The sequence below is a fragment of the Convolutriloba macropyga genome, chromosome 8 (assembly GCF_964194025.1).
Source record: "Convolutriloba macropyga chromosome 8, txConMacr16.3, whole genome shotgun sequence".
NCBI classification, from domain to species: domain Eukaryota; kingdom Metazoa; phylum Xenacoelomorpha; order Acoela; family Convolutidae; genus Convolutriloba; species Convolutriloba macropyga.
In genome coordinates, this window is record NC_134475.1 from 31,311,638 (window position 1) to 31,455,816 (window position 144,179).

At 35.7% G+C, this 144,179-nt stretch overlaps 3 protein-coding genes across 4 annotated transcripts; 1 reads left to right on the forward strand and 2 right to left on the reverse strand.

The window, feature by feature from the left end:
* Window positions 1-4,644: 4,644 nt before the first annotated feature.
* LOC142344080 (uncharacterized) lies at window positions 4,645-7,342 on the reverse strand. Its single transcript, XM_075395562.1, has one exon. It carries the CDS (start codon window positions 6,447-6,449, stop codon window positions 4,776-4,778), a length of 1,674 nt encoding a protein of 557 aa, XP_075251677.1. The 5' UTR covers window positions 6,450-7,342; the 3' UTR covers window positions 4,645-4,775.
* A 38,431-nt stretch (window positions 7,343-45,773) lies between these two features.
* Window positions 45,774-103,616, forward strand: LOC142344082 (uncharacterized). 2 transcript variants are annotated; one of them, XR_012759241.1, is made up of 5 exons: window positions 45,774-45,915; window positions 46,347-46,419; window positions 61,339-61,381; window positions 87,988-88,448; window positions 103,580-103,616. XR_012759241.1 is itself a non-coding variant. In XM_075395564.1 (4 exons), the coding sequence occupies exons 1-4, from the start codon at window positions 45,842-45,844 to the stop codon at window positions 88,152-88,154; spliced, it is 357 nt and encodes a 118-aa protein (XP_075251679.1). In that variant the 5' UTR covers window positions 45,774-45,841; the 3' UTR covers window positions 88,155-88,532. The 2 variants fall into 2 exon arrangements, 1 of the variants encoding a protein (XP_075251679.1); XM_075395564.1 differs by lacking the exon at window positions 103,580-103,616 and having other exon boundaries at window positions 87,988-88,532.
* On the reverse strand, window positions 66,556-68,186 carry LOC142344081 (uncharacterized). Its single transcript, XM_075395563.1, has 2 exons — window positions 67,430-68,186; window positions 66,556-67,332 (listed from the first exon to the last, which is right to left on the reverse strand). Exons 1-2 carry the CDS (start codon window positions 68,055-68,057, stop codon window positions 66,713-66,715), a joined length of 1,248 nt encoding a protein of 415 aa, XP_075251678.1. The 5' UTR covers window positions 68,058-68,186; the 3' UTR covers window positions 66,556-66,712.
* Window positions 103,617-144,179: the final 40,563 nt, after the last annotated feature.

Genomic DNA, 144,179 nt, shown 5'->3' on the forward strand with positions numbered 1-144,179 from the left:
TTCGAAACATCAGTTTTGGGTCCTGAAGATGTTGCTAACGCAATTGCGTGTAAGCGTAAATGAATGGAGATTATTACTTGTGCGTTCGCACTGATTGTTCCCACTGGGATATAGCCTAATGGTTACGACCTAGGGACCTTAACCGAGAGGTTGGGGTTCGAACCCCGGTGGGACCAAATCTCTTTTCTTATATAGATAGAATCCAGAGAACAAAATAATTGCTTTCTTGACCTATTCCGACCTTGAAAAGAGCATCAATTGCGTTTGACCGACAACCTTGCTAGTTGTATGATGCATTAAATCTGACGTACGTTTTTCTCTTATGAATCTTATCAGCCTTACAGGAGTTTTGAGTCTTATACGTTTTGAAATACAAAAATATTTGGATTTCCTGTACCGAAACAGGATTTTTGCTTGCTTCACCGACTTTGTTCCGATACCTTGTTGACCTCAAGAAATTAAGTCTTGAATTCTTATTAGTTTTTTATTAAGACTTTGATTATCATTAAATTTTTTGATAAGTGTGGTTTCGTGAAGTGCTGGAAACAGCTTGTTTTCCACCTGTTTAAGTAAGTTCGCAGGCAAAAATAGCCTTTATTACGACAATAAATTGTTTTTGGCCAGTAGTACACAGGTTCGGATCCATAAAGTACCCTGATTTTTGTGTAGCCGTCTCCAGAAAACTTTTCTGAGTAGTAAGTTTTCTCTCGAAACTTTATTCTTATAAGAATTAGAAATTGTTAGATATTATTGTTGTTCATTGGTTTTGTATTTCCCACGTTCTTGCAACCTGCGTGAATTGTTTTTTTTTGAAACTCCACCAAAAGAAATTTAAAAATGAGAAGTGCAAAAAACTCTTGAAAAAATCGGTTGTTTTATTGTGTCTAGTATACTGTACTTGCTACAAAATTTCGTTTATTCCTCAATAGGTTTCAAACGTGATTTCAGTTTCGTTTGATTGTTTGCTTATCAGATTGTTTAAACCTTTTTATGTCTTGAAAAGTCTTCTTATGTCTTTAAACCTTTTTATGATCTTTGTGGAGGCCTGCCAGGTGGTGGTCCTGGGTCTAGAAGTTAAAAAACGAAGTCCTGGGTCGACCCTCATGAAAAACTCTAGATATGAACAAGGAGGCTCGGTAAGGTGCGATTGCACATAAAGTTCCGATCCCGCTCATTCACAATTTTGGCAAAATTGTCTACCAAATGAGGAACAGGTAGAAAAACCCAAAAATTCAAGTGTTTTTCAAAAAAAATTGGTGTTTGAACGAAAAGATAGCCTCCAAAGCAGATAATTCAGTGGAGTAAAAAAAATGATGCAGTAGATCGATGAGATATGCCAATATTAAGAAAGCGAGTCAAGGCGAACAGCAAAATCAAACAACAACAACAAACACTAATTACATCAAAAACTTTATGTCCGTTTTAAAAAACAAAACTTTATAACATGGTCAAAATAACGTCAGATAAAACTGAAATTAAACAAATTACTTGTATTTCAACAAAAAAGATGTGGGACGAGTCCATAATAAGGTTTGGTAACAATTAGACAATAAAGAACAAAAACAGTGAAGTTGAAAAATTCACTTGTTTTAAAAAAAAAACAATTAATTTCAAAGTAATGAAAACCATAAGAAATCAACTGAAATATCCTTTGATTTTCAATTACCCATGCTACTATAGAGGGGAATTAAGAACTGTTGGTATTCAGTTTTTATGGTGTTAAAAAGAACAACAAATAGACAACAAACAGAAAACCAATTAAAATTTACCAGAAAACAGTTTCGAAGCCGTAAATCCATACTTTGGCCCTCGAACTCTGTTCGATTGCACCTTTTTTGAACACTTTCTTTAATGATACTAGGTAACAAGTAGGCTTAAAAAAGCAAATTAAGTATTACTTGTTTTTTTTTTCGAAAGAAATTTATTTCCAAAGACATGAAAGCCATAAATTTCAAAAAGAAAAAATAAATAGTTTCTTCCAAAGAAAGACCTTGAGACCTGCAATTAACCAGAATATGTTTTACGTCTATAGAACGATCGACAAACATGACAAAATTAAAAAATCAATTTAGTTTTTTTTGTGAGAAACCCCGCGTCGAACTCAGCAAATTCATAACGATTTCTTCAAAAACTTTAGACTTTATGACACCAATCTCTTTTGAAACTTTCTTTCAGCAACAAAAATGTCATTTTTCGCCTGTAATTAGCGAGACTGGGTAACAAACGGACAATAAAAGGAACAAAATTGCGAATTAAAGCTTTTTTATTTTGGAAAACAGTCATGAAAGTCATCAGCTGTCTTCTAATATCAGAATATCGTCTCATATATTCTTCCATGGAAAGCCAATGAAACCGGGTCAGTGTTCAGGAAAATTCATACGGCTTAAATGACAAAGTTAAAACGATAGTTAAAGACAAAATCAGAAAATTCATTTAAATTCTTTGAGAAAGTAGTGTCGAAGCCGTAAAAACCATAATCTATATCTTTAAGGATTTTAATATTTGTTATATCAATTTTGCTTCGTTTGAAAGCCAATAATGTGATATATGAACTGTCAATTACGTGATACTGTGAATAATCTAGAGAACTTAAAAAATTGGCAAACACCTAAAAACAAAAATGTGAAATCTAGTAGTATCAAAGCCAGAAAACCATAACTTAAGGCGCGAAACCGCATTAAAGATCAAATTTGAGCTCAGTAGAGAGAAGGAGCAATCTTTCATTGCTGACACTAAGCTATAATTTGACCAAACTAAAAGAAAAATGGAGGCAAAGTTCAAAAAGCCCTTTTTTATTTTAAAAATTAGTTTTTTTTAAAGTCAAAACGATCTTAAGTTTTCAAGCAACAAAATAGATAACTTATTTTGAAATAATTAGGAAGCCAATTGGACACTTTTAAGCCTTGATTTGAAATGTTCTGTTATTTAATTAATATAAAAAACATCAAATTTTTTTTAAAAAAATACCGACTGATTACAATCCGAATTATTTTTGGATTGTAACAGTCCAAGATTCGTCCAAAACTAGCCCTGCTAATGCTGTTTGTCCATTAAGAACACTTTATTTTTCGAATGTCATAGATATAGATAAGAACAAATGCTGCGTTTTTCATAATCAACGAAAAAAGTTAGCACAAAACGGCAAAGTTTTAATTACAGAGCACTTGCAGCTGAAGTTGAAGTAGAAATAGCCCCCTTTTGAGTCTACAAAGATTGTGTTAGTGGTGTACTTCCTGCAAATTTAATCAAAGTGGACCAAAGAAACTTATTTTGTGCTGTTTTTGATGAAAAAGTCTGAACTTTGAAATATTTAGCCAGATTTTTTGACAAAAAATTAAATAAAATTTGGCTTCTCAAACAGAAAATTTTGGTGTATTCTGATGAGACAAAGCAAAAGCGATGTTGAGATTTCTTTTGGTTTGCATAGCCAAATGCAGCAATTCACTCTGATTTTGCTACTTTTCCCATTGGTGCTCGCCACTGAAGTTGAATTAGGAATAGCCCCTTTTTGGGTCTACAAAGATTGTGCCAGTTCTGTGTGATAGCAGACAATATTTTTTGTCTTTAAAAATAAAATCAACAATTTCTTGCAAAATTTTAACAAATATTAGCAAAACTTAACTCAAAATTCCGAAAAATGTGAACAAAATCAACGGAATTCATTCTATTTTCTGAAAAGTTTAAACTTCTATTACGTCCCGTAAAAAAAAGCAAAAAAAATCTTTTTAATTCCATATTCTACGCTTGAGGGGCTTTTTAACGATACCACTCACAACTATGTACGATGAATATAACGATCGGCCAAAATTGTCAGAAAAAAAACCCATTTGAGTATATAGTTCCTCCCCCCTCAAGAGGGGTCGGAACAACTCAACCTCCAAGGACATTAAACCCCACGGAAATAAACCCCCACTAAAATTAACCCACATTTTGAATTTGAATTTTTTTGCTTTTTGATTTTTTTGCGGGTTTTCTTTCCGAAACCGGGCCCAAAAAGGTTTGTGCTATGTACATACCGAGTTAGTATCCACTGGATAATAACTCGGGATGTACATAGCGCGAATCTTTTTCGGCCCGGTTTCGGAAAGAAAACCCGCAAAAAAATCAAAAAGCAAAAAATTCAAATTCAAAATGAGGGTTAATTTTCGTGGGGGTTTACTTCCGCGGGGTTTAATTTCCCCGTGGGCAGCTAAAAATTGCCTTATACTGGGGAAAAGTAGGTTCAATTAATGGTTGAAAAACTGCCCGTTCAATTTCCGCCAATTCTCGATAGATCTTTGTAACACGTCGGTAATTCTATGAACTGGTGCTAAATCTTCTTTAGAGGTGCTTATTAATTTTTTACAAATTTCTATGTCTTGCCATGTCATGTTTAATCTTTCTTGTTTGTCTCGTCAAGATCTTGTTTTGCGATGCAAGATTTCAGCATTCGTATCGCAAGTTCGTATAATTCTTGATGTTTTCTAAGCAAGTACCAAGTCAAGATCTTGGCAAGATTTACCATTTTTCTGATCAAGGCTCATCAAGCGTCGGTTCGTTGAGTGGTTAAGGTATATGTTTTAATTATGAAGAAGTAAAACAAGCGAACTTTCTGAATCAGAGAAAAACCATATAAAATATAGCTTGGATCGAAAACAGTTTTCTGAACAAAAATTTTGAATTTAAGTTTAAGTAAATCTACATTACTTCTATCACAGATAGATCAATGTTCTGGGGTATACGTACAGGATTAATAGCCAAAATTCTGACCCGGAAAATTTTGGGCATTTTTTAGATCAACCCAAGTTATCGTATTCGGTGGAGCCATCATATGACCCCGAACGTCTGTTGTTTCTGCTCATTGATCGCACTTTTGCAAGGAGGCTATCTGATAACACTAAAAGGTGCTCAATTTTCCCTTTGAGACCACTAGAAGCACCAAAAAAGCCCAGTTTTCTGAATCCCATAAAATATATTAGCTCGCTTTTGTCTTTAGAAGACGCAACTGGGTTGATTGTGAAACCCAACAAGGATAAGTTTGACGACCCTGGATCTGAATTCGACGAACCCTGGTGGCTATGGTTCATAACTTCCTTAGTAGCTGGACAGCTGTAGCGGTGAATAGTTCCATTATCCTCAAGGGTTGAATTGAAAAAGAGGTCGACTGATTCTTCGCTTTCTGTTTTCTTTTTAGAATGCTCTGTGCTCCTAGGGCAATATGTCACGATGAACTCTGATTGGCTAATTTTGTTGACCAATGAGAAACTGGAAAGTGAATCGTCCCATAAAAGTCTCTCAGGGCTAAACTGGGTCATAAGTTGATCTAAAGTTTTGGGTGAAACAGTTAAAACCATTTCCATTTTTAGAAGTCGAAGTTTTTTCGAATTTTTTGTCGTTTCCGCTGAGAAAATGGTCGTTCCATAAGCTCCGCTATCTTCAAGTTTCCAGTCCAGATCATCTGGTAACACATGTTCCACTGCAAATTGAACGATATCTTTTCCCATTTGATGGAGCAGGTCTAAGTTGGAACTGCTTTCTAAGGATCCTTTCGAATTGTAACTGTTGGATGTTGGTTTTTTACTTCGACTACTCCTGCTCTCGAAGGTCCCTCGCTCAACCAAAGCTTGAGTATCATCGTCGCCGGGTCCGATAGATACAGAGACCCGCTCAACGTCATCGGTCTCGGGCGGGAAGTCGGCGGGGTCCCCGACAACCGACTCGTAAACGCTTTTGGCTCCATCGTTGTTATTGTTGTTGATGACCCACTCATTAACGCGATGACTAAGAGCAGGGGTTGCGGGTATTATAACTTGGGTGTCTGGGTTACCCTCGAGGTTAGAGTCCTCATTATTATTGGATGCCATAAACCCATCTTGACTTGGTGCCCTGGTTAGACGAAAGTGATAGTCTACAAGATATGTTGATAACCAGCCCATGGCAAAAGCAGCAATGATTAAGAAATAGCAGATGACTGTTTCGGACGAACCACCCATCGGATAAACGAACACTTTCACTGCGAGGTATATTGTTGAGAAAAATGACATCGAGCCAGCGTAAATCCAGTGTTTGCGCTTGAAAACAATGTAAACAATAACCAAAAAACAATCTCGAACGAAAACCAAAATCAAAATATCCATAAAAGATGTTTTGAATGAATAGTGAACAAACTCCTGGCCAAATAGATCTACGTATGTTTGATCATCACTTTTTTCCATACTGAGGTAAATTGAATAAACAAGGAAAGTTAGCAGAAAGTCCGCAAAGCAGAACAACCCGTAAGATCGACGTGCCCTCCGCAGCGTTTCTTGCGATTCTCGGCTGGGCTGTTTGATTAGAACAACCCCGGGTGTTTCTGGCAAACTGCCCGCCCGGTGTGCACGGAGGTCACCCTGTTGAACATCGGTTTGACTTGCACGATCGTAATTCCCACTAGCATTTTCAATGTCCACGTTCTGGTTCAGCACGCTCATGATGAGTTAAGTTATAACAAATAAGTTAACCGAGTTTATAACTGATTAACTGCGAGAGTGGATCACCATTGACATGATGATTACAGTTTAAAGCGGGAGTTTGTAAATATTGAATCTAACTTGTTAAAGGTCCTTAATAAGTAAAATGTTATTCTGAATATCAGTCAACTCAACCCACATATTACGTATTGTCGTATCATCTAACCGAATATTTGCGTCAGTAAATTGGAATTAAAATTGATCTATTAACGCAATGTCAAAATTTGAATCAAGGTACGATATTTGTATTTGAGTCAAATGAATTAAGCCTACGGTTTCAAAAAGTTGTTTTTGATCTTAAATTCGAGTTCATAATTAATTGATTTTGTTTTCACTAAGAAATTCATTAAGGTCAAACACCCGGGGACTATAGCGCTTGCAAAACGAGCTGAAGTTTTAATGTTTTGTTCACGTTTTCTTCAGCATTGTTCAGTCGTTCCAGCGACAGCCGATGCAGAACTTAAATGAACAACGTTTGATAACATTTGGTGTGCTTTTGATGGTATATATATTTCTGTATATATGCCGTCTATATATGTATAAATAGTCGTCTATCTAAACATACATTAAGCTGAGCTAATACGTGAACAGAGTATAGTAAAGCGTTGTTTAATATGGCGTTTATTCAACGCACGTACGCACACCAAATCGTTTGGACAAATTGAATTATAAGTTGGTATGACACCGTTCAAATTGAAAAGGCAAAACCGTCCAAATTACTGCTACGCAAAGTAATATGATTAAATCGAGTTGATAAATGCTTAAATATCTGACAGTTCATTTATTAAATAGGCTTACAGTACTACGTCTAGAGCCTATGTCTTCAAAAGATGCGCAAATTGCATCAAATTTAAGTTTATTCCGAAGCAAATTGATAAGTACAAAGCATCTAAGGTACGACAGAATGAAAGCCTACGTCGGTCCTCTAATTGTACAACGTATATGACATCGGTTTGTGAAGAAAAAGCAATGTCACAGCTCTCCAATCAGAGAGAACTAGGTATGTTGGTAAACTCAAGGTTCATCATAGCGACATATTAAGAAAGGTTACATCATAAACACATACAAAGAAAAAGCTACTCAAATGTACGAGGACAATTGTACTTGAGTTCTCTGACATAACTTTGAATATCCTAGTCCCATAAAAATCAAACGCAATGAAACATTCGAAAAACTTCAGACAATTCAATGTCAAATGATCAGCAACAAGCTGATTTCAAAGTGATTTTGATCTTCAGTGCTTTATTCTTCTGTGTATAGTTGGTCCAATAAAGTTGCACCGCTATCCAACATATCAAAGGTCAAAAGTCGTATATCGTGAGCAGACCTGGGAGGGGGGGGGATAAAAGGATGTATCTATGTATTAACATTAGGTATAACCCATTTTCCCTCAAATTCCAACCCGGGCCGAGGTGTCAACGCTAAAAAACGCAAAATTATGTAAGATTGGCGTTGAATGCGTTGAATTTATGTAAGATCTACGCCTGAGCGTAGATCTTACATAAATTCAACGCATTCAACGCTAATCTTACATTATTTTGCGTTGAAGTTTGGCGTAGATCTTACGTATTTAGCGTTGAATTTTAGCGTAGATCTTACATATTTAGCGTTGAATTTTAGCGTAGATCTTACATATTTAGCGTTGAATTTAGCGTTGATCTTACATAAATTCAACGCATTCAACGCTAATCTTACATAATTTTGCGTTGAATTTTGGCGTAGATCTTACATATTTAGCGTTGAATTTTAGCGATGATCTTACATAAATTCAACGCATTCAACGCTAATCTTACATAATTTTGGTTGAATTTTGGCGTAGATCTTACATATTTAGCGTTGAATTTTAGCGTTGATATTACATAAATTCAACGCGTTCAACGCTAATCTTACATAATTTTGCGTTGAGTTTTGGCGTAGATCTTACATATTTAGCGTTGATTTTTAGCGTAGATCTTATGTATTTAGCGTTGAAATCAGCGTTGATCTTACATAAATTCGACGCATTCAACGCTAATATTACATAAATTTGCGTTGATTTTTGGGCGTAGATCTTACATATTTAGCGTTGAATTTTAGCGTTGATCTTACACAAATTCAACGTATTCAGCGCTAATCTTACATAATTTTGCCTTGAATTTTGGCGTAGATCTTACATATTTAGCGTTGAATTTTAGCGTTGATCTTACATAAATTCAACGCATTCAACGCTAATCTTACTTAATTTTGGTTGAATTTTGGCGTAGATCTTACATATTTAGCGTTGAATTTTAGCGTTGATATTACATAAATTCAACGCGTTCAACGCTAATCTTACATAATTTTGCGTTGAATTTTGGCGTAGATCTAACATATTTAGAGTTGATTTTTAGCGTAGATCTTACGTATTTAGCGTTGAAATCAGCTTTGATCTTACATAAAATCGACGCATTCAACGCTAATCTTACATAAATTTGCGTTGATTTTTGGCGTAGATCTTACATATTTAGCGGTGAATTTTAGCGTTGATCTTACACAAATTCAACGCATTCAGCGCTAATCTTACATAATTTTGCGTTGAATTTTGGCGTAGATCTTACATATTTAGCGTTGAATTTTAGCGTTGATCTTACATAAAATCAACGCATTCAACGCTAATCTTTCCATTCCATTTCAGATCACTTTACGATGTCAAAAGTTTTTCAAGTTTTTTTCAAAGTTCAATTTTTTCACTGTTTCGAACCCCTATACTGCACAGGTGAGAAAAGTGAAGTCAGAAAAATCATTTTGAGTGCTCTTTTATAGTGCAAAATCCAATTCAGACCATGTTACGATTTCAAATTTTTCAAATTTTTCTCAAAAAATTATTTTTCTTACTGTTTCGACCCCCTATACTACACAGTTGAGAAAAGTGAACTCAGCAAAAAATCACTTTTTAGTGCTCTTTTATAGTGCAAAATCAATTTCAGACCATTTTAAGATTTAAGAATTTTTCAAGTTTTTTTTCAAAAAATCAGTTTTTTTCACTGTTTAGAACCCTATACTGCAAAGGTGAGAAACATGAAGTCAGAAAAAAAACATTTTTAGTGCTCTTTGTAGTACAAAATCCAATTCAGACCATGTTACAATTTCATATTTTTCAATTTTTTTGCCGAAAAATTAATTTTTTTTACTGTTTCGACCCCTATACTGCACAAGTGAGAAAAACGAAGTCAGCAAAAAATAACCTTTGAGTGCTCTCTTACGGTGCAAAAACCATTTCAGACCATTTTAGGAATTCAGTTTTTTTCAAAACTTTTAAAAAAATTTAAATTTTTCCCAGTACGCCTCACATGGTAAATGCGTTGAATATGCTAAGTTAAATACTACGCAAAATCAACGCAAAATTTGTAAGATCTACGCTAATTTCAACGCAAAATATGTAAGATCTACGTTTTATAAGAATTGCGGCTCTTAAGGAAACCAAGGTACTGTGGCACAATGGTAAAAGAGGCGACAAGCAAACAGGAGGTCAGCAGTTCGAGTCCCATACGCAACTGGAGGTTAATAGTTCAAGTGGACGCTTTGATTTTTCATAAGATCAACGCTAAATTCAACGCAAAAATACGTGAGATCTACGCTAAATTCAACGCTAAATATGTAAGGTCAGCGGCAACTAGCGTTGACAAGTCGGAAAATTCACCGCAATTTTCTTACATAAATTATATTTGCGTTGAATGCGTTGAATTTTTGTCTTCAAGTTCAACGCATTCAAGGCAATTTTCTGTAAGAAAATTGCGGTGAATTTTCCGACTTGTCAACGCTAGTTGCCGTTGATCTTACATAACTTTGGCCAAATTCCTCGGCCCGGGAAAGAGGAACCTCACAGCATGATACTCAAGCTGTTCACACAAAACGGATTAGCAAGATTATTCTTTAATAATAATTTAGGATGACTCAATTACAGTTACGTTTAGCTTATCAGATTTTCAAAAATGTACCGCAGAGCATGATACCCAAGCTGTTCACTTGAAAGGGATTAGCAAGATAACGTTTCAATGATAAATTAGATAGGATGACTCATTTGTTCGCAAAATCACGTGATTAAACTATTGGTCACAGAGTTTTGTTTTTTTTTCTTTTTCCGGGTTCAAAAATGTTTTATTGAATAACTTTTGATTCGAAAATGTTGTTTGATACATAAAGTTTTTAACAAAAAATGTTTATTTGATTTTTTCTATTTTTTTTAATTTTCGGTGTTCTTAAGAGATTTCTTGTTCATATAATTTTTTTAACAAATGATCTTACTTAGATTTTTATTGATTCAAAGATGGCACTTTTACATAAAGTTTCAACCAAAAAACGTTTATTTTGATATTTATAATTTTTCGGTTTGTCGGTTTTTTTTTAGTTTTTGATGTTTTTAAGCAATTATTTGTTCTAATAATTTTTTAAAATGTCGTTTTATTTAAATAAATGTTGACTTAAAAAGGTCTCTTTTCAAATGTCATTTTACTGTGTCGTTTTAAACTGAATTTTTTGTTTACCAACTTCAAAAGTGGTATCTGTTATTATTTTGAAAACATCAATTTCTGGTTTTTTATCCAATCATACAATCTGTCAGTTTTGATGTTGGATTGTGTTGATGCTGAAAAACATTATCTATTCATTTTGTGTTTTAACTGAGCTGAACATAAGTGGCCTCAAAAAGTGCAAAATACACCGATTCTTGCTTTACTTACCTCAACAACTTTTATGTCAACACCTCATTCAGATTTAGGTTACGCTCCTAACACGGAAGCATCAACATTTAAAATGTAGTAACCGGTAACAATTTGGAATTATCCTTTGAGATCAATTGCACTAGAATTACATTAAAAAACAAACTACCATGACACTTCGAAAGGATTTGCCGAGAATTTTGGAGGCAGCTAGACATCATAACCGCCAACTTGCCGAAGGAAAAGTCAAGAATTCAATGCTTCCCTTCCTAACTTCTTTTAAAACCAATGAAAGCGGTCGAAAAGAACAAGGGTTTCACCCATTGAAAGACAAAAAAGATTAAAGGTATTCTGTTCTCGTACTCAATCACTCTGACATAAATCACTACGATGTTTGATGGGTAGAAGACATGTTCTCCAAACATGCTGAATCATTTTTTAAAAAAATCAGAAGCCTTCAAACTGCCCAATTTCGCAGATTTTGTTCTTCCTGCGGTCATGGAAAAGTCAAATGACATTGATGAGAGTCAATCATCTCATCCCAATATCCCTTTCTCGAACTACAAGTGCTCTCCACTATAAATTTTAAGAGTAAGACAACTCAATTGCGTCTGTTGCTACATTCTTCTGCACGTGATTTTTCATGGAAAACTCAGCTTTAACATCACGTGATTTTACCGAAATTAGGAATAACATAATTTTTACGTCAATATGAGTTCTTAATTTTCATTGGCTAAATAAAATCTTTTCTAGGATCTTATTGGCTACAAAATTTTTGGTTCCCAATTTTTCTATTTTCTACTTAAACTTCAATAGTCCGATATATCGAGGTTATTCATGAATTTGATTCAGTCATTTCTTTTTTTCCGCTGACAACACTGATTTACTCCGATTCTTCCAAGTTTTCGTGTTTTTACTTCGTAATATTGTCTTTCAATCAATTCAAACTTTAACGACACAAATGGAACAAAGCTCAGTCTCATCCAACTCCATAAAACCATTCACTTTTCCCATCCGCAAACAAAATCATAAAAGAAAATCAGTTGTTCCCTCAACACAGTTGGATTGCCATAAGGAGAGCAAATTTTCACTGTTTAAAGATATCAACAACATCGCAAAAATGTGGAAAGTGGATTTGTTCTGCATCAGTTTCTGATGCTGTCGGTCGAGGAATTAAAGCTTGTTGTTGAAAAGCTATTTGATATTGTAAAAAAGCGCTACAGTTTGAATCTACCTTAGGCACTGCGAAGCTGGTGATTGACCAGACTTTGTTTCAACCGACTGAGGTAAAGAAAAAAGGAAAATTTGATGTGTTCTAGGAGGTGAGTGAGACTACTCGACGGAAGGTGTGTGATACTAGAATATTTTTTAAAGATGATCCAAATCGATGATATTTCAGGATGAAGCTGTTCTCACGAGGGACTCAAAAGGACAGTTAAAGAAGGAAACGCCTTATTTCGATCAGAAAAGCGAGTTGGAGAAACTACACAGAAGGACCGATGCATTTTTTTGGTAGAAAACGCGGTCACAAACAGAAGATCGCAAAATGCATGGAGGTAATTGTATATATTTTATATTTTAATTGGTGATGTTTGTATTTGATCACCTTTTAAAGTTTATTGTTCCAATACAATTGCTTATTATGAAGATTGAGGAGATTGCAGCGTTAGGGGAAAAATCGGGAAATTTTGATTTGAAATACGAAAAGGAAAATTTTATTTGACTGTCTCTCGAAACTTTGACAAATGTGTAGATCTGGAAAAAATCTGCAAATATCGTTCGGGGTATTAATAGGATTTGGTGATTCAAAGTTAGAAAAACTTCTTATGCGGTTAAAATTTTTTGACTAAATGCTGCATTTTATGATGCCGCGGGATACCTGAAAACAAATCTAAATATCGGCCCTCGATATTGTTACATGGTACCTTTTTTTAAATTCTACATTGAATTTTGTTTCTTGGAACATATAACAGATCTCGCAAATTGTTGTTTTTTGGAAATGTCACCACGACTCCAATCAATCAAAGTGTGATTCATTATTACCTGAAGACGACCAAAAATCAGTTGTTCTATGACGACAAATCATCAAAATCACGCATCTGATTATATATTTGATAATAACAATCAGGAAAGACCTCCTTGGAAAATTTTTGAGACCACTTGCTCTCGAACAAATTTTCGTCAATATTTCAGTAATCAGTTGTTTTGAGTCCTGCTTCTGTTTTGAATTACTAACCTTTTTTTGCCAGAACTTGTGACGAAATAACTGTTTGGATTGCTATTATTTCAAATGCTGTAGGCTTTATACTTCCCAATCCCAGAGCATAAAATGCACAAGATCGTTTCAACAAACAAGCGATGTCTGACGTATCTTGTTGGTCATTCCAGTTCCGGAAAAACTGTTTTTAATACTAATATGTTATGAAATGAAAACTTTTCAACCATCATTTGATCGATTATACTTTATTATACTTTTATAAGCATTTTTAGGTAATTTACGACCCAACGATGTAATCAGCTTCAGAGAAAGAATTCATTCAGAGTGCTGACTTTGATTTAATCGACAACTTAACCGCTGAAGACACTAAATATTTACTTATTTTCGATGATTCATTGATAATTCTTTCCAAGTTGGATAATTTCAACGGAGTGTCGACAGCTGGTAGACACCGAAATCTAAATTGTATTTATATCAAGCCTAATCTCTTCCGCAGAAAAATTGGACGTGATGCCAAGCTGCAGACTATTCACAGTGTTTTGTTCAAATCAACGAGAGATGAGCAGCAAATTGATGTCTTGGGAAGACAACAAGGTCCCGGAAAACAACTAAACAGTAGTATGATGATGCAACCCAAGAACCATATGGTCATCTTATGATTGATTTGAGACCATCTACACCCGATTTGTTGAGATATTGCTAAAACGTAACAATATTTCCTCAGATTTGTTCGTACCAAACTGTCGTGCCTGCATTAGTAATACTAATAAAAAACGCACAGAACTATTATACTCTGAAACACTTTTGGAATCTCGACAAAAAGTTTCAACCAGCTTTCCTTTACATTTTCCAAAAAGATTTCATCAGATTTCTTTGTGAGTGTATTGTAAACTTGATTAAGGGAAACGTAGGAGGAGTAAGATTAAGTCAATTTGCATGCTTCCCGAACAACTGAGAAAGCTCACAGTAAAATAGCTAACTTAAATTCGAGAAGACTTAGATTGGGTTCAAAGTGAGGATTAAAAATTTTAAATTAATTATATCATTCTTGTATGAACAAACTTTCATCTATTGGCAATGAGTGAGGCCGAGAAGTTTGTTCCTGTTCCAAAAAAACTGTGGGAGAACAGAATATGAAAGCAATTGGATTCACAGTTCCAGAACTATAAAACGAAGAACAAATCTTTCTGGTTATCAAAAAACCGCAAGAAAAAACAACTCTGAAAAAGTTGATCGGCCACCCAAAAAACTCAAGGCAGACTAGGATTTCTACTATAGGAAAAGTCCTGAGGCTTTGAAAACCTTGAGAGAGATATACGAAAACAAAAGGTTGAGAATTCATTTTCCAATACAATTTTTGCTGACAACATTGACACAAAAATTGATAAAGAAACATTCCTTTATTCAATAAAACTGAAAAACGCTTCAATTGAATCAGACTATTTCCTCTATCTTGAAGTTTCAAACTTGAGACCACATCTTGTTAAAAACAACCTTTTGAGAACACAGTAGGGCTCAGACTAGTTCCATTACAGTGTCAGATAGAATCAAATAGCAGAAGTTGTATAACGAGAAGGGACCAGCAGCTTTCAGTTCTATCAACAATCTAACAAAGGCAAGTGGAATCAGTCGCGAGAACTTTGCAGAATTTTTGCACTCAGAATACTCTTATAAGAAATTCAAAAGAATTTTCCTGGATAAATGGGCATGCTTGCTTTTTTGATGAGATTTAGCGCTTAGATCTTGCACAAATGCACACTTATAGTAAAAAGAAAGTGGCTTTTGGCGAGAGAGCTATACGAACCCTGAAAAACTTAATTTACGCTACCTGGAAGAAAAGGACACATTATCGTACATCAAAGACCTGCAAATGTTTGTTGACATTATTAACTCAAGAATCAATCGGAGTATTGGTTTGGCGCCCAAAGATGTAATGAATGCTGACTTTTTGACTGTCATGTACATGCGAAAAAAGCTACAAAATAATACAAAGCACTTTTCGTGTAGAAGGTAATGTTATATTGGCATTAGCAGAGCACAAATTTCAAAAAGATTATAAGCCTCACTGAACACGCAAAATTTTTTAATTCGAAAAATAAACACTTTGGCACCCTTCATGAGATATTTTGTTGTTGGTCAGAAAGGAGAAAACATTGATGGAATCTTCCACGAGGAAGAAATGTCAAAAGTTAAAAATTCATTTTTCGATTTAGTTCTGCAAGAAAATGGACGGTTATGATCCACCTTATTTTAAAGGAGTTCCTCGTAAGAGAGGGTAAGGTTTTAGCGCGTAGGCTAGAACCGTTGCTAGAACAATTCTTTCAATTCTAACGAGATACGATTCACTTGCACCAAAACAAATTGGAAAGGTGATCGGGTCAGCAATTCCGGAAATTGGTGGTGATTTATTAGGATAAACTTCAATCAAGAAAGCTGTAGAAAAACTGCAAAGTTAGAAATACAAAAACAATTTGGTTGAAGTATAAAAAAGACGAAAAACACCAGAGAAAGTATAACTCGACAAAAAATTTGCATAACTTTCTGGGTACCTTAACTAATCTTTTCTCTTACAATCGTCACACAGAACAGTCAAACATCATGAAGTTGTTTTATCTCGAATTGGTATGCAACGTTTCCTGTCAAGTTTATCCTAAATGTGAGAAGTACCTCTAAACGGGGGAAGTAGCTCTAGTCGATATATCATATCCCGTTGTATGTTATATTAATGAAGGAGGATTGAAGACATTTCACTATGATGAGAAAATGAAGCATCTGTTCTCCATTCAACCAGCAGTTTTCAACTCGATGGAGAAATATGCAAAGAGTCTTACAGACACACTCAAAAAAGCACGACATCCCAAAAACTTAGATCGACTATTTTCTATCAATATTAAAAATGTCGAAATCTTACTTTTTGCAATAGAAGATCTCAAGATGTATCTTTCTGTAAAAATTTGACTGCTAACTTGGGCGTTGAGACTGACAAATCTGTAATGTCTAATTTGAAGGGATCATACAACATCAAGTCCTGGGCATCGGCAGAACTCCATTTTGATATTACTTGAACACATAGTTTTACTCTACTTAGACATAGCTGAAACCAATTCAGTCGCAGATGAGGAATGTCCTCTTCTACGCTCCTTCCCATTCAAACACTGAAAATATCAAGATAATGAGATTTCAAGAGATCCCAGGTTCTGAGTTATCACAAATTGGAAACTTAGAACTCCATAAAGTAATCAAATCAAATTTCCAGTATTCATGTAGAAAATGAAAATGCAGCTGGACAACTCGTTCCCTTCTTCCCTATTGGTCTAATCCAGCTAACGTTACTTTTCCAGCACATATCTTGATCATTTCCCCATATATCGTTTGAAAAAATAGTATGATAAAATGCAAATGAACTCCTTGTCTCACTCAATGCTCAAATTTTTCGGGAAAGTTGCATTTTTAGACCCCATTTTTGGTCCCATGAACAGCGATTTTCCCAACATATTCACTAAGTGGATCCGAGTTTGAATTCTAGTTAGAAATTGATCCTAATATATTTACTAACTTGCGATCTACTCGATTATTCATCAGAGAAACGATTATAAAAAGTGATCGAACACGTTTAGATAATACAGAAGAAGCATTATTGGTAAACAACGCTCTTCAATCTCTTTTCTCAAATGGCGAAGTCTATCTAAATAAAGAACAAGTTCACATTACCCATTTGCTTTATGCCCATCAAGCTTTTGTCTCTGCAATATTTTCAGAGACAAAGGGAACCCAGGAAAGTTTATCTCAATGCCAAAGATATCGTTAGGAAGTCGAGCCAAATGATTACACAAATAAAAACATTTACAGTTAATGTTTTTCGGAAGAATTAATATTAAATTATTTTCTACGGTCCATTGGCAGTAGTTTTATTTGCCTGTAAAACTTTACTTCTCCCAAAAGTCAACCACAGAGTGAAATTGATTCAATCATCTCCGGCTTTTTATATGGTGGACAATGCTGGGCTGAACTCTGAGGCTTTAATTTTAGAAGTTTGTCTCTTTAGTAGACAGGTAGTGATATCAGATAATTGGATGAAGAAAATATAAGCAGACTTCGTCATGAACAAGCCCTATTTTACTATAAAGGAAAGCTTCCAAAACCGTTTAATTATCCTGCAGGACAGAACTTGTTTATATCAGTAAATATGTTTTCAAGCAAAACAAATCAAATGAATGATATTGCTATGAACCTAAATAATGAGTTCAGTGGAACATACAACATGAAAATGTTGCATTTTCAATAATTTGGTCTTCAATAAAATTGTGAGTGGAAATCAAACTTTAGTAAACTTGAAAACAAAAAATCACATGAGAGCTGATGCTGAATTGATGAAAGCACTAAAGTTTGATGATGACGGTCCTATCATTCAGTGCAAGGATTTTGAAAATCATTTGCATTAATTTTCTTGTCTTACTTTAACTTAGGAGGCTAATGTCGAAATACATTTTCCTGATGTAGTTGGAAACTGAATTCGTTTAGAGCTCTACTTTGCAATAAGTTTAACGAATGCTGTGGATTTATTTGTTAGTGGTGAACATGTAAATTCCATTGCGACTGTGAAATAAGCATCTGTTACCGAAATTGGATAGCCAAAATTTCTTACAAGCTGCCAACAAGTTCCCGCACCTAAAGTTCAAATATCTCGGTTTCTTCTCATCTGATCTTTGCTCAGGATATTTATCTAAAATCACGTTTTGTATAATGAACGCTGATCCATGTGCTCAACTGGACTCCCACCGGAATTTGCTTGCAGATAAAAGTGGGAAGCTGTTCTACGGAGATACGATTGGAGAAAATTTGCAAAAATATCATATCAGGACCAAGTCAAACTTTGTTTCAATGGTACGGATGAAATTGCAAGATTCAGAACTTTGTGGTTTCTATGTTATATATTTTACTCAAGTGCTATTTTCTAAAGCATCGTCTCAACATTTAAAAGACTTTTGTATATTGAAGTTCTTCGCTGATGTTTTGTAAATTTTGAAAACTAAATCTTTAAATGTTTAAACAGTAATGAGTAAAATGATGCAAAAGCTTTTCAAAATGTTCTATTAAGATTCTCTAAAATGCCAGTTTTAGACCACATTCTTTGAATCAATGAACAACAAATGTTTTCAACAAATTCAGAAATGAATTCACAATCAACTTTCAGACGGAAAATGTTCGTTTTAATTTTACTGAAGTGCAATCTTTTTGATTATTCACAAAAGGAGTGATTATTAAAGGTGATCGAACACGTTTAAATAATACTGAAGACGCATTATTGGTAAACTCTTCATTCTCTGTTCTCTAATTGCGAAGTCTATCTAAACAATGAACAGGTTCACAGTAGCGATTCTCTTTATGCCCACCCAGTTTTCGTCTCTGCAAAAGTTTCAGAAACAAAGGGAACAGAGGAAAGATTATCTCAATGCCAAAGATATCGTTACGAACTTGAAACAAATGATTTTTACAAGAAGAGCATTTTCAGTTTTCAGATACTGTTTCCCAAAAAGAGAAGGATAATTTTATCTTTTACTGCCCGTAGGCAACAGGTCTATTTGCCTGTGATACTTTAATTCTGCCAAATTTCACCCTCAGACTGAAATCGATTCGATTATCTCCAGCGTTTTATATGATCAATGCTCCTGGGTTGAACTCTGAGGCTTCGTTTTTAGAAGCTTGCCTTTTTTATTTACTAGACAGGTAGCAATCTCAGAAAACGGGTGAGATGTTTTTAAAGAAATTTTTGCCTCTTTTTCACTATAATGTAGAACTTCCAAAAAAGTTAAATGTTCCCGCAGGAGAGATCAGTTTACAAGAAAATATTTTTTCAAACAAATCAATTCGAATGATTCGTGTTAGTGTGAATCTGAATAATGAGTTCAGTGGATTTTACCTAGCACAAATATGTTCCATTTGGAAAATTGAGTTCATTGTTTTTTTACACAGCACAAATATGTTCCATTTGGTCCTCGACAAGTTTAAATTGCGACTGGGAATCAAACTATAGTAAACTTGAATACAGAAAATCACCTGAGAGCTTATGTTGAAATAATGAAAGCTCTCAAGTTCGATGATGACGGTCCTAATATTCAATTTATTGTTTTTGAAAATCTTTTTCATTTGTTTCGTTGTCTTACTTTAACTTAGGAGTCTAATGTCGAAATGCATTTTCCTGATGTAGTTGGAACCTGAATTCTCGTTTCGAGCTCTACTTTGCAATGAATTTATCCAATACTGTGTATTTTTTTCAGTGGTGAACATGTAATTTCCATTGCAATTGACCAAAGGGGATCAAATAGCAAAAGCGGATAACGAACAACTCTAAACAAAATGTCATTCTGGATATTTACCTACAAACAGTTTTGTATAATCAACAATGATCCATCTACTCAAACCGGCTCTCATCGGATTTTGCTGGCGATTAAAGGTGTGAAGCTCTTTTACGGAGACGTAATTGGAGAAAAGTTGCAAAAGTATGGTATCAAGACCAAATGAAACTTTGTTTCAACAGAATGATTTAAATGCTATAATTTGTTGCTTCTGTGTTATTTTCTAGAGTAGGGAAAAGTCTTTTTAAAATGTCCAGGAGTTCTTGTCAAAGACAGCTTGTTTGTTGCACTGATTTCGTGGGAAGAAATTGCTGCTGGAGTTTGCTGCGAAGTTATCAATGCAGTCGCTCTGTCTCATCCAGTACCACACTGACCTCATTTCTGGTCCAATGATTTTGTCAATTTTTTCCTCACTAAGGGCCATGTACAGACTATCGGTATCCATTTCAATGAGTTCGTACCTGTTTTTGTCACAGAATGGGAGAAAGAAGTTGTATTTAAGTTGTAATATTGTAAGTTGGCGCACCGAAGGATAAAGAAGCTAACAATTATTGGCTCTTTATGACCGATACGTAATTTGCTCATTTATTCCTCATAAATTGGCTCTGGTAGCTCATTCATAGTCTTGAAAATTCTATTGTTAATAAGTTTATCCACCTGAGAACGTTTCACATACTTGGTATTCGTATGTCGACTAACTTTTATGATCTGATAACCATACGAGCTGTTTCCAATCACTTTAATTATCTCAACAACGGCCGTTCACCCTTTGTTCTGATATCTTTCGCGGCGGGCATCAACAGCATTCTGAACAAATTTCTCAAAGAAGCTCCAGGGAGTGTATTGCAGGAGCCGAAAAACGTTATTTAGGATCACAATTTTTTATATATAGTATTATAAAAGTGGGCTGATAATTGGTCCTGGTTCAAATTTGAAACTGGAAATTTGCGTTTTTCGTTGTCTAGATACCAATTTGTTACGTTCCCAAACTCTTTCTTTTGCTCTCCATTTTCATCTTGTCTAACTTCACATTTCTTAAAAATAGAGGGAAAGTTTTCAACGTAAGGAGAAAATTCTTCTGGCACCTGAAGATTGCAGTCGACAACACCAAATAGGTCTCCTCATTAGTTTTTCTCAATGAGATAGTTATTGGAAATCGATGGCTGAAGGGATGAAATGAGATAAAGAAATCTTTAACCTCACTTCTTGTGTTTGCGCTCCTCCATTGCTTCCATTGACACTCCCACATCTTTTCAACATTTATGCCCAAACCCCGCAGTTAGTCTCTTCTATAATTTTCACGTTGTCTGCTCTTCAGTCCATTTTTTGATTTTGCTAGAAGAGAAGCTGTTATTCTTCTTGATGCGGACAAAAATGGAAGAAACAACCCATCACTTCAAGAACTATGTTGCAATAGTTACAAAACCCAACAACTAAATATAATCCGAGCTTCCTCTGCTTTTTTGTGCGTGAACTAAGTTTATGTTTTAGAATTCGGATGAGTTGGATGACAAAATTGCAGCATCTATCGTTCGAAGTAGCTTCTCCAGTACCTTTTTCAATGCAGTTTTTCAGTGGCTTCAGCAAAGTTGACTTGCATGATTTCCCACTACAGATTTGCAAAATTTTTCGGAATCTCTGGTTTTTGTTTCCCAACTTTTTGATAGCGTGTGAAAATGATTTAGGGTGCCCCTGTTAGCCGCTTTTGAATGTAGCTGTCATAGTCTTGGTCCATTTCACAAAATTGGAAAAAGCAGCATCTGTTGAGGAATGAAGAAATCTGTTGGGAAGAGTGAAACCCAATTTTAACATGTCCACTCGTTTTGAGTGGTAATAATCAATCTTTTTTCTCATAGCTTCAAGCGTAGTTTTGACATAATTGTTGTTTTTCCACCTGGTGAATTTGCGAAACGTCTGCATTCCTTCTTGTTCCAAAGTTTTTTTGCAGTTCTCAGTAATTTTCCTTGGTGTTTTGGGAAACCCTTGTGTTTTGAAGTTTCTGTCCCTGTCCATTGTTTTTCTTTTACATGGAATTGTCCTGCTAAACTCCAAGTGAATTGAGGTTTTTGAAGTAGTTACAGCAGGTATCTTTTGGAGGTAGCTCGGTCACACGCATATTTTCTCTACTGTCAACCCATTCATATGGGAAGAATCCCTTTTCTTCGCTCGCTGCTTAAGCTTTGAGGAAGTTATACAGAGCTCTATCTCCTCCCAGGAAGTTAAAAACGTCAAGAAAATGCAAGCCAAGAAAAGTCATTCCGATATATTTGTTCCGGTTTCGAATCACTTTGAGAGCAGCGTTTTTTCCTATTAGGAGATGATGGATACTCGTTGATCAAGTTTATATCATATCGAGAGGTGTTGAACCCAAAAACAGGTATGGTATTGTAATAGTTCTCAAAGGTTGTTGCAACTTTATAAACATTCTGAGCTCGCTTCTTAGTCTCCTAATTTTAAGGTCTTCGTTCTTCTCCTTGTCGGCTTCAGCTTTGTTCTCAAATAAATTCCGTTTTGTTTGTCCCTGGTTATCTTTCACTGGAACCAATTGTCGAACAGCGACATACTTTTTTTCCAGTTCCAGAAATCATTCAGTTTTTCTTTCATTAATCGTTTGCTCTTTTCAGCTATAAGCGGCAAGTTGGATAAATAATCGTGAATTAGTTGATGTGGATATTCATTGCCAGTGAATATTGATTCCTCAAGTAGGTGGAAGCTATATTGACACGCTAATGGGAATATGGTTTCCAATCAACGAAAACAATTCTGTGTTGGAAAACGATAGCGTACATAGTACCGGAATTTTTTGAGGACCTTATTGGTATCCGATGTCCAACAGATAGGGTTCTCCTATTTCAATAAGGATGCTCTGTATACGCGAGTTGAAGAAGAACGACGACTAAGTTCAGCAAACAATTCAGATTGTTCGTCAAAAAAATAGAGTAAACGAATTTTTCTGTCAATCAAATCTTCGAAAATGGGAATATCATCTACATGTGCTCCTGGAAAATTTTGACCATTTTTCTTTGTCACTGAGAGAAAGTTATTCATCAAATTCATTGTGTTATGCTGTTGGTCTTCGCTGCCATGTGATTCGTAAGCCAGCGCACGGAAAATTCACACGTTGTATTGATAGGGCTTTTTTCGCAGTCGGATACAAAACATAAAACGATTTCGTTTCGAAGAAGGATTGAATGTATTTTTTGAGTAATACAGCCTGGAGGAACACAGCTAAGAAGAAAGACAAAAATTGTAACGTTTGTAACACAATGAAACTTCCACTTCGTATCTGGAAGTTGATTATTAAGAGTGGGCAGAAAATCTTCACTTTTCGATTTCGATTTGATGAAACTGTGATCTGACTCATTAGAGAGAACCATGTGTTTTAAGGAATTTGGGGTTGTTATCTGCTGCGCAATAGTATCAAAATTTGTGAGAGTTTTGCACACTTTGATTTTCGAAACGGAATAAAGTGTTTACTTTAGCTGAACTTGGTAAACCGTTTTCAACATAATCATTTTTTATCAGTGTTTCCAGGCTGAACTCGATTGGTATGAAATTGTAACCTTTTTCCCTGGACAATTCAAGCACAGAGTCTTGTGAAAAGTACTTGACTGTTTGCAGCTTACTGTGAAGAGCGGCAGAGGCCACATATAAGTGTAAACATATATATATATATATATATATATATATATATATATATATATATATATATATATATATGTACATAAATATTTATATATATATATATGTTTGTATATAAATATTTATATATATACACGTATATATATATATATATATATATATATATATATATATATATATATATATAAATATATATAATAAAAATCAACATGTTCGCAGGATACTGGAACTGAAAGGTTGTGTTTTTTCTTTTGTGATGAAGAAGTTGATAATGAATTTAAAACGATGAATTGCAGCTGCCGATTCAAAATTTTTATTGAGATTGAGAGGCGTTGCATGCGCGGAAGCAATTTGGTGCTGCAGTTTGGCATCGTCGCGAATTGAATGGGAGCATTGTGAGCAACTGTTTGCGTGAAGCTTCCGATGCATGAATTTTTTGAATGAAGAACACTGTGTTGAACCCAAAAACAGGTAAGGTATTGTAGTAGTTCTCAAAGGTTGTTGCAACTTTATAAACATTCTGAGCTCGCTTCTTAGTCTCCTAATTTTAAGGCCTTCGTTCTTCTCCTTGTCGGTTTCAGCTTTGTTCTCAAATATATTACCCGTTTTGTTTGTCCCTGGTTATCTTTCACTGGAACTAATTGTCGAACAGCGAAATACTTTTTTTCCAGTTCCAGAAGTCATTCAGTTTTTCTTTCTTTAATCGTTTGCTCTTTTCAGCTATAAGCGGCAAGTTTGATACATAATCATGAATTAGTTGATGTGGATATTCATTGCCAGTGAATATTGATTCCTCAAGTAGGTGGAAGCTATATTGACACGCTAATGGGAACATGGTTTCCAATCAACGAAAACAATTCTGTGTTGGAAAACGATCGCGTACATAGTACCGGAATTTTTTGAGGACCTTATTGATATCCGATGTCCAACAGATATGATTCTCCTATTTCAATAAGGATGCTCTGTATACGCGAGTTGAAGAAGAACGACGACTAAGTTCAGCAAACAATTCAGATTGTTCGTCAAAAAAATAGAGTAAACGAATTTTTCTGTCAATCAACTCTTCGAAAATGGGAATATCATCTACATGTGCTCCTGGAAAATTTTGACCATTTTTTTTGTCACTGAGAGAAAGTTATTCATCAAATTCATTGTGTTATGCTGTTGGTCTTTGCTGCCATGTGATTCGTAAGCCAGTGCACGGAAAATTCACACGTTGTATTGATAGGGCTTTTTTCGCAGTCGGATACAAAACATAAAACGATTTCGTTTCGAAGAAGGATTGAATGTTTTTTTGAGTAATACAGCCTGGAGGAACACAGCTAAGAAGAAAGACAAAAATTGTAACGTTTGTAACACAATAAAACTTCCATTTCGTATCTGGAAGTTTCATTGTGTTACAAACGTTGTGTTGAAATATATATAATAAAAATCAACATGTTCGCAGGATACTGGAACTGAAAGGTTGTGTTTTTTCGTTTGTGATGAAGAAGTTGATAATGAATTTAAAACGATGAATTGCAGCTGCCGATTCAAAATTTTTATTGAGATTCAGAGGCGTTGCATGCGCGGAAGCAATTTGATGCTGCAGTTTGGCATCGCCGCGAAATGAATGGGAGCATTGTGAGCAACTGTTTGCGTGAAGCTTCTGATGCATGAATTTTTGAATGAAGAACACTGTGTTGAACCCAAAAACAGGTAAGGTATTGTAATAGTTCTCAAAGGTTGTTGCAACTTTATAAACATTCTGAGCTCGCTTCTTAGTCTCCTAATTTTAAGGTCTTCGTTCTTCTCCTTGTCGTTTTCAGCTTTGTTCTCAAATAAATTACCCGTTTTGTTTGTCCCTGGTTATCTTTCACTGGAACCAATTGTCGAAGAGCGAAATACTTTTTTTCCAGTTCCAGAAATCATTCAGTTTTTCTTTCATTAATCGTTTGCTCTTTTCAGCTATAAGCGGCAAGTTTGATACATAATCTTGAATTAGTTGATGTGGATATTCATTGCCAGTGAATATTGATTCCTCAAGTAGGTGGAAGCTATATTGACACGCTAATGGGAACATGGTTTCCAATCAACGAAAACAATTCTGTGTTGGAAAACGATCGCGTACATAGTACCGGAATTTTTTGAGGACCTTATTGGTATCCGATGTCCAACAGATATGGTTCTCCTATTTCAATAAGGATGCTCTGTATACGCGAGTTGAAGAAGAACGACGACTAAGTTCAGCAAACAATTCAGATTGTTCGTCAAAAAAATAGAGTAAACGAATTTTTCTGTCAATCAACTCTTCGAAAATGGGAATATCATCTACATGTGCTCCTGAAAAATTTTGACCATTTTTTTGTCACTGAGAGAAAGTTATTCATCAAATTCATTGTGTTATGCTGTTGGTCTTCGCTGCCATGTGATTCGTAAGCCAGTGCACGGAAAATTCACACGTTGTATTGATAGGGCTTTTTTCGCAGTCGGATACAAAACATAAAACGATTTCGTTTCGAAGAAGGATTGAATGTTTTTTTTTGAGTAATACAGCCTGGAGGAACACAGCTAAGAAGAAAGACAAAAATTGTAACGTTTGTAACACAATAAAACTTCCATTTCGTATCTGGAAGTTTCATTGTGTTACAAACATTGTGTTGAAATATATATAATAAAAATCAACATGTTCGCAGGATACTGGAACTGAAAGGTTGTGTTTTTTCGTTTGTGATGAAGAAGTTGATAATGAATTTAAAACGATGAATTGCAGCTGCCGATTCAAAATTTTTATTGAGATTCAGAGGCGTTGCATGCGCGGAAGCAATTTGATGCTGCAGTTTGGCATCGTCGCGAAATGAATGGGAGCATTGTGAGCAACTGTTTGCGTGAAGCTTCTGATGCATGAATTTTTTGAATGAAGAACACTGTTCCGTTGGTTTAGAGGTTATCCGTATTATTTCTGAAGAGTAGATTATAAAGTAATCTGACAAGTGGTATAGGAACAGAGTGTAGTATTAAACAGAATTTAAAATAAAAAAATCTGATTGTTAGATGGAACAAATCTGATTGTTAGATTTTGTTAGGATTATCTTACTCAAATGCACTGAAAGGTAAATATCAAATAGATGAATTTTGAATAAAAACAGTGAAGAACTTTGTAATTGGATTTGACGTAATTATGACGATATTATGACTTAATAATGACGACAATGCAACGTTATTATGAAATTATCACGACGTAATTATGACGACACTGTAACGCAACTGTTAAGATATTATGGTGCAATTGAGATCTTGTTATGAGTAATTGTGACGATAAAATAACGCAATTGTGACGCTACTATGACGAATTTGTGCCATTTCAGTGACTATTGTCTAATCACGTGAGAAATTTATGAACATAAATAAATGACCCAATAGAAATGTTATTAGGTATTTATCAAACTTCAAAAAGAAGAGGTCATTTCCGCCCTATTTAAATTAAGGGTTTCACGTGAGAGATTCCTTTATTACAAATTTTTTTCCTTCAAAAGTTTTGTAATAAAGGAAATCTTTTGTAATAAGATTCCTTTATTATAAAAGATTTCAAAACTTTATGTAAAAGCGCCAACTTTGAATCATTTCTTTTTTAAGTAAAACCAAATTTTAAAAACTTAATTGAACACAAACTTCTTAAAAACATCAAAAGATAAATAACGGTATATTAGAAAATTGAAAAAAAAACAGAATACACATTTTTTGTTTAAAAAAATTTATGTAAAAAACGGCAATTTTCAATCATTAATTGGCTAACTAGAACCTCATTTAAAAAATTTAATTGAACAAAAACCTTTTAAAAAATCAAAAACTAAAAAACCGAAAAATCCATAATTAAAAAAAATCAAACTACACGTTTTTTGTTTAGAACTTTAGAAATTTACGTAAAAAGAGCCAATTTTGAATCATTAATTATTTAAGTAAAACCTCATTTAAAATTTTAATTGACCAAAAATCGCTTAAAAACACCAAAAACTAAAAAAATCGAAAAATAAAATAATCAAATGAAATTATTGAAGTGTAATCTGGTAAAAAGTAAATGGCCTTACTAATTTGTTAAAACGAAATTATCTTGCTAATCCCCTTCGAGTGAACAGCTTGGGTATCATGCTGTTAGGTGCATCTTTGGAAATTGATATTTTTAAAAGGTAATATAGAAAAAGTTAAATGACTTGACAAGTTTGTTATTAAGATACTATCTTGCTTATCCCTTTGTGTGAACCACTTGTGTATCGTGCTGTGAGATACATTTTTGAAAATCACGTAAGTCGTACGTAACTGTTAATGAGTCATCCTATTTTATTTATAAAGGATTATCTTGCTAATCCCTTTAGTGTCAACAGCTTGGGTACAATGCTGTGAGGTACGATTTTGGTGTAATATAGGACAAGGTAATCCTCCTCTTGTGAACAGCTTGGGTATCATGCTCTCAGTTATGTGTTTGGAATTTGACATTAGTATAGTGTAATGAGGAAAAGGTAAATGACCTTAGTATTTTATTATTAAAAGATTAGCTTGCTAATCCTCTTCGTGTCAACAGCTTGGGTATCATGCTGTAAGCTACATTTTGGAAAATCACCTAAGTCGTACGTAACTGTCAATGAGTCATCCTATTTTCTTATTAAAGTTTTATCTTGCTAATCCCTTTGGTGTCAACAGCTGGGGTATCATGCTGTGAGGTACATTTTCAAAAAACACATAAGTCGTACGTAACAGTCAATGAGTCATCCCATCTCATTTTTTGTTAAAACATTATCTTGCTAATCCCTTTCGTGCGAACAGCTTGGGTATCCTATTGTGAGGTACGTTTTTTGAATTTTACATTAGTAAAGTCTAATATAGAAAAAGGTAACTGACCTTACTAAATTGTTATTGAGAGAGTATCTTTCTAATCCACTTCGTGCGAACAGTTTGGTTATCATAATGTGAGGTACGTCTTTGAGAATCACGTAAGCCTTACGTAACAGTCAATGAGTCATCCTGTCTAATTTATCAATAAAACATTACCTATCTAATTCCTTTCGTGTAAACAGCTTCGGTACCTTGCTGTGAGGTACGACTTTGGAATTTGACATTAGTGAAGGGTAATATGGGAAAGAGTAAATGACCTTACTAGATTCTAAAGCTAATCCCCTTCAAGTGAACAGCTGGGGTATAATTCACTGACGTAAATCTTTGTTTGGAAACTGACATTATTAAAGTGTAATATAGGAAAAGGTAAATGACTTGAAAAATTTGTTATTAAGAGATCATCTTGCTAACAGTAACAGTCAATGAGTCATCCTGTCTAATTTATCAATAAAACATTACCTATCTAATTCCTTTCGTGTGAACAGCTTGGGTGTCAAGCTATGAGGTAAATTTTTGTACATCACGTAAGTCGTAGGTAACTGTCAATGAGTAATCCTAATTTAATGTTAAAGGATTATCTTGCTAATCTCTTTCGTGTGAACCGCTTGGGTATCATGCTGCACGCTACATTTTTGAAAATCACGTAATTTGTACGTAATTGTCAATCAGCCATCCTCTTTTGTTATTAAAGGATAATCTTGCCAACCCCTTTGGTGTCAACAGCTTGGGTATCATGCTTGAGGGACTTTGGAAATTGATATTGGTAAAATGTAATATAGGAAAAAGAAAATGATCTTGCTAACTTATTATTAAAAGATTATCTTGCGAATACTCTTCGTGTGAACACCGGAGTATGCTCTCAGTTATATCGTTGGAGTTTGACATTAGCATAGTGTAATTTGGAAAGGGTAAATGACCTTGTAAATTAGTTTTAAAAGATTAGCTTGCTAATCTTTTTTGTGTGAACAGCTTGGATATCATGCTGGGATGTACATTTTCGAAAATCACATGTCGTACGTAATTGTCAATGAGCCATCCTCTTTTGTTATTAAAGGATTGTCTTGCAAATCCCTTTGGTGTCAACAACTTGGGTATCAAGCTGTGGGGTACGATTTTGGAATTTGATATTAGTAAAGTGTAATATGGGAAACGGTAAATGACCTTTCTAATTTGTTATTGAGAAATTATATTGCTAATCCTTTTCGTGTGAACCGCTTGGGTATCATGCTGCAAGCTACAATTTTAAAAATTACGTAATTCGTACGTAATTGTCAATGAGCTATCCTCTTTTGTTATTAAAGCATAATCTTGCTAATCCCTTTGGTGTCAACAGCTTGGGTATCTTGCTTGAGGTACGACTTTGGAATTTGATATTGGTAAAATGTAATATAGGAAAGGGAAAGTGAGCTTACTAACTTATTGTTAAAAGACTATCTTGCTAATCCTCTTCGTGTGAACACCGGTGTATCATGCTCTCAGTTATATCATTGGAGTTTGACATTAGCATAGTGTAATTTGGAAAGGGTAAATGACTTTAGTAAGTTAGTATTAAAAGATTAGTTTGCTAATCTTCTTTGTGTGAACAGCTTGGATATCATGCTGGGATGTACATTTTCGAAAATCACATAAGTCGTACGTAATTGTAAATGAGTCATCCTATCTAATTTATTATTAAAATATTATCTTGCTAGTCTCCTTCGAGTGATCAGCTTGGGTATCGTTCTGTGAGGTACATCTTTGTAAATTGACATTATTAAAGTGTTATATAAGAAAAGGAAACAACTTGACAAATTTGTTATTAAGAGACTATCTGGCTAAACCTTTTCGTGTGAACAGCTTGCTTATCATGCTGTAAGTTTCATTTTTGAAAATCACCTAAGTCGTACGTGACTGTCAATGGGTCTTCCTATTTCATTATTAAAGTATTATCTTGCTAATCCTTTTGGTGTCAACAGCTGGGGTATCATGCTGTGAGCTACATTTTCAAAAATCACATAAGTCGTACGTAACTGTCGAGGAGTCATCCTATCTAATTTATTATTAAAACATTATCTTGCTAATCTCTTTCGAGTGAACGGCATGGGTATCCTGCTGTGAGGTACGTCTTTGGAATTTGAAATTAATAAAGTTTAACATAGGAAAGGGTAACTGACCTGACTAATGTGTTATAAGGAGATTATATTGATAATCCCATTCGAGTGAACAGCTTGGGTATCATTCTGTGAGGTACATCTTTGGAAATTTTTGGAAATTGCCATTATTAAAGTGTAATATAGGAAATGGGAATGACTTGAGAAATTTGTTATTACGAGATTATCTTGCTGATCCTTTTCGTGTGAAAAGCTTGGGTATCATGCTGTGAGCTACATTTTTGAAAATCACGTAATTCGTACGTAAGTGCCAATGAGCCATCCTCTTTTGTTATTAAAGGATTGTCTTGCTAATCCCTTTGGTGTCAACAGCTTGAGTATCATGCTGTGGGGTACGATTTTGGAATTTGATATTAGTAAAGTGTAATATGGGAAACGGTAAATGACCTTTCTAATTTGTTATTGAAATGTTATCTTGCTAATCCTTTTCGTGTGAAACGCTTGGGTATCATGCTGCAAGCTACATTTTTAAAAATCACGTAATTCGTACGTAATTGTCAATGAGCTACCCTCTTTTGTTATTAAAGGATAATCTTGCTAATCCCTTTGGTGTCAACAGCTTGGGTATCATGCCTGAGGTACGACTTTGCAATTTGATATTGGTAAAGTGTAATATAGGAAAGGGAAAATGACCTTACTAACTTATTGTTAAAAGATTATCTTGCTAATCCTCCTCGTGTGAACACCGGGGTATCATGCTCTCAGTTATATCGTTGGAGTTTGACATTAGCATAGTGTAATTTGTAAAGGGTAAATGACTTTAGTAAATTAGTTTTAAAAGATTAGCTTGCTAATCTTTTTTGTGTGAACAGCTTGGATATCATGCTGAGATGTACATTTTCGAAAATCACATAAGTCGTACGTAATTGTCAATGAGTCATCCTATCTAATTTTTTATTAAAATATTATCTTGCTAGTCCCCTTCGAGTGATCAGCTTGGGTATCGTTCTGTGAGGTAAATTTTTGTAAATTGACATTATTAAAGTGTAATACAAGAAAAGGAAACAACTTGACAAAATTGTTATTATGAGACTATCTGGCTAATCTTTTTCGTGCGAACAGCTTGCTTATCATGCTGTAAGCTTCATTTTTGAAAATCACCTAAGTCGTACGTGACTGTCAATCAGTCGTCAGTCGTACGTAACTGTCAATGAATCATCGTATCTAATTTATTATTAAAATATTATCTTTCTAGTCGCCTTCGAGTGAACAGCTGCGGTATCGTTCTGTGAGGTACGTCTTTCGAAATTGACAATATTAAAGTGTAATATGAGAAATAGAAATGACTTGACAAATTTGTTAATGAGAGAATATCTTGCTAATCCTTTTCGTGTGAACAGCTTGTGTATCATGCTGTAAGCTACATTTTTGAAAATCACCTAAGTTGTACGTAACTGTCAATGAGTCATCCTATTTTCTTATTAAAGTAATATCTTGCTAATCCTTTTGGTGTCAAAAGCTGGGGTATCATGCTGTGAGATACATTTTCAAAAATCACATAGGTCGTACGTAACTGTCAATGAGTCATCCTATCTAATTTATTATTGAAACATTATCTTGCTAATCTCTTTCGAGTGAACGGCATGGGTATCCTGCTGTGAGGTACGTCTTCGAAATTTGAAATTAATAAATTATAACATAGGAAAGGGTAACTGACCTGACTAATGTGTTACAAGGAGATTATATTGATAATCCCATTCGAGTGAACAGCTTGGGTATCATTCTGTGAGGTACATTTTTGGAAAATGCCATTATTAAAGTGTAATATAGGAAAGGGAAATTTGTTATTAAAAGATTATCTTGCTGATCCCTTTCGTGTGAAAAGCTTGGGTATCATGCTGTGAGCTACATATTTGAAAATCACGTAATTCGTACGTAAGTGCCAATGAGCCATCCTCTTTTGTTTTTAAAGGATTGTCTTGCAAATCCCTTTGGTGTCAACAACTTGGGTATCATGCTGTGGGGTACGATTTTGGAATTTGATTTTAGTAAAGTGTAATATGGGAAACTGTAAATGACCTTTCTAATTTCTTATTAGGAAGTTATCTTGCTAATCCTCTTTGTGTGAACAGCTTGGGTATCACGCTCTGAGGTACATTTTCGAAAATCACGTAAGTAGTACTGAACTGTCAGTGAGTCATCTTAATTTAATTTTAAACCATTATCTTGCTAACCCTCTTTGTGTGAACAGCTTGGTTATCATGCTCACAGGCACATTTTCGAAATTTACCTAAGTCGTACGTAACTGTCAGTGAGTCATCCTAGTTTATTATTAAATGATTGTCTTGCTAATCCCTTTGGTGTCAGCAGCTTGGGTAACATGCTGTCAGGTACGATTTTGGTATTTGATAATAGTATAATATAAAATGGGAAACGGGAAATGACCTTACTAAATTGTTATAAAGAAATTATCTTGCTAATCCTCTTCGTGTGAATAGCTTGTGTATCATGCTGTTAGGTACATTTTAAAAAATCACGTAAGTCATACGTAACTGTCAATCGTATTTTAGTATTAAAGGATTATCTTCCTAATCCCTTGGATGTCAACACGTTGGGTGTCATGCTGTGAGGTACATTTTTGAAAATCACGCATGTCGTACGTAACTGTCAATGAGTCATCCTAATTTATTATTGATGGATTTTCTTGCGAATCCCTTTGGCGTGAACAGCTTGAATATCATGCTGTGAGGTACATCTTTGGAAATTAAGGGACAATGGGCTATGCCTAATGTTAATACATAAGTAAATCTTTTACCCCCCAAATCTGCTCAAAATATACTACTGTCAAAGCTGACATTTAAAAAATGCAGAGATGAGCGCTTCGTTAATGATTTTGGTGTGATGTGGGAAGTTTTTCGAAGGTTCGCTTACGTTGCAACTTTATGGGAATACCTATAGTCTGTCCCATAAAGTTGAAATACTTGAACGTTCTAAGACGTCAGCGTACAATTGAGCGGCATTGTGGTCATGTGCATGTCGACTATTTTTCCCTTTAAGATTCAGTTTCATATGCGTGTTTCAAAATTGCACTCTGTCCAGTCATTTCTGAAATGCCAGATTATTTCAATTTAATGGGACAGGCTGCTATATATGCAATATTGCCCCTGTGCACCTGTTATTCACGTGTTATTCCGATAGAATTAAAAATTGAGTTCGCGGACCACACAAAATTAGTAAGCCGCGAGAGACTGCATCGAGAAAACTAGACAAAAAATTAGTAATATCATTAACTAAGAAAGTCAAGAGGGGGGGGGGCAATTCCATTTTGATTTAACTTTCACTCATTTTCATCTACTGCATTTTTACACATAATACAACGTCATGAAGAAGTGAAAATAAAAAAATAGGCTCATCTTTTGACCGTACGGCTGCATAAGCAACAAGAAGGATCGGTAATGTCCGATCGCACATAAGGTTCTGACCCCGCTCATCCACAATTTTGACATAATTGTCTACCAAATGAGGAGAAGGTAGAAAAACTCAAAAATTAAAGTATTTTTCAAAACAAAATTTGGCGTATGAACGAAAAGATAGCCTCTAAAGCAAATAACTCAGTGGAGTAAAAATGATACATTAGATTGATGAGATATGCCAATATTAAGAAAGCGAGTCAAGACGAACAGCAAAATCAAACAACAACAACAAACATTAACTACATTAAAAAACTTTATTTCCATTTGAAAAACCAAAACTCAATAACAAAATCAAAACAGCGTCAGAAAAAACTGAAATTAAACAAATTAACTTGTAATTCACCAGAAAAGATATGGAACGAAACCAAAATAAGGCTTGGTAACAATTAGACAATAAAGAACAAAAACAGTAAAATTTGAAAATTTCGCTTATTGAAAAAAAAATTCAAAGTAATGAAAACCATTGGAAATCAACTAAAATATCCCTTTGGTTCAATTACCAATGCTTTTTTAGAAGGGAAACAAGAACTGTCGGTAGTTCTTTAAATTTTATTACGTTAAAAAAGGACAACAAATAGACAGCAAACAAAAAAAATCAATTAAAACTTGCCAGAAAACTTTTTCAAAGCCAAAAAGCCATACTTCGGCCCTCAAAATATGTCTGATTGCAACAAAACTAGGTAACAAGTAGACAAAACAAGAAAAAAAGACAAAATTAAGAAAAAAATTAAAAATTATTTCCAAAGTAGTGTCAAAGCCGTAAAACACCATAATCTATATCTTAAAGGATTTTATTTTATCCCTATTGCCTTATTTTGAACGCCAATAATGTGATATTTGAACTGTCAATAACGTGATAATGTGACAAATCTAGAAAACATGAAAAAATGTCGAATATCTAAAAATTTTAAAAAAATGTGAACTCTAATAGTATCAAAGCCACAAAACCATAACTTAAAGCGCGAAACCGCAAAAAAGATTAAATTTGAGTTCAGTGGAAAGAAGAATCATTCTTTCCTTGCTGACACTAAGCTATAAATTGACCATACTAAAAGAAAAATGGAGGCAAAGTTCAAAAAGTCATTTTTTATTTTAAAAATTAATTTTTTTAAAAGTCAAAACGACCATAACTTTTCACGCAACAAAATAGATAACCTATTTTGAACTAATTAGGAAGCCAATTGGACCTTTAACTAGTGAGCCATGATTTGAAATGTTCTGTTATTTAATTGATATAAAACACATCGAGTTTTTTATTAAAGAAGACCGACTGATTACAATCCGAATTACTTTTGGATTGTAACAGTCCGATATTGGTCCAAAACTAGCTCTGCTATTGCTGTTCGTCTATTAAGAACACTAATTTTTTGAATGTTATAATCATAGTTTTTTTTAGTTGAAAAACTCAAAAACAAATGCTGCGTTTTTGATAATCATTGAATAAAGTTAGCAAAAGACGGCAAAGTTTTAATTACAGGTCACTCTCAACGGAAGTTGAAGTAGAAATAGCCTTTTTGAGTCCACAAAGTTTATGTTAGTGTTGTTTGGTAGTGCACTTCCTGCAAATTTAACCAAAGTGGACTAAAGAAATTTATTTCGTGCTGTTTCTGATGAAAAATTCTGAAATTTGTGAAATTTTTAGCCAGAATTTTTGAGGAAAAAAAATTCAATGAAAACAGCCCACAATATTTTTTGTCTTTAAAATAAAATCAACAACATTTTCTTAGAAATTTTTACTAATTTTTACAAAGAATAATTCACTCTATTTTCTCAAAAAGTTTAAACCTCGATAACTCCCTGTAAATATCGAAAGTCAAAAAAAATGTTTAAAATTCTATGTTCTACGCTGGACAAGCTTTCTAATGATACCAGTCTCAACTCTCCACGATGAATATATCGATCGGCCAAAATTGTCTGAACAAAAAAACCCATTTGAATATATAGTTCCTCCCCCTCTCAAGAGAGGTCAGAATAATAATTAACAAGTGTACAAAGACAAATGATTGAAGCCGCCTGTAATCAATCGATTGCAAAAACTTCTTTCAAAAAGTCATATATCTGAATAAATCATTTCTGAAACACTTTTCCTCCGTTTTAATTTAAAATAAAGCCTATTTTAAACATAAATGATTTAAAGAAATACACAGAATTTTTCTATCCCTAACGGATCCTTGAAAAATTCAACCTTTTGAAGTTTTTTTGCAGCTAGTAGATATTCCAGTTAAAATGCAGCTTTTCATCAAGAAGTTGCTCTCAAATGACATCATATCGTGGCCTGATCAGAAGAGACACTTCTCCTCAGGGCAAACATTTGAATCAGAAGTGCTACGCTGTCATGCTATACTTCACGATAAAGAGTGATTTATTGTTGAAGATTACTCTATGGGACCTGGATATACTATATGTTTACATTGGCCATGCGAACGGCATATTTTTCTGTGCTAATATAAAATACTTTCAATCTAATGTTTTTCAATTATTAGAATGTTGAGAGAACTTTCAGTGTCTCAGAAATCAGTTGTCTGAGACACTGAAAGTTTTTGTCACAGTAAGTATATAAATCTGCAATCAAATCTGAAGAGAATAAGACCTGCTGAACTCACTAACAAAATTACAATATTCATTATCCGTCGTTAATAATTGAGAGCGAGAAATATTTCATCTCCATCTCCCTTGACTAATTGTAACGAAAATCTGCTAGGACTATTGTCAGACACTTGATTGATTATGTAGCCCAGTGATTCTGGAACTTTTAACTTGTATGATCTGATTAATTTCGTTTACAATTGTCTTTTAAGAACTGATAAGAAAATTCGCCCCCGTACAAGTTTTTGTCAGACAATTTGTCAGATCTTACCCCGAGTTGAGGTGGTCGAAAAATGATTCGACAATTTTTTGTCTGGGGGGGGGGGGGGGGGGGCTACCCCTCCCAGACAATAAATACACTGTCTGGACCAAACTTTTTGGTCGCACTATTTCAACTCATGGTCTGGCATCAACGAATCATAGTCGCATAAAGTCTGATATGCACGCCTTAATTCGAATCATAATCGGACACAACGGAATCATAGTCCCACAAAATCTTCCTAAATCGAACTATTTCGGTTCATTAAATCGAGAAAAATCGAATCATAGTATAATTAATTCCCTCTCATAGTCGCATTATTTTGTGTACACGATGAAAAAACTCTAAGGAAGCATCTTATCAAATCTCACGCGCTAAATATTCCATCTTATAAGACCTTACACGATGACAATTCTTTTTTCTTAGCAGAGTTTTATCGCGTGAGATCCGATAAATTGGATTGGACCCAAAAAGACGACGGTATATTTTAAACTTAAACAGAACAATTTCATCATTAGTCTCTAACAGATGGTTAATCTCGTAATGAGAGGGAAAACTAAGGTATCCTTTAGCAGTGCACAAACATAACCCACTTTTCGCAATAAAGTCTCAAGCCTCATGCATTCCCTATATAGGTTAGATCCTTTTTTTCACATTACATAATGAAAAAGACATTTCTCGTATCTTTTCATTTTTTTGAGTGTGCTGATCTCAAATACAAGTTCAGGCAAAAATAAAAAGAATTGAGTTTGACTGCTGAATCTTAAACACGGTTTGCGAGATTCTTTTCCAAAAATTAATTTTGCTATCGCTAGAAATCAGAAATGGAATTTCTGCGAAGTAGAATATATCTTAAGTCTTCCCTTACTTTACCGGTTGTACCTCTTCTTTGTCCTCTGTGGGTTCTCTCTCCAAAACGTTTAATATATGCAAAACAATTTTTATAACTTCTTAGGATATCTTGCAAACTCTTACAAGATCTCAGATTTTGTAAGATGGAATGTTTATCTTATAATTTGTTCTGCTGATCAGATTCTCTATTGTGTAAGATCTCATAAAATGTTTTTTATTAAGCTTACTAAGCGTCATATCATAACTTACCCGAAAAAATGCAATCTTTTCGCAATTTTTCTCCTGTATGATCTGATAAAATGCTTACTATGAACTTTTGTGTGTACAATCTTACTAAATGTTACACAAAAAAAACTTTTTAGGCGTCTTCTTAGATCTTAGGAACAAAAATTCCAGAATCACTCTTGTATAATCATGATGAAGTCTTGCAGGAGTTCTATATATTATAAGAGTACATAACAGTTGCTCATGATCGGTTTCAAATTGAAAAAAATGGAGAAAATAGTCAAAATTTTGCCTCATATGACACATTTATATTAAAATGAAGTTTGTTTTCCTTTTCACGAACAGTGCGACCCATCCATACAATCTTAATCATACAAAAATTTTTAGATCCAATCCAGAGACCTCCTCCTTTTCATTTTTAACATGGTTGAGATGAAAAAAATTCAGCTGCCTCCCTAATGTGCTACTATTTTTGGGAGGAAACCTAGACAAACGACCATCACTTTATGAACAGTTAATTTCTGCAATTGACTCGATATTGACTATCATAAAAACTAAATACATTAACACTGGACAGCAACTGTGGGTTGATGCACTCGACGACAATGACTTAAGAGTGGAAAATAGCAAAAAAAACGTTGCCATTGTTTTTAAGCTAGCTCAAAGTTAGGCATCGTAAACAAAATTGACTGTTAAATCATTTTTAGAAAGACATTTCAAGTTGATTTTCTTCAGCTTAAGGATGTCCCAGCTCATGGTTACAACTATTAAAATATCAGTAGAACTGTAGTCATGAGCTCTGAAATAACATCTTTGCTTCGATTGAAACATTGTAAAGTATAGGTTAAACGTGGTCTTTCCAACGATTAACCCATTGTCAGTACAAGTGGAACTTAGACGACAAAGATATCGATGCTTTCGTCCCCATTTTGTCTGATGTTAATGACGTCAAAAATGGTTCGTCATCGTCCAGCAACTTGATAGAAAACTCAAAAACATTAGGCCGAAAACTACCTTAATCGGTCCGTATCATCTTTACATTATATAAAAATTAGGTAAAAAAACTAATTGTAAAGTTTATATGTATTTTAGAACGCTTTCTAGGCTGACTTTGAACGTTAGAAATACTCAATTTGATTGGATATTATATCGCTAGTAGTCTTGGTTAGGTCCTCCGACCGGCAGAAAATTTTAGCGCACGACTGCGCACTTGCGTAATGTTTATGGTCGTCGATTTCATTGCTGCTAACAAAAAGGGGCACACCGTTGGATTACCCTCCCAATAGAAAGCGGCTGTGGGTCATAGCATTCAAATTGAAAGATTCAACGCTTACGGACAATAACGGACTCTAGTTAAGAGCATTATCCACGAGATAAAAGTTAGTGTAAAACACCTTATCCGTGAGGAGACGAGTGCCATGGAAAGTGTAAAACAATCGTTTGAAACTGCGTACCAATCTCTCTCAGCGGCCACCCTGACTTGGTGCGTTTGGAAGTTTGAAACTCCTCTTTATACCTTTGTCAGCAATTTCAGCTTCAATGGTGCTGACGTTCCAGCTTTCAATGGTTTCATGGAGCTTTTCCTCCGCTCCAGTAGAGATGGTGCCACAGTCAAACCAAATTATGGCAGGTGTTACGCTACGTGACCCAAAGCGCTCAACTCCCTTTACACAAAAGTTGTTGTCCTTAGAATTAACTATCTCGACATGATGGTAAATGTGATTAGTAAGACAAAGAACGAGGAAACCCCAATTTAATTCAGTAGCAAGTCGGACAATAAAACAAAACGCCCCAAAGTAGTTAAGGCCCCTGGTGAACGGATGAGTCTGTTAAGTCTCTCTTTACGTACGTCTGACATGATTGGTTGCCTAGTTGCAGCTCTAAATTTTCTCATCTCAGTCAGTGAGCTTTGATGGAGCGCAATGATGATCTCAGTTTCAGTAATGTATCAATTGAAATTAGGTATACAAAGCCCCTGATTAGTTCTGCACATTTTATCTCAATTTTTCATTGCCCTTGATGGCATTCTCTTTCATAATTGTTTTCAAGGAAAAATAATGCAAATGGTTGACATGCATCTAAGATGCTGGATGCTTTACGTTAGAGACAAATTCCATTAAAGGCTTGATACAACCAGCGGCACGGACTGTTTAATTTGAACTAAAAAACCCAAGTATGGAGCGTATATGCTTTTTCTTTCAACAGCTTATATGTCGAGCAGATAATTTTTTGAGTTTTAAAGGATACTACTTGATCCAAATACTGGAGATGAAGTTCTAATTTGTCAAGCGTAATAAGCTCAATATTGCTACCATGTTACGAAAGCCTGGCATTCTTTGTAGAAATTCATAGAACGTATAAGGCAACAGATAAATTGTATAAACTTCTCATAAGAACTAAATTTATCGGAAGCAAACAAAAGAAGAAAGAGAGTGGGCTGTTAGATGATACATGTAGCCAGAAGTACGGTGTCTTCAATAGTGTGTGCATGGTTGACGCTCAGTTTGATGTTGTTGATTTTTCGTACGAATGGAAAACTTGGTCGAGTTATGAAATGTGATGCTTTCATCCAACTGCTCAGTTGCAAATTTCAGCAGATATTCCACAATTGCCAGTGCCATCTGGATTAACCTTACTTGCTTCCTGGTTCCGTTGTTCAACGCCAGTAAATACGCAAAAATTTGCAAAAGCCAGTAAAAACACAAAAATTTGCAAATCGAGTTTGTAGCTGATACCCCTACCCACAACTAAGTTGTCTTTATTGTGGTGCCGTTTTAACTTGAGTACATGCAAATAATCCTGCTGGCTTGAAGCAATAATCTTGGGCTCCGCAGATTGACGGAAACAATCAATGCAATCAGTTTGGCTTTCACAGGAGACATTAATGAGTCAAAGTAATTGCCCATTTAAAATTTTTTCAAGGAGGGCTTTTGCGGCATTGGGGTAATAATTCTCATTATCAATTGGAGCGCAATTTACGGCATAGTTGTGCGCAAGTGGACAAATCTTTAGCACCAAAGATATGGAGCGTAATTTGGTGAAAAAAAATTAGCAGTGAGGTCTTTCCGCCACATAAAATGAAGTAATGATTGATCCAATAGTACAAGGCCAAACTGTAGAAACAATCCCTCGAGGTTGGCAGAGATAGGCTGGTTACTGCTGCAGAATTTTTAATGATGTCATCACTATTGAGCTTTTTTAGAGGCGAAAAACTGCTTCGTTTAGCCAAATGAGCAATTACAACCAACTGCGGTTTGCCAAATTTTTTGTTCTGAAATCCTTAGTGCGTCCTTCTACATCACACCACAGTAAGAAATCCCGGCAATTTCCAGCTTTGCTTCACCAGTGACGAGAGATTTAGGCTATATCAATTTAAAATCATTAATGAGCGGCTGCAAGTCGTTCACGTTTCTGAATTGAGAGACGCGCTCATGCCACTGCAATGGATCGTCATTATACTGAGCAAGTTTCGACTCGGGCAGAGAACCAATTTTCGCCTGATATCGCATCAGCTAATTTGATAATCAGTGACGGTTTGTCGGGTAACATATGGGCTGAGGCAACCAACTTCCTGCCATTTCAATTCAACAAAATGGGCCAAAAATAACTATAATTCGGGTAAAATACCAGAGTTGCAGAACCAGGTGAAACACTGCTGGCGGTTGCTATCAGATTTTTTTTACTACCATTGGCGGCTGCATATTAATCTGAGAAGGTGAATTTGATAGACTTGCGATGAAACATTAATTATTTATGTTCAGGCATTAACTGCTTGTACATTCGGTGGTACAATAATCACAGCAGTAATACCTTGGTTGTCTATTGGTCTCCTCTGTGGAAAACGCCAAAGACTCATTTTTTGCAAAAACTGTTGGCCAAGAGGGATATTGGGCATGTTCTGGGCGAGAAAACCAACGGAGTATTCAATTTTGATTAGTGTGAAGGCATTGATGGCTCGACTGGGTGTAATTGTGCAGTAACGGGCCGTTAGGACTATGCTGAAAAATGTTGGAGACTGAAGGCTGATTATTAAAGGGGGCGAGGGGAGGGCGGGCATTGAGCTTAGGTGCGAAAAATGGGTTTGGCTTGGGAGAGTGTCAGTAAACATGGGTTCACCATTGCGCTGTTGCGCATGACGACTAAGAGTGGTGGTGTGACGGAAAAGAACATTTTTTCCGGAGGATGAGATATTTGTTGTGTGAAAAAGCGGGAGGGCGTTTTTTTGGGCTCGTGAACCAAAATAGACTGTTTTTGGTGGAATTTGCGTTGTGCTAAACTGTTTCAGAGAGATTTGATGTTTCATTTTTCCTGACTTGTGATCTTTAAGGATTTGTGTATACAGTGAGATGGAAAAAAACTATGTTGTTTCTCTTGAGGTCTGAATGGCTGTGGTGAAACGGGTTGATGAACTGATGGAGGGGACGTCACAAAGATACCTCCTGAAAACGGGTGACTTTTTGCGGTTTTTTGATTAGTTATACATGAAAACGTTACATCTTGTTGGCCGGTTTTATTCGTTTGCATCTGAAGCTGCAATTGGCACAAAATTTGCTCATTAGCTTCCGCCAGAGAAATCTCAAGTAGGGTAGCAGTAAGGTCTCATTGCTTAGGTTGTAATTGCGTCGAAATGGAGTTCCTTGAAATTTCAGTGGTCTGATCCTCCGTCGTTCAGCCAATATTAGCGAATATTAGATGTATCTGGGTCTCGGAAACACTGGGTATTTCTATTTTTTGGCTCACCATTTTCTTCTCATTGTTAAAAATTAGTACAAGGAACGTGTTGATACAGACCTTGACTGCTTTAAAATTTCACGCTGAGCTCCTCGTACTTTCAGTTGTTTTTGACTCTTTACATTTAGAAACGGCGTCCTACATATCAAAATCTTGTTGAAGTGCCTCTGCCAACCGTTTACTGTTGTTTTCCTCCAATTCCCCTATTTCATTTGCTTTTTATATGTAGCTAGGAAAATTGCTGATTCATTCTGTTATTATTATCTCCTCTCGCTTTATTTTGGCACCTAATCATGTTTAAGTTGACTAAAAGTATTCATGAGGCCATCAGTTAGGAAACCTCAGAACGAATGGTAGGTCTCGTCTCTTAAAGCTCACCTACTTTAGCTTATCAGAATTGTTGTAGTTTTCTGCTGTGGTAAAGTTCCTGTCAATCTTGGTTTTCATTGCCTCGAAATAGGAATCTAATGCAGGAAGAAGTGCGCTCGAAATAACCTGTTTTCCAGCATACGCTACCCATTCTTCATTTTTGCCAACAATGGTCGTAAAAGACTTGTTGCATTTTATTTCAAGGCGTTCAGTTTTCACTCACATGCGTTGATTACTCATCTAAAGAAATTTATCTTCATGTAAAGCATTCAACTAAGCTTCTAGTTGCTTGGATCTAACAACGTGCACAATTTTGGTTGTTCTTATCGAAGTTATTTGATAAATTGATGTTATGATTTTGAAAAATAAGCGTAACGACTACTATTGCGCAAACACAGATGTTTAAGACACACACTTCATATGAACTGAAAACACTCAAAAATACACCCAAGAAGAACACACGGTAGACAGTCTTTTAAACAAACAAACCAAAGCGCAGAAAAGTTTGTCGAGCAGACAAGGTGCTGGACAGAAACAGACTTACAGCAATGAGCTTTTTCGCTCAACGGAAGGGGACAAGCACCGAGGAAAATTCAAGCGAGCAACACGCGACAAAGAACACAGGGGAGACGGGAGGTCGAGCGAGCAACAAGCGACTTAACGAAAACGGGACAGACGGGAGTAATGAAATACAGTAATCCAAACAGGTAAAGAGCTCACAAGCTAACCAGCCGTAAACTGTAAGTCATCAAGGTAAAAACTTAAGAAAACGTGATGGGATAACACCTGAACCTCCAACTAGCTCGTGATGTTACGCGATATAAGGTTTTAGAACACTGGAAAAGTGGTAAAGGTCAAAAAATTTACCGGTCATAACTGGTGAGTTATCTAGGTCACTCCATAGAAGTGCCTTGACCTTAACACCAATCAGCTTCCTATCTGTATCGACGAAACTACCTAAAGAGTCAGAAATTACATCACTGTGTTTGTAGATTATGACAGTTGAAAGTTCAAAAAAAGTTCTAAAATTTCCAAAATTGATGTTTTTAAATTTCACATTTCTGCATGTTATTGGTCGCCGACTTCCAATAATTTGTTAACTGAGGCAATTAATTGTAGTTTATTTCCTTTATCCCTGGTTTTAAGTCAGGTAAGAAACTGAAGAATGGGATTGCTTGCCGTGTAAGCTTCGAAAAAAACTACTACAATAAATGCATCTTTTTTGTGATTAGATTGTGCCGTCTAAATTCAAATTAAATTCATTGTAAGTATAACGTATCAAAAATTTTTGTCTCACAATTTTTTTGACGGTTCCATTGCGCTGGTGAATTGTAGTTTGGTATTGTAGCTGGATGATGAGGATGTTTTTGAGCATCTATATTTCTCGAGAGGTGCATATGAAGATTTTCGAGATCCCAATGCTGGAGTTCCGCTGATAGCCGAAATGGCATTGCCGGTTTTGATTCCGCCTTTTTCGTCCAATTCTACCATAACTCTCTTTACTTTGTCAGACAGTTTGAGTGAATATCTAGTGGGCAAGAAAAAGTCTTCACAATCTTGGGATACGTGATGTTTTCTGGAAGGAGTAAATTAACTGACTATCCCAACTGATCACGCCTACACGGGTAACTCATTCCCATCTCATTGACATCTTAAGTATCATAGTCAAGGCTTTTCTCCGCCATGGCAAACCCAATTAATTAGTTTATCACAATAATTAGGCCAAAGAACTATTATTTTCGTGGACTGGGATGCGGTACCATAGAACCTTCTGTAATCTCAAAACAGCGTCAGTTCAAATAGCTCAAAAGTAGGCATCGTAGATAAAAATGATGGATATATCCAAGTTTGAAGAAAATTTGAAGTAGATTTCCTTACTTTTACAGATGTCCGAACTCACCCGTAGAACTATAATCTTCATAAATCATTATGCATGAAAACTGCCAAAGTTTTCTACTAAATTTTCTTGATAAAGTGCACATTTTTGCGAAGTAATGTGAATGTTTCTGATGCTAAAATGAAAAATTTGATGGCTATCTGCTTAGATTCCTATAACGTTTTAGTATATGACTGTCGAAATCTTGCTTACTACCAGAAAACTGTCCCAGTTCAGCAAGGGTGGCCAAATACCATTGACACTCTGGGCTTTTCCCTTTTTTTCTGGGCTTTTCCCTGTTTTCTTATGAGGAAGAAAATCTGTTTTTTTATCACGTACAGAAAACTTTTATTTTCATAACCATATGTGGACAAACTAATGCTCTTTTTTGCACTAACAGTTGTTTGCATAGTCTAATAAGAGTTGGGATCCATTGCAATAATTAATACAGTCCACTGAAGTTTACCTCTCAAAGAAATGCACAGTTAATGAAGAATTTCCATAGAATGGTTTGTGACTCATTTACATTATTATAGAATTTATGTTAATCTATCTTAACCGAATTAGGATTATAAAATTATTGTTTCTATCTTTTTTGAAAAGTAATAATAGGAGGATAAATGCAAGATTCAAGTTGATTTACTTTGAAACCGAGGCCCCACGAAATTCCCAACATTCTGAGCTTTCCATCTCAATAGGTATGAAATCAACCGCATGAAATTAAGCATTTCATAAAGTCTTTTATCAAGGCTATCAAGCGTCTTCTTACTGGGTAATCGGATTTTCAAGATCACTGTAATCAATTCCTCAATCACTCTTTTGCAGTTCATACTATTTGCGTCAATCATCAAAAATGATCGGCTTTAGAACCGGAATCTAACATCAGAGCTTGTTCCAGACGTAAACATGCTCATCGCCCTTTTTATATATTCATGTTTGAAATTCCGATCATAATTCCCAGTCCAGACTCTTTTATCAGATCATGTGGTTGAAAAGTGTCGTAATTTCTCGAGACTTTAAATGTGAATTTAGAGAACGCTGTTTGTCTGCATACAAAGCGAAGTTGAGATGCAAGAAATCAGGTAAACATTAACAATTTAATATTTACTGCAAAACATAAACAACTACAATATGAGTGACATGCAGTTTGACAGTTTAAGGAACAGTGAAATAGTTCCAAACCACAGAATTCGACTTCAGAGCAGGTAATCAAGATACCAAATTTAAAGTATTGTTTTTTTTTAAAAAAAAATTCAGTCCTCCTGAACTTAAACGACAATAGTCAATAGAATCCTAGACAATATCATCACATGCAGAAAAATCTTACTAGGTAAACTGGTACCAGGCAGCTTACTCCAACGAAAACAGTCCCAGAATACATCGTGCAAAATTATTATGGACATTTTGATCAAACATTTTGAACTTCAATTTTTTTTACCAATACCCGAGCTAGGGTGGTATGCAGGTAATCGCTCACAATTTTGCTCAATTTTCCCAGCCTGAGGTCGACAGAAACCGTCTCTCATCTATTGAGTGTGTTTCCAAAGTGACCACTGATACACCATGTACTGACATTTATAGTAAGAAAACTTCAGAAATTCCGTAGGAAATGTTTGCGAGTTCTTTTATGTTTTAGCAGCGTAGATGAAGTGGATGCTCTTCAAGCGAAAATAACACAATTGGAGACTCAAATGTACAATCACAAAAAAGTTAGAACAAATCTATTCAAGAAAGTTTTTCCGCGAGTCCTATAATACATGGGTGTGGTCTCAGACCAGGCCACTAAAGGTGGTCCAACTTTTGATGAGACCAACCCAGGCTAAATTGACCTCTGATCAGACTTACCTGCATGCGAATATTTTGTTCGCTCTAAATGCACTTGAATTCGTTTCAAAATGAGCCTCTATTTAGTTTCAATCAACACGGTTCTTCAAAATTTTACGTGAACATTGCCCAGACTAAATTCAGGCCGCCATATCGAGACCTTTGTATGGGTAAAAAGAGTATTATTCAGTCACTTTTGATCAGAATTTCACGAACATGATCTGATTATTTTGGCTTGCGCTTGAACTTGGTTCCGAACAGACTCAGTTGCGGTCAAATTAATCTGACCAGAGATAGGGTTAAACACGGACCAATCCTCCATTGTGGCCACAATATATTCACTGATTGAATATTGATGTCCTCAGAACTTTAAACCAAGTGAAATCAAACTTGAATAAATGTGTTTTGAAACTTTATGAGAAAAAGGAGACGCGTTAATGCTGCGTTCGCACATGATGTTCCGACCCGTGCTCATCTACATTTTTGAATTAATTGTCAACCAAATGAAGAGATAATCAAAAATATATGTTTGAGTTTAAAAAATCTTTACTCACCACTAATTGAATTACATAATGCCATGCCTCATTAAACCACTCACGGGATCTGTCATTAAAAACTACGAGAAAAAAAAACGAAAACAAAGTCGGCAAAAACAGAAATTTAACGGCGAAAACTCAATATCTAAATTTAAAAGCACCTTTTAACAACGTCAAAATGCAATGAGATAAAAATTTACCTATACAAATTTACTTTTTCCTAACTACACAGCCAATGAGATTTTTCCTTAATGGGACTAGACAACAAGTCGACAGAAAGAAATAATGAGGCAAAATTCAAAAATCAATCAACATTTATAAAATCGTTTTAGAACTTCATACGTCTCAAAAACTCTTAGCCTTTAATTAAACCATTCTTGATAAAAATGCAGAGAAAATCAATACGAAGCCGATAAGACCTGTATTTGTTTAGACTAAGTCATAGAAACGAACTAATGTTGTAGAAAAAACTTTAAAAAAACAAACTACGAATACGCAATTTATTGAAGCCGTTAAAATCATTAGGTTTATCTGAATGTTGTTTCTTTTATTTCATTTATTATCTATAATAAATCAATTAAAATTATACTGAACAGTTAAATAATTTCACTTGCTCTTTATTTGACAGTCATTGGGATCTGTTATTACGCGAATATGGTTAAAAACATCATTCTAGAAAAGAACAAAAAAAAAACTAAATAAAATTTTTAAAGATTTTTGAAAACGATTAAATTCAATAGCTTTCAAAGGAAATCGTTAAATACGCTAAGTTATGCTTGCTTCGATTGTAAAAACTATGATGTTTGTCATTCATACATCCATAGGTAATCAATAGGACAGCACAATAAGTCTTATAGTTTTGAAAACAACAACAAATACAGGCAAAAACCAAAAATTCAACAGAAAAGTGCTAGAAGAAATTGTCTAAGCCATTTAAACCATAAGCTTTTCTCTGAAAACTTTCTGTATGATCCATTGAATGTTTTGATCTAGGCAAATGAGAACTATCATTATTATGATAATTTCATAAAATTTCAAAAGGAACCAAACTAATGAGGGTAATTGGTTGCAGTAGAAAAACAGCTGAAATTGACATGGAGTTCAAAAAAATAGGTCTAGGATCGCTTAAAATTGAAAAAAAGTTCGATATTTTCTTAACAGTCATTAGCTGTCCACTCAAAGCACTAGATAGGTTCACTTGATGCTCATTAGGGACCCTATTACACTTTTAGTCAACGAATCTATGCTATTGGATATAGAAAAAATTAGCAAAACTCAAAAAAAGAAAATCAAAACATCATTAAAAACTATGAAAAGCCAAAAGAAAACAATTCCGATCCCTGGAAAACGAATTATTTGTTCACTGGGCTTCACTAGACTGTAAGTGAGGTTCTTCATTAGCTTAAACTTTATATGAAAAGTGACAAGTCTTTAAGTGATTTTAAAAAACAGAAAAGCAAAAAGTTTTCTAAAAAAACAGCTCTCAAAGCGAATTTGAGTTTTTTTATAATAACCTTCCCCATGAGACCAAAACTAGCATTTTTATGGCCTTTCGCCTATTAGTAGTGAAAAAGTGTTTCATTTAGTAGCGTGAAAAGTAGTCTGGAACTGCTATTTTGATAGGAAATATCTCAATTTGAACGAAAATTAAGCTAAAAGTGAACAAAATCATGCCAAATTTTTTCTGTTCACACAAAACTTTAAACCTTTATTACTCCTAGGAAAAAATTTTTAATTCCTAACTCTACGCTCGAGCTTTTTTATGATATCACTCACATTTCTCTTCGATGAATATATCGATCGGCCAAAAGTGTCTCAACAAAAAAAACCCAATTGAGTATATAGTGCCTCACCCCACAAGTGGGGTCGGAACAAAAGCAGGCGGTGAGGAACTGACCTCTTTCTGTATCGTTGTTGAAAGTTGCTCGCATAAATGCCGAGCATAGACAGTTCTTTTGTAAAAATGTCTCAATTACCAGTTGTTATAATTTCCTATAAAGGAACAATTTTTGTTCGTCGTCTAGCATCCTTGTTTATGATCAGATGATCAAAACGAATAGACTTCTAATGAGACTCAAAACCCAGAATGAAACTTTGATGGTGGTTCGTAACAGAGACAATATGTGTTAAACATGTTAAAAAATCCGTTGAAAAATGAAAATCTGTTCCATATCAGGTCATCATTTGATCAGACTCACGTTCAAACTTCGAGAGACGTTCTTGCGCATGAAATCATCTCCAATAGGACGTCCGTGAGTTAAATAACACAATTGATCAGACTCATATCGTAACAATGTCCAGTTGTTTGCAACTTTGATCCAAATTCTGCTATTTTTTGTGCTCATCTCCTCCAAGTGCGCTCAAAGATCGTGTTATAAAATACCGCTATGATCTGGGACTTCAACTTGGGTAATTTTTAATACTGAAAATAGAATCCAATCGAATGTTGGTCAAAAGAAGACAGTACGCTACAAGAGACCTGGCAGAATATTTATTATTATTACTTAAGCAAGTAACAAAAAGATCGTATCTTGATTTTGTCTTCCCCACACATTTGAGAATTTTTATCTTACAATTTTTTTATAAGATCTTACAAATTTCTTATAAATTTGTCCTTTAAGTTCTTAAAAGATTATGCGTCGCCTGACTAAGACTTTGTAAGACCATTTATCAGGTCTTAAGCGATTAAAAATGTTTATCATGTCTGACAAGATCTTACACAATAAAAGTTCTGCTTGGAAAAAATATGTTTATCGTGTAAGACTTTATACGAATCTTACAAGATCTCTAAACATTCAGAAATTATGACAGATATAATATTTATATAGTAGTTATGATACATATAGTAGTTTTGACACATATTGTAGTTAATACACAATAGTTTTTGATAAAATTCTTTATCAGATTTTGTGATACGATAAAAACTGTTGAAGTATGGTATGTTCTTCACATTGAAGACAATTCAGACTTGCTTTCAAGCAGTAGTCAAAGAATTACAGCATGCAACACTTAAATGTCAGAGCAACAAAGCGAAAAGTATCTTATATTGTCTTTTCAGACTTATATGATTTTGAGATAAAAGTTATTTGAGTGTGGGGGGCCTTCTCTGAAGCAAGGATTATCAAACTAGGCTGAAAAAAATTTTATTTAAAGACCACAACTATCTTAGACTGCTAAGTTTAACCATAGTTCCCAGTTAAGACTCACAAAAAAAAAACTGCCGCCAAAATAAAATCAACAAAAAATTTTTTGTTTCATAATTGGTTAGTTGACCGATTATTTTCTGACTTTCGTAGGAACTTGACTACATTATAGAGTTATAATGAAATTATTAAAAACATGTCTTATCAGATCTTACACAATAAAAATTTTGCCCTACGTGAATTTTCATTGTGTAAGATCTGATATGATACTTATCAGATCTTATAAGATAACGATTCAGCAAAATTGAATTATTATCTTATAAAAACTGATTAGTATCTTATCAACTTTTACAGGATTTTTTTATTGTGCAGGACGAATATTTTTGTTGTACGTGATAAAGATTTTTGATCAGAATCTTATCAGATCTTATGCGATAAAAATTCCAGAATCACTGGGATTCTTTTCTATAAAAAAGACTTTTTTCACCAAACCAAAATGAGAAACATGGGGAAAATGAGCCCCAAAACCAATAAACTATAAAAATGTAAACGCTTCAAAGCTTTTTCCGCCAAAAAATTTTCCTCCTCAACAATTGGCACATTTTGAGGTCACGATATATAGAACGGAAATTGGGACTAATTGGCGTAGAATTGGAGGACTCTGATTCGAACAATTTAATACTTACAGATTACTTATAATTTACTTCTGATCACATTATATTGCACAAGTTACATTTGCTCTATTAATATTATTTGAGCTTGTGGCTGTTGCCCACGATTGCTCTTAACAACGAATCAATGATACCTAAATCAAAGAAAGTCTCTAAAAAGTTGTGTAAAAGCTCTCGTATAGCTAATTGGGGGTTAAAAGGACAAAATGCATGATGAATAGTTTTTATCGATAGGATGGCTCTTGTAAAATATTAACTGAATTGTCGCTGAGGTGATTCACGAATCAATTCTCGATATGAGTTTCAGGCTCGCTTTTGCAGTTGTAGTCAAGCTCGATGTGAACATTTTGCGCAAAAATTGTTTTTTGCAACGTAACAAAAAATATTACGGCACCACCATCCTAGAAATGTCACCAAATGCTATTGGTCTATGTTTTCTGCCATGTCTGCTACATTCGGCAAATGAAGACGCCAAAAATTTATAGCGCAAAATGGTAATCGATTTGCAGTTGCTACTTTAATCTCTTCATTAAATGAATGGTTTATTTTCAATCATTTTGTCAAATAAATAAAAAGTATTTTCAAATGTGACCAAGTCAAGTATTTAAAATCGATTTGGTTCATTCAAAGACTGGTCAAAGTTAAAAAAATATTGAAAGTTAAAAGCATTGTTCCTGGAAACTTTTTGGGCGATTTCTTTTTTAGACAATTGCATCAGTATTCATTATTAGAGTAATTCGTTTCTTTTCCGATTTCATTTGCTACTTTTTCTGCTGTTTCGAATTATAAAGCTTGCAGCTGAACCTTTGGAAATAGAAGAGAACTTAAACGAGTGCCATTTTTTTATTTCTGCAATTGTTTAATCTTGGTTTCAACGTTTCTTAATCTCTTGAGAGGTAGGATGAATTATAAGACTATACAGTTTGTTATTTTGTTCAATCAGTTTGTGCTGATCAATATAGCCCTATAAACAAGGATTTTAGTACAATCATTAAAAATCGTTTTTTTAATAAAACTTTGTATATTTCCATGTTGAGGAAGAGTCCATTGCGTCTGTAGGGTACCTATTAAAAACAGTAAGCAAAGATCCTATATCTTTTTTTCGTTTTTACTATATTTTTTATAAATTAGTTTCACCTTGTTTTTGAAATATGTTTCCTCTTGTAGATTCCAGAGTTTACAACGCTAATTGATAATACTGTTTTCTAGTCATGAAGATGAGACAATAATTATGCAGAAGTAGGTTTCCTCCTTTTAACTTGTAGTTGTTTGTTGTACAGCTGTTTTTAACATATGCACGTTTTTTTTCATAAGGGTCTTAATTATTCTTGTAAAGTGACCGATTATTGTTATCGCCAGACTCCTTGTTTCTGTTCAGATAATAAAAGAGAATACACATCTAATAAGCCTCAAAACCAACGAAAATTCATTGTTGGTGTGTAGCAGAGACAACATGTTTTAATCGAACACTTAAGAAAAATTATGTTGATGGAAGAAAATTCATCCTAAATCAGCTCATCATCTGATCAGACTCATCCTCAAACTTCGAGTAGGCATTCTTGCGCTGGAAGGAAGCAGTCTCCAATAAAATTTTCGCGCGCTCCAGACCACCATTGATCAGATTCATTTCGCAACAATGTCTCGAGTTTCTTGAGTTTGATCCAAACTCTGCTCCTTTTAAGCTCAACTGTCCCCATGTACGCTCAAAGTTAGTTTTATCAAAGGTTGTTTTTGTCACGTATTTCAGCTTGGAAAGCTTTCAATATTGAACATAAAATGCAACTAATTTTTTTTAATAGAAAGGAATACTTTGCAAGATATCTGGCAAAATTTTAGGCATTATTTAGGCAAGTGATAAATAGATCGCATGTCTATTTATTTTTTTTCTATTAAAAATTTTTGATCAGAAAATCTTATTAGGAAGAATTGCACAATGTAGAAGACCCCAAAACCAATAAATTAAATATTTAAACGCTAAAAAAACTTGAGCAAATAACATTTTCCTCACTTTAGTAGCTGAGTTTGTATGAGCAAAATCAACCAACAAAAATTAAAAAGTTTTGTAAATAAGTTAGAAATAAAGGTTTTTGTTCCGACCCCTCTTTCTTGAGGGGGGGAACTATATACACAAATGGGTTTTTTTGTTCAGTCAATTTTGGCCGATCGATATAATAATCGTAGAGAGTTGCGAGTGGTATCATTAGAAAGCCCGTCCAGCGTAGAATATGAAAATAAAAAGATCTTTTCATTTTTAGCTTTTTAAAAGGAGTTATCGAGGTTTAAAATTTTGTGAATATTGGACGTATTTCAGCTGTTTTTATTCACTTTTTGACCAAATTTTCATCAATTTTGACCAAATTTTTGTCAATTTTGCTAAAAGATGTTGAAATTGTTAACTGTAGTGTTAAAGATTTTATCTCGAGATATAGGGGAGGGTTGTTGAATTGTTCGATCCGAGTTTTTTGGCTAAAATTTTTGCTAAGTTTTTCATAATTCAAGTTTGGAGTTTTTATGGTCAAAAATTGGACCAAATTTGCTTTTTTTAGCCCACTTGCTTTAAATTTGGTGAAAAGAGACACCTTAAAATGGCATCCAGGTTCTTGTTGAGCTCAAAAAAGAACTAGCTGGCTTTGAGCGTCTTCTGGAATTATAATCTTGCCATCTTTTTGCCAATTGAAACTCGGTATTTATACAAAATGCATTATTTATTTTTAAGAAACTGAAAATTTTTCATAGAATTGATCCATTTCAAACCATTTCAAAAATTGAGTGTTTTTTGAGACGCAGAGCAACATTTGGGTTGATCTTGATCTCACTATGGATCCTTACGACAAAAATTTTCTGGATGTTAATGGCACGCGACCTTTTTTTTCAAAATATTTCCGCTAGTAATTGTTTTTTATGTAAATGGCGGACAAGAATTTAAAATTAGGGCTCAATTATTGACCGATACTATTTAAAATAAATGAGACCCAACGAGATGGTTTCAGAGTTAACAATGTACAAAAATTCTTGGACGAGAAATTGCAAAACTAACGCGCGTGAAAGCTGGCTTTCAGCGTCTTCTCGAATTATTATATTGCACATTTTTTGCCAATTCAAACTCGATACTTATACTAAATGCATTCCTTATATTTGACAAACTGAATTTTTTTTTGTATAAAATTGATTCATTTCACAACCATTTCAAAAAGTGAGTTTTTTTTAGACGCACAGCAACATCTGGGCAGATCTTGATCTCAATATGGATCCTTGCGACAAAAATCGTTTAGATGTTAATGGCTCGCGACCTTTTTTCCACAATGTTTCATTGTTCCGCTATGTAAATGTTTTTTATGTAAATTGAGGACAAGAATTTAAAATCCGTGCTCAATTAAAGAAAGATACTATTTAAAAAAAATGAGACCCAACGAGATGGTTTCAGAGTTAACAATGTAAAATAATTCTTGGACAAGAAGTTGCAAAACTAACGCGCGTGAAAGCTGGCTTTGAGCGTCTTCTCGAATTAATATATTGCACATTTTTTGCCAATTCAAACTCGATACTTATACTAAATGCATTCCTTATTTTTGACATACTGAATTTTTTTTTGTATAAAATTGATTCATTTCACAACCATTTCAAAAAGTGAGTTTTTTTTAGACGCACAGCAACATCTGGGCTGATCTTGATCTCAATATTGATCCTTGCGACAAAAATTGTTTAGATGTTAATGGCGCGCGACCTTTTTTTCCACAATGTTTCATTGTTCCGCTATGTAAATGTTTTTTATGTAAATTGAGGACAAGAATTTAAAATCCGTGCTCAATTAAAGAAAGATACTATTTAAAAAAAATGAGACCCAACGAGATGGTTTCAGAGTTAACAATGTAAAATAATTCTTGGACAAGAAGTTGCAAAACTAACGCGCGTGAAAGCTGGCTTTGAGCGTCTTCTCGAATTAATATATTGCACATTTTTTGCCAATTCAAACTCGATACTTATACTAAATGCATTCCTTATTTTTGACATACTGAATTTTTTTTGTATAGAATTGATTCATTTCACAACCATTTTAAAGATTGAGTGTTTTTTAGACGCACAGCAACATCTGGGCTGATCTTGATCTCAATATGGATCCTTACGACAAAAATTTTTTAGATGTTAATGGCGCGCGAGCATTTTTTTTTTCAAAATATTTCCGCTATGTATATGTTTTTTATGTAAATTGCAGTTTTTCTTTCATTTTTGATCATAATTGCACATTTTATGAGTTCCTTTTGTTTCCTAGTCGAATTATCACATTATTCACAAATCCAATTAAACAAAGGCATTTTATAGAAAAAGCAGAATGTCCGAAAAGGCATATCTGGATATGTTAATTGTTTTTGTTGAATAGTTTATGCTTTTTGGGCTGCGACCCAGTTATCTCGCAAAACTTTGAGTTTTTTTTATTTTGCCTGTGTTTGTCTTCCGTTTCGTTGCTGTGCGCCGTATATCCGATAGCAGTAGATCGTGATTGCTTTCTCAGGAGGTATAACTCAACCTAGTTAAAGATGTCAGTTTACAGCTGTTTCTTTCAACGAAATTCAAATTAATTTTTAAAATGTTTTTTTTTCATCTGTCTCCTTTTTGCTTTTACTTTTGTCACCATGTTACTCAATCTCATTCATTGGAAGTCCTAATTATTTTTGTTGCTTCAAACATTTTTTCGCTCTTGTTCATGCGTTGTGACTGATTGCTTTGACCATTTAATTTCATAAAATTTTGTCGAGATTTCTATCCTGTTCAATTTTTGGGTTCCTTTTTGTTGCCATGTCAAAATAGTCCTTTTATAAAGAAGGCTCGTTGTTGTTAAAATGAAAGTAAAATGATTTTTTTTACAGTTCTTTCAGGCTGCATCTTATATTTATAGTGCCTTGAACATTGTCATGTCGTGAAGCTGTTTGAAGTTTTGGATTGTTTATGTATTTGTTTCTTTGTGGGCTCGTGAATTAGTCTCCTTTTAAAAAGAATCTGTTGACTCGCTGAGATTCTGAAACTTAACACATCGCTTTTTGTTGCAATTCTTAATCTGCTATGGCTTTTGAAAATGTTTTTTAAAATAAATTTGAGTTTTTGAGCTTCTTCTTTTTTAAATAGATTTTCGGTCGATTTATAGCTCAGTCCCTGTAAAAACAGGTCATAACCCCTTTCCAGTGAGCTATAACTTAATCTTTATAACGGTTTCAGTTTCAAACATTTGTTTTTGTCTTTGTTACTACCATTACTACGAGATTTCATAAATTGTTAGAGTTTTATATATTTGTACATATCAAATTATTTATGATTTTTTTTTAAATTTTGACAAAAATCTTTGATTTATTGCCTTTGAAATTTGGCGCAATAAAATTTTGGATGATGACATGCCGCAATTGGTTCCTATATAGATATAAATGAACATTTTAGTGGTTTCAATTGATATCTAATGAAATTAATAACTGTGAAATTAATTGTTTTCAAAATTTAACCAGTAGCATTGGGTACAGGTCCCATATCTTTTCTAATGAATCATAGGTTAAACTGTTTTCTTTTGGTTTTTATCTGATGAGATTTTGATTTGTTATGGTTTTTTCTATTCTAGCTATCGAGTTTTGGTCGTAAATAAAGTTTGTTGTTTGATTTTTATTATTGTCCCTTCTAATAGTCCTATTATCAACAACTTTCATCGGCCCTCTAGCTTGGATTTATTGCATTTTATTGGTTGTATGTTGAACGATGTGTTTTTGAAAGTTTTCTATCTCTTCATCATTTGGTAGCCAGTTAAGTCAAGAATGTGAATGAGCGGGGTCGCAACATTATGTGCATGCGCACATTACCGAGCCTCCTTGTTGTCTTCAATCCTCTTATGTTTGTTTTTGGAGGCAACAAATAAGTAGAAATCTTTATGATCTTGAACGTTTTCTAATTGTATGCATTGATTTAGCGGCGAATTAATTGAAGGTGTTGACTTGCTTGCAACGATAACTCAAAGTGGAGCCAATATCTTTCATTCTTTTTTTCCGAGAATTGGGACATACACGTAGTTAAATGAAGTGAAATAAACATTTTACTGACATTTGGTATACCATAATAAACTCTACTTCTTTAACTCTTTTATTAGGTGATTGCTTCATGAGTGACATATTTATATTAATTTGAACCTTTCAGGAAAATTTGAATGAAAAAATTTGAAGAAAATGATGCAACAATTTATCCATAATTGTTTTCTTTAGACCTCCCATTTTTACTGTTGATGGAAGGAAACAAAATTTGTATCCGCTTTTGTTTTTGATTATTGTAAAAATAGTGAGCCAAAAAGTTCAATCCATAAAAAGTTTACGCTGTTAGGAAAATATTTTTTAATTAGGTCTCACAGATCAAAAGTAATCAATTAATCAGTGGTTGCTTTGATTTCCCATGTAGACAGCTTTTCTCAATCGATAAAACTCTACCAGCAAGTAACCGAATGATACGGTGAAACAAAAACTCAATTTGCCCAAAGTTGAAAAAGAATTTCAATAGCCAGCAAAAATTTGATTCAGGCCCAAATTGAGTCGGCATGATTAGGAATAAACACATTCAAACTCTTGCCAAGACACGTCTAAGAAATGAGACGAGATGCATTTCTCTCTGCTATGTCGATAAAATTAATAAGTAATTTTTCCGACCCCCACTTTAGTGGCAGGGAGGAACTATATACTCAAATGGGTTTTTTTTTGTTCAGACAATTTTGGCCGATCGATATAATCATCGTAGAGTGTTGTGAGTGGTATCATTAGAAAGCTCCCCAGCGTAGAATATGAAATTAAAAAGATTTTTGCAATTTTTGTTTTTAATAGGGAGTTATCGAGTTTTAAATATTTGCAAATAATTGCTGTTTTTATTCACATTTTCACTATTTTTGATCAAATTTTCGTCAATTTTGCTTAAAAATTGTTAAAATTGTTAACCGTACTGTTATTGATTTGATCTCTAACGGCAGAAGAGGAGTTGCTGGGTTGTTAGATCCGAGTTTTTTGGCTAGAATTTATGCTAAATTTTTCAAAAATCAGACTTTTTCGAGAAAAATGGGACCACATTTGCTTTTTTTTTACCAAATTTTCGTCAAATTCACTATTTTTGACCAAATTTTCGTCAATTTTGCTTAAAAATTGTTAAAATTGTTAACCGTACTGTTATTGATTTGATCTCTAACGGCAGAAGAGGGGTTGCTGAGTTGTTAGATGCGAGTTTTTTGGCTAGAATTTATGCTAAATTTTTCAAAAATCAGACTTTTTCGAGAAAAATGGGACCACATTTGCTTTTTTAGCCCACTTGCTTTAAATTTGCTGGAAGTAGACACCTTAAACTGCGGTTGAATTCATTTTAAGCTCAGAACAGAGCTAGTTGTAATTCCGCTGGCTTTAAGAGTTTTCTAGACCAAAATTTTGCAAGTTTTTTTTGCAAATTTAATATAATTACAAAAAAAAGAGTTCTTTATTTTTGAAAAACTGAAAAATTTTGTTTACAAACTGGTCTACTTCGCATTCATTTGAACAATTGACTGTTTTATTAGACGCGCATTTTCATCTGGGCTTATCTTTATCTCACCTTGGATCTTTACGATAAAATATTTTTTAGATTTAAACGGGGCGCGACTTCTTTCAAATTGTTTCCGCTATATGAAATTTTTTTTGTATATTACTGACAAAAATCTCAAATCAGGGCTCAATTAATGACAGATACTTTTTACAAGAAAACATCCAACGAAATAACTTTATGGTTTCAGAGTTAAGCTAATGGTTTTTTTGGCTTTGACCAATTGTTTTCGTAAAAGATTTATAGATTTCTTGAGTTTCGCTTTCATTTGTTATAATTTTTGCAGCCGAATGACTTAGTGTCCCCAATCAAAAATGCAGTTGATTTTTTAGGAAGAATAGATGAACCTAGACATTTTTTTTCAGATGTTATCTAATGTCTGTTATGATTTTGAATATATTTGTTTTAAAGAAAAAACTCGTTGAATTTTTGAACTTTGCCACTATTTTATCTTATTTCTCTCAACTTCGGGCGCAGTCTCAGTAAAAGAAGGCGGAAACCCATTACTTTTGAGTATTAACTTTTTTGAAACTGGTTTTATAATCAACTAATGTTTTCCTTTTTTGGTACTACGCGTTTTCAAATATCTTTTTTTCATTTGCATTTTTGAGCATAATTGCATTTTTTATGAATCCGTTTTGTTTCCTTCTCGAATTATCACATTGTTGGCAAATCTACTTGAAAAAAAGCATAATAGGGAAAAAGTACAACGTATCCTTTTCTGTTAATTGTTTTTGTTGAATAGCTTATGCTTTTTGGGCTGAGACAAAATTATCTCGCAAAATGTTGTGGATTTTTTGTTGTTTTTTTCTATATTTGTCTCTCTTTTTGTTGTTGTTCGCCAAATACCTGATATCTAAGGGCCTCAATTGTTTCCCCAAGACGTGTAACTCTACCTTGATAAAGATTTGAGTTTAAAGCTGTTTGTTTTAATGACTTTAAAATTAAATTTTTTAAAAAGGTTTTTTCCTTCATTTTTCTCTTTTTGCATTCAATTTGGTCACCATGTAACGCAATCTCACTAATTAGAAGTCTCAATTACATTTGATGATTCAAACACTTTTATTGCGTTTTGTTTTAGGTTGTGACTGATTGCTTCGACAATTTATTTTCAAAAAAAATTCGAGATTTGTTTACTGTTCAATTTTTGGGTTTATTTTGTTGTCATGTCTACGTAGTCCTTTTATAGGGAAAACTCGTTGATTTCAAGATGAGGAGAAAACGACGGTCTACAATTCTTGCGGGTAACATCCTATAAGTATAGTGACTTGAGTACTGTGATGTCGAAAAATTGTTTGAAGTTTTTGCTTCTTTGTGTGTTTGTTATGTATTTGTTTTTTGTGGGTTCGTGGCGTGATCTCATTATCAATAGACCCATGTGGTTTTCTGAGTTCTTGCAAATTAATTCATCGCTTTTTGTTGGAATCTTAAATCTGTTATGACTTTTTGAAATATTTGTTTCCAAAACATATTAGTGTTTTTGAGCTGCGTCATATTTTAAAATAGTTTTTCAGTCAATCGTTTTTATAGCTCAGTCTCTGTAAACACAGGTCACAACCCGTTTGCAGTGAGTTAAAAATTAACCCCTGTAATGGTTTTAGCTTCAAACTTTTGTTTTCTCGGCTTTGTTACTACTTTTACTACGAGACATCATAAAATGTTTGAGATTTTATATATTTGTACATTTTGGAGGATTTTTGTTTTGTTTTTGGTTTATAACAAAAAGTGTAAGTCCCATTGTTTTTGAGGTTTTTCGCAATTAAAAATTGGATAATAAAATGTCTCAATTGCTTCCTTTGAAGATATAAATCAAAATTTCAGTGATTTCAGGTGATATCTAATGACATTAATAACTGTGAAGTTACTTGTTTTCAAAAATAGAAACCTATTTTTTAACTTTGCACTTCTTTGCTGCTATTTTTTCTCGTTTTTGTCGATCTCTTAAACAGTCGCATTGAGAACCGGTCCCATATTTTTTCTGATGAATTAAAGGGCAAACTGTTTTGTTTAGGTTTTATCTGATGGAAGTTTGATTTTGTTATGATTTTTTTTATTGTAGACATCGAGTTGTGGTCGTAAATAATGAAATAATGTTTTTTTACTTTTTATAGTCCTTTGTAGTAAGTCTATCATCAACTGCTTTCATCTGCCCTCTAGCGTGGCATTTTTCGTATTTCATTGGTTGTTTATTGAACGATGTATATGTTTTTGAAAATTTTCCATCTCTTCATCATTTGTTAGCCAATTAAGTCAAGAATGTGGATGAGGGGGTCCAAACATTATGTGCGTAAGCACATTACCGAGCCTCCTTGTTATAAATTACTCTCATCAAAGAGAGACTGTAATGATAACAATGAAATAATTTCTTTGGTTAGCAAGGAAATTAGATTCTGCTTTGAATTTTTGAACAATGAAACAATGGCTATAGATTATTCAAGTAATAATGGGTTTTGCGATTTTGAAATAAAATATTTTAGGATTAAACTTGCAAGTTGCGTGGTTTAAACAAGCTTGGTCACATGACTCTGCTTCAAGTCACTGAGAACTTCAGGCGTTTACGGAGAAGCGAGATGCGGTTCGAGATTTTTAGCAGGAATTATGAATTATTTATTCGTCTCACTTCGTTGTTTATCGAATTAAACTTTTTGACAAACGAATCACCAACTTTCTCTCGCAAAATTGACATTATAGACGTAGCAACACTCAATGCTCATTTAATTATTTATATTTCATTGCAATTTTAAATCATAGAAAAAAAACGTAGAGATCTAGTTTCATCTTTTTATCTTCAAAATAATGCCAATTATATTATCATCATCATGTATAACAACATTAGCGTCATCACAAATTAACTATTAGCTGAGCATTTGTTTTAGAAATTGAGAGGCGTCCGAGATGAATTTGATCAACTTCAATACCGTTAGTTCACTCTTTTTTAAGACACGTGATTAATCGTGAATTTTGGTGCTAGAAACATTGAACGATGTTGGCCCTAGCCGACAAAGATAACATGACAAATTTAGCCGACAGCATAATTCTGATTTTATTCATAATAACTCATAATTTGATTGACCAGGTTATCTCTATCTCATTCAATCATTGTAATTAGTGTGAGGTCTGGTTGTCGGTTTATTTTCCCCATTATTACTCGTCGACTAAACGACCTGTCGGTTAATTCGGCCATAGCCGCTAATTGTGCTGTGATTTAAGTCTAATTGGCAACTTCCTTAACAATTTCCCCTTACAGTTGGCACACTTTTGAAGTCACGAGATCTAGAACGGAAATTGGAACTAATTGGCGTGAAATTGGAGCTCTGTTGAACTACAGATCTAGAATATGCAGGGTGCAATTAGCGGGGAAAGAAAACTATAAAGATGGGTCAAATTCTTCCCTGTCCTTTTATAGCTGTCGTGATATAACTCATTTCTGACTATAACCTTTTAAAATTTTCTATTTAAAGGACTACGAGGGGAAACGTCTGGTGAGACTCTTGAACGTGAACTGGTTTTAATCAGTTTCCTTTATATTTTTTGCAAATTTTGGGACGAAAATTGGCCGGCGATCAATTCGTCGAGGTCATCCTATACTTGGGTAAAAGTTGCCATAACACACGCAGGTGCAAATTTGCAAATGCCGAAAGTCTGCAGTGCCACAGAATACAGTGGTTCAAGTTAGTGAATGCACTGCACTGTCAGGTGTTTAAGTACCTTGAGCAATTGGCATTGTAAAACCTGCATAATGTGTGTTTTGTGACTCTGGTTAACATTTGGAACTTCTAAATTCCAGCAGAGCCAAATGACGTAACCTATACGTCTTAAGTTGCTATCCTAACTTTCCCATTATAGCCCCCCCCCCCCGCCTTAGTGGCCAGATAACCTATACCCCCCAATCATGGTAAATATACCATAATGTGGGGCTATATTTTCATGGGGGGCTATAATGGGAAAGACCCAAAAAATTTGCATTGAACCATTTTTACCTGGAGGTTACTCACTATACTTCAGATTACAATACGTTGCGAATTATTTGCTCTGGTAAAAGGAAATCCTAAATGAAGCTCCTAATTTGTAAATACTTGCGTGAAGTATTCTCGTTTAACTGATTGCGGCTTCAGTAGACAAATTGGAAGTGTAGTATTACGAGAGCCGTTACAAATGAACGGATAATTAATCCCGCATTGGAGCGAACGTATTTAGGCGTTATTTAACCATTCTTTCACTGCGCGCTAAACAAATTAACGCTCGTTAACACTACCAGTACACAAGTATTTAAACAACCTATTTCGACTTATTTAAATTAACACAACTTCAGGCCTGGATCTCCTCGATTATATCCAGGATAGAAATTGTATGTTCTTGAGCGTAAGCACTTCTATCACTGCACTTACTTTTGGTTTAAATTACTTCTTCTTTTGACAGTTAAAATGCAGATCATTCATACCAAGTTCAATAAAGATGAAGCCTATTGTTTCAGGGAAAAGACAATAGATTCTCATAAAAAGTCACCAAGAAGAACATAACTGCTGCGGTTTTAGCAGAGGGGAAACGCAGAAAACAGGCGCCTACGTTATCAATAATTTGATGCTCTCAGTTTTTAGATTTTTATATTTTTTAGAGTTTCACTAATTTATCCATGAGATAAACTAGACTTAAAATATCTTGCCTTCTTGGCCAATAGGAAAAGTAAGAAGCACCTCACTGTGAACGTGAGTTTGTGATTCGCTCCCTATCGGCCCAAACTGAGCACAAAGGATTTTATAAATTCCCTCAGCGAAGTGGGACGGAATTAAACTTTTCACCCTCCCCATTTGACTTTTAGTTGAGACTTAATAGCGCGAACAGGTCTTTGGCATATATCTTTGCCTTCGACTTGTTTATTCATTATATCAGATAGATCGGCATACATACAGGGATCCCGATGTGTGTGATCCGTAATAGCCCGTTCTGCTTGATAGAAGACAAATATTTTTTCATTATGGTGGCTCTTCAGATTATTTGACTAAATCGTAATTTGACTAAAAAATAGTTGATACGTAATTTCTAGGATTATTTTTTTGTAATTAGTTATGCACGTGATTCGATATGCCGTGTGAGGAGGTGTTTATCACAACTAATCAAACTTGGATACTTTTAAGACACTCACCAGAAGAACATCATTTATACTGGTGAGAACGTCCCTTACATCATCCCCGCACATCCATCCACACCTCTTCCTCGCGTAACCAGTCCCTCAAACTTTCTACACAATCTAACTTTTGGTCGAGCACTTGCTAAAGTAAGCCGGAGTGCTGACTGATTCGTTTTTTATGTAAAGCAATTCTGAAACCAACAGTTCTACACAATAATATACTAATAATAAAAATAATAATAATAATAATAATAATAATAATAATAATAATAATAATAGTAATAATAATAAAAATAATAATAATAATAATAATAATAATAATAATAATATAAATAATAATAATAATAATAATAATAATAATAATAATAATAATAATAATAGTAACAAAATTAATATTAATGATAAAAATAATAATAATAATAAAAATAATAATCAAAATAGTACTAATAATAATAATAATAATAATAATAATAATAATAATAATAATAATAATAATAATAATAATAATAATAATAATAATAATAATAATAATAAGAATAATATTAATAAAAACAATAATAATAATAATATTGAATACAACCAAACTTGGTTACAGCCAGACTGGTAGTACCAATATTAGGGGAGAAATCACTTTTCAGAAATTAACATTTCTCGAAAACTTTCAATCCTGAAGGGTAAGTTTTATATTTCAATCTTTTTGCTGCCTCACCTGCCAAAAATGTCACCACTTCTCTTTGAAACTGAGCTGGATTTTTGTGTGATGATTAGTTAGAAAAACAGTGAAATTAAGACGAAGAATTATTAAATCGCGCTACTCTATTAAAGTAATAATCTTCAGAACGTTTCCGAAATATTTTTCTGGCTTCAATAAAAAACTTTTTACTTGATCTGGTCCTTGGGAGATCAAAACTTATTGATCAGTTGTCTGAGGCACTCATAGAAGTTAAGCCCACTAGAATTTTGTGGAGCAGAATAAGGTTGTTAGGAACTAGAAAAAAACTGACTGGCAATAGGCGATTTCGAATTGAGCTCTCAACGTATTCTTTTTCACCCAAAACTTAACGGCCAGTTATCCATTTTAAACAGGATCTTTGCAGTCTTTCCAAGCGTTGAGGATACTTTAGTCCTGTATTCCAAACATTTGATGCGCAAAAGACCGCAGAGAATATATATGTTTTCACCAATGTGCATTTGACCGTTTCTTTTGTGACGCAGGGTATAACTCTTCTTAAATAATTCATATTTTGAAATCCTTTCTTTATGGACATTTCGAGGTGACAATTTCGAGTCATGCCGGACGTAAATATTAACCCGAGGTCTTTAACATGTTTTTCGTTTTCGATTGCACTGCTTTTGCAGATAACTCTGCCGACGAATTATCTGTATTTTTGCATGAGAACTTAAGAAAGCTGAATTTGTCAAAGCTGAAATTTAGTTTGGTTGAACCAGAGTGTTCAATGGCTCTGTTTATATGAAGAGTTTGACGAATGAACTTTATTTCAAGTCCAAATCAACAGCTGGCTTAACTCAAACTGATTTCTTGAAGTTTGAAAGCTGTTTTCCTAATAACAAAAAGATCGTCCGGTCTGTCTATTTGTAGCCCCCATTAAATTAAAGCCCACCATCTGGAACACTAAACTGGAGGTGGGGTGACTTTAATGTCAAAGACACAGTTGTACTAAAGAAAAAAGTGTTTCCAAGTAGAGACTCAATATTTGCCTCATGAAAAAATATTATTCTGGGAAGATACTTGGAGCACCAATTAGAAACGTAGATTCAATTTTCATCACTTGGGAATTGAGAAAGTAGACAAAAATGTGCTGAAATTTTGAGAAACGAAGTGTGAACATTTTCGAACACAATTATTCAATGACAGCGTTTAATTTTTTCAGGAATAATTCTGCTCAAAGGCAACAAGTAAAGCTTTCAAAGGATGTTAAGATAAAGATTAAAAATAGATGGAACAATTCTTCAAAAGAAAGTTTAATCTCATTAATTCAATCAAACAGGTGATGCACCGGACCTTCAAACAGAGCATTGGGCAACCGAGATTTAACAAACTAGATTCTGTTGCGCGATCTTCTGCTGAATCCGAGAGTTTTGCATAATTAAAAGGGCTAAAAGGTTTCTTTTATATTAGTGTTCAGGTAAAATGCTCAAACCTCTATAAACGATAGAGGGCAAGAAAGGTAGAATTCTTCAGGAAAACGACCAAACTTCGTCTCTTTGACACGAAGCGTATAATTTAAATTAAGCAGCGTCAATACGGAAGCTGATTGTTACGATCTGCATAGTTGGGAAACATTCTCAGCAATTTTGGTAGCTCTAGATCAGGGGGGAATTATTGAATTGTTGCACTAAGCAAGTTTTGATACTAAATCTCAAGACACAGAGATTCCATTGCGAAGTGTGATAATTTTTTTTTGCCAAAACAGTTGTTCCGTGTGTCAATTTTAAGGCACTTTATTCTGTTGATTCTGAAAGAAATCCGGAGGTACAGCCGATAAGCATTGGAAACACATTGAGATGATTACCTGGAAAAGCAGTATCTGACTTGACAGAAGATGATTTAGCTTAGTTAATTGATACTGAGCCGATTGCAGGAGGTCTTTCCTGTGGTACCGTGGGGTCTGTACATGGAGTCAGATAACTCTATGTAGAAAAAAAAACTTTTAACTTGTTGCTAACTGAAGCAAAAAATGCTTTCAATTCCTTAAGTTGCAATTCTGCTTTTTTGTATAGCAGATACCAAGGCAAATCTAAGCTCGTACAAAGTGAACCACATTTTATCTTGTACAGTGAAGAAGGCACAACTCAAGGGGAACCACAGTAGTAAGTAAATACTGTCTCAAGAGAGGGGGGGTTATCCTACGATACTTAAACATGGGATAATAGGGGGTTATCCTAGACGGAAAGGGATTAACTTTCATTCTTTACCAGATGTGACTATCTCCAAGGCGGCAAACTTGTTTTCGGTCAAACAGCCAACTTTGTTCTAAATTTCGTTCCGATAAGAGCTGCAAGTGAACAATTTATTGAAACGTATTTTAGCACTCATAAACACAAAATTTACACGGTTAGGAATTCAAAAGGCGCAATTTACGTAGTTAAGTACAATAAGTTTATTGTCTGCGTGCAACTTTAAATGCTGGTTCTTCTTCATAATCGCTACTACTACTACTTTCACTGCACTCATTAGCTTCATAATTAATGAATGGGTTAGGGGAGGAAGAGCTGGAGCTGGTGGTAGCATCGAAATCTACGATATCATCGCTATCAATATCGTCCTCGTTAATAATACTTGTCATTGCAAATCCCGGGTCAGGTGTTTCCCATTCTTCCGGGCTTTCACTTATTGTTGTATCAGGTACAACAAAACTATTATTATGGTCCCAGTTTGGACTCGAATCTAGGAGAAGGTGAGCATAATTTTCTACATTTTCGTAGTCCCACTCTACTTCATCGCTATCCCAAGAAAAATCTTCGACTCGGCAATGATCAATTTTATAGTGGCCGAATGGTAGTGTTTTAATTCCCTCGTTCAAAATGTGGCGTTTATTATCAAAAGCAGAGAGACATATTTTATTCGTTGAAACCGTTTGTAGAACATGCTTTTCCGAAACAATCCTTGTGTTTTCAGCGCGCAGTGTACTACCAGTCACAAGTGTATTATTGTAGTCTGCATGTCGAAGCAAATTTTGGGCTGCTCTTGTTATTCCTTTGGCGGACATTTTTCGGTTACCTATGAACAGAAAAAAGCAGTCAAATTATGACAATCATACAAGGTTAGTTGGTACTTTGTTAGTTTTTTCTTGAATCATTAAACGTAAAATACTCACTAGTGGAAGTAATGCTGTACAGCTTTGGCTTCAGGCATATAAACTCTTTTATATAATCCCCAGCAAATTCGTCTTTGAATTTTAAGACGACGCGCTTATTTTCTTCGCTGTAGAGTTCGTGATCTTCTGGGTAATTTGAGAAGTCGAATTGATCAAGAACATTGCTCTCCTTCAGTTCACGGTAGAGATCTTCACAATTGATCCGGTATAGCAAGCTATCAGTATCACTATAAAGTAATCGACAGTCAAATGAAGATCGCATTGTTCCATAGTGAAACTGATACATGTAGTATTTCGCTAGATCAAGTATTGTGGCCCCTACTATAGTTGGTGTATCCCAATAGATCTTTCTTGGGCGGGAGGAGAGAGCTGCCATGTTCTCGCCAAACACTTTGAATTTTTCAAACTCAAACTTGCTTACTATGGTTAGGGTTCGTCTTGCGTCTCTCGTAAGCTCGATTTTCATCCGTCGACGTTTCGATTCGCAGTTTTTCCCATAAACGGCGTTGTTCATTAGTTTATAGAAACTCTCCTCAAATTTATTCGAAGCCGCTTGTCTCTTCTCACTGTTCAGGGTTATATAGGGTGTTAACCAATTGTTTTGAGTAAACTGTAGCACACGATGCATTTTCCTCACGACTAATCCCAAGTTAACATACAGTTTCAACAGCTTGTAATGCAGCACATAATGGTCTTTGTCGAAGAAAGTCTGCAACAGTTTTGGAACTTTTGAGGGGGGTAAGTTATGACTCTCTCGCAAATTCACTTGGTAGTCACTGAGCCAGTCATCCTCAACAATATTTTTCGATGGTGCGAGGGGGAAGTCCTGATGGTAATCGTGTAGACTTGCTGGATAATGCAAGTCGACTTCCACGAAGTAACCGACAGGGTTATCATCAGGACAGTTTAGTATCTCAGCCAGTGTAATATCAGAGTTAAGCGTAAAATCTGACTGAGGGAGTTTTTCATTTTGCATGACGCCACCGTATAGGTTATTGGCGTCCACGCAGAAGCCAAATGTCGAGGGTTGTGAAGAGTCGTAATCTGGTAAATATTTATTATTTGCTGTAAACTTTCTCATCTCGTAGACTGAACATACTCCCCCACGTACTGCTCCTTCTATCATATCGAGGTGCTCGCGTTCTGTAAGCAATTCGACCTCCGCCTTGCATATTCTCAAGGATGCTTCCTTAGCCATATTTGGCAGTGTGTAAAAGTGCATGCAATCGAGTTTGTAGGTGGAGAAACTGAGCTCTCTGTGGAATTCACAAACGCATGCGAGAAGAGCGCAATCGGTTTTCAGGTATGCATCGTGGTAGTCTTGTAGAGTTTGGCAATTCAGAGTGTTCCACATGGTCTTGGCGTGGTTCAAGTTTTCTTGAGTTATTGTTACTGCGTTTCCTTCTAAAGTGTTACGCCATTCATTAAGAGGCGGTAAGGATTTTTCACTGAACTTTTCTCGACCGCTAACATATGAATAGGGGTAATATCCTTTTTGCTGCAGGAGCTTCAATTCTGTTGAGGATAGGTTAGGAAAGACAGAAGCAAGTATTCCAAAACGATCTCTTGGTAAAATGTCAACCAACTTTTCGAGAGACGAATTCATCATTTTGAATGAATCAATGAACCTCAGATTTTCATACTTTTTGATCACTTTTCCATCATCTAGGGTTATGGTCTCCACGAGTACTCCAAAATTCATGGAAATGTATTTTTCATCAGTAGATGGAATTACACTTACAGTGGTCGTTGGCTCACAAGATTGGAGGGCTAAACAAATGTGATGACGGTCATAATTTTGTATATTATGACCCACCACAGGGGTAAAGTTGACGTTCCTTCGTGCTCGATTGCATTTTTCATGAGCCCAGCCAAGAAATTGTCCGCTGTAGTGGCAGTGATCCAGATCAATTGATGATTGTTCATCATTATCGTCAAAGGCTTCGTTACATATCCAACATTCGCTAGCTGCACTTTTCGGATACTGGCTACGGTCACCTCTGAAGAAAGGAAAAGCTCGTTTGCGCTTGTATATATCCTTGGCTAGTGTGTGTAACATGTTTACAAATTTAGTAATGCAATCTTCAGAGCTGTCCACGTGGAAGAAGATGGGTTTTGTTGAGTAGTGATCAATTACCGCAAGTGAAAACCCACAGGGCTCGTGTTTTTCAATAACTCTGGTGTATGAGTTGTTCCCGTGGGGCGTGCATCCTGCTACTGGATACAAGAAGGATTCGAAGTCAAAGTAAATGACTAATGGAACAAACCAGGTAGCGGCCAAGTTTTTGAATTTATATAAATTTTTTCCCGGAGCTGGTAATCGAACAACAGCCGGCGCATTTTCACAGCAGGTTTCCATATGTGCGGTAAGCTTTGCAAGGCCTTCTTCACACAACCAGAAACAATTCCGGCAAATATGGAACGCAAAGCGAAATTTGGTATTTCGGAGTTGACAGACTACCTTAACCAAGTTGGTAATCAACACATAATGGTAACAGTCTGCTTCGTATAAAAGCAAAAGATCCATTGTGAAGTTTGAGACAAACTTTGACACTCTGAGTGGAAATAAGTCTCTACCATCATAACCAAAAACGTTGATTCGAACTTCATTTAGATTTTCGAACTGATTGATGTCTTCTAGCCCCATGGGCATATCGAAGTGTCCAGTTGGTTGATGAAGGTTGGCTTGCTTGTACGTTTCGGGTGAAGTTTTGTCTGTGTTGTAGTTCCTTCCTGGTCGATCTAAGCTAATATTGTTGTGCATATGATATGCAGCAATATAGCAGTAAAGGAAGCAATTTGCGTCCTCATGGTTACGAATATTAAGTAAACCGCGGCAATTTTGTAACTTTGATGGTAACGCAATGTAAGACGAGCCAGTTATAGGTCGGTAACGGGCAAAGTTCACAATTATTTTGATAACTTTCTCAAGCACCCAACCACTACCATTAGACGCAAATGTCGTAAGCACTATCATCATCTTCTCGACCATAGTCCAGAAGGTCTCACTGCTAAGTCCCTGACTATACACCGGTGTCATGAGCGAATTTGCATAAATTTCAATAAGCTCATCTTCCTGATCTTCGTTTTGACTCGGCTTTCGAAGTTGAAGATGAGCACTAAATTGAACTTTTTGTGATCCTTGTGAGAGTTTTTGTTCTATAAGCGAATCGATTTGTGGTTTATGCTGGAGCATGAACTGAATAAGGTCTGTGTTGGCTTGGGTTGGTGATGGCGGCAGATGGTAGCTCTGAAGGGTACCATTAAAGGCAGTTTCGGCCGGTGCTTGAGTTGGTTGGAATTGATCGCCAAAGACAGGTAAAGAATGCAAAGAACTCATATGCTGAGCAAATAATCTGGTGTCGTTAAAGCCCATATAGCAGGACCGACAACAATTTGTAAATTTTTGATGACAAGTCCTCATGTGTTGTTCCAGTTCAGAAAGTTTTCTACAAGTGAATGTACAAATACAACAGGTAAAGACTGGTAAACCTACTTCGTCGGGATGGTAGCGATGCTCATGGCGAGATTGATTTCCTCTGTTTGCAAAAGTTGCCGAACAATATTTGCAATTGAAAACCATAGTTGAAAAATTCAAGATTCAAAAGTTAACAGAGATAATGACAACTTTCGTAAACATGTAACTCAACTTCAAATGGCGAATTTATTTCTATTCCACACGAGGTTCATATAAGACGCGCGCAATTCAAACTTTCAAAATTTTCGAATTTGATTGGATAATAAGAGCGCGTCCCCGCTTTAGTCAACTACTATGAACATATCAAGTTGCGTTGAACGTAAAGTAGCGCTTGACTTTACGTTTCTCACTGAACAACACTGACATGATAAAACTTGTTTGTTATTTTCGAATTATTAGTACAATATATAAAAAGATTTTTTTAAAACCAGGGGTAGTTCTTTTTAGTTATTAGTTATATGTGATGTAAGAAAGCATATCAATTGCAATTTTTTGATTTGCTAACTTTTAGGTTTAGTCAAAGTAAACTTTTATGAATTTTCAATGATCTTTCAATCAAATATTTTAATCTTTTTTCTTCATTTTCATAGATAATATGCTCCAATGACATAAGGGTAGAGGAAACATTTGTGTTTGAATCCGTTAGATGTAATATTACACTCCAGTAGCCTACATAAAAAGAAAGTTTTGATTTGATTTCCATAGAATTTTTGAATAATATTGCAAAAACATCGCTTTTTTGTACACTTTGTTAAATTTTAAGTACAAGGGATGCTTTGGACGGTTATCATGCACAGTTTTATTACTGTCACGGTGTTTGAACAGCTAAAAAATCTACTAAAAACAAATGAAATGTTCAATTTTTTTCGCTTAATGTTGCAAAAAAAGCGATTTTTGTATTTTTTTTACTGTAGATGCCGATGGGTGCGTCTGACGATGTTGGTCATCATAACCAAAAATGCTCCCCGGGCACTAAAACGCAAGAACCGACAAGAAAAAAGCCCTCATCTTTATCAGGAAAAAAGTTAGATTTTCTGTCAATCATGATCAATCAATGTCATCACATGACAGCCAATGACAAGCCCCCTGTTGCAAGCATTTTTCGATGACAGCTGTTATGAGATGATTTTATCTCCAGCCCCCAAAAAATCGGTTTTTTAGAAAAAACCTGGTGTATCATTATTATTTCGGGTACTTCAATTGCTAATTAATGCCAGATGTTAATGAGACGTTAATGTCCAGATGTTTTGAAAATCGGTGAAGGAGCCGTTTTTCGACCCTGACCCTTATGACCAAAAGTGACAAGCATGTACCACTGATTACAAATCCGTTTAAAAAAATGGGAATTTTTTTTTCGTTAATTACTAATTAGACTAATTAGTTGCTAATTAGCTGTTAATTAATGGTTAATTATCTCATGAAGGATTGAGTTTATTTTGACGAGCGTTATGAGTTTTTTTGTAGTACAGTGTCTGATAGTGTCAATCCATTAGTCAGTTTCATCCCAACTATCTGTTGGAGCCGACTTTTTTGGGGTCAAAGGTCACCATGAAAAACAAAAAAAAATTTTTCGTTTTTTTTCAACTTTTTTAGAAGAAATGTGGTCAATTTTTTTATTCATATCGGTAGCCCACAAAAAACAGTTGGTAATGGCGTTCAGGTTTTGAGTTTTCGTTCCGTCGAAAAAAATTTATTAAGCAAAAAAACCGGAAAAATCTCAATTTAAAAAAAAATCCTTTTTTTTCCTCCTTTTTGCTGAAAAAATGATGTTTTACTAGTTTAACTAACACCTGAAGGTATACCCAACAGGAGGGCTGATATTATATCAGCATATGAAGAACGATTTGTTAAATGAAGTTTTTGTTTGATAAGGACTTTATGCATTTTTTGAAGCTTTTGTTCAAACCTAATTTTACATTTCAATATCTTTCTCAACAAATTTTCTCTCAACCAATCAGAAGCTTGTTTGCTTCCTGCTATATATTCGAACACGTTTGAACATGTCCATTTTGGAATTTGTCTCCCAACTTTGTCTCACTAAACAGTACTGTTTTTGTGAACATGTTTGAACATGTCCATTTTTGTAAAATTCTGATTCTAAAGTCTGCTAGCTACGTAAAAACATTAAAAGAAGAGTGTCAATTAGCGAGCTATTCACAAAAGATAGTAACACAACACACCAAAGTGCAAAGGAAAAACAATTCAATATTAAATAAGTTGTTAGAGGTCAAAAAAGTCCATTAGAGAGTCTTCTTGTTTTCGTTTTTTTGGTGCTGCGCACACTACTGGAGTTTCTGAGCAATTGGGTGTCTTGACATCGGCTGAATTTGTTTGGGGTTGTGGTGTCTGAAAGTTTGAACCAGATAAAATGTTGACATCAAACTGACTTGCAAAATTGTCAGAGATCTTGTTCTTCCTCTGGAAATCCTCAAAGAGTGACGGACTTGGGGTTGGAGTAAAAGTTGGGCTTGGATCCACAGCAGGAGTTGTTGGAACACTGACTGAAACACTCGGTGGCTGACTGTCCGGTGAGGATGGTGATGATTTGACACCCCACATATCACCCAAATTTTCATAGGCTTGACATGTACCGAGTTGATTCTCGAATAAGGGCACACAATCGCAGTCGTATCTGTACAAGATACGTCTCACTTCCTCCGGCAAAGTTTCTTCAGTCGAATGCATTTGTGGTATAGTTTTGGTGGTAAGTGTCCTCCAGAAGTAATGATACTGGATTCAGCCGGCTCCGTTTTTTCCGGTAGGGCAGCAATAGCGTTAATAAATAGCTTCGGTATCAAACAATGCTGGTATGTGTACCACAAATCGTTTTTTCTTTTCTGTTGTATCAGAACGACAAAATTTTCAAACACGGTTAGGTAAACAAGAGTTCTCTCAAAAGAGATAGCAGACTCCGAAAGAATTTTCACGGACATTGTTTTCAAGTTCAAGTTCGATTCAATAGTTAACTGTTAAGTAAGAGCAAAAGAAAGAAATGAACACAAGTACAAATTTCTTTCCCAACATGTGTTTCGCAAGGTTCGCCTTATCTAAGACCAAACAAATGATTGGAGCATAATCACACCTAGTTGCCTAATATATTGTATATAACATGTGGTTAGCCACACTGTTAATCCTTTACAGAGGAATTTGGGGTCACATCTGTTTTGTATTGGTTTTATGTAAATTGTGTGTGGTCTCTGCACTATTTTATCTAGGGTCACATCTGTTCCAAATCAACTTGTATGTAAAATACATGGGTGCCTACACTATTAATGGTTAACTATCTCCCACACAGAAGTGGGGGTTGTGGTAGTAAATTTATTGCTTTCTATACAAAACACATGTACTTGTTATCTTTGTTCTCAAGTAGGTTCTGGTGGTTTATAGAGGTATGGTTTTAATTAACTATTATCTAAAAATGAACACAAGTACAAAATTCTTTCCCAACATGTTTTTCGCAAGGTTCGTCTTTTCTAAGACCAAACAAATGATTGGAGCATGGACACACCTAGTTGCATAATATATTGTATATAGCATGTGGCTAGCCGCACTGTGGTTCCTTTACAGAGGAATTTGGGGTCACATCTGTTTTGTATTGGTTTTATGTAATTTGTGTGTGGTCTCTACACTATACTATCTAGGGTCACATCTGTTCTAAATCAACTTGTAATATATATGGGTCCCTACACTATTAATGTTTATCTCTCTCCCACACAGAAGGGTGGAGTTGTGTTGATAAATTTATTGTTTTATATACAAAACACATGTATTTGTTGTCTTTGTTCGCAAGTAGGTTCTGGTAGTTTATAGAGGTATGGTTTTAATTAACTATTATCTAAGGTCACATACGTATAAAAGTCTAAAATGAACAGTCTCAAGTACGCCGTGGGGCGTACTTGAGAATGTATTTACCAATCACTTGGATTTAATTAAAAATATGACGACACTGGTTTGACCCCAACTTGCCGCGCCTCTTAACTTCGTAGTTATTTACATTAAGAGCAAGTGATAAAACAAGTTGCCTACCATGCCTTTTACTTCCTCAAAAGACACACAGTTTGGAGATTGCTATTTCGACATTTCCCAAACAGAAAAGCGTTTGGTCAGGGCAACTTTAAAAACGTACGAGAGAACCGGAACATATGTGTTTCTAAAGTTGTTCAAGAAAGCGGCCGAGGATTACGAGTTTGAACAGAGAATTTCTCTGACTCTAGAAGAGTTTGGAAATTTAGTCAAAAAAGCAGAAAAAATACGTGAAGCTGCTGCAACGCAAGATTCAAAACCACCCCCAGCAAAGAAGCAGAAATTTGATCAGTGTAGTAGAGATGGTGGAAGCAATGTTTGAGCGATCTCCCAACTATTTCAAACAATTTCAAAAGCAGTTCAAGTTTTTAATTGCTGATGAAAAGCCAAACTTAACAGCTTCGAATAACTATGCTGTGTGTCCTCATTTTGAGTCTGAATTTTGTCAGTTACCAACTAACCAATTTCACGTTCTGATTGAGAGTGCAATCGATGTTGAGACCATGAAGCCAATCAAAATTTTTGCAGTTCCCTGTCTCTTCACTACCTTCAGACACTTATTTTCAACCTCAACGAGTCTGGAATTTAAAGGAGATACATTTTCAAAATTACAGCTTGCCGTTGACTTTAATAACAAATCTGGAGAGAAAATGGATACAGCAAATGTACGCAGGCGACTTCCACCCTTGGCAACAGCGGCAACCAAACTATCAAAATCTACAGCGGTCACTAGCGGAATCTCAAAAACATTGGCGAGATCTACATCAATTGTACCACAGAAAACAATTCACAATTTTGTATGTTCTACAATTTCTTCGAAAACTCAAACTGATCAATTTAGTAGTGAAACTTTAAAAAGAGTGGAATCAATTTTGAGTGGTCCTCATTCTGGTGCTTTTTGTCAGATTATGGATATTTTTATGAGTGGTTTTGGAAAACTAAACATTGATTCTGATTTACTATTTGTTCGTCTTGTATATGAAGAAAAAATTCAGTTTTAAAAAAAAAATTTATTTCACAATATTAGTTTTGTTAGAGCATCATGTGAAGAGCAAAGCGAATCAATTGAAAATCACTACAATTTACAATTTGTCTATCATCAAATATTAAATGAGCAATAAAAATACAAAAGAGTCCACACAATTCTGAGTTTTGACCTTGAATTGGTTGGTTTTCAAGTAATTGGTGAAACTGTACATTATTTTTTGCAAGTCGTTGATAAATATTCTTGTAAGAAGACAAGGATCGTCCAAGGGGATCAGCAAACAGAAGATGGTCGTTCTTTTTACAAATGAGGAGCCAGTGCGTGCCAGGACTTTGAGATTTTGACGCATTTACTATTAAAAAAGTATTTGATTTCAATTTTGAAGGAAAATTGTCTGCTGCAAATACACCTCGAAATTTGTGCTTTAGTTTTTGACATCTCTGAATTAAACCATTAATATCATCTTCGTCCATCATCAGTTTGTTAGAATATGATTTTTTGACACTCGTCGCGCAGTATCAACAAAAATTGTACTAGCTTTTTCTCCAATAATAAAAATTTCAATGTTGGTCGGTAACGCTGCTGAAAACTTCAACTCGATAGATATGGAGCAGTTTGTTAGCTCCGGGTGTATAAAATCATGAGAAGCTTGTTGGGTGCTAGTCAGATCAAATACCATTATAAAATGGTTGGGATAGTCTGACAGACTTATTCCGTGTCCATTGTCAATATAGGCTAAATCCGATATTGTATTAAAATAAAGGCGTTTGTTATCAGTTGTAGATATTGGGCTATCAGCCACTGGTAACCCGTTGCGATAAATATATATCTGTTCCAAGTCAAATTTTTGAAAATGAAAAGGATTTTGCATGTTGTTGCCCAAAAAAGCTTCGTTCGTATTGAGACAAATTGCTAGTCTTCGGATTGGCTCTCGTGCAAAAATGTCCTCTTGCTTCCAACTATGCAGACCAGTTGAAGCCAAAAACGTCTTTGTCAAAGTTTCAAAGTAGGGATAGGCAGCAGGGCTAGTAAGCAAGGTTTTTTCAATGGCAGACACGACCTCGTCATTCAATGTCATCTTGCGAACGTACAAATTAGCTTCAACAATTTTCACCTCGTAATGTTTTGCAGCATCATCCGAAATGATAACAAAATCATCAATAGATCATCTGAATGCAATACGAAGAGTTACACCACTGAGCAGATGTTTATCACATGTGAAAAAGTCTACCGCTACTTTACCATAAAAAGTGCATTCTGCTGACTCTCTGACCGAGTTTTTTCTTCGAGCAATTTCACCTGCTTTTATTGCAGATGGATCTTCTTCGTAAGAATAGCCTTGACATGCCAACCAAGTGTTCTTTGCGTCTTTGTTATGTGAGAACTCAGTTTCTATAAAACTCTTGTGTGCGTAATTTCCATTTGCGTTAGAGATTTTTAACCCGTTGGCTGACACTGTGCAGTCAGAGAAAAGTGAATGTAGCACATTATTGCAAAAGTATGGAGCATCGGTTTTAGCAGTGTCAGCAGTAGCTGCCCCGTCATATTTGAGATCAGCTCCCGAAGACTGAACAATTTTGCATTTGACTTCCAAAAAAATTTTTTGTAAATCAATAAAGTTGTTACGGTCACCAGTTACCTCGAACTCTAACATGGGTCCATCAGGACTATAAACAGGTCCCAATTTTTGACAAAAACTTCCATCGAAAGTCACCAAGAGCGCCGGCTTCTCAAACAGATCCAAAGAGCTATGGGTTGCTTCGTTTGGTAACAGGTTAGCGATCATATTTAACTTGAGAAAAGAAATCAGACCGACTTCTTTTTGGAACTTTTGTTTTGAAATGACCAACTTTTGTTTGATTAATCTTTTTCTTGGTGATTTTTTTGAGCGACTCCTAATCGTTTTTCTTTGTTGCCGAAATCTTGCTCCCCCTGTTTGTTTTTTAACAGTGTTGCTTATTGTATTTTTGAGTGCTTGTTTGGGTGATTTTTTACTGCTGACAACGTCTAGCAGCTCTGGAACACTTTGCTTTAAAAGTTCTTTTCCAATACGTTTTGCAGTAGGAAGAATGAAACGTCGAGCTAGGGGCAAAGCGACCCGCCCAATTCCCGCAGCTAATGCACCAAAACCACTGCCTCTTTGCCGGTAGTGGCCAGAGAAATGTGGTAAGGATGTTGCTTGGTTAGCGTAGTAAGAGTCCATGCTAATTGGAAAATTTTTTGAACTGAAGAGTTAAAATGACTTTACCGGTTCCCGAAAAGGGAACCAATTCTCCCGTTTCTGTGCGAAGCTCAATCGATATTGATTGTATGGTGTTTGATAAGAGTTTTTTGTAATCTAAATTGGAAAAAACAATTCGATGAGTTGGTTCAAGCTCGCAGACACTACCGTTTTTCAGACGTTGTTTTGAATCAATGACTCGAAGCAAGGGGGCTTTTGTATCACCGACGTACTGGTACTCAATAATATTCGTATATATAAAAATTAAGTGCTTTCCCGAGCAAAGATCAACGGGAAATTCTCCATAGTACGCTGCCGTTTCATCACTTTTCATTAGTCTGTTTGATGTTGCGCTTTTCATTTTGTACCCGATGTGTACTCCACTGCCATCTGGAATGCCCGAAAAACCAATAATGCTGGGAATTTCTTTACTGGGAAAAGTAATTCCTTCATTTTTACCCATCAAAATTTCAAACTTTCCAGTTTTCTTGATCTCTCTGAATGAAAAGTTTGGTAGTCCAACAGTTCGTTTGATAGTAGTTAGTATGTCAACAACTGAATTATAAGTTCTTGTCATGATAGACAATTTTTCACCGTTATACGGACGAGAGATCACATTGGCTTCGGTAGCCCTTTTCTGGCTGTCTTCGTACCCTTTTAAGCTATATACTACCATGTCTCCATTTACAATATGCTCAATTTTTGTGGGGAAAATGATCTCGCTGAGAGCTACTCTCCAGTCACCAGCGAGTTGAATTTCATCATTGAAAAAGTTTCGAAATGAACTGAGGGTGTTAGAGTCAAAAATTTCCATTGAAGCAGATGAAATAAAATGCACAGTGAATTCATCGGTGAAACGGTTTTCACTCATTTTTCTCTACACGAACAAGCTGTAACTCTGGTTGATAAAATTTACCATCAATTTTTTCACCGTTTGCATCAATAAGTGAATACGTTGGCGGATTGAAGGTTGCTAAGCTTTCTACTTCAAAAACTTCGTCGGTGAAAGATTGTTTATACCCTTTCCTGAAGGCTTCGTCTTTTTTGACAATTCTAACAAAATCTCCAACGTAAAATTTGGGTCTCTGAAACTTGATTGTTTGAGCGCTCAACGAGACAAGTCGTGGAACATCCTTTTTAGTTACTTTATTTGGAGCAAGTTTGGTTACTCGGTTGACTCGTGAATTAATTGTTTTCACAAATTGATCCAGTTTATCTATGTAGGAGTATGTCCACTTTTCTTCAAGGTACTTGTAGATAATGTTTTTTAGTGACCGAATGTTCCGCTCTGCGAATGCAGACTTTTTTTCACTAAAAGTGCTGTATAAATGAATTCCTCGTTTGTTGCATAAGGTTTTGAAGGCTCCAAGAAACTCTGTACCATCATCAACCCATACTTTTTGTGGTTGCTTGTTTTTTATCATTTTTTTAAAGGCCGAGGCAGTTTCCGTTGCATACTTTGTTTTTAAGGGCTCCACACGAAGGTATCTGGAAAGACAGTCGACCGCAACCAATAAATATTTAACATTTCTGTTGTATTTTGCTAGTTTATCCACAAAAGCCAAGTCAACGGACCAAATTTCATTTATGTCTTTTACTATTACTTTAAGTCTTGGAAATCGTAAACGAATTGGGCGATATTTTGTAAAAGATGACTTGGTTTCCAAGTATGTCTTAACTTTACCAAATGATAATTTGCTTTGGGTTTTTAATCGCTTTGGGTTTCCAAACGATGCAGGTCCCTTCAAATACAGTTGATCCAACGTTTTTTTCTCAGAAGAAGTAAGACCATTTTTGCTGTTTGGTCTCTCCTTCTGCCGTCTTTTCTCTTGTGCTCGTTTTTCTTTGGTTGGTAACTTGATAACCGCTTCCTGATTGTCCTCGTGGGCTTGCAAAAATTTCTTCTTCGCTTTCGGATGCTTCCAAGATCTGTTTGGCATAGGTATTCGAAACTAAATGAGGTGGAAGATCGAGAGCTAATAATGCTCGAGAATATTTTTGAATGTCAATTTTCTTTGTTGACTGCTGTGTGTTATACAAAAAAGTTGACGCTTTTAAGCCAAGTGGTTGGTTATCAATATGAATGATACCACCTGGATCTTCAATGGATATTGTCGGGGATTCTAATATCTTGTTGAGAATGATTTCTGCTCTTCCGATTTTATTTTTCTCCATCACTCCCAAATCTCTCATTATTGACTCAAACGTTGTAGTTGTACTTTTTTTGACAATAGGTTCAATTTCACTGTCATCACTCATCGGCTCCTCTTTTTCCTCATGATCTGTTTCAACATTTATGCTGGGTTCTGTCTGGACTGCTCCATTCTCTTTTTCACTTTTTTCCGGATTTTGTAACATGTTTCTTTGAATGAGAGACAATTGCGTGGCTTTCTGTTTGTAGACAGGATTGTCAAAAATTTCACTTTTTGCCGGTTGTGTTGACATGAACATTCTTTTGGGAATTAAGATAAATTCTTCAGTATACATTATCACTTCTGCAGATGAAGGTAACACGAGAGAGCAATACCTTTCAAAAGAACCGTGTTTTTAGCAAAAATCTGCCTTTTATTTTTTAAACTTGTTTGTTTAGATAAAAGTTTTTTAAATGAATTTTCATGACCTTGTATTAATGTCTTCTTGACGGGAACGTTACCGTTGACAACATTAAGCAAACACTCGCAAAGAAAGTTAATAAAACTAATTGGTGCCGACTTGATTAGTTCTTTTGACTTTATGTCCGATGTCTCTAACATTCGCCGCAGCATACAAAGCTCTTTCTCTCTCATTACTCAAATTGGTTACAACAGCTTTAGCTGGGGGAAGGTAAAAAACGGATGGTCCTGGTGGAACAATATTGGAGCAGTAACGTAAAACGTCCGATGTTTTTGGATCCAGATCGATCAGTAAATGACCAAAGGGTTGTTTGGTTGCTAGCTCGTAGCTATCTTTCAAAAATTGCGTGTTATTAAGCTGTCGACCAATTAAACCAATCTGTTGAATGTCACGGGGTGATTTAAATAAAATGATGTGTGTTGTATTAAGATCAATAGTTCGTGACCATTTACTTTGTTGAAATAAATTGTGTTTTACGTAAATTACACTAATGTTTTTGTGACGTCCTGCTGTAGCCAATTTCGAAAACTCTTTGTCATTAAAAATCTCTTCACATGAATCGTCAAACACCAGCAGACAGTTTTCGAGCTCCGATATCAGATCGAAGCTTGAAAATTTGGTAAACTGTATGTTTAATTTTGCCTCTAGTGACTTAAATTTGGGTTGTTCATGTTGGTAGAAATAAAAAATCGAGAGGAACTTTGGAGAAAAAGTGTTTTCGAGTAACATTCTGAAAATAAGCTCTATTTTTCCACAACATGACGGACCGCAAACAGCCATAAACAACCGGTCAGTTGTTGAAATGATTTTATTCATAATTTTGGGTTGGGAAGAGCGTATCCAACTGTACAAGAAAGAAGAGAAAACCAAAATGTAGACTCTTCACATTCAAGCTGGAAAAACACAAGTTTTACCAGAGAAACTAATGAGAAAAATTATAATAAAAACTTGTGTAAAATAAACAACTTCTGATCGTGGTATCCTTGAATTACAAAACCTCCATGATCGTCTTTCATGGTGATTATCATCAAACACTAAGTCAGTTATTGCCCCGCCTGTATCTAACTGATCCTCTGCTTTACTCATTTCAAAATAAATTTCTTAAAAAAAGAGGTAAATTTGGTTATTTCATTATATAAATTTCATAAGATACAAATTGTGAGTTTTGATTATCATTGATAAAAGTAATGGTGTAGTTCGCATTTACTCTGTCAGTTTTTTCTCTGAAAACAATTGACTGTACGTTGTTCTTTTCAATTCTTCGTCTTATTTCAGCTGGAAGGCTCTTATCCTTCAGTGACATCAGAACTGGTTCTGCATGCTTGGGCATAGGTAAAGGGGTTAGTTTCAGCTTTCGCATTTTCTCTTCCAAAGACATGGTACAATTGGAAGTACTCCAAAAGTGAAAGGTATTTCTTGAAGGCTTCTATTTCAGCTCCAGTACAGACAATTTGCTGTCTCCTCAGTACAGTTTGACCACGACTGTCAACTTTTTCCTCTTTGACAAATGTAGCTGTTAATTGATTTTCATCCGCTATACAACTGTAAACCACTAAATTTGGGGACAAGTTCACTTGAAGTAGAGACGATGCTGCTTTCTCGGACCGTCGATTCATTCGTTAGCCACAGGTAAAAAAGGGTAGCTTTTTTTCTTGCACAGTGTTGATTTCTTTGCCGCTTAGGACAGCTTAAAACATGTAAAGTACAAATTGGTGTCTCGTGAAAAAATTTCAAATTTTCAATTTTTGGACATAATAAAATCTCTAAATTGATAACGTCCTTTTTGAGAAGTTTCTGAATAGTTTCTGTTTTTTCTGTTCCCTTCGCATAAAAAGTTGCCAAGGGAAATCGAAGTGCTATGCTATCAAAAATTTGTTGCAAATAACAATATGGATAATCTCCACTCTCCCAATTCAAACCATGGAGATATTTTGACACCCAACTGTAGGATCGTCTCTCACTCGAAGACAGTATGTTGAATGAAGTTGGGGGTAAAAATGACACAGTATCGCAATAATTTTCTGTCGAAACAGCTAGTTCTTTGATAATAAAACCAGACTTTTTATGTCGAAAGCCTTCAAAATCAAGAACAACTGGTCTTGATTTCAACATTCCAGCAAACTGAATAAATTGCTTTTAAAAGTCTTTACATATAGACAGAAGGCAAGTCCTGTCACGTGACCAAGATACTCGTTTGTCACTGGACACGGTAGGACATACGAATAGCCCGGCCCTTTTTCACTATATTCAAAGACAAAACCTGAAGCGTCGTGAAGTATAGCATGCAACCTCAAAATTTTGTAAGATTTGAAATACTTGTCCAGAGACGAATTATCAATACCAATCAGTCCACCATAGGGTCTCATTTTCATCGCAATATCCAAATCAAGATCAGGATCCAAGTACTGACATGTTGCCAAGAAATAAAGAAACCTTTCACCGTATTGAAAATAATCCTTTTTCAATTCCTTGTAAATTTCGTGAATAGCTTTCAAATCAACCGTCGCTAGAGTTGTCATGGCGGAAAATGAGTTTCAAGGCCGCCTAATCCCCTTAATCCCTTTCCGTCTAGGATAACCCCCTATTATCCCATGTTTAAGTATCGTAGGATAACCCCCCCCCCCCCTCTCTTGAGACAGTATTTACTTACTACTAACCACATTTCATGTTGGTTCATACATTTGCCTTCATGCCACTGATTGAAAGCTTCCAAAGCCCGAATAAACACATTCAAAGTTTGAATTGAAATGAAGCTGCTGCTTGCGCTAATCTAAAGGTTTTAACTATGGCTCAGAAAAAGATAGTGGGCCAAGGTTTCGATATAAACCAAAATTAGCAAGATTTTTCTTATTGTTAATTAAAGTTACTCTGCCCAAGCTCAACGCTGTTCTGATTAACTTGGTTTAAACTAAATCGGGAAAACTGTTCTGAAGAGGTTTGAATGATGGCAAATACATTTGATGGACATCAAAGGATTTGTACAACAAACAGTTAATGAGTGGCAAGAGAAAACTCAGGTTTTCTTCAAGTCCTTTGAGTACTGTCCTCATGAATCTGTTTCAGCTTTCATAAAATCAGGCTGACTTTTAAATTTTTCTGATGAATGTTTAGCCAAGATGCAAAGATTTTTTGAAAACCTTACAGGACTCAAAAAGAAGCACAATTTTATCTCCATCAGAAATTAAAGTAATGGTCTTGACGTGATGCGTAAGATATTCTGCTTATCAGCAACGCACGGTGATTTGGGATTAACAAACCCCGGTTGCAAAGCCGAAGAACCATTCTATACCTCCACAAAATCGAAAATTTGGAACACAAGTTTAACCAATTGCCTGTTTTCAGAGATGAAGCTTGTTTTAAGAACTATTTTTTTTTGTCGTTCTGCGAGCAAATTGTTGAAATTTTAGCCAAAATCTTCTTTAAAGCTCAATTTTTGAGCATCCAGGAATAAGTCATTATCGGCAAACTTTCAATACTTCATAAAAGTACTGTTTATTTAGCTATACCAATCCTTAACTGACGCTGTGATCAGTTTGATTGAAATTGGAAATGAACACCAAATACAGAAAATAAAAACATTTGATTTTGTTCTCGCAAAGTTTTTTTTCCCACAGCCTATTGAGACAAAAGTCATTGTTCAAATAACTTCATTGCTGCAATAACTTTGTTGAGTGATTTGATGCTCTGTAAATTGTGCAAATCGATTGTCGGACAATTATGTGCACTACAAGGAACCATTCGTTAATGTTTTTCACATTGCTGACTATAAGACCGTTTTGTTCAAAACGCGATTATTCTTGATAATGTTTGGAGAATTTACCGATTGGTGAGTTTTTAAATTGAGGTCTTTAAATAGAGAGAAAAAGACTGACTTGTTTATATTTGTGATAGTTTTGAAGTATTAGTCGATCCAGATCCTGGAATTGTTGCCACATCTATCGATGGGTTATGCCCAATCCGACTCTGGGGCCGACAAGTTCATCAAACTAAAGTTTGTCTTCGTTTCCCAGCTCAGTATCCCAGCATGGCTTCTTTTATAAATGCTTCCGATTAACAATATTTTCTTGCGCAGTGCAAAAAGTTTTGACGCCACCAGTAGATGCGGTGTAATCTACTCATGTTGCGTCGTTACCTGTTCATGGTATGAAAACTGATTTAGTTCAAATTTTGCAGGAGGAAAATGTTGTTGAAGTTTGTCAATGCTAAGGGTGCAAAGTCCGCAACCTTCACTTTTTGATGAAATTTTGTCACAAGCGGAAACTTCTATTTCAATCAGGTTTAGGCATCAAAAACCTAACAGAAAGTTGCACGGATTGGTTTTTAACAGACTTAATTATTAATAGATTAAGTCAAATCTGCCAATATAAATTTCCAGTTTTCTCATATAACAAGATGCCATTGTACGAGATTGTCCCTAATTAAGAGCTGCAGCCTCTGAGATTCACTTCAAGTCCCAAATCAGTTTCCATCATTCCAAGTTCTCTACAATGAATTTGTAATTTTTATCCTTAATTGATGATATTACAAAGCCGGTATTTTTTAAAAAGAAATTACGTGATATAATTACTTTTCTGACCCTACTTAGTGAGGAGGAACTATATACTCAAACAGGTTTTTTTGTTCAGTCAAATTTGGCCGATCGATATATTCGTTTTAGAGAATCGCTATTGATATCACTGAAGAGCTCTTTGAGCGTAGAATTGGAAATTCAAAGAAAATTTTTTGTAATTTCCCTTTATTCCAGGAGTTATTGTGGTTTAAAATTTTTGAGAGCATTTCATATTAATGCTCAGTGCGTCATGTCTGCTATATTTTAGAACCTTTGTATCAAAATCTTAATTAAAAATTATTTAATGATAAAATATGGACCCATTTGGAGTTCCTATGAGGTGAGCAGCGATAGAAAACTAGTTTTGGTCTCATCGGGAAGATAACAATCTAATGAACTCGAAGTATATTGGCGAACTGTTTTCTTCAATTGTTTTTACAAGTTTTTTGGTTCCTCCATTGTTATCCAGATATAAGTCATTAATCCTATCACAGAAATGAACGACAAACTCCATTTCCGACCAAAAGAGGCGAGTAGCTTCGGAGAATCATCGCTCATGGTTTTTATAGCTTCGACCCTGTGTTTTCGTTTTTTTTAAATTTAATTGTTGTGTTTCGCTTGAATTTGTTACCTTTTTTAAGTTCTATAGTTTTTTGGTTATCAATAAGTGCAACTGGGGTTCCTAATAAAGAATAGGTCAACATATCTAAAGCATTGAATGCATACCTCTTTGCTGTTAAGACATTGAAAGTAATTTGTCAAAAAAATTGAATGTTATTTCCAAATTTAATTTCATTTTTGAACTTGTAGGTTGGTTCCAAAAATGACAGGTCGCATATGCTTAATAATGAATCAACAGTTTGTCTGGTTAGAAGCTTTATTTTCCAATATTGGGCTCTATAACTTAGATGCTACAAGTTTTCTTTTTATTATTTTCGTTTTTTTTTTCAAAATTTTTGTTCTTTTTGATTTTTTGTAGCGCTGTCACAATATCAAAGGTTACCACTGACCTTTAGGAGATTTTGGGAATCTGAGGGGAACATGAAGCAGGTTATCAGCGATAGTTTTTGGTTTTAATGGCTTCTTAAGGGTTTCTTTTGAAATCTCGATTTTTAACTTTAATTGTGGTCGTATTGGCAGTCCTAAGATTTATTCTCATTAAAGTTGATTGTGTTGGCTTCCCAATGAGTCAAAAGTAACGCGTTCAGTGAGTTCCGTTGACAGATTTTGGTTATATTTGCTGTGATATTACGAGTTCTCTTCAAATTTTGTGATTTACATCAGTTCCCAATTATTGTTTTTAAACTTCAATATCGATTACTAGTGAAAGATCCAATATGTGCTGAAAAGAGAAACGATTTAACGAAGTTTTTAATGAATAGGTTTAACGTATCGAAGTTTTTCTTGTGAACTATTTTTTTTTGAAAACTTTGACACTTCCCTTTCATTTTTTTTCTAGTTTCCAGTCTTTGCCTGTAATTGGCTAAGAGTTCTGGCTACGAATTTTAATTGTTTCTTGGCTAAAATTTCTTCTGATTATTGACAGGTCTTAAAGAGTTGTCTTGTTTCTACGGAGTTAGTGAACAAACTCAAAGCCGTATAAGGTATGTTAATAGCTTATGGTTGTGTTGATTTTGTTTGTTTTCATTTTATAAAAATTTTCTGAGCATTTCCAGTTTGTTCCTCTTTTTGCAACTTCAACCTAAAGCTAATTAATGAGAGGCCTCATGCACTTCATGTAATTGAGTTTTTAACTTCTCTATATGTTTTATGTTACAACCGTTTTGTATCTCGATCACCACGCATTTTCTTCCAAATTTTGTAAGTGATCAGTTTTTGTGCTTTTTGTCCTGCATTATGCTATTTGTGCGTAAATTATCGAGTTAACAACAAGTCCTGTTGAATTTCAAAGAGAACCAAGTGAACATATACAGTTTTTCATATCCATAGTTTTTGAAATAATAGAAATTGTGATTGAAATAACGACGTATAACATTCGGATACTAGCTGATGATTTTAATGGTTTCAATACATTGTATTTTTGTAAATTTGCAAATTTTCTCTGATTCCGGATCTGCAGATATTTTGCAGTCCTGTTCTACCTATTAGTCTCACCAGAGAAAGCGCCCAATGCTTCGTGAGGACTGACAAGTAAAATTACCTAGAATTTTATCGTTACAAGCTCGTGTTTTTTTTATGACTTTTGAAATTATTTAGTTTCAAAATATTCGACAAATTTTCCAAACGCGGCCCATTTTATTCTTATTGTCGACTGGTTGGGTAGTCCCGTTTTTGCTTTTGTGTATTTTGATGTTTGTATTGTCTCGTAGTCTTATTAATGGCAGACATCATAAGTTTTGTAATGCGGCATGGCATTATATAATTCAGTTAGTACTTTGGATGTGTAACAATCTTTTTACTCAAACATCTATTTGTGTATATCTCTTCTAATCTCTTATTTTGGCAGATTTTTAGGTAAAAAAGGAGTATGAGCGGGGTCGTAACATTATGTGAGGACGCACATTACCGAGCCACCTTGTGTTTATCTAGTCTCATTTCTCTCAAATTAAGCCAAATTGTGATACAACCGTCGTTCACGGAAAACTACAGTAGTTCATAGTTTTTGTTTGTATTATTTTTGTTATATATTTTAAACAAAAACATGGTATTGCATGTGACCGTTTTTCAGATGTGGCTGAAGTGCAGGTCAAGTTTACAGCAGTAGCCATGATGCTAGACTACAAACGTCGGTCTCAACAACACAACAAAACAAGGAGATACACTTTAGTTGTTGACAAGCAGAAAGGAGGAGGAGCTACAAGCATACGTGAACAACTGCTACAACTAACACGTTGATTAAAGCAACCCTTCAAAAACAAAACATTTGCTTTCTTTCGTAGAGCGCGCTTTCTCTCAAGTGGAATTCGAAAATCATCTAAGATGTCATTAAGGAAAAGGCTTTCTATCTGCTAAAATTGAACTTATTCGGCATCATTATTTACATAGCAACAAAGTAACGTTGAATGAACAAACGTTATACATTTATAAATGTATTTATAGGAATTACTAAAAAAAACGAGCGTTCTTAAACAGCAGCACGAATGCCAATTTTAACCTCTACTATTATAGATAGACGCCAAACCAAACAAGGTACCGTCCTTAATGGTTATTCTTCTACTATTTACATAAACACGCAACATATGCCAAGAATATAAATATTTCCCCTGAATCTCAGTACAATTTTTCAACAAGCCTTAATTTCAAACTCATAGATCCTGCTAGGGCAGATCCAATTTGGGCTCATTTTACAGCCTTAAAGTATAAAGAGTTAGGGCTGCTTATTTCTTCGCGCGAAGTAGACTTACCTAGTTCTCTCAGACTAACCAACTCTATAAAGCACTCGCGATAAACTTCATTTATTACGGTGGTAAGCTATTACAGCACCGGAGTCTATGATATACACATAGTGCAACTATCTGATAGATTGACTAAAGTCAAGCGCTATATAAAAGAGAGTTGATTCCTCTCAGTTTCCGATTGGCTGAAGGTTTATATTCAGTTTTTCATCTCTTGTCGAGTGGTGGAGCTGAGGTCCCCGTCAAGTGAAGTTTGTGACTAGGAATATTCAGTAAGTGGTCCACGTCCTGTCAAGCGTTGAGCCAGTCAGGGCGCCAGCAGTCTCCCACTGTCATGTGAAGATTTGTTTCCAGCTGGGTGGAAAGTTGTAGTCTGTGGTATCTGTCAATGGTACAGAGAGGTTTCATTCCATCTCTTTGTTAGTACGGTTCTGTTCCCATCGGATTTTTTAGCTTACCTCCTGGTTTAAGTCCAATATTAGTTACTGTGACCTACTTAATCATTGAAACCTTCTTAGTTTAATTCCCACTGAGTAAGTTCCCAAAAAAGAAAAGAAAAAAAATGTTCCTATCCTTCAATTTATGAGATGGATAATTTTTAAGAGAAAAACAAGCAAGACAGTTATAAATCAACGAAAAAGAATTAAAATAAAAATATAGTTTTTGGGGAGTTTTGTTAGATCTGTATCTCGGTACCCCAACAATGACCCGGAGAGGTGCGCGCATCAGCGGTGCTCCAAATCGGAGATCGAGGCCTTGTTGTCTGGGTCCCGGAAGCATTCGATGAATTCGTCGTCCCTCGCAAAACAAGCAGCCAGAAACTGAGGGCACAGGTCCGCATTGCAATGCAGCTGCATAGCATATAGATGATTGTTCTCTTTTTGCCAGTTTGTCCATGATCCAGTCTCTGTAGAGGAAGTTGAAAGTATGGCAGTACATACACTCGACAGATCCTTCTTCTGCACATTTGAGATACTCGAACGGCACCAATATTGGTCGGTTGGTCCTTGTGTACCCGGTACAAAGAGCTAAGCGTTCAGGATCGAAATTCCTTCGCAGTACTTAGGATCTATGATGGACAAATAATTGAGATACTACGGGGATGTCATCGTCGTGTTAACGTGCGGTATACATGAAATGACGTGCATCAGAGGCTTAGTGTAGTAAAAGTGGTGTTGAACAAAAATGATCTGACTAGTATGCAACGTTTTTGTTCTGTTGACTTTATGTGATCGACTATTGACATTCAACTGTGTTCGATGCAAAAATCCAAATAAAAGACATAAATGGGTTTGTTTTTTGTTGACGCGGTAGGGACGAGTTGTGTCTTGTGTCAGCATTTTGTTCACGCAATCGTATTGGAGGTTGGCCAGTGCAAAATGATTTTTTGACGTGTGCCAATTTCTTTCCATAAATCTGGCGCTTAACTCGAAAAAGGCCCACTCAAGAGGGAGAATTTTCGTCGCGGCTTCCATCAACATAAAGTTTTTATAGTTGTTTGATGGTGCACGCACAGGAGGTCGGCTTAAGCGTGTGCTCTGGAGAAGTGGTAAAATAATTAATTTTTTTGGGAACGTGGATTCCGTGCTCCATGTTGATTACGAGGTGGTTAGTAAAATGTAGAAACTGAAAACATGGCCCAGTTGGTCCGTAATATGTGTTTTGTGGCGGTACAAAAGGGGATTGTTTTGGCTGTCGTGACGACGACTGTGAGCTTCCGGGTGGGCTATAGTTTGGTCGAGAGCTGGAGTATGAACTCGTTGCCCGGATAGGAGACAACCTAACGGGGTAGTTCTCATGTCGTGTTGGGAAATGACGTCTGTGGGGCGAGGGGTCAGTAAACGGATATTTGTCCGTGGAAGTCGGTCTTTTGTAGGGAGTTCGTTGTGGATTTTGTTGATGTGACTGTCGAGAATGTGCATTAGGATAGTGTACCGGGCTCTTTGTTTGTTGCCATTGACTGTAGGGTTGTCATTGATTGTGCTGTCGGCCTCTGCTGTGGAGCTAGACCAGCCGCTGAGATCTGGGCTGAGGCATGCGGACTTTTCCAGATTAGGTCCGATTTGATACTACGGTTTCTGGTTTTGACCTCTGAGATTGTTCAGCAACAACCTCGTGAACCCAGGACTGTACCTGGGTGTCGGTTGTTAGCCCTCTATCAATAACTCCTTTGACGAGTGTGCTGTTGTATGCACTTTTGACAGCTCTTGCAAGTTAGTGTCAATCTCATTGAACAGTGGAAGTTCCCCGGAAGAAGAAGACGAAGTGTCTGTTGAAGACAGTGTGTTCGCCCGCAAATATTTAGCGGCAAGCTCAGGCTGTGGCTGTCGTGACGCTTGCGCCATCATGAATAGCGCCGGCTTTTGCATCTCATTCCCTCCTTTGGGCATCGGAGGAGCCAGCACCAGAGATATGGTAGACCAGAGGTATGATGTCATCGATGTCCATCATGATAAGATCATATTCCGTTGGTTCGACTTTGGAGGGATTTAAAATCCCCAGGGTGGGTGGGCTGGTTTAGATGAGGCGGCATCTGTAGTGTCACTAAAATTGAAATAGAATTAAAATCTGATACTTGATAGATTAAGGACAAGATCCTCTGAATTTCCTGATAGTCAGGATCATCTTTAAAATAATCTTGTTCGAAGAAAACAGTTTGTGCTCGTTTTCTTCCCCCGGAATGAGAAAATTCAGGATGCAAAGACTTAAAACTTTACTAGGATTGGGATTGGAATCCCGTAGCAATCAAAAGCTGTTGTTGGTGGAGTTGTTGCTCTTCAGTTAGAATTAGAGTTATTATGCCCAGAGACGGAAAATTTCTTGTAAAAATTTTTAATCTTTCGTGTATTAAATTCTGTCCACTTTGAGAAGTTTGTATAGGAGCCATTTGAAGAGTGTCTTCAAAGCTTTTTTGGGGATGATGAGTTTTTTTGATTCAATCTCTCTGTAAAGCAGGGAGGATGTTTTGTGAGAATTTTCCCAACAATTATGATTATTTTAATTTAGATAGTGTAATTTTCGATCCCAATTTAAGAAACTAAACACTGTCCATACATTGGCTATTTCTTTTAATACGTATTTTAATACGTATTTAGGGTTTGCAAAGATTCCAATAAGACAGTTTTCTGAAAAAAATTCTAATGACTAAGTCACACCAGTCGAAGCGTGGATTTTTGCCGTTAATAAAAAACTTGTTGAAATCTGTAACTGTGACTACTAGGCTTGTAAATGAGTTTGTTGAGCTAATTCTGCAAAATTGACTACTTGGGGTGCTTAAATTTTAATTGCTGCATCATCTACTCATTGGTTAAAATTCATCTTGTCGATAGAAAGTGTCCCGTCATTTTGGCCAAATATACCTATTTGTTGTGCAGTGAGGTTAACTTGTGTAGTTTTTTGCTCAGTTTTGCCGGGCGTAAGCCATTTGACTTTGCTGCGCGCTTTAATTGGGTAAGGTGTTTGACGATTTTAATCATCGTCATCTGAGTCAAGCGAGATTTGTAAATCAAAATTATGTTTCCGACAGGATGCTTTTATAGACCAGGATAAAATTTTACGTGTGACATGGTTTACAATTTCCGCTTTTTTCTGATGGAAAATGGGTTTTTCTTCAAAACAATGGCCGCCTAATAAATATAGGGGAGAAAGTATTTTGCATTGAAAGAGGAATATTACATTAGAACTCTGTATGTAATATTCCCCTGCAATTGTATTTTTTTTCTCTCATGATAATGTAGCCTACAAGGGATGATTTTTGTGTGAGCAAAACAAAACAGGTTTGTTTGAGATTTTTTCCGAGATCGAAAAGGTTTTCATAAAAAGAAAGACTTCTGTGGTCTATTTCTAAAAGTACGCGGCAAATAGAATAGTCGATTTTGGCGCCGATTTTTTCATTGGGATGTACTGCGCCAAACCATTTTTGCTTTCGGAAAGGCTCATATTTTGCAGATTTGCGGCAAATTTTTAACTTTTGTCATATAATGCATCCAGTTCGAGTTTTTGATTTTGTGTACATTGACACAGATGGTGTTACGTTTGGTATGGCTATGTGCAAATCTTTGAAATATCACAAAGATTTGCCTGTAGCAAAATTAAATCCTTCCTGATAATGAAGAAAAATATTTTTACAATGTGTCGCTTAGAAGGGACAATCTTCCTTGCATTTTTGTAGAGATTTAGAAAAATCTTCGCGTCAGGTCAGAGAAGATTCGTTGTTCGAGTAATTTTGCAGCGATTTGCGTAAAAGTGTGCACCACCTTGTTGGCCACTATTAGTTTCATTTTTTGTCAGTGTTTCAATAAAGGGTCGTTTTGAAACTTTATCATTTGGGCTTGTGATCGACGCACGTGGATGTTTGACTGTGATCACTCGGTTCCCAAACGACTGTTGCTTTAATTACGTGATTTTGAGGACAATACCCCGTTTCAATGTTACATCTGATGCAAGTGTTTTCCCTATGAATGTTTTCTGACTTAAAGTGAATAGTGAGTGTTGTATTAATTAGTTGTAAAGACCATCCTTGTGTGCGACTTACATGATATTCATATGTTGGATTAATATCAAGACAATTTGCCGATGGACTGCCTATTGCGTTTGGATTACAATTATGGTCTCGAGTGTTGTAAGCAAAATTAAAATATTGTAAAGCAATTAGATGATATCGATAAAGTCAAAACACCCGTGTTTTACTTCAATGTTAAGTTGCCAGCGTGTCCCGCTGAGTTGATCGAATTCTATTAGCTGAGGTTTATGGTGATGTTAATTCAAGAGGAAAATCTTTCCATATTATTTACAAGCCATATTGTTAATAATTTTTTTCCATATTGTTTCCACATTGAGGAAGGTTTTTCCAAGTTGTTAACAAGCTAGTTACTGTGATCAAAGTTCTAGCCTCACTTAAGCGAGATTTTGTGGAAAAATGTTTCTTTGTCACTGCATAAAGGGGCAAATAGGCTTACTTTTGAGTGGTTCTGATTTGAGAAAAGATGGGCAGCAAGAGCTTCGAAGTCTCCGGGTTTGATTTTAAATTCATCAATTGTTTTGAGCTGATTGTACTGCATATATGTGTGATGATCAGGAGAGCGGTCATAGTTTTCTTTAAGAAAAGAATGTTTTTTACAGATTTGGGAGTTGACGTTTTCTTTTTATCAAAAGTGATTGGTTGTTTTAAAGTTTATGGTAATAAAATTTGTTAAAATTATGATTGAATCCGTAGTGGACATGTGTGTACGATCATCCTGATTGAAGATTACAGAATATGAAGTAGTCGGCTGTGTTTTCAGTGTATCGGTAGAACTTATAGTGTATTTTTTGGAAAATGGAGAGCGGTTAGTTTTCACCCTAAAGAAATGTGGACTGGCTGCTTGAGGATGAAAAATCAGTTTATCTTGTTTCACAAAAGTTCAACCGAAAATGTTGTTTTCGACTGACTAAGCAAGTCGTGAGTTCTTTGTTTCTTTACAGGAGTAATTCTATATCATTCTGTTACTTTTTGTTATCCAATTATGTAATTGTTCTCCATCATAAATGTTCTCTGTCGAACAGGGCGGTTATGGGAAAGACAATTTTTTTTATCAAGTTTTGAAGGTACAGTAAGCTAGGTTCTTGTTGTGTCTGGTTTGTCAATAAACTGGTGAAGATGTTAGTCTGGTCCCAGGGTTGGTGAATTTGAGTTGGGAGGAATAATTATAGGTGGGTTCTATGGAAACTAATTAGCAATGAACCTTTGAGTGTTGGCCAGGAGTTAACAAGATTAAGTGCTTGATTCCACTTAGCGTGTGAAAAAAGACTTCCTGTAAATGAAAATGGGCCTTATGGAGGATTAAAAGGGTTTCATGAAGTAGTGTGCAAAGGGGTTGGTGACAAAAACTTTGAACTAGAATGTTCTGCGGTAGGTGAATTGTTTGAAAGTAGACTAAAGTTTAGTGGAGATTCGTTAATAGTAGAGACAATGAGTATTGGTTGTGGAAATTTTTGATCTTGAGTTTTAGAGTTGCTATTAAAATTATTTGGCGTTTTTGCGAATTTCGGTCAGCTAAATTAGTTTAGTAACTCCTGTAGTGGTGCTAATGCTGGAACAGGAAATATCGGTATCAGTGGCGAAGCTGTGTTTGCGATTTGAAAGCCTTAGTGCGGCAGTAAAATTTGTGTTTTTAATAACTGTTGATGTTGTCGTGTTTGTGTTTGGTGTTTTTGCGTTGGAATATGATAATTAGTTTAAAAACTATCGATTGAGGGCTAATGCGACGGAGAGTGTCCGGTACGACGAAACCTGTCTTTTGACAGATTTACTGAGTGAGTAAGGGCGGTTCTTCGGTTTCTTGAGCTTGTGATTTTTGACTAAAGAGTTTAAATGATTTTTTGGGGTGGATTGTTTTGTTGCGTTACTATATGAACTTGTTCGGGTACTGGCGAGCATTGGGATATTGTTGGGTTGAATGTTAAGGTTCGCAATTGTTCAGTTAGGCTCTGTTCAATACTGGGACGAATATGGTTACAATAGATTATTTTGTAATCAGTATTAGATGCTACAATTATAATTAAGAGATTTAAATGTGGTTTACTCACTCGGAGTGCTGCGAAGAGAGATTCTGTCGGGAATTTATTGTAATTATAGATGTAATCTACAAAATCTACTGAAAAATTTTGATGAATTTTCCCTGAGTGTATAGTCTTTTCTTTCGAAAGAGAAATTAATGTATGGATTTTCATTTCCAATTAAATGTGCATTGGTCAACAAATTTCAAAGTATTTTAAAAGTTCTTTATATCGTTTGAGGCTGGGATAGAGTCTATATTAAATCTGTGCTGTGTAGTTCTGAGAATTTTAAGTAGCTTGTGAAGGAAAAATTGAGAGATAGTGCAAACCAAAATCTTCGTCGTGGAATTTTCTGATAAAAAGCACCCAATAACAATTTATTTCTGAGCATAGTATAAGATCTACGTTGTAAAAACTTTCCTGAAATGTGACTTTTTTGTCCCAAAATTTGTGATATTTCGAAAATTTTCCACGTAGGGAGTTTTTTATCTATAATCACATGTTGAAATTGAAGTTAGTTTGTAGTATCGTGGAATGAAAATCACGATTGAATAGAGGAGAGGGTGCTGCTGTGAGCTGTTTGTATGGTTGAGGTTGAGGCTGTGATCCTTCACTAATTTAAGGAGATTTCATTTGCTGTTGTAAGCAAGTGAGAGATTGTAGAGTTAAGAGACCGTGCGCGAATGTTACAATCTTTCTGTCCCTGTGACAGAAGTACCAAAACTTGCTGAGAAACTGGAAAAAAAACTAACCCATGTGAATGCTTTTGTCTTGTTAGGGAGATTTTTGATAGATGGGTTAGAAATTCAATAAATTGTTGAGTTAAAGAGGAGTTTAGAAGTGAGAACTAATACAGTGTGAAAAGGATACATCAGAGTTAGAATCTAGAGTGAGAAAAAGATTTAGAGTTTAAAGCTGAGGAAAATTTTGAGCGAAGAGAAGAAACAACTGAGCGAGAAGAGACAACTGAACGCCAAGCAAAAAGACTATGAGGTGATTTCAGTCGATGTATTCGGGGCTATCTGCAACTTTCTCATGTGGTGCGAAAAGTTTCCGATTTATATCTTGTTTAGTTATTAGGGTTGGAATGTTTCTACCAGATCGAGCCCTGGGGCAGTTTTCAACTTAATATTTGGTTTATTAACATTGTTGCTTACGAAATTATTAAACGAGAAACTACAGAGTAACTACAGAGAAACTACAGAGAAACTACAGAGTTGTTTATGCAACAAACTAAAATTCACGCACGAAAACTAAGCTTCATGCACGAAATCTTACTAATGTGCATGAAAACAAACTACAAGCATACAAAATTCTCACTTTATCGCAGTATTTTTGTCCGAACACAGCTCAACAAAACACAAAAGTACCTCATAAACAAATCTAGTGGGAAAATACAATAGTATTTTTTTAACAACGGGAAGAAGAACTCAGATAGTTACTTCACCCCTCTCCCCTTAATACAGTTACCTTTAGGGGGACAATACACAAGAGAAAGTATCCTCACAATACCCCCTACTAGGCAATAAATTTCGCCTGCTATCTAAGCAGACTCACAAATTCACCTCCATCAAGACATGGAAAAAGAAAAAACCCGTCCCTTCAAAGTAATTATTATAGAACTACTTTGAAGGGCCGATTATAGAACTATAATAACTTTTTTGAAGGGCTTGGTTTTCTCCATGTCCTGATGGAGGAGAATTGGTGATTCTGCTGAGATAGCAGGCAAAAAGTGTTCCCTAATAAGGGGATTTGTGGGTTACTTTCTGTTGTGTATTGTCCATCTAAAGATAACTGTATTAAGGGGGAGAGGGTTGAAGGAACTGTTCGAGTTCTTCTTTCCGTTGTTAAAAAACATACTATTGTATTTTCCCACTAGTTCTTTTTATGAGGTTTTTTGTATTTTCTTGAGCTGTATTCGGACAAAAATACGGCGATAAAGTGAGAATTTTCTATGCTTGTAGTTTGTATTCATGTACATTGGTAAGTTTTCGTTCGTGGAGCTTAGTTTTTTTCGAGCGGGAATTTTACTTTGTTGCATAAAGACCCTGTAGTCTTTCGTTTCTTAATTTCGTAAGCAGATATATCTGGCATTAAAAGTTTCATATTTAGTACTAAATTATCTAGACGGGCTCTCTACAAGTTGTGGAAGAAGTTTTTCTGTATTTGATGGTAAGTCGGGGTTGTCTAGATTAAACAAGACGGGTTTTGATTTCGTGATATCCGCGTTTTATGGTTGTAGTCTAAAAGCGAGTTATCGTAGAACTATTTCTTCAATTGTTCTTGAAGAAATAGTTCGTTGGGGTAATTGGGGACAATGCCACTTCTTTGTCGAAATTTTTGTTTACCTGCAAAGTACTCTTTTTATATGTTGCTTTGCAGGAGTTTGTATGATTTGGTTAGCTCCAAACATTTGTGGTTTTGTTTTCTTAGAAACTCCAATCTGTGTGATACTTGCATACGTTTTCTCACGACCAGGGTGGCCTGAGAGACCATGAGTATGTGACTAATAAAGTAAAAATATTGTTAACATAAAAGAGATAGGTTAGGCAGATTTTTGGTGATTTAATTTTTGGTAAGAATTATATTGTCTCGTTTCATTCATTTATAATTAAATAATGGAAAAAACTATAGTAATCTAAAAGTCCTTTATTTGCCCTTATTGTTAAAACTGGAATGATAAATCGGGTTTTGTTTCTTCACCAAAGTACAATTTGCGAAATCTTGGATCTTGTTACGGTGTCTGCGGGAGAAATAATTCTGTTATTTCAATTTCTCTGAAAAAAAACGGCTTTAATTTCTGGGAATTTTGATATGAAGTCGTCCATTGGTGGAGGCTGAAGTATAATTTTGTTGATAAGTTCTGCATAAGCGTCTGCTGGTTACTGTAACAGGATCAATGTCACTGGCCAACATACCTTGTACTTTTAACCCTTACTGACACTACGAGTGACAGGACGTGGACCCGTTACTGACAACTCTATTCACACACTTCACTAAGCAGGGCGATCAGACGACTACTCTTGTCACAAACTCTACCACTTGACAAGGATGGCACACTAAGCATGTTCCAGCTACATTCTACAGATTCGGACAAATAAACTTTTAACTGGAGATGGATGTAGCAGTTGAAATACTGAAAGTACATTTTCAGCCAACCAGAGACTGTCAGTCTATTTGATAGTTAATAAGTAGCCCTAACTCTTTATACGTTAAGGCTATATATGTAGCCTTAACTCTTTATACTTTAGGGCTATAAAAGGAGGCCAGCTAGGGTCTGCCTTAACTACTACACACCCAAAATAATAGTTGCACTGGCTTCCTAAAAAAGAAATTTAGGTTTAGTCTTCAGTCTTTGGGGGTGTTTCAACTGGGCGACCTGTCAGATAGACGACAGCTACTAACGGGTGCAAAATCTTAATATTCGCTGACAATATCTTTCTTAGTCTTGGTGGGTGCACGCTTCGCCGCAATAACCGACCCGTGTTTTCGGAATAGATCTCACAGCGGGTGCGAGGCATGGCTATGGACAGCGCCCACCATTGTGCCCATGTTTTTCTGGCTTATTTCTTTTTTGTGCTAGTCATTTTGTATTATAGCACTGCACTAGCTTCTTAGAAAAAAAATTTTAGGCATGGAGATTTCGTCTTTAGTCTTTCATAACAGCTAATTTTTGCTAAAATATTGAGAGATACACCGAGATACGCGTGTTAAAAGAGTGAACTAGTTTTCGAGTTTTGAACTCAAAAACAATTTTAATCTTGCTGAGGGAAAATGCTGTTGTCGCCGTCTGCGTCCTGAAATGATTTACTAAAATAGTAGAATTTTCTGTTTCTTCAGCTTTTGTGACCTACTTCAGAAGAGAATACCAATTTGTTTCTATTTTAATTAGTTCTATGGCATTGCCTATCATTCACAACAAAACAAACAACGACTCACGATGTAATTAAAACTAAATTAGCTCGAAAATGTGTCGAAGAAGAATTGAAGCGTCGGCCTGATTAAATTATGAGCTTAGTACAAGTTTTTTTTTCGCGTCTACCCATTGCTTATTTTGTTTTCAGCACACCCACGCGGCCACGTAACAATCAATTTTTAATTAATTGGCAAACCGTGAACAATATTGTGGGAGATTGCCTGCTAACTTCCTTCTCACAGAACTTAATTGAACTACATTCGGTTGGAAATACCCCCGTTCTATTGAAATAAATTCTCCATAACAATTTTCAAGTTGAAATGAAAAACAGGACGTTTTAAATAAGACCCCCGAACTGTCGTGACATCAAGACGTAGTATCAAAAGCTAGTGTTACGTCGGGACGTAGAAAACTTTTTTAAAGATTTTATCTCCAGCTCGAACGGCAACAGAAAGCAAACTTTTTAGATTAGACAGAGAAGCTCTTAAAATTTCTAAAGCGATTAAGGAAATCTTGATCGCTCACTTCTATTTCCTAATTTTCGGATAAGAACGTGCATCGTGGAACCACTAGCTAGCGTTCTCTTCTGCGGTGAAGTACTTTTACACGCGATTTTGAGGATCTATGACAGAGCACCCTGTAATTTCAACAAGTCTTTGAACAATTGCCAACCGCAACGGAGCCTCCGTAGATAGGATGAACAACAAATTTCAGCCTGTATGAGAGTTTCCGAAACAACGGAGCAGTTTTAACAATTTGCAATGAAACTAACATAATGTTTTTCAAAGTTAAAACAAACATTATTAGAAAATTACTATTATAGATCAAGTTTATTTCCACAGTACATCAACTTAAGTATTTTTCCTAAAAATATTATCCTTACCTGCTCTGTATATTCGTCTTTCCATCAGCTAACGAGCAGTTTTTTAGACTCCCTTCTCATTGGATGAGTCAAAGAAAACCAACAAGGAGGCTCGGTAATGTGCGTACGCACATAATGTTCCGACCCCGCTCATCCACATTCTTGACTTAATTGGCTACGAAATGATGAAGAGATGGAAAGCTTTCAAAAACATACACTTCGTTCAATAAACAACCAATGAAATACGAAAATGCCACGCTAGAAGGCCGATGAAAGTTGTTGATGATAGGACTACTAGAAAGGACAATAATAAAAATCAGGCAACAAACATTATTTACGACCAAAACTCTAATAAAATCTGTATTAAAATATAACCAAATCTATAATAAAAAAATCATAACAAAACCAAACTCGCATCAAATAAAAACCAAAACAATTTAACCGGCACTTCATTAGAAAAGATATGGGACCTGTCTTCAATGCGACTGGTAACAGGTAGACAAGAAAGAGCAAATGGGTGCGAAGTTCAAATATAATTTTACATTTTTGAAATTCATTAATTTTAGTTATTATTGTCGTTAGATAACAACTGAAACCACTAAAATGTTCAATTAAATCTACATAGGAAGCAATTCAAACATGTGTTTATGCAAAGTTCGAATGCGCAAACTTTCGAAGCCAATGGGACCAACGGTTATTGTTATAGTTTTAAAAAGAAACCAAAACTCTTTTGAAATGTACAAAAAAATAAAAATCTAACATTTTATGAAATCTCGTAGTAACAATAGTTTTAAAGCCGAGAAACAAATTTTTGGATCTAAAACCGTTATAGATTATAGCTTACTGGAAACGGATTGTGGCTTATGTTTACAGAGACTGCGCTACAAATCGATCGAGAAACTATTTTAAAAATACAAAGCTGAAAACCCAAAATTATTTCAGAAAACAGATATTTTCAAAATTTACAACAGACTTTGGATAACAACAAAAAGCAGCGGTTTTAATTTCAACACATCAGGAAGCCAATTGGACCGGTTAATAATGAGACTAAGTCACGAGCCCACAAAAAAAACCAAAATCAAAAAGAAACCAAAACTTCAAACAATTTTACAACATTACACTGTTTAAGGCACTATAATGATATAGTGCTACCTGCAAGAACTGCAAATCATCATTCTCCCTTCATCTTAATATAAATGAGTCTTCCTTATAAAAGGACTACTTAGACATGCCAACAAAATAAACCCAAAAAATGAAATGTATAAAAATCTCGAAGTTTTTTTTATGAAACTATATGGACGAAGCAATCAGTCACAAGGCACAGCCAAGCGTAGAAAAAAAGTTTGAATCAGCAAAAATAATTGAGACTCCCACTGAGTGAGATTGAGTTACATGGTGTCGAAAACAAGAGCAAAAAAGAGTAAGAGGAAACAAATGTTTTTTGAAATGAATTTGAAGTTCTTTTAAAAAAACAGCTGTAAACTGAAACATCTAACTCGATTGAGTTATACGTCTTGGGGAAGCAATTAATAGCTATCGTTATTGGATATATGGCGTACAACAACGAAAAGAAAGACAAATTTAGGCAAAATCAAAAACGCAAAAACTTTTGCGAGATAACTCTGTATCAGCCCAAAAAGCAATTCAACAAAAACAATTAACATGTCCAGATACGCCTTTTTCTAACGTTGTGCATTTTCGCTACGACGCTTTTCTTTAATTGGAGTTGTCATTAATTTGACATTTTTTGACAAGGGAACAAAAGGAACTCATAAAAATGCAAATATGATTAAAAAAATAAAAGAGAAATTGAAAACGCGTTTTACCAAAATAAAGAAACCATTAGTTGAATATCAAATCGTTACCGACATTAGTTTGTGCACCACAGGAAGTTTGTTTCTGCCTGTTTTTACTGAGACTGCGCCCGAAGTTGAGAGAAATTAGAAAAAATAGTCGCAAAGTTCAAAAATTCAACGAGATGTTCTCAAAAAATATACTCAAAGTCCTAACAGACATTAGATAACAACTGAAGAAAATGTTTAAAATCTTTTATATCTTATCAAAAGTAACTGGATCTATGATTGGGGACGCTAAGTCATTGAACTACAAAAATCATTAGAAATGAAAACAAAACAAGTCAATAAAATTTTTACGAAAACAATTTTTACGAAAACTTGGTCAGAGCCAAGAAATCGTGATCTTAATTCTGAAACCAGAGTATAATCTCATTGAGTCACTTTTTTGTAAATAGTGTCTGTCATTATTCGATCCCTGCTTAGAAATTGTTGTCCGTAATTTACATAAAAAACATTTACATAGCGGAAACTTTTTTGAAAAGAAGGTCGTGCCGCAATAAAATCTAAAAAACTTTTATCATAAGGATTCATGGTGAGATCGAGATCAACCCAGATAATGCTGAGCGTCTAAAAAAACCTCAATTGTTGAAACGGTTGCAAAATAGATCAATTCTATACAAATTTTTCAGTTTGTCAAAAACAAAAAATGCATTTGTGTAAATATCGACTTTAAATTTGCAAAAATTGGCAAGATTATAATTCCAGAAGACTCCTAATACCAGCGGGAGTACAACTAGCTCTTTTTTGAGATTAGAATGAATATGGCCGCAGTTTAAAGGTGTGTACTTCCAGCAAATTTAGAGCATGTGGGCTAAAAAAAGCCATTTTTTCGACGAAAAAAGTCTGAATTTAAAAAAATTTAGCATAAATTCTAGCCAAAAAAACTCGGATCCAACAATTCAGCAGCCCTCCTCTATCTTTAGAGATAAAATCAATTACACGACATTTAAAAATTTTAAAATATTGTCAAAATTTACGAAAATTTGTGAAAAATTGTGAAAAATTGTGAAAAAAAACAGCTGAATTACGTCTAATATTCACAAAAAGTTATACCTCTATAATTGCCTATAAAAAGCAAAAATTGAGAAAATCTTTTTAATTCCATATTCTACGATGGACGGGCTTTCTAATGATTCCACTCACAACTCTGTACGATTATTATATCGATCGGCCAATATTGACCGAACCAAAAAAAAAACCTGACGTATAGTGACAGAGAGAGAGAGAGAGAGATTAAAATCGAAAATCGATGCATTTGCGATGCAAATCCAAAGTCAATTCTGGAATTTGGCTTTGAAGTGCCCGACAATCAAAATATCTCAAGCCTAACGATATCTTAACGATTTACTTGCCCTAAACTCAAAATATTTTTAAGAACCGAGAGTTACAAAATTGAAGATCCAACTTTCCACGAAGACACAAATTGAGAAGAGTGATGTTTGTTTTATAGCATAATAAGTATAATAAATATAACGATGAGACTACATTAATGCTAGAACAGAATAAACAACTGAATCAAGATCAAGCATAAAAAATGAATACAAAAATACTAATAATATTTCTTGGTTTTCCTATCTAAAACAAAAAAATGTACTGGCTATCTAACTAGTGAGAGTAGTAATTACAAAGTTTGGTGATTAGCCAAGAACAATTATTCAGTATTTTTGCAATTGCGATTCAATTTCAAAGTCAATTTTTAGTTTCGAAGCTCTGGCATATTCGTAATGATTGTAACTCTAATTGCGATCACATAGACATCCTACTCGGGGACAATGTGGAGTGCCAAATCTCAGTCGATTTGTCCGGATTTGCTAATTGTCGCTACTAAATTGCTACAACAGTAATGGAGCTTATAATTCGTGTTGCATACAAATGTCATTGCATTTCTTCAATGGATCTGCTCGATTTCTTAGAATTATGAACTTGTGGGCCCGCAAAACTGTAAAACTTGTTTGCATTTCGTCTAAGTTTCGGTGAAGAGAAACAGGCCTTCGTTTATTTCGATACTAATAGGATTTGAATGGTTAGATGGTCGAGGAAGAAAATCTGTTGTTAGTTGCATGCTCGTGGCATGTTCCTGTCTTTGTGTTATGTGGAAGCGCGAGCGCGCCGCACATCTACGATTTTGCTGCGGACTTTATTGCCCCTCTCCAGTTTTCCTTAATACCTTCAAGGTGTTTCCCGATTTAAGGTTCGATGATTGTTACATAGGTCAATTGACCTATGTAACAATCATCGAACCTTAACTATTTTTGACGTTTCTCCGGCTATTTTTGGTTTTTTTTTCGGCTATTTTCGACGTTTCCTTGGCTATTTTAGACGTTTTTTTCGGCTATTTTTTTCGTTTTTTTCGGCTATTTTAGACGTTTTTTCGGCTGTTTTAGACGTTTTTTTTTTCGGCTATTTTAGACGTTTTTTTCGGCTATTTTTGACGTTTTTTTCAATTGTCAAGTCTAAAATCAGACTTGGATTTAGACTTGCCAAGTCTAAAATCAGACTTGGATTAGACTTGCCAAGTCTAAAATCAGACTTGGATTAGAATTGCCAAGTCTAAAATCAGACTTGGATTTAGACTTGCCAGTCTAAAATCAGACTTGGATTTAGACTTGCCAGTCTAAAATCAGACTTGGATTAGACTTGCCAAGTCTAAAATCAGACTTGGATTTAGACTGCCAAGTGTAAAAAGTGACATGATCATGGTTCTGAATCAGTAATGAAATAAGACTTGGATTTAGACTTGCCCAGTACTGAAATTGACTTGGCGTTAGGTCCGGGAATGTCATTGTTTGGGCACAAAGCAGTTGATTGCTCAGCTGCAGTCCCAGTTTTTGCCAAATAACTATATCGTACTCGGGCGTACCGTTTTCCAGCCTCTTCTATGAATGAGATTGTTGGGGATACCTTATCAACACTCTAATATGTGAAAAGAATTTCGTTGTTCCATTTGCACCTTTAGTTGGCGGCGAGCTCACGCGAAAAATTTACTTTCAGTTATGATTGGCTTCACGGTATTGGATTGAAAAACTTGGGACTTATTATGAATCCCGATTCAGAGCCCTCGCATGCACATATGCGTCGCACACTGATGTCTTAATACGGTAATAACTGCGCTCCAAGGACAATTAGACCTAACTGGAACTGTCTCGTGATCCAAATGATTCTTTATGATTTTAAAATATATCTATTTTTTCTATCCGTTTCCTTAATAATATTGCTGAGCGGAACGTTTAGCTAGCCCATAAGATATCACTCTTATGCTAATATCTCTGTTTTTTTATATACTGAAGTTTCATATTTAATGCAAAATGGATTGAATTGCTTCTCTAAAAACAAAATTTTTCTTTTTTTGCTATTTTAGGACACTAAAGCCTTCACTTAACCGCTTGTTTTTTTTCGCTCCTCTTATCCAGTTACTTTGTGGTCTTTTGTTGGATAAGCTAAATATTAATTACTTTATTATTGTTTTGTTCACAAAGAGATTTAACTTATGTAGCTGTAAAAATTCAAAACAGTCTACCAAAGTTTCAATTCAATCTTTTTTTTCTTTAACATAACAACAAAGCAACGTACTTTCGAATGTGTATAGCCAAGATAGCAACGTATAAGCATTAGTACGATCGTAGCATTATCAACGTATTAAAATTAGGGCGAACATATCAAGAAATGATTTTTTAGACGGCAATTTTTGATGCTCATTTGGCTGGGATTTTGTCTGATAACGAATCAGTTCAATGCCAGTCACCATTTTGTACCAATGCATCCAAAAACCCAAAAAATTTTAAGCCAAAATAAGTCTAATTTGATAGGTCTTATGATTAGATTTACTTGAAATTATGTTATTTGCGCTTTGTACGTAAATTGGAACGATTTCTATGCGTATTTAAATTATCGATTCTGATTGGCTAAGAAAAATGACGTATTTTGGTATAATTGTCTCACTTACATCTATTTACTTACTAACATCCTCCAGCCCAGAAGACGATGCTGGGAGAATGGATACTAATTTTACAAGCGGGCGGACGAGCGATCCGGTGGACGTGCGCAAGTCAGCGGAGCGTACGAAACTGTCGGAGCCGTAACGAAGTTCAGTGATCCAAGCAGTAGGGTAGCAACCCCTTGGGTTGGTCTCTTCAGCCTCCCAGACCAAGTCACTGGTCTTATGGTGTTGCTCGGCAGGCGTCTGCCATTTGGAACGTCGGTTCAGCGCCGGTACGTACTCTTTGATTCAACGTGCCCAAATAGTGTTAGCATACGACTGTGCGCGGGCGTAACATTTACGGCGCGGCGATCAAACTCATCTACGCCAATGATGGAAGGAAGACTACTTGCTTGGTTACCGAGGAGAAAATGATTAGCTGTTAGTGCGCCTAGGTCGGATGGGTCGGCGCTTACAGGCGTTAACGGGCGTGAATTAAGTGCGTGTTCGACCAGACGAAAAGTGGAACTTAAAACTTCGTCTCTGAGGCGACGTGTTCCAAGGATTGTGTAAAGCAAGCGCCTAAAATTGCGTACTAGCCTCTCCCAGATCACACCTTGGTGTGGTGCACGGGGCGGGTTGAAGTTCCACTTAATGCCTTTGTGAGCAAGTGCAGCGGCGATATTGATGGTGTTTCGATGTTCTCGCGTAGTTTTTTTTGCGCACCAACAAAGTTAGTACCATTATGAGACCAAATAATGTACCCCGACGGGAGACGAATTGCTCCATTCCCATTACACGCGAACTGGCGTTCATGGATGGAACGATTTCAACATGAACTGCACGGGTGGTTAAGCATGTGAAGAGGAAACCCCCACCTCTTCTCGGTAGTCCTACGCCCAGTAACGTAAAACGGGCCGAAGTAGTCTACCCCGGTGTTCGTGAAGGAAGTAGACTGGTATGCGAGTCTTTCTACTGGGAGGTTAGCCATGATTGGTTGGATAGTGCCAGCTCGGATTTTTCTGCACGTGACGCAGTTGGATTTAAGTGAACGCAGTGAGGATCGTAATTTGGGGATGGTATAACGTTCTTGTACTTTCGCCCGCTGGGAGTCAATATCTTGATGATGATGATGTTTATTGTGGTTGTGCCTAAGGAACGACTTTACAAATGCCTGGCGTGCGTCGAGAACGATAGGATGTTTTACCTCAAAATCAACTTCGGCCAACCGTTTGATGCGGCCATCCGAACGAATTAGACCATTTGGTCCGACAAAGGATGAAAACGGGGCAATACGGCTAATCCATTTAACGTATTTGTTTTCAAGGGGATCTTTTCGCTCGGAAATAAAAGATTCTCCTTGAACAAGATACTGAAGATGACGCTCGGCTTCGTCAAATTCAGGGGGTCTATATTACTACCACTGATAGTGCGGTAGCATTCATGTGAGGGTAACAGCCGGAGTATGTTTGCTGTTATTCAAAGCAACTTTTGATAGGAATTGTACTTATCGTAGGGAATTAGTTACGAGGCGGCTCCTTAGTTGACTTGGTTACGGTTGCGGCCAATGATGCATTGGTTTCGTGAGTTTCCTTTCGTTAGTTACTATACCAAGTTTGATGTTTTTAACTACTTCGATGCTTGGATCGAACGGGAATTTTTTGGTTCTTAAGAAATCTGGACCCCTCACCCAGCTATTTGATTGCAAGACCTCTGCTCATGTTAAACATTAGAGACAAAAAAAGATGTGAATAAATTTTGATCTTTCGACAACTTTCTTTTTACTGTTAAACGTAGATGGAGTTCATCAAATTTACATTCGGTTTTCTGGTAAGTTAATTTGCATGTTATCTGATTTTCATTGGTAGGCAAGAGGACTAGAGGAGGGGATAATTAAGGTAAAAATTGTATGAAAAATGTGATTTTAAATTGGAGTAATCTGGCCTCTAAAATTGAAGTTTTGCCTCGGCAAAATAGGGGGTGCTACCTTACTTCTGCTGTCCAATATTTAAAGTACGTGAACCAAGATGCATGAACCCATGAATATGAGCTGCTGACTTTTGTTTTAATTTTAAACGTTTCGGCCCTAAAAACGCAACAGAAATTCAAAATGTTTATAATCAGTACGTTATCCATTTTTCTGATACTTACTGGTGCAAACAGAAAAGTGTCACAATTTTCAATATAACGTCCTTTTATATCAGAAAAACTTGAACTGTGAGCACAAGTCGATAGATACTTGAACACAGCGTTTCAGAAAGCTTGTATGGTTGGATGAAACAAAAGCAAGATTCAAAAAGTTATCAATTTCTTTATTTCATAAAGTTTTTTCTTCTTTTCTTTTCACAGACAATAAAGATCACTTTGAACAATTAGTACATCAGATTTTACAAATTTATACTCACACGAAAACGGCTCGTGTTTATTCACGCTTGAGAACACATGCATTCACAAGAAAACATTAAGCTTTTTACTTAGGTTTTATAATGGAAATAATCAAAACAAGATCAACTTTTTCTTCATTTTCGTTTTGCAGAATCCTTGAGGAAATTGGGCGTAACTTTTAGAGAAAATATAAATCAAAGGATAAATTTTTACAATTTTCAGTGTTCCTCATGTCTCCATACCAATATGGCGACTCCAAAATTTTTCCTTGCTACTCTTGGGTTTTTGAAACGCAGTTTTGGCAAGGAAAAGCTGATGAGTTTTAACGGATTTTACAAAAAAATGGTCCATAAACGCGACTAAGAAATTTGACATCCCAGCTCACGAATTATCTTTTCTTTTTTCGTTTTTTCAATCTTTTTATGAATAGATATGTTTTCTTGAAACTTTTGTGCACCGGTCAACTAGAATTCAAACAGTCTTTAGAGCCTACACTTTGAACTTTCAGAAACTGTTAGTATTCTTTTTTTGGTTCTAAAAGAGTACGGTGAGCCCTCGTTTGCTGTGGAAAAAGCATGTTTTCAAATTTTATCCTATGCAGTTATCAGTAAAAGTTTTGATCCTCCTTGCTTCTAAAATGAGTTTGGATAAAAGAAATCACCATCATGTTGCCAATAGGTGCCTGAATGCACTTCGTCTCGCGGAGCTTAAAAACCATGCCCTCCTTGCTTTGCCTGGTTTTCTATGCATGGTTTTCAAGCAATAAAAATATTTTAATGCTTTGTCATTTTGAAATAGAATGAACACGCTATGTGTTAACTTTTGCATTCATCTGTTAGAGGATACGATGAATTAATGCTATCGAAAGCGCCGAAGTGAAAAATTTAATAGCATTGTATAATCTATGTCAGCTACAAAAGCTGAAACTAATTAAGATAATTTATCTAGAGAACATCGATAAAAGCCTCCGATAAGTGGTTTTTTAATTAACTTGGTATTGTACTAAAATATTGCACATGTTATCCCAATTTAAGTGAAAGCATAGCTATACAATTGAACGCGCTAAATGCATTTTTCATTCAAGTGAAACTGTAACGCTTTTCAGCTAGTAAGATAGCATTAAGGAGCAGTTAGCCGCATTTGCCAAATTTAAAGCTCGCTGAGAAAATGCTAAAATAAATTCGAACTTAATTCCTTGTGATAAAGAATTTCCGACATCTGTAAGAAACAATGACAAAAAAGAATGTTCTAAAATATTTAAGGCAGTCGAGTGAAAGTGTGACGGCTAAATAAATTGACGTACCAAAATATCAAAACTTATAATGATCAAACATTGCGATATTTTCATCACTAAACCTAAATTCACAACTGGTTGTTTTACCGCAGTGTAAGGCAATATGAAGTCAATGAGCTCTAATAGTTAAACGTTAAATCAGTACTGAATCGTGGTATCATAAAAATTTTGGTTCCTTTATAAAGACTTCGCAGAGTAAACCAATTCCATTTCCACACTGGTCGGTCGGAATTTCTTTCGTTTTTATGTCCATAAAAAATCAAAACTTTTATCTTAATAAATATCATTAATATGTTTGATAGTTAGGTGGAACAATCAATGATGTTTGGTTGAGGGTTGCGCAATTCCTCAGCAGCATTTGAGAAAAAGTTAGCAGTTGCAAAACACCTGATATTTCAGAACAAAAACACAATCTATCATTTTTCGCAGTTAGGTTATTTCATCGCCATTTGTTTAACTAAGCAACGCATGGTTGAATATTTTATATCTAAAACATAAAGCTTTGACAAGTGATCCTATAGTTTTGAAATATTTTTTCATGGTCGATTTTTCTGCCAAATAATTTGTTTTCTGAACCTAAAAATTTAACTCCTGAATTTCGTTACCCCAGTGATTCTGGAATTTTATCGCGTAAGATCTTATCAGGCATGATAAAAAAATTATCGTGTAAGACCTGATAAATTGTCTTACAAAGTCATAGTCAGGCCACGCATAATCTTATAAGGACTTATAAGACAATTTTGTAAGAAATTTGTAAGATCTTACACGACAAAAATTCTCAAATATCTGGGATACTTCATCCAATTTAAGAAAGTAGCAAATAGTTGTCTGTTTTTTACCAGATCTCTCTGTTGCGTCCAAACTTTTTCAATACATACCTTTTTAAGTACATCCTTTATTCAAAAACAAAGCTTCTTTAAGTATCTACTTTTTTCAAATACATACTTTTCGAACAATTCTAAAATTAAGTTCGGGTCTTGTTAAAAGCATCGCTTAAGATAGAACACGCTCAGACGCATTTTGTTGAGGGTTTTGAGCGTAGTTTGCAAAACCAAACAGGTGTATTTCTATATTGCTAGTGTTGATTCTGTTTTCTAAGTCATGAAATATTGCTCGTAGCCACTAAGAACATTGATGACAAAATTGTTGGCGCCGAAATGAGGGAGATAGAAAACATTCAAAATTTCACAATTTTTTCACCAAACAACTGAATGAATAAAGTAATACCGTATTAGAAAGCCGATGAAGTCTGCAATTAATGAGAGTACGAGACAAGAGAAAAACAAAACTAATCATACTCAAAACTCGAAGTCTGCATTCAAAAAAACACAAAAAAGAAATCAAAATGATATCAGTTAACACCTAAAGTTTAAAAAAATTAACCTATAAATTATTTTAAGAAATAAAAGACCTGTCTTTAATGAGATTCCGTAACCAAACTCAAAGAGACAGCAGACCGAGCAAAGCTCAAAAGTTGATAGGTTTCCGTTTTTGAAAACCAATATCTTCTAAGCGATTAAAAACATAAGTAATCAACTGAAAAAAAACCATTTATACCTCCTGATATAATATTGAAGAAGTTATGGAATCTTGTTTTTAATAACTCTTATAGAAGCAATTCAGATCTGTCGTTCTCCAGATTATGTCATACCACTAAAAACAGAACAACAAAAACAGGCAAAATTGTTCGGGTTTTTGCAAAATTTTTAAACGGTGTCGCAGCCATTTAAACGATTATCTTATAACCGAGAAGATTAACAAGGCTCAACTGCGCAAGATTTCAACACCAAGGGGGCGTCATTATTAGTGTGGTATTTTGGCAAAAAAAACAAAGAAGATGCGTAGCATCAAAACCTAAAAATAATAGCTGAAACCAAACAGTTATAGAGATTGGATTTTAACTTGCTAGAAGAAGCACGCTACCCATCTTTACAGATAGTAAGTTACCTATTAAAAAAATGACAAAGTGACAAAGCTAAAAATTCAATAACTTTTTAGAAAAACAAAATGTTCAAAAGTCTTGAAAATCATAAGCCTTCAACTATAAAGAGAAACAGATTAATTTGCAACTCTATTGGCTTGTTATATATACAAAAATGTCTTATCTCTGGAATGCTGCAACTATTTAACATCTGGTCAATTTGCCATTTTGTAATTAACTGAGCTTCAAATAGTACTTTTAAGAAAAGGATATTATTTCGAGGAAAGTTTGTGTCTCTTTTATCAACAGCTTGGTCAGAGACGTTGTTAAAGTGCATTTCGAAATAAAATCATTGTTTCTACATATTTATTGAAAATGAGGCTTTATGATCAGCCAATAAACTGCAGTTTCCAATGTAGCTGTCTTTCCAGCTTATCTAATTTTGTGTGATGCAAGGGGGCTCGTTAATGTGAGTTCGCACATAATGATGCAAACCCGCTATATGTAATTTTGACGTAATGTTCTACCAAATGAGGGAGATAGAAAACATTCAAAATTTCACAATTTTTTCACCAAACAACTGAATGAATAAAGTAATACCGTATTAGAAAGCCGATGAAGTCTGCAATTAATGAGAGTACGAGACAAGAGAAAAACAAAACTAATCATACTCAAAACTCGAAGTCTGCATTCAAAAAAACACAAAAAAGAAATCAAAATGACATCAGTTAACACCTAAAGTTAAAAAAAATAACCTATAAATTATTTTAAGAAATAAAAGACCTGTCTTTAATGAGATTCCGTAAGCAAACTCAAAGAGACAGCAGACCGAGCAAAGCTCAAAAGTTGATAGGTTTCCGTTTTTGAAAACCAATATCTTCTAAGCGATTAAAAACATAAGTAATCAACTGAAAAAAAACCATTTATACCTCCTGATATAATATTGAAGAAGTTATGGAATCTTGTTTTTAATAACTCTTATAGAAGCAATTCAGATCTGTTGTTCTCCAGATTATGTCATACCACTAAAAACAGAACAACAAAAACAGGCAAAATTGTTCGGGTTTTTGCAAAATTTTTAAACGGTGTCGCAGCCATTTAAACGACTATCTTATAACCGAGAAGATTAACAAGGCTCAACTGCGCAAGATTTCAACACCAAGGGGGCGTCATTATTAGTGTGGTATTTTGGCAAAAAAAACAAAGAAGATGCGTAGCATCAAAACCTAAAAATAATAGCTGAAAACCAAACAGTTATAGAGATTGGATTTTAACTTGCTAGAAAAAGCACGCGACCCATCTTTACCGATAGTAAGTTACCTATTAAAAAAATGACAAAAATGACAAAGCTAAAAAATCAATAACTCTTAGAAAAACAAAACGTTCAAAAGTCATGAAAATCATAAGCCTTCAACTATAAAGAGAAACAGATTAACTTGCAACTCTATTGGCTTGTTATATATACAAAAATGTCTTATCTCTGGAATGCTGCAACTATTTAACATCTGGTCAATTTGCCATTTTGTAATTAACTGAGCTTCAAAAAGTACTTTTAAGAAAAGGATATTATTTCGAGGAAAGTTTGTGTCTCTTTTATCAACAGCTTGGTCAGAGACGTTGTTAAAGTGCATTTCGAAATAAAATCATTATTTCTACATATTTATCAAAAATGAGGCTTTATGATCAGCCAATAAACTGCAGTTTCCAATGTAGCAGTCTTTCCAGCTTATCTAAATTTGTGTGATGCAAGGGGGCTCGTTAATGTGAGTTCGCACATAATGATGCAAACCCGCTATATGTAATTTTGACGTAATGTTCTACCAAATGAGGGAGATAGAAAACAATCAAAATTTCACAATTTTTTCACCAAACAACTGAATGAATAAAGTAATACCGTATTAGAAAGCCGATGAAGTCTGCAATTAATGAGAGTACGAGACAAGAGAAAAACAAAACTAATCATACTCAAAACTCGAAGTCTGCATTCAAAAAACACAAAAAAGAAATCAAAATGATATCAGTTAACACCTAAAGTTAAAAAATTAACCTATAAATTATTTTAAGAAATAAAATACCTGTCTTTAATGAGATTCCGTAACCAAACTCAAAGAGACAACAGGCCGAGCAAAGCTCAAAATTTGATAGGTTTCCGTTTTTGAAAACCAATATCTTCTAAGCGATTAAAAACATAAGTAATCAACTGAAAAAAAAACCATTTATACCTACTGATATAATATTGAAGAAGTTATGGAAACTTGTTTTTTATAACTCTTATAGAAGCAATTCAGATCTGTCGTTCTCCAGATTATGTCATACCACTAAAAACAGAACAACAAAAACAAGCAAAATTGTTCAAGTTTTTGCAAAATTTTTAAACGGTGTCGCAGCCATTTAAACGATTATCTTATAACCGAGAAGATTAACAAGGGTCAACTGCGCAAGATTTCAACACCAAGGAGGCGTCATTATTAGTGTTGTATTTTGGCAAAAAAACAAAGAAGATGCGTAGCATCAAAACCTAAAAATAATAGCTGAAAACCAAACAGTTATAGAGATTGGATTTTAACTTGCTAGAAAAAGCACGCGACCCATCTTTACCGATAGTAAGTTGCCTATTAAAAAAATGACAAAAATGACAAAGCTAAAAAATCAATAACTCTTAGAAAAACAAAACGTTCAAAAGTCATGAAAATCATAAGCCTTCAGCTATAAAGAGAAACAGATTAACTTGCAACTCTATTGGCTTGTTATATATGAGTTTAACTCATCAGACGGTTCAATAAGCAATGAAAACGAACAAAAATTTTACGAGACTACATTATTGAAGCCATTGACACTATAAATTTTCAAAAACCATTAAAAACTTTGATAAACTAATGGTATTTGACAAATCCACTTGATTCTCCTTTGATTATCAAAGAGTTAATTTCGAATAGGATCTATCTGAAAAGACAAAAAAATGAAAAAACCAAACTATCAATAAGTATCAATGATAACTATCAATAAGGAGACAAAGTATTATGACAATAAAATCAAGAAGAAAAAACGAGAATGTTAAAAAAAAATTTGTTTTCGAAAATGTTTTATCTAGCGAATTTGTTCACTTGTAAATCCAAAGTAAGCCATTGAGATCTTTGATAGTGTAAATTATTTTGAACAACAACAAAGAGAACAACAAACACAGGTTCAAAATGGAAATTACAATACTTTTTGCAAGAGAAAGTTGTGGCAGTAATTAAAATCATACGATTTTCACCTAAATATGATCCAGTGCGCATTCTTTAGTCCTGAATTAGGCCTGTCAAAAATGTGATAAGTTGTCGAGCAAACAAAAACGAATCTGAAAAATTGACACATATGTAAAAATCAAACCGTTTTTAGAAAACTCGTAGTACCAAGAGCAAGCACCATTTCATAAGATTGAAAACTATTATAGGAGTGAACTTTTTTTGTGCATTTTGCAAGAAATTGAGCGATCGTTACTGATACATGGTTACATGTCGACAGTAATAGGATACAAAAGATGCAAATTTCAAAATTTGACTGTTACTTTTCTAAAACAAACATATACAAAGTCATGAAAACCCTTAGATATTAACCATAAACAGGGCATAGTTTTACTTGTAAAAATTTGGTTTTTCGGTTTTTTGTGATTACTTATACTAAGTCATGAGACTGCGAAAGGAATAAAATTTGAGAAAAAATTACAAAAAAATCAGTTTATGTTTTAGAAACACTTCCTCAGAGCTTTAAAAACGATGGGCACATACTCAAAATCTAAAATCTTATGTTCATTGGAGCTGATTTTCTTAAAAATTGGAATTGAAACATTTTTTGCCAGTAAATAACACAAAAAGTATAAATAATGAAAATATTTCGAAAAAGCAAAACGCCACTACAATCGGAACTTTTTTCACTGTAGGAGTGCACAAAGAGAGCGGAAGTAGCTCTGTTATAGCCGCGCGTCCAAATAAATCACCCATTTTTTCAAAAGATTGGTGTAGTAGGCGATTTAACAAATCAAATTTTTAAATACTCAAAAATAAATGATACAGTTTGGATACATATCGACTTTCAGGTCTCTACTTCTAGTAAACTTAAACACAGAGGGCTGAAAAAGCATATTTGGCACCATTTTTGATAAGAAAGTTTGAAATTCAAAATATTTATCAAAAATTTGGCAAAAAAACTCTGATGAAATCATTCAACCACTCTCCTATCTTTAAGAATAAAACCAATAGCACTATTTTTGACAATGTTAACAAATTTTTGCGATGTTAGAGAAAATATGGGCTAATATTACGGAAAATGTGAACAAAAACAAAAGAAATTGGGCTACTAATCACAAAAATTTAATTTTCGATAAATAACAAAATTATTTTTGTTTATTTTTTTTATAATTATATGCATATATATTTATATATATATATATATATATATATATATATATTTCGCTGGGCAGGCTCTTTAATGATACCACTCACAACTCTCTGTGATTAATATAACGATCGGCCAAAATTGACTCAACAAAAATAAAGAAAAAAAGCCGGCCAGTTATCAAAAAACGACATATAAGGTTTATTTCTACGTTCACCTCTTGTGTGGCAAGAAAGGAACAATAAAATATCGTTGTATAGTGTCATAGACATGATCGAGAGTAGTATTAACTCCCCATGTTAGTGGACAAGCATTTAGGGGTTTGTTATCAACGCTTTTAGGCTCTAATGTCTTGAATTCAATGATGCTTCCTGTACCTATCTGAATTCAAAATTGATTGACAGAATCTAAACTCGCAGCGAAAATGTTTGACTGGTTCATTAACTCAAATTTAATTTCTAAACTAAGCATTTTCTGGCGACTTAACACTCATAAGCAGCCATTTATTTGTTAGCTAATGAGTCGACGGCGAATCGGTAATTGAAGATATAGAGTGAAGCTCAAAAACAAACTAATGCTACAGTCTTCAATATAAAAAAGTGAAGTTGAACTGGTTTAAATAAGAGTAAGAAGAGGTTCGTTCTGTTGACAAAAAACTGTTCCTATATTTTGCAACATATTGTTAATTGCTTCGTCGACGGGTTCTTCTTCCAAGGAAAAAAAAATCAGCGTTATGTGTCTTTTGATTAAAAGATATGTCTTTTGAACGTCTTACTATAGTTCAAACTTTGGTTCGAAAAAGTGCGGTCGTACATAAGGTTCCGACCCCACTCATCCACAATAGATGAGATAAGCCAATATTAAGGAAGCGAGTGAATACGAACAGCAAAATCAAACAACAACAACAAACATTAATTACATCAAAAAATTTATGTCCGTTTTAATAAAAAAATTAACAATAAAGTCAACATAGCGTCAGATGAAACTGAAACTAAACAAAAAACTTGTAATTCACCAGAAAAGATATGGGACCAGTCCATAATAAGGCTTGGTAACAATTAGAAAATGAATAACAAAAACTGTAAATTTGAAAAATTCGCTGATTCTTTTTCGAAAACAATTAGTTTTAAAGTAATTAAAACCATTAGAAATCAACTAAAACATCTTGATTGTTTACGACTACCAAGGTTTCTAAAGATGGGAATTAAGAACTGTCGGTATTCAATTTTTATGCGGTTACAAAAAGAACAACAAATGGACAACAAGCAAAAAATCAGTTAATTTTTAAGAAAACGCTTTCGGAGCCGTAAAGCCATACTTTGGCCCTAAAAATGTGCTCGATTGCACGTTTTTGGACCTTCGATAATGTATTATGTGGCCTCTTGTTAATGAAACCAGGCAACAAGTAGCCAAAAAGAAAAAAAGCAAATTTGAGTAATAATTGTTTTTTCGAAAAAAAATATTTCAAGTCATGAAAGCCATTAATGAAAAAAATGAAATTATTAATTAGGTTTGTTTATTCCTCCGAAGGAAACCCTTGAGACCATTAATTATCCAGAATATATCTTACGTCTACAAAAGAACGTAAAATATGACAAAAATCAAAAAATAACTGTTTTTATGAAAAACCCGTGTCGAAGCCAGTAAAGTCATAACGAAGTCTGTAAACATTAGAATTTGTTTCACCATTCACTTTAACATCTCCCTTGACAACAGTATTGTCATATTTAACCTGTAATTAACGAGTCTAAGTAACAAACGGACAAAAAATGAACAAAATTGCGAAGTTGAAAAGTGTTTTATTTTGGAAAGTAATTATTTTCAAAGACAGGAAAGCCATCAGCTATCGACTAATATCAAAATATCGGCAGATCTTTTTTTTGTGAAAAACCGATGAAAACGGGTCATTGATCAGGAAACTTCATACGACTAAAAAGACAATGTAAAAACGACAGTTAAGGACAAATTTTAAAAAATTCAATTAAATTCTTCAAGAAAGTATTGTCGAAGCCGATAAACTAGAGTCTAAATCCTTAAAGATTTTAGTATTATCAACTATGTTTTCTTTGGATGCCAATATTGTGATTTATGAACTGTCAATAACGTGATAAAGTGACAAAACTAGAAAACATGAAAAACGAACAAAAACCTGAAAATAAAAAAATATGAAAATTAGTAGTACCAAAAACAGGAAACCATAACTTGAGGTGTAAAACTGTACTAAAAAATGATTTTGAGTTCAGTAGAGGGACGAAACATTCTTTCAATACTGACACCAAGCTACAAGTTGACCAAAATAAGAGAAAAATGCAGGCAAAATTCAAGAAGCCATTATTTATTTAAAAATCAATTCTTTTTAAAACTCAAACCGACCATAAACTTCTCAAGTAACAAACTTGAGACAATAATTTTGAGCTGATTAGGATGCGAATCGGACTAATCTCAAGTATGCTTTGATTTGAATTGTTCTGTTATTTAATTAATATAAAAGAGATCGAATTTTTTTTAAAAAAAAAGACCGACTGATTACAATCCGAATTATTTTTGAAATGTAACAGTCCAAGATTTGTCCAAAACTAGCTCTGCTAATGCTGTCTGTCTATTATGAACACCTAATTTTTCGAATGTTATAGATAGAGATATTTTTTTAGTTAAAAAAAATCAAAAATAGATGTTGCGTTTCTGATAATCAACGAGTAAAGTTTGTAAAAAACGGCACAGTTTTAATTACGGAGCTCTGGCAGCGGAAGTTGATATAAAAATAGCCCCCTTTTGGTGGTGTTTTTTAGGCTGTTTTTGATGAAGAAGTCTGAATTTTGAAATATTTAGCCAGATTTTTTCACAAAAAATTTAACAAAATTTGGCTACTCAAAGAGTAAATTTTTGTGTATTCTAACGAGTCAAAGCAAAGGCGATTGATATTTCTTTTTGTTTGCATAGCCAAATGCAGCAATGCACTCTCATTTTGCTACATTTTCCATTGGTCCTCATCACTGCTCAATCATTTGAAAAGCAAATTAAAAATGTTTTTGGAGCCGGAGGTTTTCAAAAAGTTAGAATTTTTTTGCTATCTTTTGGGTTCAGATCCGTGAGAGCGCTTAATTTGAAATTGAATCTTCCAACTTAGGGACAAAGCGAGGTTGTAAAGATTTTGGATTGGTTTTGAATCATTTTTTTTTTGTTACTATTTGAGGCCATAAAAAATGGTGATTATTTTTTCCAGGACTATTAGATCCAATTCATGACCTATCAATTGAGTTCTCTTTCATATCACTGCATTTGGATTAATGCAGCAGCACTTTGCTTAAGGGTGCCAACATTCTTTAAAACCCCACGTATATGCATCGGCATCGACTTAAGATACGACTTAAAAAGCTTTTTGCGAAAGGTCTTCAATTACACAATCGAGGTTCCTACTTAAATCGTGGAACTTTTTTCCATTGATCGAGGGAAAAGCTTCTCATGTGCATTTTGGGTCAGGCATGATCTTCTCAAAGGAATTTTGGAATTACCGTTTTTTCCATCGGTCACGACATAGCAATTTAATAGTACGATCAAGGAAATATATCGGTCGGGGCATGGTCGTTTCATGGTTGATCAAAATTCTTTTTTGCAACGTCGGAAAAAAAATCTTTTTTTTATACTGAAGGAGTAGCGGAGCAAGATTTAACAGCATTGAACCATAACAGCCTACTTCAAAATATTTGGCAAGATAACGCTCTTATCGCTGCTAGACTACATTGCTACATTATTTGATGAAACTATGTAGCTTAATTATAATTGTTCTTTCTCCGTGGCCAAGATGAGTGTGTGGCGTTTTAAGTTGTTTTCCCTGAATTGGGATTATCAATTTTATTTAAAAACAATGCAGAGGTTTGTTAGGTTTGTGACTTTTCGCGACTGCAAAAGATAGCAGTGTAGATTGCACGTAAATTATTCGAGGCGAAAAAACATAATCATGAAAAGACTTCAGAAGCAGTCGAGCATGACAATTCAGGTCGAGTTAAAGTCCAGCTGTTCATCAAAGTCAGACTAAAGTCATATCATAGGCTATTTGGTTCGAATACGGTCTCTTCGGTTGGGCAAAGTTGTAAGTCGAGGTCTAAAAATGGGAGTTTAAAAGAAATTGTTCACTAATATAACTACTACAAAACTGATTGCTAGTATGATGGTCAGACATGAATTTCTGCAATCGTGAGCAGTTTAAAAAGCCTATTAATTCTATCCTTCTGAATTGCGGAATTATGCAACTTCAAGCGAATAATTAGCAAGTATCGGTGCCATGAATAGACATGGGAGCTTATTTGATAGATTTCTGATAGAATACGTATCTCAGTTTCTCATCTTGATCACAAGATAAGATGTTCTTATGTGAGCTGATTTTTTTCTTGTTTATTCGCGTTTGCAGAACTCTTTTTCTCAGTTTTTCAAATCTTGGTTGCAACCGATGCAATTTGATCAAATCTTGCGGTTGGAGCATTTTCATAAAGATGGGTTAATAAAATAGGTTACAAAGCGGAAGACGAAATTGACAAAATGTTATACAAGCTTGCACATCATAATGTTCTCCCTATTTTATTGTTCCTTTTTATAGAACAGCGACTAAGGGAGACTGTTTTTTATCTCAATTCTCTTGGGAAAAATATACAACTTGATTATGCGAGATAACCCTTTTAAAATTGGGTTGCTGATGTAACAAAATCTGATTTGTAAAAGAGGGCCTTCTGAAATTTTTTAGTTTGTTCCGGTTTCTTGCATGGTGTGCGTTGGTGTTTGCTAACGCTATCAATATCTATTTTTATCATTCATTCGAAAGTTAATTCTTCCATGAATAACTTGAATTAAGTAGCTGAAAAAGTGGGAAAATAGTTAAATTAAAGCTTATGAAACTACAATCGTGGTATACATAAGACTACTCGGGTAGCCTTTTTATTTGGGCTTATAATTCAACAATTCATGAAAAGAATCTATTCAGCTAGGATAAATTAGATTAGTTATGCCCCGCCCATTAATTGGGAAAATAAGAGGGGCGTTGCGTGATACCTTCTCTCTTCCTTTTGAAGCGGGCTTCTATTACCCTCCAAAATATCCGAAACACATTAATGAAAGGTTTCACATTCTCTGAACTGTAGAAATGTGTTCACAAGCCACGCCATTTTTAACCCGTAAAGGATCTATTTTCAGGCTTGAAGTTTTTTGTAGGCAGGTAATTGAAATATGATGATTAGAAGGGATGAATACTTTAACAACGTCATTATACTCGTTCACGTGACACTCCTTTTTTCACAAACAGCCGTAGACCCTCCCCCCCCCCCCCCACCCTCTCACCTCCCACGACCACCAGCTTGCATATCATAAACTACGTTCCGTAATAAATCGCATTAAATATCTTAGACCTATTTCCTTTTGCCTTGAAAATTCTCCTTTTTATATGCCTCTGTAAACAAATAATTGATGCTTTTGCGCGGGTGCGCCCAACGAGAAAGCTTTTTACGCATAATAGGAAAAACAACCAAAAAGAACAATAACAACTTGCAGTGTTCATCAGGATGACCCGGGGTAATTTTCAGCGAAGATGAGTATTTCAAAGTGAAATATAAAAATAAGTAAGCATGACATCATTTGTCAGTCCAAACGTTAATGAAAAATTAAAGCCAATTTAATCACTCTCGGCGTTACAGTAAATGCATTTCAAAATCATAAGTTTACAAATCCCCTCTTAAATCGGTGGTAAATTCAATGAGCTAACATCAATCTTATTTTGAAGTCTCAGGAGCAAAGAGATGACTTATTTTAACACTAACCTCAACTATGCCCCGTGAATTCCTAATACTTTTCTGACTTCTAGCAAGCTCTTCCAGTGTTCCCATGAAGATATTGTTTTGTAAAAAAAACAGTCAAGAAGAAAAAAAAACCCGCAAGAACCAAACTTGAGAGAGTTGCAATCGAACAGTTTTTGGTGCCATTAACAAAAGCGTTGGCTCCTGCAGTATGTCTTGGTACAACTTGCAGTATGTCTTGGTTGGCCGATAGATTCGGTTTGCAAAGTACAGCTTTAAAACTGACTATCATCCCGTACCGAACTACAAGTCTAAATCAGTACTAGGCAAGTCCAAATCCAAGTCTTATTTCGTTTTCCAGTACTGGGCAAGTCTCAAAAAAAGTCTTACAAGTCTGACAAGTCTTGACCAAGACTTGGGTAACACTTGCAATTTCATTCCCAAGTCAAAACCAACTCTTCAAAAAAAATCGAGTGAAAATTTCGAATTCAAAAAATTTCGCAACGTGCCACGATTTTAGCATTACTTTTTAGTCATTTTCCCGGGGTGCTAAAAATGATGCCGGGGGATACAAAATTGTTTATTAAGTGTTTATTAGCTCCCCGGGAGGGTCTATTGATGGTATTTCAGATGTTCTGGGCCGTTTTGAGCCATTTTTCAGCCGTTTCAGCCCCTAAAAAAAGCCAAAATCACCAAATTTATGTACTTTTCAGATCAGCCAAACGTCGAACTTGAGCCGAGGCAAAATTGTCAAAAAGGCTGTATCTGTGAGGGTTCCCATGATAGCCCGAGGTCCCGTGGTGCGGCACCCAGTGGACCCTATTATGGTGCAAAGTACTATTCAGCCCGTGCAAAGTACAGATGTCCCTCAATATAAACTTACTCATGAGCCAATGTTGCCCTCTGTTAGTGCTAGTTAAACTAGTTGTAATTAATCAGCTATAACTGTTTATATCACTGTTTATATCACTGTTTATATCACTGTTTATTACCGGGTTATAACGTTGTAAATAGGGTTATAATCGGAAATGAGTTATAAAATTTAAGGTCGGTGGGTCATAGCTCGCTGGTCTTTAATTCGCGAAATACTGGTCGAAATAGAATGTCATATATATAGCTTTAACGCTCATTTCACGGGCGATTTAATGAGCTATTTTCCCTCCCAATCCGATTCATACTTTGGTCAGAATTCTGGGTTTTAAGTACCGTACCCCCGAAATGTGAGGTATGCCTGGTGCTCGTTCTCTAATAACTTTTTTTAGTGCACCTAGGAAGCTCAGTTTTTAATATGAGTTAGGTTATCATGTATGCTAGCTAAGGTTACTACTCGGGTCAAATTTGATTCCGATTACATAAAGCTATTAGCGAACGAGCATGAGGTACCTCATAGGTCCTAGTGTTGGGGGACCCATTGCTCGCTGGTCTTTAATTCGCGAATAACTGGTCCAATTAGGATGTCAAATATATAGCTTTAACGTTCATTTCACGGGCGGTTGAATGAGTTATGTTCCGTCCCGATCCAATTTATACTTTGGTCAGAATTCTGGATTTCAGGTACCGTACCCCCGAAATATGAGGTATGCCTGGTGCTCATTCTCTAATAACTATTTAGTGCACCTAGGAAGCTCATTTTTTAACATGAGTTAGCTTATCCTGTGCGCTATCTAACGTTCCTAGTCTGGTCTAATTTGAGCCCGATTTCGAACAGTCCTGAGCCCGAGTTCTGATGCCTTTATATTTCGAATACCATGCCTCTATTTTTCTTTTTCGTGTTCTTCCTTAGCTGTTTTTTTTTCGTTTTGACCCAAAAACCCTCTATTCATACTTTACTTGCCTTTTAAAAAAATAATTTTTCCCTGGGTTAAAAACGAAAAAAAAGTCGGTTCTGATGCCTTTATATTTTGAATGCGATGCTTCTATTTTATATGTCTTTAATTTAAAAAAAGAGACGTTTGTCGGTGTTTTTATACTTTTTGGTCGCCTGCGGCCAATTCAATCTTGTTGTGCTCTTTTTAAACTGAGTATAGGAAAAGAGCTTTGGTTGTAGCTTTTTTTGAGGTCCTGTTGATTTTTTTGGAAGATTTGACGGCTATTTTTGACCTTTTTTTGGCCATTTTTGAACTTTTTTTTTACTATTTTTGACGTTTTTTCGATCAGTTTTGACGTTTTTTTTCGACTAATTTTGATCTTTTTTCGGCCATGTTTGACGTTTTTTGATCAGTTTTGACGTTTTCTGGGCTATTTTTGACCTTTTTCTCGGGCATTAAAACTTGGATCAAGACTTGGCAAATCTTGGCCAAGACTTGGATTAAGACTTGGCAAGTCTTGGCTAAGACTTGGATTAAGACTTGGCAAGTCTTGGCCAAGACTTGGATTAAGACTTGGCAAGCCTTGGCCAAGTCTGACAAGTCTTAAATGTCTTTTATGATCATAGCTCTGAATCAGTACTGATACCTAGACTTGTAATTAGACTTGCCCAGTACTGATATTGACTTGGCGTTAAGTACGGGATGTGTGTAAGCGCCGAGGAGAGCAAAGACCTTAAAAAGTGAAATTGACCGTGCATTTTCATAAAATTCAAGACATCTAAGCTTTCACCGTAGATCTCAATGTAGATTTCACCGTAGATTTCACCGTAAATCAATGCCATGCTACATACTTACAAAAAGTACCGCACTAGATCGAAAGTAAAATGCTAAAAGGTAATAACGCTGTGGTTGTACATGAACAAGATCATTACAACATCCTCCGTCAGCTGGAGTTCTTTGTGACCCGAGAAACAAGCAAACTGTTCGCGTTCGCTTGCCCATATATTGGGTTCAAATCGCCCCCAGCTCTGTCGATTTCAAACTTTGTCTCAACATGATTTGATATTGATGTTGAACATGATTATGAACTGACATGGCAACAATCTATAGGTGCCATCTGTGGTCCTAATGTGCGTATATGACCAGAGATTCTTATAGAAAGCTGGCTTAATTGTGAGAGATACTGAAAACAACGACATTTCGTACTGGTCAAAAAATACAATGTCAGTTTCCTGTGGACTGCTGACAATATCCATATTCCAAAAATTTTAATCCGTCCCTGGTACATCTAAAGTTTTTTTGAAAATGGCTGATGAAGAAAAATCAAACTAAAGAGACATTTGTGCAAAATACAACCAAAGAAGAAATTAAAAACGTTACTTATATATACTTCCTCACAAACTCAGTTTGCTTCAGCAGTTGTATAAGCTCAGGGTGCAACAGGAGCTTCCTAATACCTCATCCCATTCAAAATCTAAACAATTCAGTTAAAGGGGCATAGGTACTAAATTGCTCAGCAGAACTTCAAGGTTCATGCATCTCTTAAGTTTTTCCTTCCTTACTGCCTCTGATCTCAAGTAGGCTTTTGCATGGTTATTAAGGGTATGTTTTGGGGTTGGTGTCCCTATCCATGATCAACCACATTCGCACGTTTTTAACTAGGCGGCAAAATAAGGAATGCTGCCGTATTCCAATACATGACAATAATAAGTTCATCTGCGTAAACTATGAACAACAAAGAACAGCTTATGTCCATTCGAAGCAGTACACCGAGGCATTCGGAAGGGTTCCAAAAATTTATATAAAGGCAATCATTTAAAATCAGTGGAGTCTCCTGATTTGGTTCTCAATAGATCTAAGGAGATATTTGTTTTGCTTTACTAAGGTTGGTTGAAGCTCTCTAAATTGGTGAGAAATTACAAAATCTGTCTCATCAAATAGTTGAGCAGGCCTAATAAGGTGGCTGAGCTTATTAATTCCACAACCAAATTGAATAGCGCGTCAAGGCCATTCCAAGCAGTGAAGTTAGAATAGCATGACAAGCGAAATTTAATGCTACATTCTATCGAAGCCATATGGATTTGCTCACTTTGTTCGACATTTGTATTCAGTAACTAATACTAGTACGTAATCATCATACATAAAGTGAAACTCAAACTCGAATTACGCTATCATTACCACATATTCACGTGTTCACAGTCACAAAAATTGAGCTCAAACGGAGTAAGAGATACCCAACTTAATATGTCAAATTCGATGATTTTTGTGATTTTCAAATCAATTCAGAGAGTGCGGGGCACCGTACAAAATATCCCGAGCCTCGAATTCAGTGTATTCAGAGAATATTACAAAATAGTGATCTACAACCAATCAGAGATACAATTTTTACATGTAAAACCACGTGACTGTCAGTATTAATAGAGTTGGAACAACTACCAAAAATCAGTAGAATTCGCAATTTTTGTCTTACTTATTAAACTGACATACAGTACGTATTGAAGCACACTTTCTTCAGCGGTAAACTAGTTGTTATCGCGCCTTGTTTCTGTAAATCATCTTAGTGATTGTACAGTAAAACTTAACTTTGACGTGTGAAAAAGGAATTAATTTTGATATACTCAAAATTTCTTTCTGAGGAAAAAAGGTCGTAAGTAAGAGAAACTTTGTGCGAAGCACATAGTCAGTTTCTCTTAATGGGTTTAATGAAGCCTAGCATAGTTTCATTTTGGTGTCATTGAGGCCAATTGAAGATCAGAAATTAGTTATTTAGGCGAATATTTGGATATCCCTTCAAAAATGTTCTTTGCGTTGACCCTTTTTTGTTACTTGATTAATCAAGTTAATTATTGTTCCGATTAGTTATTAAGTCTATTACCATAGACTGTTCTTCGAGATAATTTCAAATTTCGGTTTTTAACTTGAGTTATTACCAAAAATTCAAAAAAAAATTATTGTTTCCACTTGAATTACTTTGTATTCTGAGCGTAACAATTTGTTACACAGCAAAGGTGAAGGACTAGTTATTGAGACTAATTGAGTAACAAGTAATGCAACGGTAATCTACAGTAAAGCGGATAATACAGTTCACAAAAGTTAACTGCAAAAACACAATATCCGGACAGATTTGAAACCGATGAAACAAACTGGGTGGTGTAAAGTTTTCCTAGACTTTGATAGAAGAGCAGCCGTTACACATAATCATCTGAACCAGTAATGAATGCGATATCAGAAAAAAGTCTGTACCTGCAGTGCTACAAAAAGATCATAACAAAGACGATTTTGATTCTGGTTGTAGTACTTCCAGCGCGGCCACAAATTCGGTACAATTTCGCTGAGACTTAGCAGCCAAGTAACCAAGTGTCATCTGATTTTGGCAAAAACTTTTTTCTTATCAATCAAGCAATTCCCAGTCAAATCAAGCAATGCAGTAGTGAATATAATCGAACTTGGCATAATACACAAAAAAGTTGACAGCATAACACATCGGACGCCGCACTTCTAACGAAGTAAATTTCCCCTCACTTTAGGAGCTCCCCTCACTAATGTCACGAACTCTTATTGATTGTTTTAAATCACCTCAATGCCAGTGTACGCCTAATTAACGTTACCATCTGTAGATTTCTACTGTACAGACAAGGATAGTATCACAGATCGCATTTCGTCTGACGAAACCGCATTTCGTCAGCTCAGTATATTGCGAAGAGGAATCTTTTCCTAACAAATAAAATATACCCAATTTCTTCCACTTTTGCCGTTGATTGGACCAAATATTCTGATTTAATCAGTCGAATCTGTTGTATGAAGTTGATTTTGAGGTAGACTTTTCCACTAGTTTGGCACATCGCATATTTTTTGAATCTAATCTTTTGTATAACCAAGTCAAGCATCACCATTAGGGCATACGTTATCTCCAGTCTGTTGTACAGGAGCAATACACGATCCTCAGTCTGCAACTGCATGCCTTCAGGAAAAATCAACTGTTTAACGCATCTCGGAACTTAGGAAGGTTCTTTAAACTAGGAGGGATCTTTAACCTAGGAAGGGAACTGGTATGCGAGCTTCTCATTGGTGGTAAGCTGTTACTGAGTAAAGCAAGAGATTATTATCCAATTAGAAACGAGTATTTCTAAGCATTTAAATACGCATAGAAATCGTTCCAATTTACGTACAAATCACGGAAAAAGTGCAAACAACATAATTTCAAATAAATCTAATCATAAGACCTATCAAATAAGACATGATTCGGCTCAATATTTTTCCGGTTTTTGAATTTATCTAATGGTGACTGGCATTGAACTGATTTGTTCTCAGACAAAATACCGGCCACATGAGAATCAAAAATTGCCGTCTAAAAAACCACTTGTTGATATGTTTGCCGTATTCTTAATACTTTACAATCTTAAAACGTTGCTGTGTCGATGTCATAACACGATGCTTCATATCATCTGATCGAATTGAAACCATTCACGGTTGAGTGTTTTACACCTACATTTTGGTGCCGCGACCCGGGACCAAAAAAGGACCTTTAGATCGGCAGTTTCCTAAACGGGAGGTTGGGTGGTTGCTGAACCAGGACATGACAAGTTCGGTTTACTTGAGGAACTCCTTGTTTTACCGGCAGGAAACGAAATTACCCAATCCTCAACATGTTTTTTGCTTCTAATTGATCCCCTATCTTTAAATACGTTCAGTTCTCTTGAGTGATGGCTGAAAAACGAAAAATTATCCACCAATTTTGCCTCCTTTAATTTAGATGCGGCAATACGCTAGCGATGCTCCTCCTCTAATTCCTGAATTGCCATCTGATGTAATTGCATTTGTGTTTCAAGCTCCTTTTCACGCATGGCAATTTCGTGTTTCTGTTTAGCGAGGCGCAATGGAGCTTGCTTTTGTTTTTCAACCTCCTCGCGTTTCAGTTTTGATATGAGAAGATCACGTTTACGCTGGCTAGACAAGTCGTTTTTAAGCGCGAACTTCTATTAGAGGGACCCTGAGGTTTAATGACTACGCATACAATATCTTGGTCGGGGACTGAGTCAATATATCTTCTAGCCGCTTGAAAAAACTCATCATTGTTCTTGGTAGCATCATCCAACCATTGCTCAAGGATGGGATAAATTGAATCTAGGTTCTAGGTTTTATTGGCCAAGTCAAAGAGTTCCTCGTTTTTCTGTACCAGCTTACAACTTAGAAACCAATCATTCAACCTTTACCCTCCTGTCTTGTCGATCTATGGCGTCAGTGATATCTTTGTGGATATACGTAACTTTGACGCAAGATTAGATCTTGCATTAAAGAGCTTCTTCAGTTTCTCTTGTGATGCGGCCGTGATCCTAAAATGGCCGATTTTTCAATTTAAAGAAACTTCCAAACAGGTAAATGGGATGAGGGTTATACCGAACCCAAGTGACGACGATCTGATAAACGAGCCGCCAAAGAGCATTAAAGAATGTTGCCGTGTAGTACAGTACCCAGCGAAAGTGAAAACAAAAGGTAGAGCCTCTGAAAAGTGCGTGTTAGCAAAAAGAGACTAAATTGGGAAACAACCAGAGTAGAATTGCCTTGCAAACTACGCAAGACGGAACGGAAAACGAAACGAATGGGACGGAAGAGCCGCGCGAATGACGCAAGACTACACGGACGGGATCAAAACACAGGGCCAATGGCGCACGGTCAAGCGGGCAAAGAAGCGGACGGAAGGATACATCGGGCAGACGGAGCGCGACGAAGCGAAAAGCGGGTTAGAACGGGCGGGAAAAGAGCACACGATAAGTTAGGAGGTGGGAAGACCTATGCTAGCAGACTACATTCACAAACTCAACCAAACAAACTAGCTTTAACTCCGGAACAAACTTAAGTCACACCCCAGTAACCTCCAGACCCAAACAACCAAGCAACCAACTCACAATATTAAACAAAGTACAGCAGAATTTAAATAAGTGACTGTTGGAAAACAATCTAGAGCAGCAACAAACCACAGTTCAGACAAATAATCAAGCTGCGCAGATGCCTTTAAACTTGAATGTTGTCAATGTTATTGGTGAGAGTAATATAAATGTCGTGCAGACCAAAAACGTAGTTAATGTTGCAGGTAATTTGAACCATCTTGAAAAGCTATCTCAGTGCACGGTGCCAGGAGTTGCCATTTCTATTGCTCAACAGGAGGCGTTGTATCGAGAAAACGTCCATGCTCAAGTGCAGCAATATGGCAATGACCAAGAGTTGGGCCAGGCACATAGTTAATCCGGTAGTGGTAATGAGAATCCAGGGAACCAAAGTCAGACAGCCGTGCAAAATTTCGCACCTCCACCACTTTTGTCACCTATGCAAAGCCTGGGTCACCGAATTCTGTACTGGCACCAGCAAACCCACAGATAAATCAGTTCTTGGGTCCAAAAAGCTCCAGTGTGCCTGGTCAATCTCATCTGTCCAACCCTCACGTTCCACAAGCAACAGGGTCTGCTTCAAATAACACTCCAAACGCAACACAAAACCCTAATACCCTCCTCCCGCATAACTTCTCTCCCTTTCTGATCCAACACGTGGTACAGGCGCCCGTAATCCTACCGCATAATCTAATTAAATCCCAAGTTCCCCTAATCCCAACCAGTATAGCACCGCAAGTACTCACTTTAATTAAACCACAAGGAAACCCCGTCTATTCCAGTCCAGGCCACCCATTGCCGTGTCCCACCGCACCAAAATTTACCTTTAATGGTAACCCCGATTTAAATTTGTGGTACTTTCTTCAGAATACCCTACCAAACGCAAACGAGGTGACAAAAAGTGCAGCCGTCTTCAATAACTTTCAACCAACACTTCCCTCAAGCACTGTTAACCCTGCCAGCAGCCATGTCATCTCACAATGGACTCCACCACAAAAAGTTAATAGCAACCACGAAGCAACCTGTAGTAACCAAGTAAACCCATTCAGTACGGCAACTAACATCGATCCACCTTTTGTACCGCCGATCAATCCAGCCATGTGCGGTCATACAGCACCCGCACAGTTGTGTTGGGGCAGCCAACAGCACCCCACGCCTCCAGCAACAGCATCTGAATACGGAAACCTTATTGAGGCGTTGGCTGACGCCATAACGAGCCAGAAGAATGATCCGCTACTTGAATTGAAATATCCGCTACCAAGAGGACCCTCAGTCCTTAACTGACGATGTATAATTGATATACCTTAGGAGCTTCGTAACAGGCTAAACTAAAACAACTAGTTGAGATCGCCTACTGCCGCGCAATGTTCAAAAACGCACTGATGAACTTAGAACGTAAATTTAGCCAACAAGAGCCGGTCATAAGTGCACATTTGGATAAACTCAACAGCTTTCCACCATTGAAGATGCATAATAGCGATAAAATCATTAATTATTCGGGGTGCGTTTCAAGTCTTGTCGAGATATTTAAACCGATGTCGTTTGATTCGGATTTAATGAAAGCTGCACTTACCAACACTGCCGTACAGAAGCTTCCGCCCAATATAAAAGAGTCTTGGTCACTCTTCACCGTCAAAAAGCATTGGGTGAAACCTACTCTTCTGGACTTTGAAAACTGGTTAAAGGAGGAGGCCGAAGCACACGATTTAGTGAAGAATATTGCATCTAAAGCGAGGACTGAGGATACCAACAACACGGTAACAAGAACAAAAGTTGCTTGGAAAGCATTTGCTGCAAATACGGAACACAAGAGTCAACAGCAACCAAGCAAAACAACCATTTTGTTATCCCTGACGGATATCAAAAGCCTCCTTCGGGTCACGCAACTGAACTTGACGAATTTTTCTGGTACCAATACTACGGCGTAGGTTTTATGAGATACCGCTTGCAGTAACTCGTGGGTGTTCGATAGTTTCGCAGCTAGACTCAGTTTGCAGGGTACCGCATTAAAACTGACCGTCAAAGGTATAAACACGGAAGAGCTCATCAACATCAAAGTGGTTCAATTGACTGTGACACCTCACAAAGATCAAGGCTTCGAAGCATTCACTGTACGTCCCTATGTGAGGCAAACATTGAACGTAGGTTCCGACATCATTGACGTTTAGTCAATGCAGGAAACTTACCCACATCTGGCCGTCCTAGAATCTGTAAGATATAGCTATGGAAACATTGAGATGATACTTGTACAGGATTTCTACCATGTCATCCGTCCGTTAGAGTACTCTGCGGCCGACAAAATGTGCTCCCCGTTCGCTTGCCCATAGGTTGGGTTTTTAGCGGCCCACTTCCGTCAGGTTCAATTTTAGTCTCAGCTAGTTTCAAAGCCAATCTCGAACAAGATTATGAATTAGCTCGTGTCAAGTTAAGTATGATATGGAATCGTACGGCGCGTACAAGTAGGTTGACCCACGATCCGCAGCGGATGTTCGCTCGCAGGAAATACTTGAAAGAACAATTTTTCATAACGGCCTAAGGTGCGATGTTGATATGTTATGGGCTGAAGACAACATCCAGCTCTCAAATAACTACTTTGGTCACTGGCATAGCTCAAGTCTCTCAGAAACCGGCCCTCTTGAGATAGAACATTGATAGAAAATTACGCTAAGACTATCAGTGAAGACCTGGAAAAAGTTTACGTAATTCAAATCCCTGATGCTCATATGGTCGAGCAGCGGTCGGATAAAGAGCGGTACCTACCACATCATCCCGTAATCAAACCGAGCGGACAGAGGAAAGTGCGTAGGGAACTAAATGGTGCAGCAAAGTTCCATGGTACTTCTTTGAATAAGTCTTTGATCACGGGCCCCGACCTGCTCCAAAACGTGATCCATGTGCTACATAGGCTCTGTCAACAGTTGCCGTGTCCGCACATATCGAGGGTATGTTCCTCCAAGTTGGTGTCCCTGACTGTGACCAGCCATCACTGCGTTTTTTGACCCCACATGCTGTTGTGTATCAAAACACGCGCCAAATTTTTGGGGCTTAAGATTCGCCCATATGCGCTAACTATGCATTGCAACGCACGGACCCAGACAACATAGGTCAGTATCCAGAAGCAATAAATGCCGTCCTAAAAAACTTTTGCATGGATGTTTGCTTGGATTCGGTGGAGTCGCCTGAGATGGCTTTCAGAAGATCGAAAGAGTTGGTGCATCTTCTCCATCTAGGTGGTTTCAAGCTTACTAAGTTTGTAGGCACCATTTAACGTTGGTGCCCGATTGTTACTAAGGGACATCTGGCGTGTCAGTGGGCAGCACCGGGATGAGGAATTACCAAAAGACAATGCTGAAAGATTCCTCGAATGGAGTATAGAACTACCCAAGCTTGCTGAAATTGCTTCACCGAGGAGCTACTTTTTTGGAAACTTTGAACACCTGCAACTGCACATATTTGGAGATACTTCTCAAGAGGTCTTCAGCGCTGTTGCATTTATCCGATCTCTAGTCAACACTTCTAGTTGACCAAAAAGAGTGCTTGCATTTTTCCTGGGTAAAGTTTGCGTAGCACCTATGAAGGTGATGACAATTCGAAAGCTAGAGCTGCAAGCTGCCCTACTGGCCACTCGGTCGAAACAAGACACCTGTCGAGCCCTTACTGTGCATGTTAACAAAGTTTTTATGTAGAACCATAGCTTTACTGTCTTGCAGTGGCTTAACTCCACAAGCAGGCAACCAATTTTTATTGCAAACGAGATGTGTTCGAGCTTTTAGAAAACACTAGCGTTGACGAAAGGAACCACGTTGCCTCAAGCGATAATTCGCCAGATGCCGTTACTTGTGGTATGTCCACTAAGGTTTTGCAATCAAGTAGCTGGGTGAGGGGTCCAGATTCTTTATGGACCAAGGAATTCCCGTTCGGTTCAAGCACTGAAGTAGTTGAAAACATCAAACTTGGTATGGTAACTACGGCAATTGATGAAACAGATACTTCATTGGCCTCATCCGTAACCAAGACAACTAAGAAGGCAACCCCGCAACTAGTTCTCTTCGATAAGTACAGTTCTCATCAAAAGTTGCTGCGGATAACAGCGTACGTACTCCACATGTTACCTTCTCACGAACGTTATCGTAATGCCGATGGAAGCATCATAGACCCCAAGGATTTAGACGAAACCGCGCGTCATCTCCATCACCTTGTGCATGGGGAGCCATTTAATGCGAAGAGAAAAGATCTCCTCGAAAACAAATCCGTTAAACGAAGTAGCCGTATTGCTCCGTTTTCTCCCTTAATTGGACAAAATCTTCTAATCCGATTGGCCGGCCGCATCAAACGGTTTGTCGAAGTTGACTTTGATGTAAAACATCTTATCGTTCTGGACGCACGCCATTTATTTGTAAAGTTGATCCTTAGGCACACCCACGTTAAACATCATTATCAAAATATTGACTACCTTCGGGCTAAAGTAAAAGAACGTTATACCAACAATAAATTGCGTTCTTCACTACCTTCAATTAAATCTAACTGCTTTACGTGCCGCAAGTTCCGCGCTGCCACCATTCAACGCATCATGGCTGACCTCCCAGTAGAAAAACCCGCATACCAATCTCCTCCCATCACGAATACCGGGGTCGACTACTTCGGCCCGTTTTACGGTACTGTGCGTAGAACTACCGAGAAGAGGTGGGGTTTCCTCTTCACATGCTTAACTACTCTTGCCGTTTATGTTGAAATTGATCTGTCCATGGACGCCAGTTCGTGTGTAATGGTAGTGGAATGGTTCGTCTCCGTTGGGGTACACATGCCGCTATTTGTTCAGAAAATATCACTAACTTTATTGGCGCGAAAAAAGAACTACGCGAAAATATCGAAAAGTGGAATACTATCATTATTGGAGCGGAATTTGCCCATAAAAGAGTTAAGTGGAGGTTCAAACTACCCAGTGCGCCACACCAAGGTGGCATCTGGGGGAGGCTGATACGCGAATATTTGACACTATCCCGATATTCGTCGCCTCACTGACGAAGTTTTCTATACTACTTTTTGTCTCGTCAAACACGCAGTTATCTCACGCCCGTTAACGCCCGTAAACGCCGACCCGTCCAACCTAGGCGCAATAACACCTAATTTTTTCCTACTCGGTAACCAAGCAACGGCAATTCCGTCAACCGTTGGCGTCGACGAGTTCGATCATCGTAAACGGTAGGGCTGCGCACAGTCGTATGCTAACACTATTTGGGCAAATTGGATCAACGTGTACGTACCGGCACTGAACCGACATTCCAAATTGCAGACGCCTGCCGAGCAACCATCTAAGACCGGTTACTTGGTCTGGGTAGTTGAAAAGACCAACCCAAGGGGTTATTACCCCACTGCTCGGATCACTGAACTCCGCTACTGTTCCGACAGCGTCGCAAGCTCCGCCGTCCTGCGCACGTCTACCAAATCGCTCGTACACCCGCTTGTAAATTTAGTGCCGATTCTCCCAACACCTTCTTCTGGGCCGGAGGGGGTTACTGATTAAAGCGAATGATTTTTATCCAATCAAAAACGAGTGTTTCTAAGGAATTAGATACGCATAGATATCGTTCCAATTCACGTACAAAGCTCGGAAAAAGTGCAAACAACAAAATTTCAAGTAAATCTAATCATAAGACCTATCAGAAAAGACATGATTCGGCTCATTAATTTCTCGGTTTTTTGGATTTACCCCATGCTGACTGGCATTGAACTGATTCGTTATCAGACAAAATACCGCCCAAATGAGCATCAAAAATTGTCGTCTAAAAAACCACTTGTTGATATGTTCGCCCTAATCTTAATCCGTTACAATCTTAAAACGTTACTTTGTCAATGTCATAACACGATGCTTTATGTCGTCTGAGATTGAATTGAAATTGTTCACAGTTGAGTGTTTTACACCTACATTAGCCACGATAGTTGTTGTGGCTAACCACCATGGAGAAACTCGCATACCAGTTTCCTTCCGTCACAAAAACCTGAGATCCAAACCTGTACAAATTCTAAGCTTATGTGGTCGGATTTCTCAGAAGTGTTTAAGAAATCGAGTTTTTTGTTATCTTGTTTTTTATTAAAGTTTGAGCAAAAATGTTTGGTTTTGACGGGCATACTTGTCTTGAGCTAACAGGACAATTGTATTAAGTTTGTTGGCGGTGAAAAGCGCCGCAAGAAAATCTAATAGCGGATCCACTGTTAACATTTCTGCTGGTTTTGCTCAAAAAGAAATCAAGCGGAGGTTTTCTGCGCCCAGTGCGCCTTATAAAGAGAATATCAGAGAGACGCTGATTTGTAGTTTTATGCGAGTAGAGTAGTTTTTCGTTGCTACACTTCACCTCACCAACCATTTTTTGAATGCTCAGGAATGTAGTCTTCCTGTTCCCGCATTTTTCGCATGTCTGTTAACGCCAAGCAGCACTGACTTCTCCGAAATAGGTGCTCTGGCTCAGAATCACAATCTATCCCACAATTACTCTATCGCTAATTCATCAGTCGTGGTAATTTCGGAAGGCAGTATGCTCAAAAGCTTTTTTATCATGCCCTGTCAGGATTCCAGAGACTGGCACTTATCCAGCAATACTTTAAAACCAGTGGCATGGTGTGGAAGGTTGAGAACACACATCACTTGGTTACATTACTGCTTGGTCTAAAAGAGCGAGGAAACCTACATTTCCGACAGTGTCTTACACTCAGCGGTTCTGCCCAGATCTAAAAAACTGCCTTTCCAGGTGCCAAGGTGCCAGTAGAATGCTGAAATAACATATGGCGGTAGGGTGGCTGCCTTAAAAGATTTCCAGCAGTCTAGGAGAGACTCTGGGGTTAACTTGACTGGTGAAACTTAAAAAAAACACATCTGATTTCAGTAAAAGAAAATCGAAACTTTCTGTGGAAGAAATCTCTGTGAGTAAGGGGTCCTGATCCACACCACCCTTCAGTAATTATGAAGAAGCTTCTGTTGGAATTTAACAGAAGAAGAGAAGCGTATAACAGAAGAGACTAAGTACAATCCTTTAATCCCAGGCTCTCGTTGTAGCCTTACTGCAAAAAAATTTCAATAAATATTGCTTCTTAGATTAAAATTCCACAGCTTTTACTTTTGATTTTCTCAAATTAATTGGAGCTCTAAAAATTGTCAGAATTTGATTTTTTGTTAAAGTGAACACAACAGACTTCAATTGGTTCACCTATGTATTTTGTGTATCCGAAGTGTCGAAATTTTTAAGGTGAAAACGAAAAATTGCGGAAGAAACTCGGTCCTAAGATTTTCCAAATCGAATTCTGCGCTAAACGAGAGGTTCGAGCAGCTATCCTGAGTCGATTGCTTTTTCTACCTTTGGACCTACCTTCTACCTCTGGAATTTTACCAGATCGATAATCATGTTTGGACATTTTTGGAAAAGCTTGGATCAATTCGTCCACTTCTGATCTCCATAAAAAAGCAACCCGTGTTTGCCATTTGAGGAACATGGTGACAATCATTGCTACGGTAAATTTGAAGAGCCTTTTTGAGCTCTGTGATACAACAAAAGGAAAATATCCCGTTTAAAGGGAACATTCTAAAAGTTTTCAGGCAGCATGCCCTTATTTGGACTCAGAGATTAACTTGGAAACTGCTCTCAAGTTGAGACAACATAGCAGTTTACTATTTATGGACCTCTCAACGCTTACGTACCTTAAGTCGTATAAAACTCTTTCACTACACGCAATACATCATGACGCGTCAGTCCTTATTGCTGAACACAGTCAGAAAGGTCGTGATTACTACAAACTTTTTCCCTTGCATAGTCACAAAAACTTGCCACTGATTTCTGATTTTTAAATTTTTTTGTTTCTTCGTAAAATTTTTGAGAAAAAGTTTTTAAAAAATGTTGGAATACTTAAGTCCAAAGATGTCGTCTTAGACTTGAAAGGAATTTGTTGCAACTGTTTAAAACTGAAGAATTTGAAACTTATTCAAACAATTATTCTGGCTCAATAAAATTCCTTTCAACTAGTATCATGAAAATTTCTGTTTGTTAGTGAGAGCAAATTTATTCAGTGGATCACTAATTTTATAGGGTTTATCAAAACGGAATAGAGACTCATTTCCTTCCTGTTTTCAATCCCAAACAGTTATTGCTATAAAATTTTGGTTTTCATACCAAAAGTTTTATGCGAAAGCAAAGAAAAAACGGAATCACTGCCAAACTAGGATGTTATTGATTTGAAAACCCCTTTATGACAAAAAGTTGAGAATTTGCTCACCCGATTAATTAATTTAATTATGATGCACAATCATCTTCCTTACCAGACAAACAAATACAGCGAGACAAAAAAAGTTTGATAAAAAAGTACATTCAATTTTTCATTGGCTAAAAAAGTCCGCCAATAGGCAGTCCATGGGCAAAAGCAGCTACTTTTTTTTCAAGTGAATGTATCTCCAAGTTTGAAAGTATTCAGCTGCACAACGAATGGTAATCATCCAACATTGTCATTTCTCATTGACGGAATAAAACTGAACAGACAGTCTTTTCGGAGAAAACATTATAAGGATTATCTTTCAATGCTCAATTTTTGTTTGAAAACCTTAAGGTCTATACAAAAGAAAACAAAAAAAAATTAAACGAGACTTTTTTTACTTATATCGATGTACCCATCTCGGTTCAAGTGACACTGGAAGAGGAAGCCCACCTTATGAAATCAAAAATGCAATCATCGAAGGCACACTGGAGTCAATTGTCTAACTTGGAGACGATTACGGCATTCAGGCAAAAAATAACGAGACTCAATGAATAAATTTCCAGATTTCATCCACATGAGTTAATGCTAAATGAAAGAATGTCCCAAAACATAATGGGTCAACAAGGAAATTGAAAACCTAATTTCCTAATTTATACTCTTTTTGAAACAAAGTAAAAAAGAACAAAAATAATTTTTGCTGCTGGAGTAGGTTTGAATGATTTAGTTTTCAGGATAAAACTTAAGCAAAAATGTCACCGAAATTTAGTAACTCCAGAATGCCACCCTTCAAAGTTGTCTGATTTAAACAAATTGTAGGAAGAGGCAAGTTATTTTATTAACATGAACCGTCAAGTTTAATTTGATCAGTTTCATTAGTGGGTTTTCCGCATTAGAATCCCTTTCTCAGTTGACGAACTGTTTGCTTGTTCTGACAACTCCTGTAAAAAATTTTTTTTTGCGAAACTTGCTGCGCTAGAGAAGATTTACTCGTCTCAGCGTCGATTGAAAAAAAATAGAAATGTAAATGAAAACAAAAGAGCTTGAGCTAGAGATGCAGCTTTTTGAAGAAAACAGTACACGAAATATAGAGTACTAAAAAGAAATTTTTGACATAAAGTTTCTAGACTCAAAAAAGGATGCTGCTCAAAGTATACACAGTCAAGCCTTATTCCAATGGAAAGAATCAATCTGCTTTAGGATTAACGGCATTCGTGAAAAAAGAATCTTCAGCGTTTAAAAATGAGCGCCAAGAAAAAGACAGGCGCAATACATAGAAGTAAAGCGGTTCTGGAAGAGTGCAACGAAACGGACACAAAACTAGCGCAAAGCGACTAATGTCCTATAGCTGATGGCACCCATTGCAAAAATAAAAGGCCTTTATTCAAGAACATTTTGACAATTGATATGTTGCAGTGAGAAAAAAACGTCTATTTTACGGATCTCTTAGAAAAAGCATGCAATCAAAGACTGTCAGGTCAACGCGTGCGGTTTAATTGAATGTACCAAAAAGCAAAATCGAATGCTACACTCAGAAAACCAATAGGTCGATGCAATCGCGCCATCAATTTCAGCGCAACAAGAACATATTAATGTAACGAAATTGAAATCTCCCTTCATACAGTCTCTTTCTCTATCCATACTGACATTAATTGACTGAACACAAATGTTTCCTCGGTAGTGAATCAATGGTATCATTAGGTGTTCAGAGCATTCAATAGGAGTTGCCAACTCGAGGCAGCGAGGGTACAATTATTATACCTGGCATACACGGAACCAAGGAGCTAAGAAACAGAAGAACACCTCTAAAAATTGGTAGACTGCCATCAAAGGGGACCGCATTCGTTTGAAACTTTTGTACACTCGTCAACTCTATTGTGAACTACAAATTATGAATACCAAAAATTGAAATTAATTTTCCAACATTGGAGTGTTCTACCATATAGCAACCTCAATTTGATGAAAATTGGCCTAATTTTGTGTCAAGTTTCCTACGAATTACAAAAAGCGTTAGACTAGAAGATAAGTATACAAATCCAACCTGTCGTTGTCCTGACTGAATTAGTATAGGTAATGAGTGGACCCATGAATGGCAACAAATGACAAATTGTTTGTCAATTCACCTGCACAGAACACGTAAAACGGTCAGAAAATATCTAAACAGGGTGAGATATAAAAAGTTTGGCCTTCACAAAACTGCAATCACAAATGGAGCCAAAGAGTATGGCAAAACTCACCAGCAATAGGTATAAAGTCGGATTGTTGTGGGATTAATCAGCGCCAAATCTGCCAAACAATTAATTACACAGCTTGGATAGCTTATCTCTTCAATGTTTACTCAAAAACCATACAAAATTTTACAGAGCGTTCGCAGTTAATCAATTATGATGGCAAATTGCAATGAAAAGCAAAACTTGGTTTAGTGATAAAGAAGTTGCCCCTAAATCACGAAGAAAAAGAGAGGTTTTATGTAAATGATTGCCAAAAAAAATAGACCTGATCCAATTTTTTCAGAAAAGAGTTTAGGACAAACGGTTTTCGCGAGTGAAGCATCCTCAGCGTTTAGAGATGAATGCACAGAAGAAGACAAACACAAAACAAGAAGAGAAAAACAGTTCTCGAAGAGTGCAACGCAAAAGAAACAAAGGCAACGCACTGCAATAAGTGTCCTCTATCTGATTGCACCCATCGTATTTATACCTGACATTATTCAGGAGTATTAATTTTGACGACCGATTCGAAGCAACGCCTATTTTGAGAACCTCTTAAAAAATATTCAATTGAAGATTGTCAGGACAAGGCGTGCGGTTTAATTGGCTGTACTAAAAATCATTACCAGTTGCTACGCTCAGAAAACCAATAGGTTGGTGCAATCACGTCGTCAAAATTAGCGCAGCAACAACAAATCAAATTAACGTAGTTAAAAACTTTCTTCTGATAGTCCCTTTGTCAATCTAGATTGACAGCAATTGACTGAACACATGAGATTTTCTCCATAGTGAATCAACGATATATCATTGATCAAGTCGTTGTATAGAAGTTGCCATCTCGAGGCACCGAGATTACGATTATTATAGCTTGCATACACAGAACCAAGCATCAAAAGAACAAAAAAAATCTTCTTAAAAAGAGTGGACAGCATTGAAAGGGGACTGCATCTACTTGAAACAATTTGAGACCGTCAATCCCATTGAGAATGGCAAGGAATAGTAAATTATGTCAACAAAAAATTCAATCAAATTTTGCAAGATTGAAGGTTCCAACCACAAACGACAAAAAAACGAGTCGCACCAATAGAGAAGCTGAACTACCTATCGCTTCAAAAACGAACCGCAGCAACTTCTACATGGAAAATTTGATCAAAATGGTAGAAACGCCTGAAGAAGCTATCGAGGTGTTTAATCAGCTAAGACCTCGTCTTTCTTGAAGAAAAAGAAAATGCCGAGGCAACCATCTTCAAGTTATTGTACCAAGAGCATTTTGCCAATGAGAAGAGATCTCTCAAAGTCGACAAGAACAAGCAGCAACAATTGCACTTTTTACCCTTTTGTGACAAATGGGACTTGTTCGCCTCCAAAGACAGAATAGGAAAAATTCAACCGTACTTCAATGCAAGGGTTGCATTTTTGTTATTTTGGAAACATCACGTTGTCGAATTATTCTTGCGTAACCCGCACAACCACAATCAGTACAAAGGAGTTGAACAAACGATTGCGGAAACAGCGCCGATTTTGGATTGTTGGCGTAAAGAATTCTTTACGCTCGATAAAGAAAAAACGTATCACTTGCCGTAAAGACAGAGCTCAATTATTGGGTCCTGTTACAGCAGAGCAACCTACAGGAAATTTAGATGCTTCAATAGCTTTTGCAAACGTTGGAGTTGACCATTTTGTTTTTTACAGTGACAATTCGGCTCAAAAAAGCAGAGCAGTTTTTGTGATTGGTCATCCGTCTAGGAAAACCAAAAAGAGTGATCAATGACAGCGGGAGGAACTTCATTGGGACAGATAGATAGTTCAATGGGCATGTTGCAGCCTTGAACAATGAAAAAATTGAAGATATTTAGTTCAACAAAGGATCAGATAGAACACAACTGCAGCACCTCACGTTGAAAAATTGTGGGAGCGACTGGTCAGAAGTTGCAAGAAAGAAATGTTTGCAATGTTGAGGAACCGATTAGTTATGGAGTTTGTTCTCTCGAATACAATGTAATTTTATGAGCAAACATTGTATGCAAGACCATTGACAGCAAGGGTTCCAAAGTAACCAAATCGAAAGATATAACAAGGAACTAATTCATTTTTGGCATCAAAAACCTCTGTCAACCATTTTTACCATGTGCAGAAGAGTTTTTCGATCATGAGAAACTCATTGGAGAAATACAAGTTAACTGCAATCTCCTCTGGGATAGATTGCGAAAGAGGTATCTGCCAACTTCGAAAAGTTGATTGAACTGCAACCCCAAACCAGACTAAAACCTGCATCATGCTGATCTCGTTTGTTTGGTAGAAGACAGTGAAAAACAAAAGTATTACAAACTTTATTGTGTAACACAAAATTTTTGAAAGTTCTGGAGGAGAAATTTGATAAGCAGCGTTTCCAATGAGATTCTTAGTCTGCGAGAGACCTGTCTTAAAAATTTCTCCAGTAATACCAATTGGAAAAAGATCTTTCTGGATGGAAAACAAGAACAGCGATTTTGGAGTTGCGCGTACAGAACATGCGTAGGAAAAAAGCGAATGCTGATTTTTGTTCACTTTGTGTTGTCAGATCAACTGTATAGTCATAGTTCTAGTCACTGTTTTATTTGTAGTTACAAAGACAGTAATATTAACGTGATATGAAGAAAAGGAGGGCAAACAATCGTATCCCAAAAATATTCAGCAAAATTTGGCTTTCTTCTTGTAATTCAGCAGAAAATTGCAATAATAAGCCGTCCTGAGCATTAAATAACGTGTTATTGAGGCCCTCATTTTAAATTTTCTTGAGCCGTAAATTGTTTTTGTGTCTTGTATTTGATTTTATTTTTGAACAGTGAAATATTTGTTACTGTTTTCAATCAAGTTTTTGAGCTGCAATTCAGCTGTTACAGACAACAGCTTCTGGTTGTTCCAATTGTGAGTAACAAAAAAAATCCCAGCAAGAATTCATCTTCAAAAAATTGCATAAATGTCTATTCAAGATATATCTGGGTCTGCATTTTGTTTTATGTCAGATTGAACTTATCTCTCTCTCTCTCTCTCTCTCTCTATATATATATATATATATATATATATATATATATATATATATACACACACATATATATATATATATATATATATATATATATATATATATATATATAGAAGAGAGAGAGAGAGAGAGAGAGAGAGGGAGAGACAGAGAAAGATAGAGCGAGAGAGAGAGAGAGAGAGAGAGAGAGAGATCCCGTTTTGTGCGATTAGTAGGAAGCACAGTCCAGTTTGATAATTTAAAAAAATGATTATCATTTAATTACGAACTAAATTTGTAATGCAGCGGTAGGAACATAGCGGAAATGAGGACACAAAAACGAGCTACAAAAATAAAATATCCGGACAGGTTCGGAACCGTTTAGTTGAACTCATCGGTGTAAAGCTTCCTTTGTCAATTGAGGGAGACCAGCCGTTACACTTAAAGTAATATGTTCTCATATTGGTTTGGCAAACAATAAATCTTCATTTTGCTTTCAGCTTGAATACAACATTCCCAAAATAAATTTATTCCCTGATGGGATGAAAATATCTACGGCTTTTGTCAATGAGAGTTTTCCATGGCATTTCTCAAACTTGACCTCATTGCCTATTTCTCGACAAAAAATTTTTTTAACTGCCACCATTTACCATGAACTTTCAGAAATCTTTTTTTAGTAATTACTTTTTATTAACAAGTAAATTGAAAATATAACCCAGGGGTTAAAGATTACAAGTTTAAAATGTTATATACAAATTTAGTATAATATTAAAAATCAAAATTAGTGTTTCCTTTTTTAAGGTAAAATTATCTTTTGAAGCCACCAACGTTCCTTTCCAAGGGTGCAAATTTGAATTGTTGGAGCAGATGCTGTTTTAACATGCATTTAAATTGTGAGCGTGATCTGATAATCCGGACTCCAGGCGGCAGTTTATTCCTTTTTTGTACGCTTCTTTTTTTAATGATCGACTGCTCGAACTTAGAAGAATTAGCTGTTCAGTTCTGTTGTTTTTTCTTCCTGAAACATTATTACTTAGAAAAAAGTTTTGAGTGCCGTCTGATTCCAATAATGAAATATCTGTCCTAAGTTTTGAAACAGTCATCTGGCTTATTAAAAGTTCTCCAGGTAAAATGTCAGATTTTACTAGGAGATCTCTAGATCTCTCAAACTTTTTTCTCATATAGCAAACTTTAATTCCCCAATTGATTTGTCGATTGAAGTCGCTGCATTGCAGAGAAATTCAAGTTCTGAAAAAAAAGAGCACTGAAGATTAAATGAGAAAGGACTAGGGATTTGAATAGCAACAATCGTGCTTTCAGAGGTAACTGATAACGTATAAGGTTTATGGATCTAATCGCTGTGGCCATATTTGATAGGACTTGGTTGAGTTGTACATGAAAATTTAATTTAGAACCAATCATTATACCCAAGTATCTGCAGTTACTTTGTGGCTTAATTTCTTGTCCCCCAAAAACTAATGGATCAATTTTTTTTTTCTTTCGAGACCCGAAGAAGTTCAATTTTACGGGTATTCATGG

Coding starts and splice junctions, on each gene's coding strand:
- LOC142344082 (XM_075395564.1), top strand. CDS start 45,842: ATGAGTGACATGCAGTTTGACAGTTTAAGGAACAGTGAAATAGTTCCA. Junction 46,420..61,338: donor AAATGTACAATCACAAAAAA/GTTAGAACAAAT, acceptor CATTTGTTTTAG/AAATTGAGAGGCGTCCGAGA. Junction 61,382..87,987: donor ATTTGATCAACTTCAATACC/GTTAGTTCACTC, acceptor ACCGTTTTTCAG/ATGTGGCTGAAGTGCAGGTC.
- LOC142344081 (XM_075395563.1), bottom strand. CDS start 68,057: ATGCATCGTGTGCTACAGTTTACTCAAAACAATTGGTTAACACCCTAT. Junction 67,333..67,429: donor GTACAGCATTACTTCCACTA/GTGAGTATTTTA, acceptor TTCTGTTCATAG/GTAACCGAAAAATGTCCGCC.
- LOC142344080 (XM_075395562.1), bottom strand. CDS start 6,449: ATGAGCGTGCTGAACCAGAACGTGGACATTGAAAATGCTAGTGGGAAT.